Source organism: Platalea leucorodia, assembly GCF_965183815.1.
Source record: "Platalea leucorodia genome assembly, chromosome: 2".
Taxonomy (NCBI): Eukaryota; Metazoa; Chordata; class Aves; order Pelecaniformes; family Threskiornithidae; genus Platalea; species Platalea leucorodia.
In genome coordinates, this window is record NC_138824.1 from 19,867,598 (window position 1) to 19,991,535 (window position 123,938).

At 41.2% G+C, this 123,938-nt stretch overlaps 2 protein-coding genes across 2 annotated transcripts in view; both read right to left on the minus strand.

Moving 5' to 3' along the window:
* EEF1AKMT1 (EEF1A lysine methyltransferase 1) overlaps positions 1-10,709 on the minus strand; it is an 11,531-nt gene extending 822 nt beyond the window's left edge. Inside the window, exons 1-5 of the mRNA XM_082333257.1 lie at positions 10,667-10,709; positions 3,305-3,458; positions 2,321-2,403; positions 1,648-1,928; positions 1-158 (exon numbers count right to left, since the gene is read on the minus strand). The exon at positions 1-158 is cut by the window's left edge and continues 822 nt beyond it. Coding sequence (XP_082189383.1) covers positions 22-158; positions 1,648-1,928; positions 2,321-2,403; positions 3,305-3,454 — 651 coding nt within the window. The 5' untranslated portion in view covers positions 3,455-3,458; positions 10,667-10,709 and the 3' untranslated portion in view covers positions 1-21. The remainder of the gene's footprint in view (positions 159-1,647; positions 1,929-2,320; positions 2,404-3,304; positions 3,459-10,666) is intronic.
* Positions 10,710-22,236: 11,527 nt separating this feature from the next.
* Positions 22,237-100,302, minus strand: XPO4 (exportin 4; the record flags this gene model as incomplete). The annotated part of the gene is made up of 23 exons (XM_082335944.1): positions 22,237-22,646; positions 26,251-26,343; positions 27,276-27,393; positions 28,170-28,300; positions 29,235-29,353; positions 30,897-31,077; positions 31,722-32,015; positions 33,145-33,319; positions 34,294-34,463; positions 36,136-36,295; positions 38,037-38,214; positions 39,514-39,659; positions 39,776-39,918; positions 42,133-42,309; positions 47,134-47,308; positions 47,582-47,739; positions 50,183-50,295; positions 59,253-59,406; positions 60,210-60,326; positions 72,478-72,616; positions 72,874-73,015; positions 76,749-76,854; positions 100,225-100,302. 23 exons carry the CDS (start codon positions 100,300-100,302, stop codon positions 22,449-22,451), a joined length of 3,465 nt encoding a protein of 1,154 aa, XP_082192070.1. The 3' UTR covers positions 22,237-22,448.
* Positions 100,303-123,938: the final 23,636 nt, after the last annotated feature.

A 123,938-nucleotide genomic window follows, 5' to 3' on the forward strand; every position in this document is an offset into this window, starting at 1 on the left:
CTGAAAAAACTGTAGATCTTCTTACGAGAATCGGTCCAGTCCAGAAGCATAGTTCACGTAACATCGAAATTCATTGGCTAAATTTCGTGAGTGTTTTGGAATAAACTTGCATATCTTCACACCAAGATGCTTCGCTGCCTGTTCCTCCATGATTGCACCTGCAGCAAAAATAATTAGTATTTGATGAGAAAAACAGTAACAGAATGTTTGGGTTTTTTAATCGCTCCTCCCAAATGCATATATATAGAGCCTGCTTTTTTTTAGGAAGCGAGGCTTAAAGCAGCTACACTGTCAGCCCTCTTTAACAACTGAATCTATTGGGAAATCTAAAATAAATCTGAAAGAATGGAAGACGCCACAAGGAAATGGATGTCCAAGAAGTTTCATAAAAATAGGTAGAGGGTAAGATCATTGCCCCTTTTATAGAAAACAGAAACTTGAACTCAATCTTCTTGCTACATGCCAAAGAAATTACATGGTAGGGAGCCATGGGAAATGCAAACAGATTACATATACTCTTTCACTTAAATAAACTGCAGCGCGATATTTACAGCTACACACTGAGAAATCACTTCCTTGAGCAGTATTTCTCAAACTTTGTAAACTGAAGGACCACCTATCCATTTTAGGGAAAAAAATGCCGAGAACCATCCTTGTGCATGACTGCCATGTGCAATTAAACAAAGAAGTAGGCTTTCTATGGCCACACATTATTTTATTTTTCTTTTTTTTGCCTGCTTGGTTGACTTCCCTCGCATTGTATGTATAGAGGGCTTTTGTCCTTTGTTTTTTTGCAGAAGTTTCCTGGATGTCTTCAGATGTCTTGTAATAAGATTACAGTTTAAGAAACACCATGACTAAGGCAGGTACTCATAGCTTCTTAAACCAGCAAGTGCATCTTCATAAAGAAGGACCTGCAAGTACAGTTGGTAAGTTATCCAGTTTCACTGCTCTTCTCACTGGTTTTTAATTCCTCCTGCTGTATTTCAGTGCCTAAATTCTCCTTACTTGAATCACAGTGGCAGAATCCCCTCATACATTCATTCACGTTACAATTTCTATGTTTACCAGTAAGGACAAGTGATATGAAAAAAAAAATTTTTTTACTTTGTTTTTCTTTTCAAGACTTAGGTAAAATCATCCCACTTTACTCAGCAAAGGCCATTCCAACCTATTTGTCATTCTTTCTACTTAACTCACCTTAGATGCTAAGTAGTATGCATGTGGCAGCTGAAATCCTGCAGCTACTGACGCATTTAAAAAATCACAAATCCGTAAGGTTATTGAATAAGACATTAACAATAAGTTCAGATTTCAATCATTGCAGTTATAGAGAGTGGCTCTTTTACAAGAAAAACACATTTCTGGAACTTTGCAGGATCATCATATATTTCTTCAAAAATTTAGTAAAACTCATAATGCCATATGAAAAAAGTACTGACTTCAACTATTAAAAAACACGTGCCTTCAGTTTAAAATAAAGGTTGAACTAAAGTATTCCAATAAAAAGCTTAGGATACATATTCCTCCTTGAATTAATGATAAATTAGTATCATTGAGTTAGTACTTTTCTCACTTGGGTAAGTTTGTCTTTTGAGAGAGAGAAGAAGATGCTTAATGGTGACCTAATATTTTTATTAATTATACCTGTGCAAAGCAGAATCTTTCCTTTTGTTAAGTATTTGATGGTCTCTGCAGTTTTCTGAAGACATTCCTCAGACAGATAGGGTGGATCTGCTATTACGATGTCAAAACTGTGTGGCAGGAGATTTTCAGGTAAGTTCAAGGGGTGGTTGTAATCATAGAAGATAAATTCTTCTCCATATACAGAAAACCTTCTGTCATATTCCAGTATACACACTGAAAAATCTCTACCATCCTGTTCTTTCAGTTTCTGGTACACACTTGGTGCACTAACACATGCTATCCTGAAAAACAGACAACAACTTTGAATATTAATTTAAAAGGCAAACAACAACAACAACAACCCTACAGCAGTCCTCAGGGCTGCTTTGGGAAAACAGAGAAAAGAATTACAAGTCATTAATATGCTCTGGAGCTCTTGGTATGTCTCAAAAAATAAAATGATTCATAGTAAACTTTTACAAGGCAGAGCCTACAACATTCAATTAAATGCTAAATGGTAAGACCAGTATGAACTATTAAATAAATAACAGCAAAGCATTTCTGAAGTATCTTAGTTGAACAAAGATGAAGTACAGTGAGTAATGAATGAAACTGCATGCTCTGCCTACATAGCAGAAATGAAATATTTACAGAAAAGACATGTTACATCTACAGTGTAATTATTAAAACCTACCTGCCACCTTTTCCAGCTGCCACAACCGCTTCATTAGCCAGGCATGATGCAGTTTCATCGCTGTACCAAAACTGGCTCAGTTGCTGAGAAAGATAACGCACAATTACAAAAACCATCAAATCTTCTGACTGTGCTATGTACAGTTAAGTGTGGTGAGTCATATTTGAAGAAAACCAAAATCCATAGCACCTTCTCAGTTCACAGCTGTAAAGCTGGAAAGGTGACTATTTTCCTGACAGTCTTTTTACTTCTGTAATCCAGCAACATGCAGCAGGCAGCTTACACTGTGTGTTTCCAAAGCGTTTACTGCAGTATCAGGAAAACCAAGTAATGCAAAATCACTGATGAGGTTCGTTCAAACCCAATGTGCAGATGCACAGTATTTATGTGCTCTTAAATTGAGTTACTTTAGCGGAAGAGGAAAAAGGAACATGAAAAGTGACAGTATAGAAGGAAATAAAGGGTAAAAGTACTAAATCAGAAGAGATCAGAAAAACAAAGAGTAAAAAAACCAAAACGGATACAAATAAAAAATCAGAAGGAAAAAAAGCAGCAAAGCACCCGTCCACAAAACCAAGGAAACAGAACACAGAAAGAAATATGATGTGAAAGGAAAGATCACTTGATCTTGTTACACTGTGTTTGTCTCAAATTCAGGGAAGAATCTCTACTACCTTCACATGCCAGGCTGGAGTTAAAGTTTCCAGAAGGAATACATGCTTCTGTTGGCAGCTTTATTCCCTCTCCATGTAATTTCAGTTTGTAGCCCCCACGCACATGTAGAACAGACAACTATACCCAGATTTAATATTAAAGCAAATATCCCTACAGTGTTGCTGTCCATGAGTAGTTTGACTCTGCTACTCTAGGAACATCTTGAGTGTTCCCTTTTTAAATTTAATTTCATTATCCATCCACAAAAGAAACTCAGCAAAGGCTACTCCTCTAACTGTGCTTCATTCACTGAAGTTTATTGTTTCTTACCCAGTCTTCTTCTATTGAGCCAATGGAATATTGATTAAACCCTTGGGAGGTCTTCATGCCCTCTCTCTGCTGCTGTTCCAAATAGAACTCCTGGAGGGCAGCCAACGTATGGGATGAAAGCTGGGGAATGTCATCATCATCATCATCCATTTTTCTAGATGTCAACCAGAGGGGGAAAAAAAATAATTAAATTAACCCTTTTCAATGGTGAACGCTTTTAATAACGGCATAGTCTCCTGAAGTAAAACAACCTCCACCGACAATGCAGACTTAGTCTAACAGCTAATGAGGAAAACCTCCTAACAAGAGAAAACATATTCCCTCTACTTAGGAGCTCTTAAACCAGTGAGAGGCAGACTGGAAAGAACATGTCTCCAGAGACAATTCAGGAACAGCAGCAACACTGTTCCCTTTCTATACAACACAGATTTGGCTTGCATTCTTACAGGGAAGTTGTCATTACAGTTCTTGATTTCCTGAATCCGTACACCTTTTTTTGTATCAACTTGCAGAAAAAAAAATGTTCAGTGGATCTGGCAAATCCTACAGAAATTATTCCCTTCCCTCCTAGACATAACGATAGCTACTGGTCATTCCTTCCCATGTTCAAAAGTCACACAATTCTGAGTCAAAATGAAGTAAACTAGCATTCTAGGATCAGCATCACCTGGCTTTAACTTCCACGCCATAAAAAGGTTCCTCTGAATGCCAGAAACCTTCTACAAACAAAAGCAGGCAAGCAGCTCAAGAAGATGCTTTTCTAAGATAACACTACTTGACCAACAATTTGTGTATTTTTTGCAGAAGAACATGGACATAACTCATCTCAGAAAGACATGGTATATAGAAACGGAAAAGTACGGCCATTTTCAGAAAACTCTTGAACTGGGTTACGCTGCACAGTATCACTTCACCCTGCTCACCCCAGGCAGCTCAGCAGCATCTGCCCAGAGGGAAAGCTGAAGCGTTGGTGTCCTTCCCAGAAGAGACGGGGCCACCTCGTGGAACGAAGGGGATGAAAACAGGAACCCAGGACGTGAAAAGTACTGGAGAACACTGGAAAAGATTCCTCTCTCAATAAACCCATTTTCTCTGCATCTGATCTAAGAACTAGTACATGAGCAATGACTTGAACAGAACTTGGAAACGGGCGTACGCCTGCCTTTGTGCAGAAGTCACCGGAGAACCGTGTGCCATGTGGACTGTGTGCAGCTTCAAAAGTTAAGTATAATTTGACATATAGCTGTTCACGGGTTTTCTCCTCCCCGTTCCCTGCATTACAACAAGAACTCCAGAACTCGTGGTCTCCTCCCCTTCCACCCTTCCCTCCAGGCTGCTCGCCCTTAGCAGAGCTTTCAAGACATTTCCTAAAACATAGCTTCTCCCTACTTGCTGGAAAAATGGTACCATTAACCTGCCACTGCGGGATAACTCATCAGTAGTCACTAGAATAATTACTCTGCCATTCCACTGACACGGTACGCACCTACATGTGATAAAAGTAAACCGCTTGCCTTTTCCAGAGCATCGTTTATTGACTTGCTGGCTTCTCGGGGCTGGCCAAACACGGAATCGTTCAGAGCCTGAAGACCCACCTATGCCATTAGCCTCATGCAGGAGGAGAATTCTGGAGTCAAGCTACGTAGTAAAACCAAAATCGCTAATTTTGGCCCTAGTTTTTTCTTGAATAAAACATAAATGCTTTAAAATAATTTAATTATTAAATTATGTATTATTTCAAGTCTTTACTATAAAAATGACTACAAGTTCACAGACAATATAGTTTTTAGCAACAATGCTCTAACAATACACAATGCTACAATCTGTTTTAGGTCCTATACAGGAACTTTTTTCATTAGGACAGATGTTAGAAGTTTAAAACCACTCCTCATCTCACAGCTTTCTTTTTTATTAAGTGCATCATACATGTAGTAATCTCGTTTGCTATTATCGCCTAGGCAAGGACACATCTATACTTTGACACTAAGAAACTGAAACAGATGCAAACTTGCAGTTCTTAAGTCAAAAGCTGAAATTTTGATTTTACGTTCAGTGAGCCTGTATAGGCATTTGCAAGGACTAAATCCATGCCCATGAAATGAAATCCTCATAGATAAAATTGCTGATGAAGCATTAGCCATTGTTTCAGTAGATAAAAAGACACACAGCCATAGACATCTTTTTTCTATAAGTATCGGTTTAGTTGATTTGTAATAATCTTCCTTTCGGTTTGTAAATTAAAGCCTTAGGAACCAAGCAGTAATTAACTGTGAGGTTGCAAGGAGAGGTAACTCAGAACACATGGTAAAAATACTATGTACGTCTATTAAGAACACCTTCAAAATTCAAGATATTTTTCTGAACATACATATGTTGCCTACATATACTGACTCAGGTCATGCCCAAGAACTACATCAGAAAACTATTAAAGTAAGTGAGTTTATGTGAACAAGACTTGTAAATTCCTTTGGCTTCAAGGGAGACAGTTCTACTATTTGAAAGCCCCTCTATATCCCTCCCAGAAAGTTCACTGCTCTCGAGTCCAGAAAAAACCCTGAAAGTTTTGGGGAAGGATGGGAGGAAGCAGAGAAACCCGTGTGCCTCTGGCGCTTAGGGAACCTTTAAACTCTATCAACTCCCAAGGCTGCTGAGCCCTGAGGCTCCAGCTGGCCCATCCGCGCTTGCCCCAGGCCCCGGGTCCCTCCACGAGCAGCCTGCGCTCCCTCCTCACGCAGACTCTCTACGAGAGCCACATGGCGGGATGGGGCTGTGTTCTAGGAATGCCCTGGCATTCAGAGCGTTCGTAACACATACAGTGCTGGTACAGCCATCTTACTTACATTAAACCCTTGTATTAATGGGAATACAAGGTTTAAAACTAGCAATGTGGCAAATCTTCCTTACTATTAATTCTTAGCTTACGTGTTGCATTTGCACCTAATTAAAAAGCAAAACAATAAAGAAATCAGATCTCCAAGAACAGCTCAAGAACAGTGCATACGGAATTTGGAAAAATAAGACCCATGGTGAAGACAAAGTTCATCTAAAGGAAAGCAGGAAAAAAAGGGGGTAAGCTCCTACAGATAGAGTGGAAGATGAACAGGCAAGGTTGTGTTCCTAGGGTAAAATGGCAAATTTGAATGCTACTGGCCTCTGAAGGGCCAGATCTACCCATAAAATGGGAAAAGTGAAGTGACTACAACTACACCACACGGCCTACAGCTCACACAGTGCAGCAGGCAGGATGAGGGGGTGGAGGTGCCTGCAGACTCCTTAGTCCCTTCCCCTCTGCACAGCTCAATCTCCCTCATTAGCTGATGAACTGTTGAGGTAAATGTCATCACTAGAGTGAAAGCTCTTCAAAGAAAACAAAAAATAAATGAAAAGAGAGAGAATACCAAGTGAAATAGTAGCACAGGAGACTCCAAAGCCTTGTCTACACAAGAATGTACCTATTTAACATTAGTTTCCAGCTGTCATATATGAAAACTCTAATTTTCTATAGCCAAATTCTAAACTGGAGACACCCCCTGCCCCCCAAGTTAGAAGGAACACTATGGAAAAATTAACTAACTCACTCAAAAATTCCTACAGCCTTTGGTCCCCTGTACATTTGGTCCACCTGTAATGATGAAGTTGCAATCATCTGGAAACCAGTACTCTTTGAGATAGAGTGCAGCTTTGATGCCCAAATGTAACTGTGTGCTCCTATCCAGAGAAGTCTGGAAACCTGCGGTCACCAGGTCAGCTGAGGCAAGTGCCCTGTGTGCCCTTGCACCATTGCTCACCCCATAAAGACAGAAAACGTAGCTTGCTCCAGAGGTCAGATCCTTCTCAATCCATAGCACTACTCAAGAGGAAGCTCCTCTTCCATGGGGCAGGCAGGCAGGAGATGGGATCCATAGTTACAAAGCCACCTCAAAAAATACTCTCATTGGGAAGTAGACAACTGCTTCTTCAGAGCTTTTACCAACAGATTGCAGCAAAGATGACTGGCTAACATTTCTCTGCCAAAGAGGTAGTGTCAACCTAACTCATGTCGTACGTCAGGCCTCCCCAAATGCCCACGCAACCTGGAAATACCGTTTGGTAAGCGTACAAGCAGAAGGACACGTTGCTGCTCTGCCAGTTTCCGATGCTCTCTTTTATGGTACCCTAAAAATGTCATCTCATTGTAATAAAATCTCCCTTAGCTGAAAGGGTAAGGAAAGACTACTGAAAGGCCAAGGAATAGGAATACAACTGGAAAGCCACCTTGTTCATCACTGGGAAGGGGGAGGAAGAGGATGGTGTTAGCCCCTTAGATCTTCTACCAAGAATATAAAAAGCACATGTGCCACTTCAGAAAATATTTTATTCTAGAGTAACTTGGATCTAAAGACAGATAGCATGAAACAGAGTTAAATACAGTTGTCTGTATTTTTCCCAAGCCACCCAAGTCAGTATTTGAGACAAACAGCTCATCATCTATGGTGTTTGCAACACATATCAAGAAAAGCTGGACAATGGTGTGCAACCGTAATGAAAATCACCTGGAAGGGGCTGCAACCACCTGCCTGGAGGTGAACAAGTCCTGATCAGAGGGACTGGGAAGCTACTAAAAGGCTGGACACATGCCCTACTACCTTAAAACCAGGGAGGTACTGCACTCTGCTCAAGCCTCAGCTCCTTAACGTGTACAGGGATCCAAATCCTACATCCCCAGACAACAATCGGAGGGGTGGCCAAACTAACCCATACATAGGTGCTGAGGGAGTCTGTCCCAACAACAGTAAAAGCCCAGAAAAAGGATCTCTTCTACTGGAAACAGTTTTTCAGATCTTTAAATCCTAAAAAGAGTTGATTGTCAATGATTTGACAAGATACTGGGAGTATCGCCAAATGCACTTTCACAGGAATGCCTGACAGGACAAAGTGTACGAAAGACATCAGTCTGATGTAATTTAGACAAAAAAATCATCCTGCTAGCTAGCGATGTCTAGCCAGAAGAGACAGAGAAATGCTACGCCATACCTACATCTGTTTTGCAGAGTCTTCTAATACAAATCAAAACTTCTCAAACATCTGAGAGGTCACCCTCAAGCACAGGCAGCCAGCTTGTCCCCAGTCAACTGGGAAAAACTCAAGAACTCAAGTTTTTGGGGCCCAGGTGCCATGAAACAGAACGGCCTCTGAACAGGATGGCCAAGCTGGGGGATGTCAGAAAAGCAGAACTGAGAAACCTGCACACAAAGCTGAAGCAGTTTTCTTATATGCTAATGGTTTAGTGGAGTAGGGAAAGAGGGACAAGGCAGGATAGGAGCAGCTCACCTGCCACAGATCTCAGAACAGCTCCATTTCAGGATTAAGTCTGGAGAACTTTTTGTTAATGTCCATGGCAAATGGTTCAAAGGAAAGCTGTACTAGTTCAGATCAAGGGTTGATACTGGTCATTCTTCTGTCCTGAAGGGTGGATACTGGTCATTCTTCTATCTTGAAGGCGGCCAAAAGCAGCTGTCTCGGAAGGAGGGAGGTAAGGCAAGTGTATGTGATACCTCCTTACTCTATACTCTCCCAGACTTTAACCGTTTTCCACTAAGGGAGTTGTTTCTGCATCTGAAGTGATTTATTCTGTGAATGCAGTTCTCTTAGAGACACTTGTCCAGCATCCCTTAAATTCACATAATGTTTTTTAATCTATATCAGCTGGTAAGAAGTTTTATTTGATAAATAACTACCTCTTCTTGCTGTGAACGTGGCTATGAGCTTCACATGATGCAAGTACTTTGTATATCAGAAGAGAAAGCAAATGGTTGAGCCCTTATACGCTCTCTCCGCACCACTCTATACATCATTTCACAGACACCTGTAAGTCTTCCCTCACTCCGCAAGTTGGCTCTTTTCTAGCCTGAAGGGTCTTAACCCACTCCGATGACTGGTTGACAAAAGTCTCTCCATACATTTGCTCATCCTTGTTAAACACTTCCAATATACCCTTTTTTTGAGATGAGGAGACTAGAACTGTATACAATATCTAAGATATAGGTGATCACACATTTATGCCGTTGCTTTATATTTTCTGTTACAGTCTCTTCCTAAAAAATTCTAACATTTGATGTGTTTTTCTGGCTGCCACCAAACACTGGGATGTTGTTTTTGGAGAATCACATATTATAATACTGAAGTCTCCTGCCTGAGTGGGAACGGCGCCTGATGAGAACATGATTAAGTAGAGTTTACAAAGACATTTAAAAGGATCTGCCAAGAGCGCCAAGATACCAGCACACACAGAACAAAACTAACAGCAGTTCCAGTCCCTTCATCTCAACAAAAAGCAGAGAAAATACTGAAACTAGAAAAGGTTCAAGAAGGGTAGGGAGACATCCAAGACAAGAATAGCTTTTGCAGGGGAATGAGTACGAGGCAGTAACCGAGAAGAGGTATGAGAAGGCCTGTAATCCTGAGTGGCGTGAGCACCGTGGGCAGAGATCAACTGCTGTTTTCCAAGGCAAGAACTAGAAGGCAACGAGTGTGGGCCGCAAGAGCCTGGTGCAAAAGAAATCAAAAGGAGCCGGTTCTTGACTCAAGGTGTTGCCGAGCTCCAGAATCCCTGTCGGTGATGAAACTTCATAGCGCTTCAAAGCGACACAGGCGTTTATAAAAGAGAAGCTCTCAGAGGATTACTAAATATGTAGAAACTGCATTGGGTTCAAAAAGTAAGGTCTGGAGGCCAGGTGGCTACTTGAAGGAGAAGGAAAGTATGATGCATTCTAGCCCGGTTCTCATCCTTTTTAATAAGCACAGAGAGGGAGGGCAGGCTGACTCGGCGCCGCTGCTGCCCTCCCGCACGGGAACGACAAACACTGGCGGGCTCGGAAGGCCCCGCCCGGCCGCGCCCGCTCGCATTTCATGGCTTCGAGCGCCCGCTGCTGCAGCCGCGCAACCCCGGCCTGCCCTGCTGCGGGACGCCGCCCGGGAAGCACGCTCCCGGGGGCGGGCCCGCCGCCGGCCCCGGAGCCGGGGAGCGGAGCCCACCCGCTCAGCAGCAGCCTCCCGCCTCGGCGGCCCCTTCCGCGCCGGGAGCGGCGCGACCCCCGCGCCCCCCAGCCCAGGCCCGGGGCACTGAAGACCTCCCCGCTGTGAGTGGCAAACGCCACTCGCACGCATCCGGCGCGGCCCCTGCGCTGCGAGAGACCTGGGCCGGGGGCAGAGCAGGCTGCGGCCCCGGCCCCGGCCCCGGCCCCGGCCCCGCCCTGGCACCGGCGCCCACGGAGGGGAGGGCCGGCCGCCCCCACGGGGAGGAAGGGCAGGCGCGCGGACGGGCACGCGGCCTCCCCGGCCGCGCCACTCCCCACACCCAGCCCGCCGCCTCGCCCCACTCACCGGCCCCCAGATCCCTCCGCGCACGCGGACCTCCTCCAGCCGGTGCCGCGCGCCCCCTGCCGGGGACCTCGGCGGGGCGTGGCGGCGCTCCCCGCGGCTGCTCCCCCATTGGCTGCCCCGGCCGCGGGCGGGGCGGGGCCAGGCGCTGCCCCCGCCCCCGCCGATCCCGCTGACAGGGCGGCCGGGCGGAGGCGCTGCCCTGCGCGAGCGGCGGCGGTGGGGGGGGGGGAGCGGCGCCGCCCGCCCTCCGCGCCCCTCCCGGCCGCTTACGGGCTCCGCCGTGGGCCGAGCCGGGCCGGAGGCGCCTGGCCCGGGGCGCAGCCGCCTGCGGGGGCCGCCGGGGCGCTGCTCCGCCGGCAGCCGGCGGGAAGCCTTCGTTTCGCTGTGCCTTCCACCGCCGCGGTGGTTCGGGCGGCTTTAAAGCGACCTGCAGACAGGTTTCCAGGCTTCGTAAAAGCAGAGGAGCTGTGCGGGGAGCCACCGCCGCGAGCGGCCGCCGCCGGGGCCGGGGCCGCTTCTCGCCGGGTTCGCGCGTCCTTCGTCCCCCGCCTGCCGGCGGGCCAGGCCCGGGGAAGCGCCCGCGGGTTGAAGTTATTTGCACAGGTACAGGGATCTTGGGCAGGATATACCTGAAGTCAGACCCCCGTAGGTAGCCGGTCACGTTAGACGCAGAAGTCACGGATGCGTCTCGAGTGAGATGCCAAGCGTTCAGAGGCCGTGAGCTGTCACTGGCAGCCTCGCTCCCCGCCCGTGGCTGCTTGATCTGCCTCTCCTGTCCCGGCTCTCCGTTTGAGTTAAACGTTACCAAGTCCGAACAAGCTCCCTTTCTCGCATACAGATGGAAGTCGAGCTGCTTCTTGGGTAACTTCAAAAAGATAGCAAGTTTTAAAGTACGCTCCTTGTTTCAGCTAATTCACTGCGTCTTTCCCTTCGGCCATACAAACTTCTCGTCTCCCCGTTTCTCGTGTTGGGCAGGCACAGTGTGCTCGGCTGGCAGTTCTTGTCATCTCTCCTTGCCCCAAAACAAAAACTTAACAACTTCCTCACCAGTTTATTTTTTCGTTCCTTCTTTATAACAAAGTCTGGTCTTGCCCTGATAATTTGGAAAAAGCATTTTCATAACATCGTCTCTCTGTTGTTCAGTGACTCTGCTATAAACCAACTCCTAGAAGATCGCCCATCAGATTATTTATAATTAACCCAACAGCAGACTCTCCCTATCCTCCAGAGCTAGATGTTCCTATCAGCAACGAGTTGAATAAGAAACCGCTGTTTTATCCACAACCTGTTGAATCTTTATCTGCTGCAACACTGCACTGTGGCTGCACAGAAAGTCCCGGGCTCAGCACTGGGCACCTAAAAGCAGAGCAGAACTATTTCCTTGGAAGACAGAAACACTAAATTCTGATAAAATATTTTTGCAGCACAGCTTACGTAGGCAACAGAGAATAAAATTTTCTTGCCAGAGCAGGATGTGGGGATAGGCTGATTTTTCCTTCAGATCCCCAATACTTTTTACCTCACTCTCTCTTCCATTTAGAAGCAAGGCTTTGCATGACAGTAGAGAACCGTGGGCTTTTCCATTTGGTTTTAAATGAATTCCAAGTAGTCTGGATCTGGCATGCGGTGCATTACTCCTGGCTTCTTTGAAAGGTCTTGCCAAAAAAGGTCTTCATCCCAGCGTGGAAGACTGTCCTACAGTGGAGTCCACCCACATCCATTCACGTTACCACCACTGCTGTAATTTAAAACAAGCAAAAAACCCCTTTTCCCTGCATTGCTGCAAAGTGACAGTTATCTGACACCTGTATAATATTACCGAGTGCAGTAAGAAATCTGGTTGAGAGTCTACGAAAAAGTGACACTTAAGGAATTTTCCTCTTTCATACATGTTTGTAAAGCGTTTTATGTGAAAAATGTTCCACACGGGGCTGATCACGACAGGACAGAGGAGACCGGGCAGACACATACTCTCACTCCAGATTTCCCAGAGCAACAGTCCCCCTGCCCCGTGACGAGCGATTCCTCCTCGCCAGGAGGGCTACAGAGATCATGTAAGGGCACATGGCTGCGCGGGGGCTTGCGGGGGCAGGCAGGGCGACATTATTTAGATGATGATACCAGATACTACTTGGCAGCAAACGCACAGCTCAGGATCTTGCTTGAATCCACGGTACAAGACAGTTCTAGAAGGAAAGCTCAGGAGGAGCTGGGGTGACCCTGTAGGAAGGAAAACAGGTTACATCCTGCAATACAGCTTCTTTGGGATGTGAGGACAAACGAACCACAAATACAGGAACACCTGTAAAGTGCACCCTGCAAGAAATTTCTCATTAATAATTAGGTTTTGTTGTTTCCTAATCTTTTTTTTGCAGAAAGGTATTTCTAGTTAAGCTATCTCTGCTATCCTTTCACCGACAGACCCATGTCACACAACAGTGACACTGGCATCTCTAAGACTTGAACCTGGCAACATAGACCACTGCTACTTCACTAATACATTTGCTAGTCCTCTATGTCAGACCAGATCGGAAACAGAGCATGAAACAGAGTTTTTAAAAACACAGTTCTATCCTGGTAAGTAATAGCAACTTGTTACTCGTAAGGCTTCTGTGTTTTGAGATTTTTCTTTTTATATTATACTCTATTGTATTTTTTCTTTACTAATGAAAGTCTGTACGTTTGAGTTCTCTTGCTGTAGCCCAAACCAGAGCCATATGAAAAAGTATAATGAGTTTTAACTAGTATGAAAATTGATTATTAAATTCTAATTGCAGAATCTCTGCTGTTGCCATGAAGTCTAAAAAAATTTCTTAATAGCTTTCCCCCCAAAAATCTCGACATTTTTAGGGCTGGCAAAACAACTGCACGTTTCATTTGGAAGGCAGCCAAGCACACAATGCTTTACAACCATACAAGAATTACTTCTAGTTAACGTCAACATAATCCTACTTCCAAAGAGGGAAAATTATAGAAGTGGAAATACTCTACTTGCAGAACAACCTGCAACATCTCATCTCTGCAAGAGAGGCTTACTGCACATTTTTCTTTCAGTACGGAGCTGTTCTTTTACAGATGCAGGATGAAACATGCGTTGGAGCCCTGTGGGGGAGCTCTGCAGGCCAGGGGCATCACAGTTCCCTGAGACCTTGGGTCACGCAGCAGGACAAATTATCAGTCAGCCTTTTAAAAGCTTGCAGTCACTCCCTGAATTCAAGTACAGTAGTAAGTTTTCATCCTCCAACAGTTTATGGACTCCCGACTCTTTCTCTATTGGAGATGCAAATCTTGTTAGAAACATTACAGTGATACGTGATCACAGTGACTTCTTTCTATTGTGCCAGGCTTTGTGGATCCCTTGGAAGTAATTCGGGGGCTACAGACTTCAGATTGAAAAACCCTCTACTTAAGGGACTACTAGTCACTTTATACCATCTAGTGGTAGTGACGTTTTAAATGGATTTTAGAAGTAATTAAAAAAAAAAAAACAACCTGAAACAGAATTACCAGTACCTTTGTACATTTTAATATCCCCATTGATTCTACTATGCCATATTGCCCCTGATGTATGCCGTTCTCTCAAAAAACGCCCTGAGATACATGCTAACATACCAACTTGATGGAATTTTCTGGCCAGAGCCTTCTCATGGTTGTTTTTGCTTCCCCCCCACAAAGATGTAATCACTCTGCCATCACAAGAAGCAGGAAGGAAAATATATAAAATATATTTAGCAAAACCAGTAAAATTAAAGTGGAACAGAAAATGCAGTCAAGTAGCAAACATTATGTACAGCAGCAGATTTTACAGTTTTTCCTACACATACCTCTACGCTTATTTCACACACTCTTTTTAAGGAGGAGGAAGAAAATAGAAATAAGCTAGTGTTAAGAAAGAAAACATTTTTTTTTCCTGAACGGTAAACGGGGTTTATCACTGTTTTTTGCTTTTGAAACTCCAATTCAGACTATATATACCTCTAAGAAAAATAAGAGGACACCATTTTCTCAGTCCCTAGAGTAAAATTACACTGTCCTCCTTTTACAGACTATAATGGTATTTTAAATAGTTACACTCACAGGATCTAGACATTATCTGGCCATCTTAAGGGATGTAGGTAACAAACATTTTAACCAAGATACAAAACAGGTATCCGATTTTTTCCAGCTTTCCTGAGGCTGAGTGGATTGTTTAAATACATGTGCGCTTATCAAAATCCATGTTACAGTACATTTTTAACAGTAGTTTGTTAAGAAAACATGAAAGTGCATAACAGCCTAAAAGCAGGCAAAAAGTACTTCAGAAGAACAGTCTCTCCTTAAAGTGGCAGAAGAATGTTAAGCCTTCCCCAAAGTAGTGTTGACCTTGTGTGAGGACATCAGTGATCTTCCTAAAGACTCCACAGTGTGGTGGTGGGGTTTTCGCTTTGGGTTTTTTTCTGAGTTACAACCATCATTTGAACGAACAAAAGACCACTCGAAGTATCGGTGCAGTCCTAAAATTAAAGCAAATGTCCTGACAACTTATTAAACCAAGTGATGAATAAGGCTTTCAAATCAACTTGTGTTGGAGTCTAGTGATGACTTTCATTCAGTAAACACCAGAGACTGGAAGCAGTCTGAATATGCCACAAACCCAAACTGCATCATCCAAAACAATACGTTAAAGCAAATCAAACATACGCGCCTTTGCAACCACGAACAGTAGGCCAGACACTGGGGAAGAAAAAGGGAAGTATATCGCACCCAAAGCTCTGCCTTACTCTAACGTGCAAAGGCAACAAAGCGTCAGAAAAATCAAATCTGATAACATCTGATAGATGTTAAGGTGAAAACAGTTGTTCCATGAGGTTCAAATATAAACGGGAGAAAAACTAGCAATGAGTTATATATCAGTCACAGTGGGTAACTGCAGCGTTCTGTTCGGAGATGTAGATTTGCCTGGAATGTTTCCCAAAATAAAGATTTTATTATTTAATTAACAAAACTCACACCAATAGTATCGCATTTCATACAATTCCAAAATAGCACTTTCTCTTTTCCCCCAAAAATGTGCTGATGAAATGGCAGGCTTTTACTCATTCTTGTCAGGGTGACATGGGATAACACTTGTATTATGGATTTCTTTTTCCTCTTACACATTAGCTTGATTTTTTTTTTTTCTCCACATAAGGTTGCAAAATTTTTACTTTCTTCTCCTCCTCCTTCCCTTTTCCAGTTCATGTACAACCTTGGTTGACCTGCCAGGCAAATTCCACTTGGAAGGTTGAACTTTCCTACCTTTCTGCTTATAATACATGGCAAATCAGCGAAGGGAAAAAACCCACCAACTCCACCACTCACGACTGAAACAAATATAAGTTTCATAAAGGCAAGATTGATGGGTTTTGCGTACATTTACACAAACAAGTGTGAATAAAGGCTTTGTAGCCAAATCATTCAAGTTTATTCCAGACCTTGTATTTAAGGTAATGCAGAATAGTTCCACTTTCTACATGAAAGGCTCTTGGATACGCCGCTGCTGTTAATCTTACTGGCTGCTTTCAGGGATTTGCTCAAAATTACCTTAAACATTTCTGTCCTTCACCAAAACACTCACTGAACTAAACCAGGCCAACATAAATATATAATTGCAATAATTTTACTTCTGAAACCAGTGAAGTTCTAGTGATACATACAGCCAAGATGCATAGCAAGCTGTCACCACCATAGTTGTCGCGTAGTTTTACTTTCAGGATTTGTAAAGGTGTTGGTTGTTTTTTTTTTTTTCCCCTTCTTTTTTTAAAGATGTGAATGCATGAAAGTAAGAGGGGAGCAATAGAAGATAACTGTAGTTTATCCAAATGTAATTGTATTATAGCACATTAGGAACTGCTGCCTTTAACTGAATTTTTCTGATATACATGAAGTAACATACTGTTGGATGTTGCTCACATGGAAACAGATTACAAGCCTGGAGAACATTTCTGTGCCAGATATCATCAGAAACTGTTTTGATTAAATCTACACAAAAAAAAAATTCAAGACCCAGAAATCAGAATTCCTTCTGGGTAGACAAACACCACCAATAACAGTGACCTGAGAAGTCACCATTAAACTTTTTTTTTGGAGGATGGGGGAAAAGATTAATTTGATTATATATTCATAGCCACTTCTGGTAATCGTAGTCCACTGTGAGATACTCAGGTTGCACACCTAATCACTTTTTTTTCTGTTGATGGACAAACTCACACCTTAAGTGCTGATGTAAATTAACGTTACCTCATCAACTTTAACTGAATTACTGTGCATTCACAGTAGCCAAAGAGCACAACGTGTAGCCTGAGGTTTCATAACACTCCTGTCTTTGTTTCTACCGTAAGGAGGTATAGCAAGTGCCATCCCAGGGATTCAACACAGGTGAGATTTTAGAAAAATATTAAACAAGAATACACACAAATCACACACGGCCAAAACAAAATAATAAAAGTCTTTAGTGGAAAACAATTTTATCCTCCTCCTGCTTATGGATCTTAAAAATACAGAAAGTGTTCATTTCAAAATTGAAAATTCAGTTGTGATAAGGCTTGATTACACAGCCATTTCCCAAGTCTTATTGCAACAAATTGTGAAATATTTCTATGCACTTCATATCTTCAACTGTACAGGTAAAACAATACTTGAAATCAACTTGCACTTCAATCCCTGTGGCTTTAATATATAAACTCAACATAGTACTGAATTATACATTTAAAATATTTACACGCTTGACCAACAGCAGTACTAGCATTTATTGACTTAAAACTGCATGTTCACTGCATGGAGGTTCCTTATTTTGCACAAAGGGAACAAATAAAAGAGGATTTTTTTTTTTCCCCCTAATTATGAACTCTAGGATGGTTCAATCGGCGATTGAAATGTGCTGGGGAATGCTATTAGGAAGGATTTTATTAATTTCAAGTATCAAGCTGTAATAGATTGGAAAATCACATGGGCAGTATCTTTCCCTTGAGGTTGGAAAGGTCTTCCAAATCTTTTATAAGAATGGCTTAAAAGGACAGGAAAAGCAGGATAGGGAAAGGGAAGAAATGGAAAAGCAGAATCTACTTTAATTCACTGAGGAGAAGGGAAAGCCAGGGATATCTTATTTCTCAGTTGCTAGGGCCCCAAGAAATCTCTCATGGAAAAAAGGGTTTTGTAAGACAGCCGAGAGCTTAAGGCTCTACAGCAAATCACACTTTGTGATTTGCTTCATGATTAGTGCTAGAAAGCATTAATCTCATTTACTGCAAAGAGGGCACAATCTACTCATATTAAAAGCTAATTTACGGGGGTGGGGCTGGCTCTTTAAATTTTAATTGATATCATTAGGCTTTGGTTATACTGAGTGACTGGAACAGATACGGGAGAAATAAGTGGTGTTTGTTCCTTGCAGGAAAGTGTAAAAAAACCAAACCCAAACCAAACAAAAACCCCTACCACCACAAGTGGCACTTGTCGCAGAGGCACCAAAGCCTGAATAACTAGCAACTGTCCTTTCACTATTTAGACCAGAACCGAGGCACACTGGTGGGGAATCTTATCTCATTTAAGAAGAAGCCACCACTTCAGTTGGCTGTAATTGAAATAACTACAATTCACAGCAAGCATTACTGTACTGCAGTAGACCAGTCTTGGGGAATACTGCACCACTGCTGCCTCTACTGGGCTTTATAATTATGAAAATCTTCTGTTTCCATTACAGTAAATCTTACACCTCAAAAAACTAAAATTAAAATATTTAATATTTACATAGCATCTCAGATCCTCAATGCATTTTATAGGCATAAGCTAATCCTCACAACATCCCTGTGAGGTAGGTAGGCATTATCGCTATTTTAACGACAACACAGTTCTAGCAACTTGCCGATAGCCACAGAGGATCCAGTGGAAAAACTGATACAAAATTAGAGGAGCCTGGCTCCTACTCCTGCGCTTATATTGATCAAGCTACTTCCATAAAAAACACCCCTTCTTTTGTAATTCTTTAACCAAAACTGAAATTACTTGAAGTGTTTTACAAGAGAAATGCTGCAATTTGTATTTTTGAATAGTTTTACAGCTCACAAATTAGAATTTGCTTTACCATTTAAAGAATTAGATTTTAAATGGACAACTGACTGCTCTGAGCAAGCTTATTTTCTAGAACTACATGGCTTACATATAAAGGGATTTACCCAGGTAAACACTGGGGCTTTAGTGAGTGCTACGCACTATCAAAGAGATGACTCTGATTCAAACCCCTCTCTTTCAACTAGTAGGATTTGGACATGCTGAGAAAACAAGTTTCTCGTTCCTGAGGAAAATGGTGAGCCCTTGATCACTAAAGAGTGAAACACAAATCTCTGGGCAATAAGTAGCAGATTCTGGCAGTAATTCAGTGAAGATAATTAAGGCATAAATGCACACGAAAGTGGAAGCTTCATGTAGTAGTAGTCCACTTCTCCCGTCCATGTGTACCTGTGCTTTCAAGAAGGTCTTGAATTTCACGACCCAACTAGATGGTCATGCTTGCCAGCATCAAAAATTGTAGGTTTAACAACAGAAAATTATTATGCCAGCATTAGAACTAGCTATTACAATGGGGAAGGAGCTGGCAAAATGGGAAAGAAGCTACTTGATTTCTAGTCTCAGAATGAAAACACTGGAGCAATAATCTGTATTAGCAAAAAAAAGTCTAAACAAATATATTTGTTACAATTGTATCATGCAGCATTTATAATTAAGTTTGAGTTGCCTTTTTTTTTCCCCTTCAAAAAACAGGTGCAATTTTAGAACCATTATTCACTTTGCACAGTGAATGGAAAATCAATGCAGTGATGCTATAAAAATTTCAGAACACTTACATGGAGCCAACTCTCAATGTTCACTAAAAATGGTCTACGAGTCTTTCCTATGGACTTGAATGAGCTTTTGCATCTAGATTTACAGCAACTGGATGTGTAGAAGATCACTGAAGGATTTTTTTTTTTTTTTTTTTTTTTTGGAAGGGATATAGAAGCCGAATAGTTTAAGTAGAAGCAGCCACCTAGCCAGCAGGAGTATGAATTAATAAAACGTATTCCCAGAACCTTTTGCAACAATTTCATGGATGTCACTAAGCAGAGACATCTTAGCATTTGCTCTAAAAGAAACATAAAATGGCATGGAAAGATCCCTGTTGAATATATGAGAATGGAAGAAAAATCAAGAAACAAGAAAGGAAGAATGTAACATCAAGCAGGAAAATGACAAAAACCACCTTACTAGGACAGCTTCCCTGTAACATATAATACTAATTTTAAATGAAGGGCAAAGGAAAGTTTTAAGCAACCTTCAAAACTAGTCTTTGAAAGTAAGTGTTCATACTTTAGCAAGTCTTGATAATCAAAAGATGCTGTGCGTCTCTGCTTGTTACAACACAATGGGCCTGATTAGAAAAGTAATGGGTATGCACGCTACTTTGTCCTGAATACTAACTCAATTTGTGCTCCCATTCATCAATCACAATATGCAAGAGGATTTCAAAATTTTAAAGTTAATAAATATTTTTAAATAGTGAGCCAGCTTTAGGATTACAAAAATGATAGTGACAGAGCTAGTTATAGAAGAAATGATGACTGAGAATATCAGTTATTCAGTCAGATCCGAAAAACTTGAACGTATTTGCTATGATCTCTTTGAAGACTTTGGCCTAGATATTTGGCATCGAGGACACCATGACAAACTAGCAGCTCCTACTGCCGCTTATGTTCCCAGGCTTTAATGCCTTTCATCTGAAAAAATGAGGTTTCAGAACTGCTGCCCTATCCAAGGTACAAACTCCGAGAAACTCCAGAAGCAGTTTCAAAAACATAGCGAAACCCAGACAAATTTAAAAAATCAGCCATCAGAACAGTTTAAAAACAGAAGGATGTGCCAGGATCATTATCTTTTGTGCAAGTGCAGAGTCAGGAAATCTTTTAAAGAAAGCATTAAAGTTTCAAGAAAAAAATTGAGAGCAATATCCCCAATCTAAAATACTATGCAAATTATCTTAGAAATAAAATACTAGCTGGGAAGGTACATTATCTAACAAGTTTTATGGTCACTTTTTCCATGTGTAAATCTGCCCTAGCCAAGTTTTCACATAAATTAAAAGAGGAAAGTATAACGAAAAGATGGCGTTTTTGGCCTTGTGGATCCATGCTTGAGACAGGTATGGATTTAACTAAAAAATAAAAAAGCCTTAGACCACTTATAGCACAGAATTAGTCATTTATATCTTTTACAAGTTCTGGCTATTGTGACTAATTTTGAGATGAATAGCTGAAGAATGGCACAGAGTTGCAAACATGATGCTATACATAGCCACGTAAAGGTGTATACTGTACATTTTATATAAATTTTAAAAATACATGGGAAATATTCAACACCATAATCTAGCAGAGGTCTTAAACAAAAGGGCCCACTTCCGCCTCCATGTATTTCCACAAAATATACTAGACATGCAGCATTTGTGTTTGCTTCAGTTTTCTCTGGCTCATGACTGGAGACAAAGCAGGCCTTGCTTTTGTACTCATGTGCTGCTCTCCCTTGTTGGTCCGCTATCCTCAGGGCACTATATTCTGCTGTCGTAATAGCTAAAGTCCTGATATAAAAAAAAAACGAGCAAGAGCAGAGCAGCTGGGAGGGCTCTGCAGAAGTGGAGCTAGATTCAGCAAAACCAAAAATCCCCCACAGCACTACACATCCCAATTACCTTTCTCAAGTCAAACAAATACTGCCCTTGCATAAAAGGGTTTGACACCCTTGTTCTAGCATAATTGTTTTAGCTAATGCCCCAACTTTAAAAAGTTTGCCAGTAATTTATACCTTTTGAGTTATTGCTTAAGCAAACAGTTCAGTGTAGAAATACATTGCGTTTGCCTGCAACCCCGGTACGAATCCGAACAGATACTGAAAGTAAAACTACACATGAACCTTGCATTAGACACTCATTCCAAGATGACACATCAACATGAAGGGCTGCAACAGGTACACAGCAGCTTAATGCCAACATCCTAAACCAACTCTGAAGAGGCAAATCTTGCCTTAAATTTCTTATCTAAAGTATATGAGCTTTTTTTTTTTTCTTCTTTTAAATTAAGGCAATGAAATGGCTACAGTTCCTAAAGTCCATTTTAGGGGAACAAAAATATACACCTTTTTTCTTCTGAACTTTAGGCAGCAGAACATAATATAAAAACCTGCATTGCATTAAACATGCAATGTCAGATTGATGTAGAAAACCAGACCTAAACATGAGTTAAAATACCATTTGGTTTTTCTTCCCCATTGGAACACAAACTCAAACTTTAATAAGAGAGGAAAAATAAAGCTTAAAATCAGCTAAACTGTTTAGAGCTTTGTATGTATCTGCATCGCACTCTAACATGATTTCGGGTAGAAAAGAAATCTGTATGTTTATCTGACCATTCATATTTTAAACCAGTGGGGGGGAAGGCACTGAATTTATTTTTCATTGTGCCCATATCTGTTTGCACATATATGGAAAAAAATTAAATTCAAATTTTCTCTTCATTCTCTCCCACACACAAGTATGACAGATTGCAGCTAACACGTAATAGCAGAAGCTGATTCAAAGTTGACCTCTCCTATTCCACTGTGTCATGTTCATACTTTCAGGCTCTCTAGAATCTGAGATGGCTGCAAAGAACCCAGAGACAGGTACAAGATTTAGTCAGCATTCAGCATTTCTCAGTGCATTTTGCAGAAAGGGTCTAAATTAGGCATAGAGTTTTGTTGTTTATTTTACACAGAGAAGTCCACCAACATTTGCCATAAATTCTTCTAAACTCTTTAAGAAGGCCATCTTCTGCTTACGGTCCAGTGTAGGAGGAGTGCTGCTTGCAGTAAGCTTGTTGAAGGCATCTGCTAACCGCTGGTAAATTACTGGATCTTGTTGAGTTGATAGCAATGTTTCAACTAGCTCTGAATATTCAGCCTGTTAAATAAACAAGAATCTTATTAACTTTAAAAAAAAAAAAAGATACAATATATACAACTTCTCTCATCAGGACAAAATCCAGAATCAAGGCTGTGACAGAAAACTATCAGTACCTCTCCGCCAGATAAAGCCCTTCGATCAGACCAGGTTTTTCAGTAAGGCTAAAGAAGCCTTTAGAGCTAGGTACAGTGCTTTGCAGTGCAGAGTAAAAAGAAAACTTTAAGGCACACCCTTCAAAGTGCCTGCTGCCTCTTACTTAGCATAGGCTTTGTCCTGCAAATGGCACTTCTCTTTCTTCAGGCCTGCCCCACATTTGGTGTGCTGTACCAACCGTCTCCTCCCACAGGTTTTCCCTACTCTAGATTCCCTTCCCTGGGACAGAGAGCTTAGATTCCTTTCTAAGTTTCCCACTTACGCTTACTTGGACAGAAACAGGAGACAAAGAAACATGTTAAACATGACTAAAAGGCCAGCGAAAGAACCGATGAGAGTTTTGAGAAAAGCAGCAGACTGACTGTAACGGGCACCTGGCTCAGCCGCTGTGGGGAACACCTGGCTACCTGGTGCGCAGCAGCGCAGCTCCCGGAGAGGACTTAGCAGAGACTATGGAAGCTTGTGCAGCAGGGGCTGAGATGGACACCTAAAAACTCTGCTGGGGGACAGGATCTGGGCTGCTACTGTGGACAGACTGCTGAGGATCATCCTCGGCCCTCAGTCTGTCACTGCTTGTTCAGCCACACAGCCACCAATGACACTGCCAAGGGGCACCTGGAGCAAGTCCACAGTGACTACTGAGCTCTGGGAGCAAGGCTGAAGGACACAGGAGCCAGAATGGCAGTCCCCTCAATTCTACTGGTGAAGGGCTTGGGTGGGGGTAGATACAACATGAAGTTGCCACCTGTGGCTGGTGTCACAGGGTCGTTTTGTCTTACATGATCATGAGTCCCTCTTTGAGGGATGAGGGCTGCTAACAAGAGAGAGGATCCATATGACGAAGTGGCTTAGGAACATCTTTGCCAAAGGCTTGCCAGCCTGCAGGAAGGGCTTTAAAGGGCGTGTTGGGGGATGGTGGTAACAGCTTGTAGGTAAGTGAAGAGACAGAAACCAAGAGTGGTAAGAACGCAAGGAAGTGTGATGGGTTTAAGAGTGCTCATCAGGAAAGATGAAACAGGTTGAAAGGAGGCCAACCTCAAATGTCTGTGCAGAAGTGCATTCAGCTTTGGAAACAAACAGGGAGAGCTAGAGCTCCCTGTGCAGATGCAGAGCTGCAACATCACTGCAGGCACGGAGATGTGGTGGGACAGGTAGTATGACTGGAGTGCTCCAATGGACAGCTCTTTGGAGCTCTTTGGGGAAGAAGAAGACAGAAGATTGCCATTTATGTGAAAGGGCAGCTCAAATTAAGGATGCTTTTCTATGGGCTGGACAACAATCTTATGGGTCACAATCAGAGGAGGGGCGGTAAAGATGACATCATGGTGGGAGCTTGTTACAAATCATGAAAACAGGATGAGTAGTGGACCATGTCATCTTCAAGCAACTGGAGGAAGTTTCCATATCAGACTTACGAGATATTATCTCCCTGACATTTGCTCAAATGCCAGATGAGCCACCCAGGGGTGACTTTGCATCTGCTACTGACAGCTAGGAAGAGCTGGTCAGGGATGTGGCAATAAATAGCAGCCTTGGCTAAAGCGATCATGAAATAGTGGAGTTCAGGATCCTTAGGAGAGCAAGGAAAGAGGGCAGGTGAGTACAGTCCCTGGACACCACAAGAGCAGATTTCAGCTTATTCAGGAGGCTGGTGGGTGGGACCCTGTGAGAGGGAGCTCTGAAGACAAAAGGGGCTCAGGAGAGCTGACAGGTCTTTAAGGACAACCTCTTCCAAACACAAGAATGCCCTGTCCAGATACTGAGGAAAACAAAATAAACACATCAGAACACCGACCCAGCTAAGCAGAGTTCATGACTGAACTCCAGTGCAAGGAGGACACATGCAGGAGACAGAAAGCAGGGACAGCTACAAAGGAGGAAAACAGAAACATTGTCTGGACAAGAACAATGACAGAAAAGCAAAGTTCAGCTAAAGCGGAGTTTGGCAAGACATCAAGGACAACAAGAGCAGCTTCTACCAGTACATTAACCGTAAAAGAAGGAACAGGGAAAATGTGGGTCCTGCCGCTGAATGGAGCAGGTGATTTAGTGGTAACAGACAAAAGATAAGGCTGAAATACTCAATGCTTTCTTTGCCTTGGTCTTCACTGACAGGTTTTCCCAGACTTTTATGACTAGAAACAGGGTTCAAGGAGGAGAGGAACTACCAGTAGTAAAGAGGATCAACCCGGGATCTCTTGAGAAATCTTGATGCATACAGGCTCATGAGACCTGACAGAATCCATCCAAGGGTTCAGAAAGCTGGCTTATATCATTACAAGGTTGCTCTCTGTCATCTTTGAATGACTAAGAAAATCATGAAGCAAGTAATCCTGGAAGCTATCTCTGGGTAGGTGAAAGAGAAAGGGATTGAGAACAGCCAGCATGGATTTACCAAGAGTAAATCATGCTTTACCAACCTGACTGTCTTCTGTGATGAAATGACTACATCTGTGGATGAGGGGAGAGCAGTGGATGCCTGATGTTAGTAAGCCTTTAGCAGCCTTGCACAGCATCCTTGTGCAAGCTGGGATTTTATTGTGTAGATGGGTGGACTACTACATGGGTGAAAACACACCTCTATCATCAGCCTCTAAAGAACTGTGGTTAATGGCTCATATTCCACCTGGAAGCTGGATACAAGTGGCACTGAGAGCTCTCATGTGGGCCTTGTCCTGTTAAATATTTTAGTCAGTGACCTAAGGAGCAGGACCTGAAATGCAGTCTCCTCGAGTCTGTGGATGAAACCAAACTGGGGGAGCACAGCCAGCGCATTCAAGGGCAGGACTGACATTCAGAGACACCTAGTCAGGCTGGAGGAATGAACTGACAGGAACCTCATGAAATCTAACAAGGAGAAATGCAAAGTCGTGCAGCCAAAACAGACCAACTCCCTGCAACTATACAGACTGGGAACTGACAGGCTGGGGAGCCGTTCTGCTGAACAGAAGGACCTGAAGGTCCTGGTGGACAGCAGACTAAGCAAGTCAGCAGTGTGCCTTGTCAGCAATAAACACTAGCAGCTTTATTTATTATTTGTCTTCATGCAGCACTCATTAGATTAGATGTGGAATACTGCATCCAATTTTGGACTCCTTAACACAAGAAGGATATTGATGAACTTGAAGGAGTCCAGTGGTGGGCCACCAAGACTGTCTGGCAGGTGCTGAAAGCACATGAATTGTAAGGATAATAAAGCATTCAACAGGCTGCTCAGAGAGGCTTTGGAATATCCATCTTGGAGGTTTTCAAGACAGTTAGAAAAAGTCCTGAGCAACTTGATCTGAATTCAGTGTTGACCCCTGCTTTGAGCAAGAGGTTGGACTACAGACCTCCTGAGGGTCCCTTCCAACCTGAACAATTCTATGATTTGCCAGATGCACAGTAACTAACCACTCTCCTTTAACAAATGACTGGTTTTCAGGGTTTAAGTGTCTAAATGACATACCTGATGCAAGCACACTAATGTGTAGAATGCTTCACCTGCTGCAGTTGTCATTTCTGTATTGTGCTTCTGAAGTACCAGCATATCAAAGACCATCTGAAATCACAAAACAGAAGTAGTTATGGAAGTGTAAACTTAACTTTCTACTTCACCAACATTTGCTGCTGAATCTCATCTTCACTTCTGATAATAATAATGAACATGCATTTACAAACATCCAAGTTTGTTGTTTGTTTTGTTGCCTTTTTTTTTTTTTAAATTTAGGTATCAGTAATTGGAAAGCCTAGTTCTTTTAGAAGTCAAGTCTTGTTTCTCATTCTCTCAGCTTGGCTGCTGTATGCTTTTAGTGAGCAATCCCCAGAAGTTTGAATGCCAGTTTGGTAAGAAAAGATGTCTCAAGGAAAACTGAAGTCTTTACAAAATCAGAAGACACAAGTTCCCCAATTACTTTGTTCCCAGTTAGCAGGAACCTGGTTGCTACCAGGTCACTCCAAAATTCGATGAGATAGAGTAGATGGCCCTAAAAGGAAAGTACTAAATATGATACCGGATTAAGAAAACGCATAATTCACTGGATACATTGAATAAATGACAGCATTTTCTTTCTAGTTCCCAAATACGCTTTTTTTCCCCCCCCTCTCTCTTGTTTTAGTACTCTACCCAGCCTCCAGTTCACACAATTCTGGAAGCTTTCTATTTCACAGCTTTCACAGTAAATGTGAAATTTTTCAATCAGGTTCATTCTAGAGCTCACGTGCAGAGCATGGATAAATATAAATTGTGTTCTGAGTGGCTCAGGTGTTTTGTTGATTGGCAATAAGTAATTTCCTTCCTCTATGCCTCCATCCTCCTTTGCACTCCAGTCCTTCATGCTCTCTTTCTTCTTAAACTGCCAGTTTTTTAGGTAACAGGCTGTTTCTTACTATATGTGTGATCACGATTAACCCAGTCGGATATGATCACTGTTTGGCCTCGTGATGCTACCTGTATGCAAAAAACCAAAGGAACACGAAACGCAGATGCCTTACCTTAAGAAAGTGCCTTGTTGCTAGAAAAAGGGTTGAATCTGTTTCTTGTGCTTTTGCACACTGTTCTGCTAATGGTGTTACAGCCTCCAGACAGAGCTGGCAAACCTCCGAACTCATTCTGGTAATGGGTGTTAAAGAATCAAAGTCAGATTTCAATTAAATTGTGGTAAAACTTCCCAGTGGTGTCACTAGAAAATATTTTAAATGCTTGTATGTTCCAAGATTTCTTTTTACTATAAAACTGTTAATTAAAAAATTAAATTAAGAAAAAAAAGAAAAAGGGGAAAAAAGAATTCCAACTTTGTTGCCTTCTTGTATTAGCTACACGCCCTAAGGTAACATAACCCTCTGACATAACATTTTCAGAAAGAGTCCCTTATGGTCAAGCTCATCTGTTTCTGACACGTGCCACAGATTAGTGAAAATGGTACTCCCATTATGAGAGGGAGAGCCCATTGGCACCCTGACAGGAAATGCTCTGGAGCCAGCCCAGTAGAACAGCAGCAGTGTTTTGTATTACCAGCTGAGAAACTAATTCAGGAATGGCTTTGGGATACCAGCTGAAGGCTTATGAAGTTACACACTCTGAAGTGAAGTAATGGAGGAGGCAGGAATGGCTGCCAGAAAAAACTTACATGCTAAACCACTTAAAGGCTGCATTCAAGCAACACGAGTTGGAGGAAATTCAGCTAATACTAGAATCTCAATAGCCACTACAGTGAAACTCCCAATCACCAGAGAGCAGAGAGTAAGAGTTGATTACCAATATATAATTATAGATACAGAGATTGACAGAAAAGGAAAAAATGCAAAGAAAAATAAAATCAGATTTTTAACAGGTCCTTATAAAAGCAACTCAGATTTTTAAACACTTCCAAGCTCTAAAAAGGATACGATGACATCCCTAACTCCAGTGAGTACATTAGGCTCTTAAAGAGGTCCTCTGGAAGTTGTGGAATTTTCTCAGGGAATATCTCACAGATGAAAGTGATTAATTTGTAATATTGGTTACACAGGGATGGAAACTGTCAAAAGAAAAACACGGTAATTTTAGAATCAATCGTAACTATTCTGACATAATTTCCATCTGTACAAAGAGACAGGACTGATGCTTTCCACTGAAGAAGAAAAGACAATTTTAGTAGACAACTTCAGAGTCATTAGAATGGCTACAACTTTATTAGCAAACACTGTGGTACAATAAAAAAGATTGCTAAAGTTAAGCAGTTGATGGTGGGAATCTGGTGTCTGCTCTTTACAAATTCAAGGAGTTTTACTTCAGGCATGAGCAAGTCTAGGCCTGTGGGGTAAAAGCCTTGGTCACAACAGAGGGGCTCCTAGGGTACATCCTTTGACTCAGTTTCATCTAAAATGGATGTAGCTCTCCTGCTCAGCGAGCGCTACCACATGAGAAAACATGTTCAGAGGGGACCACTGAGATACACTTCAGAAGTGTTCCCCTGATTCAAAGTAAAACGTTAACACAGTGCAACCCAATGAAATAGTGCCAGTCCGTTGTTTCGTATCTTACTGTTCTACTGACAAGCTGCTGACGTCTATGGTACGAAAGCCAGCTGTATTGTGAAAATAATTAAAGGTACTACGTGCTCCCAGATTTTTTTTTTTTTTTACTAATATCACTGTTTATACTCCCTATCACATTTCTGACACTATCAGAAAAAGGATTCCACAAGCCACGTTTCAGGTTTGGCTAATTGTTGACATGCACGGACTCACTTTTAGAAGAAAAAAGTTTTGTTTAGGCCCCTCAAACATCCATTTTCTCGGCTTACAATATTTCTTTTCAAACAGTATGTAGAACTACGGAACAGTTATTTGCATTTTTGAAAGCCTAGAAAACTCAAGTTATGGAGGTGGAATGCATATAGGAATGAATTCTGGGAATTCATTACTATAAAGCTTTCATATTCTAGCAACTACATGTAAAAATATACTTACCTTCAGCAGATCCTGGGACATTAGAGGCAGAACTAGATTAACCCCATATAAGACAACATCTGCTGCTGATACAGATCTATTTGTAGCTTGCCCAGGCTCATGTCCTCTAAATACTTCATCTGTAAAAAAAAGACAAAAAATGTTTTGTATAAAATGAGGATTAAACATATTGAAGGAAGAGTCCCATTTATTTATAATGAAGACATTTTTAAAAATAGGACTATTCCCCTCTCCCCAAACAAAAACACGAGGCACTGTATTAAAATAGAAACGTAGTGAGTGGAGGCTGCCACATCACTCTATATTTATATTCATTAGGACTAAGCATTTCATAACCACGTGTCCCAGATGGCATGCTAAAACAGAACACTTCAGATACTATGAGGGCTCCCTTCCATTACAGAACATGGCATTTGTTTCTAGTGATAGCTGCTTCATGCCTGCACACATAAACAGACAGCGAGCAAAATATTACTGCTTTTTTATACTTTATATGTATATTATATATTTACCTATGTTTATATATATTTTGTAAATACAAGGATGAAAAAAACGGGGAGAGTTAATGCAGCAAATTCTGTAGTTTAGACGCTGCCGAGCTTTCTCCAGTTACAGGCAAGACCCACCTTTCCCATCAACTGGCAGTGACCTTACTTTTACATTTCCTGCATTGAGTCAGCAACAGTATGCAGACAACTTTCAATACATTTGATCTCTGGTTATTACATTTAGGTAGTATTCACATTCTTTAGTTTCACGGTAAGTATTTTACAGTGTTTTCCATGCAACTAACTTCCAATGTCTAACCTCAAAGAGAACATGCTACATGGCACTGAGTTGTCTATTCAATGGACAAAGTCTAAATCTGGTTCTGCATTTGTGTTGTGCATGCACGACAAAAAAACTAGACTGATGCACTGAATTTTGGAGTACAAGGTTCTCTCTTTCAAGATGTACCTCAGAAGAGCAACGAACACCATCAAAACAACCTAGGCAGATTCAGTTTGTTACTGAGCAAGTTTTCTGTGCAAACTGTATAGGACATGGTGAGATCTGAATCATGCAAATGTGTTTCAACTTATTCAAAAGCAGCGCAGCACAACTAAGCTAGAACTGGCAGATCATATTCATGACTACTGCAATTTTAAGTGGCAAATATTCGGAAGAAAGTAACAGGCTGGGATACAAAAACAGAACCCTTAACTACACCCACATACCATAAAGCATGTTCTGTGAATGAGGAATACAGAAAACCCTCAAACGTGATGGAATTTTAATGAGCTCAGCATTTCACAAAAGTTGGATCTTGTACTAGGATGATAATCCATCTGCCCTCTTGCGGTAATGTACTATTCTGACTTCTCTATGGATTTTTTTGTTAGAAAACTGCTGCTACTACACGTTCAGACTTGCAACATTTAGATTTCAAGCTGTTTCATACATGCCCTATTTATTTTATGAGAGCAATAATAATTTCAGATGCTAGAACACTGTGAAAAGTCCTTCCTTTGCTACTGGCACATTAAATAGTAATTTCCATATCCTGATCTAATCAAGTCTAAACTTCAGTTTTCACTTTACCTGAATTGAACACATGCCCCACAATGGTTTTTACAGTTTAGAACACAAGCTGTGGTTCAGCAGTTACCAATTCCTTCATACCTGTATCACTGAAATCTATGAATTCTTTTGATAGAAGGTTAGTGAGAAGCTCCATAATAAGGAGGAGATCTTGGTACTGGTCTTCTTCTGCTGTAACATCTATCCGTTGTCGACCTAGATTATTCTTGGAATACACCTGGAGCAGCGTTAGGCAGGCCTCATACAAGTTCATGGCTTTGGCCTATAAAACAATGTTAGATAATAAGAAAAACTTCCACACGCTAAAAGTGACACACTTTGTTTTAAGATGGTGCTACTTGGTTGATGATACCTCAAGATTTTAATTTCAGTTATATAACCACTTTTTGTAACAACTGCACACAAAACCATCAAGGGAACAGCCACTTTAAACAATAAGAACACTTACAGCCATATACTGATGTGCTAACTGTTGAAACAGCAGAACATTACTTTTATCAATTCCTCCATCTTATCTTTTTTTTTGTTGTTGTTGTTAAGAGTGGCTTGGGACAGCACTGCAATTCTCCTCGAAAAGCCTTCAGAGAAGTCTGATATGGTTAAAAAAAAGTATTCAACATGGTCTGCACTCTTTTGCCACCCATGCATCAAGTTAGATTAGTGATGAATTATGGTTAAGTTTATTGGTATAAGAACACTTTCGATCCTGCTTTTAGTCTTTGCAAGTGTATGTTTTTAAACAAAGGAATTCCTCTAACAGGTGTGACCATATAGAGTTTCTTTCTCTATAGAATCTAAAAATCACTATCCTTTATTTTGTTTCAGGGATAGTACTGTACACACACGTACACGCACATACACACACACACACGCTCTTCCCCTCCTTCCCCTTTTGGTTGTATTTACCTCTCCAAGATAGCAAATTTGTTTATGTGCAACTTCAACAAAGACTTCTATTATGAGATTAACAGTCTCTGGTGTGTTTTTGTATACTTCCATTAATCCAATGCAATTATTAAGGAAGTCCATTAGGAAATTGAAGAGAATTGCTACGTTATCAATCTGGGTAGCCTCAGCAATGCCACAGAGTGCTTCTAATGTAGCAGTGATCTCCTGTTTCACTTCCTCCTCCTGACAGATCTGCTGAAAGTTTTCTTGGTTTATCACATTCAAGAATCGCTGCTGAAGTGGCTGAAGAACCTTAAAATTTTTTAGAAAAGTCACATTAATACAAGCATACTATCACGTAAGATGTGAGGTGTAAGTAATTTAGCAAGCTCATGAGTTGCTTTTGGCATGGCAGTACAAGAATCAATCGCTTCCTGTTTCCAATGGCTCAGTTATGTTATTATCTGTCACATTAACATAAGCTGAAGTGGTAGGGATTAGTGATTCTCATTATCCATCACCACCTGCAGGCTGGTTTCAAAATGAGCACCACCGTAAATATTTTTTTGTTATTTTGTAGTCTTTAAACAAATGACGATGACTTCCTCTGGCTCGCAGTATTTCATTCTCTTCCAAATTCAGTATTAGGGGAAAAAATTGTTACAGTTCATCAGTGAAAGCATTAATTAAGATTCATGTTCACAATTATCTTTGTCTTATTATGATTCTCAATAGTGCAACCTCTTTTGTAATCAGCTGTGTTTGGAACCAATTTAGAAACTTCCATAAAAATAGTTAAATGCTTTTTCCAATCACTTCCAGTGCATTATAGTCTTACCTTCAATCACTAATTTCATAGCTTTGCTAATAAAAGCAAGTTTCTTTCAGAAGGCCAATGCTTTACAAACTCATGCGGTGCCCACTGATCACTTTTCAGCTACTTTCTAGCACCAATCTTCCTGGTATTAAATATCGGAGCTTTAATGGAGCCAGGGCACAAAAAGCTGGTCAAGGCTCTTAATTATGTTCCACATTAGCTTTTTACTTACTGTCATTATCATTACGTGAACAACTGAATAATTCGTAACACCACCAAATTAAATTAAAAGGAAGAAATGACACAGTTCCAAGGGAAATTCTTAACTTTTTATAATAGTCTCTTTCAAGTGTACTGCTGTACTGGCTGTTTCATGAATCCTCCAGGTAATGCTTAGTTGTTTCTGTTTAGGTTGTGATGTTTTAGACATAATTTTTGGCAGCTCCTGGTGCTGTACAACTGTTGACCTTCAAATACAGAATCATTTAAAAAATTATCAATATTACATATTCAAAATCAAAAGATTCTGTACGAGTTGATTTTGTGTCACCATAAAATTCCCTAAACTAAGTTTTTTGTACTACTTGCTAAAATGAAGGTGACAGAAGCATAAAAATAGCTTACCTCTGTCCAGTATTGTTGCTTTGTTTCCGTATCCATATGAGCAAAACCTCCTAAAACTAAAGCTTTCATTAGTGTTCTCTGCACAGAACTGGACAAATAGTGAAGAGGAGGGCTTCGCCTTGCAAATTGTTTAGCTAAATTCCACCAGTTTTCACACTGAATAACTAAGTTTGCCCTAGAAGAGGGGAAAAACAGTTTAATTAAAGAAAAGACTTCACAAAATTGTATGAACAGAGCGCATCAGGTTGCTAGCAGTTGTCAGAAGATTTTTTTTTTTTTTTTTAAATTTTAATTCCTTTATTCTAAGGCTAAATCGCCTTGTGACTTTCATCTTATTAATGCCTCACCCCGAAGATTTCTAAAGTATATACTCTGAAAATAGCTCAATTCATATGGGAGAAAAGCGGGGAAGTGCTTTAGTTTTACACACGTACACACACAGAGTTAATGGACATATTGCATGGATTAAAAGCTTAGTCTCATTATGTCATGATAAAATAAGCAGTTTATTCCAAAACTAGCTCCTGTCGCTTTTAATTTTTTTTAAAAAAGAAAATTCCTTAAGTGTTTAACTCCTCAGACTTCAGAACAGTCTTTCAGCAGACTGTGAATGCATAATTGCATGTATAATTGCACGTCAGTTCACAAAAGTAAAACATTCAAGAATTTCCTGCTTCACAGTTTGCAATACCAAAGAAAACTTTGAAATTTGTCCGAATCCGCCAAATCCTGGATTTTTAAAAAAATTTTTATATGTTTACAAAACACATTTTATACTGACTTAGCCAGTATCTGAACTCTAAATCCAGAAGAACTTATTCAACAAAAATAAACAACAACACAAAAATCCTTGCAATAAGAGTGGAGACCAGGAGAGTTTTCCTTTCTCTCTGTTTTAAGAGTGAGGCACAAAGGTAGGGGAAGGAGAGTGCACTTCTAAACAATAAGAAAAATCAGATTATGTTTTGTCAAACCTAGGTCTCACTCCTCACTTTGTCAGACAAATTTTTCCCACTTAAAGTATGTTACTAAAGTAATTTGACTTACAGAGACATGAATATGAAGTGCCCTATATCTGGATTACTTTGGCCAAAAAAATTTAAAGGAAGCAAAAGAAATTTTTTGACTTCCATAGGTATAGCAACTTACCGCTCTCTCCTTTCCACTAATGTTACTAGCAGTTGTACAGTATCATTTGCAAGGTCCTGCTCTGAACTCCACACTGCCAGGTTACTGATCACTTTTTCTAAAAGGTAACCCACAATCCACTGGGAACCCTCTGTATCAGCACCAAATGCTGTACTAAATGGCAGACTTATCTATAAGAAAAGCATTAAAATGAGTGAGTTTTACAGAAGCCAGAACCCCAAAGTGTATGGTAATCATTGTCAGCAAATTCTTTTCAGGCTGTCACTTCTTCCCTACTTAAAATACACAAATGTTACACAGACAAAGGCAAAGAATACCCATAATAGGAAAGTCTTTGCCAAATTTATCTTGCAATTTTAACCACAACACCTAAAACAAAGAAAAGTTCCAACCTCATTACAAAACCAGGTTTGAGTATGTCTAGCTTTTAATGCCAATGAAAGTTCAAAAGCTTTAAAAATTAAAAGATCCCCAAAGTGTTTCCATGAATTTACGATGAGATTCCTCAAAATTCAGTGATAAAAATTATTACAAATAAACCTAGCTGTTGATCTAGATTGACTCTTGTAAAAACTTATTTTCATTGCAATTTTTCTGCATCTGCTTTCTGCAGATTCTTCCTTCAATCTATATATCTTTCAGGAAAGATGTCGCATTCTGGTCCTGGCACATTAAAATATGCTTCCTTGAAATGGCCTGTTCTCCTATCTTTAAAAAAAGTTTCTCAAGAGTGAAATCCAAGGATTTTGTAATAATAGTGCAGGGGCTTCCTGTCAGCACACCACTAACATTTCTAACTTTAAAACTCATAATATATATGTGACTGAGCATAGGGCTTAAATAGAGGTTTCAATCACTCTCACATGTCAACACAAACTAAACATGCCCATTTCCTAGATACGCTATTTTGTATCTTCACATTGTTTCTCATGTGGATCTCCTTCTTGCATGCTCTCCAATTCCTCCCCAACTAGTACCTTTACGAATTCTTCTCTCTGCTGTAACTACAAGCTGAATAACATCATTCCAAGTATTTACAAGTCTTTGGTATACCTATTTTTGTTAAGGAGGGGCCTCCTGAAGCGTTAGTATTCTTAGTTGCTTCAGTAGTGGAAATAAAGGGGAAGAGGAGGACGCTTCCTTCACAAAAGTTAGAGCCAATAGGACCTCCTCAGGATGAGTGGCCTCTGTCAGCTAGCTGGATTGCAGTTAGTTCTATAAGCAAAATCAGGATCAAGGTCTAATCGTGATTAGTGCTGTCCAAACAAGATAAGAAGTTGCCCTTTGCAAAGAATGCACCACTGAAATCATGATATATACAATGAGAACATATGAGAATGGGGAGAGGAGAGAAAGTAGCATGACATTAGCTAATGTATACTACCTTGTGATTGTGTTAAATATCTAAGTCAGAATCATGACCAGGTTACTCACTAAATCATCCATCAAGGGCAACCACTGTATTAGAGATGAACTGTAAGATCTGATGGAGAGTGAGAAGCAGCTTATAAAATTGTCAGTGAGTTTCACCCACTATGCAGCTTGAGAACACGCTGTGCTATTCTGCTATGGCAATGGCCACCAAAAAAAAAAAAAAAAAAAAAAAAAAAAAATCACATTTGCACCAAAATGTGCAAGAAGGGTCCTTTAACAACTTGTATTTCTAATTAAAAACCTGAAGAAAACATTGACTTTTAAACAAATTCCAAAATAAACCACAACCCATTTAACATTAAAAATGCTTTATCATTGCACTTTAAAATAGCTACACCAACATCTGCATTCACAGGATAATATTATTGCTAATACTCACCAATTATTTCATAAAAGTTATATCCTTACCTGATCATACAGCTTTTCATCTACTAGGAGGTAAGTCTTTGCCCAGCGCTTGAGGAACCATACAATATCTTTGCCCATCTGGGGGCTCAGGAGGTGCGTGAGATTTGCTCTTATTGCTCTAGATTCTACTTCTGACACTCTTAAAATAGCAGATAACAACCTGCAGATTTAAAATACAATGAGGATGCTGAGAGTGGTTTTTGGAGAAGCAACACTACTACCGAACACATTTTTCATTAAGTATGACAGAAGGAACGGGATAACACAAAGTAGCTCTTCTCTAATGAAGTAAAAAGCACCTGAATTTATTGTTTCTTTAAATGCAAGGAGAGAGAGAGAGAGAGGATAGACTGGCAAATATCCTCCAAAAAGTCAGAATATGCATTAAAAGATAGGGTGATAATCTTTGACATCAAAATTACTGCAACAAAGAATCCTCGCAAGCATTCTGCCATCAAGGGAATGAAGACAAATGGACTACTTGGAGTGCTTTGAAAAGCTTTTTTGAAAAACTGATTCTCCCTTCCTTGCATCATCAAGCTTAGTGTGCAGCTTTTGCAGTGTGGTGCATACTAAAGAGCAAATACAGAAATGATCGGTTATTTCTCTCTTTTTTATTACTGCAGAGAAACAGTCTGAAATAGCAGATCACCAGGTGATTGCATTAATACAATCAGTCCATAAAACTACACTAAATAGTAGCTTTTGTAGTGCATCAATTAAATTTGGTAAGAATGTGATAGTGCACAAGGAATTTAGAAGTTGACAGTGGTCTATTTCTTGAAGGCGTTCCAGAGCTATTGCAGAGAGCCTCAAATCTCTGCTTATTTAGATCTGATTTTATTCCCATCACCACTAAGACACTGCATGAAGAAATCCTCTTTGTTGGCCACTTCTTGAAGCTGCCAATAGTATCAGTGAGCAGTATTCAAACTTCTAAACATTAGGCAAATCATTGCCAATGAAGACTCATTTTTCTAGCCTCTTCCAGAAGAAGAAAACATTAAGTACACAAAACAACTAATTGTGGGTGAAGAATCTTCCACGTCAACTAGAAGTGGAATGCAATCTTCTGAAGTGTGGGAATTCAAATTGAGGAGTCCTTTGTGGGCATCAGCCTTCTTGCAAAAAGAGAATGGAAATCCCCTCCTGCTTCTTTTATAGGCTAATAGTGGTACGTGTACGTAAGTGACAACAACTCCTCCCGCACCGAGGACCAACTGAGCTGCTACTGCCAAGTTGGGGCAGTAACTCGTGTTCAAAGTAGACAAGCTCACTGATGCTCTGGGAAGCGTTTGCTTAAGGTGTACCTGTGCTGAATGAATTATAGACCTTGTAGTATATTATCTAAAGATTTTGATGTACCAACTTTTTAGTAATTTAAGTCATTTTAAGGACTTTCTGTAAGAAATAGATCAAAGATGAGTTTTCAGTAGAGATATAAAAACATTTCTGTTTATTCCAAAGACTTTGGCTCATGTCCTCTGTTAAGACTATTAGGTCAGCAATCTAGTCATTTCAGCCTTCCCATCTTGACTCAGTTTTATCTGTTTTGATGCCTTACTCTCATTTTTTTTCAGTCCTCCCCTGGATCACCTCAACTTGAAATACTATCTGTATTTACCCTGCCTTTCTCTACCCTAAAAAAAATATCATGTCATCTTTTCTGTATTTTCTTAATCTCTTTTACACCATTGCTTTAATATGTCTGTTATAAAATCATTCTCATAAATTATTTGCTCTTACTTTAATACTAGTTAAGAGACATTTCTTTTCCAGTGTTCAGTGTTTACATATTGCTTGTTTACTTTTCAAGTTCACAGAAGTCCACTCACATTCTCACTTTTTTTCCCCTCTGAAAAGGCATTTAACATACTTAATAGCACGAGACGCATCCTTACCTAATTACAGAATCAGTTCTGTTGTACCCTGGGATGGAAGAGGCCTTTTCTCCTGGAGATCCCAGAATCTGAAGTGTTGTATTGATGTCAACCTCAGCTGAATGTTTAATGGAATATTCCATTACTTCTGGAGGTATTAGCGGAGTCTCTCCCTGAGTATCATTAGCCAAGAGGTAGCCTTACATTAAAAAAGAAAGAGTGATCACAACTTTCTACCCTAGGTTAACTTACGGCTTTTTGATTAGAGAATCCATTGGCTTAACTGCACGCATCACACCAGAATCAAATGTTTGTACAAACCCTGACTAACACTGTTTAAATACGTATAAGTTAACTTTAGAATCCTTAAAGCCATTTAGTAGAGAAGAACCTAAAGAAACCAAGACTGGAAAAGAAACCACCAAATTAAAAAGCAAATAAAAAAAAGAGAGATAAGCTTTGTTTCATGTAAAAGTACTACAGTCAATTCAACTGGGGCGGGTGGGAGCAACGTTTTGTTGTCACTTCTTTCTCCTTCTGTTATGTGATAAAAAGCACCTTGATTTTACAGGTTCCCCACCAAGTCCACCTCATTTGGGACTTCAGTTCTGCTAACATTTCTAATCTGTCAGAAGCTTTCAGACACCAAGCACATGTGCTATAATAAAGTTTTCCTTGCATAGCAACTGCAGATCTGGTGAAGCATGGATTTTTATACAATACTCTCGTGTCCAGATAATTAATATTAATTCCAGCTTTAGTCATAGTTTTCAACGTCTGATCTCATAACCATCTGTGACCTACAAATACAAACTCCATCCCACAGTGATATGAAAATATTATGAACACATTCATGTCAACATCGGAGCGCGACTAAAACATCAGATGTTCAAAAAATATTCACAAAATATTTCATAAAGTATACATTTCTCCTAACAAAGTACAGACGCTGTCTTGGTTGTTGTTATTCTTTTGCAAACAGATGAAAGATAGTTCCATCTAAAAATCAAAACCTAAAAGGTTCTAAATTCATGTTCCCCGAAACATAACAAAATGCCAGGATCATCAGCACTGAGAGATTCTGGAACTTACTTGATTCTTTGCCACCACTGAGTAATACTGTTATCCTGATTCCCTTATAAAGTCATGTGCCCCCAGACAATACAACTGATTTCATGAACGGACTAATTTCTTGAATAGGTTGACTGATAACACATCTCAAAAAATCTATAACAAAATTAGTTGCGGGAATTTCCAAACGACATACCTCATGTAAAGATTTCAACAGTCTTTTAAAGATAATGTTCATGTTACTCAAGGCAGATGAAAGTAAACCAAAGACTTTGCGAGTAGTGTATGTAAGATGAAAGCATCATAAGGGATAAAATGTATAGTCAGTTAAGAGTAGTTGATAAACAGAGATTTTATTTTTTTTCCTGGAGCGTTCCAGCTGCAATAAGAATCCCAGAATAATTACTGTTTACAACTGTTCACTAACCTGTGACTAAAATAAGCCAATGAATATCCTCATACAGGTCATCAAGCACTTTATTGTCAATTGAGCCTGATGCTGGTGAGGCAAGTAACTGCTGCTGATGTCTTTGCAACTGACCATGGAGCCTTGTCACTCGGTCTTCTAATAAACTGTGGACAAATAACAATAAAATGAACTTCACTGTGTTAAAATTGTTTCAGCAAAGTCAGGCTTTTAATATTTGATGGCTTTCTTGGTTTTCATTCATGACTATTTATTTTTATACCTTGTAAGAAGAGGTATACAGTGTTCTGCAGCAATTCTCCCCAGCATGCCTACGCTGGCCAGCTGGTCACAGAACTGGTCTCTGTCATCTTCCTGCAGTTCACTTATTTCTTCTTCTTCCCGAGAGGCCACACCATTGGCAGTCTTTGGTTATTTCAAAAAAATTAGTAGCAACCAGTTAGCGTTATACTTGTTAAATTTTATCATCACCACAATTTTCTACATGATTTTGACTTTTTCTTTCAAGGTGTTTTGCATGGATGAACAACAGACTTCTTGTACTAAATTAGACCGAGAAGAGTTAAACAGAGGAGTAAACATGGCTTCATATTGTTTTGAAATCAGCATTTCACAAACTTATTAGCAAAATGCCACATTCAGTTAATTGTATATTTGCTACCGTTTCCAATAGTGTTCTCAAGTCAAAAGATTCACTGTTTGTGAAGAGTCAAGGGTAAGAGTTGTGAAAATTGATACTTGTTATTAATAGGATAAGCACAGGCTGGACAATAGCAAAACAGCTTCTTCAAACCACAGGGTATGTAAATCAGCTCTGTTGAGCATCCACTGCTAGAAGTGCAATATAAGGTACTGAGTGACTCTGGCTCACAGAGGTGGTCTGCAAACCCAGTGGTCAGAAGATTGCTGAAGTACATTTGCATTTCAAATCACATATATAGCAGACCAAGAACCATTTTAACCATTGGAACTTCCATGGATTCCCCTGTTCATTAGTCAAAGATAGTGTTCTCAGTTGTCTGAGATCTTCCATAAATCACAGAATAGGTAGTATTTTTCATGATGAAATGAAAATCATCTCTTTCATTAAAGATTTTCCATAACCCATTGTCGAGGGGAAAAAGCTTTAAAAAGTAAATGCTATAACCTCAGGGAAACAGAAGACTGATAGCAATCATCATCATCATCATCTCCTCAGTTTTATTTCTTGCTGATGCAGAAGTTGCACTCCGATTTCTCAAAGCTTATCTTGGCTGCATTATAAAACTACTTAAATAACAATGAGACCTAATTCCTTGAAGAGATGAACCATTACATGTAGAAACTAAGTATCGATGTTAAAACATTTTTAAAAAAATCTCTTAAAGAATCATAAAATTTACACAGCTAAAAAAGTAAAATACAAGTGACAGAGAAAGCTATCACTCTGCTTTGTTTCTATAAAGGCTCTGGAAAACTGAATCCACACACAGCTCCTTATCCGAAGTGCTTTTAACCCATCTTTTCTTTATGTAACCCAGCAAATCATCCTCTTTTGGCAACTTCAAAGTTGCAGCTGTTTACTGAAGAGTGAAGCCTCTGCTCTCAAAGCAGAGACTACAAGTTCCTGTTACTGCTTTGATATCGAACAAGAAGCATTCTGAAATGCCAGCTGTGGCTTTTAAAAGGTTACCCATGGGATAAATGACTTATCTCACAGAATGACATGAATTAACCTGTGTATACAAGTTATGTCAAGACCGCCTGATATGAATTCAAAGTTCCCTTGTGAAATATTTCTCTCTGTTTTGGCACTGTTATTACCATCTGTTACATATTGAGATAGCAGAATTAAGTTTTATATGGTGCTTTTCAGAATGAGGTATCTCAGAGATCTTTGCACAGCATCAAATTAAAGAGAGATTTTATACAGTTATTGAATTGAATCTATGCAATAATTAATTCATCCAACATCTACGTCCAACTTTCTGTATGAGAATCTATTTTAGTAAGATCCAGACTCCTGGCAAAGAGACTAATCTGCTTTCTTTCTCAATGGTTCAAGAGATACTTGAGGTACTTTTAGGTTTTCTCTACAACAGTCACCTCAAAATTCAATTGGGAATTCATGTGCCATTTTATCTAAAAGAACCATATAATATTGCAAGTTTCTTCTAGTCTGAGCATAGCCATTCTACATTTTTTCAGATATTTATGCATGTCAATTATACTTCAAAAGTATACTTTGAAGATAATGTAGGGGAGGTAACAACCGCATAAAAGGCTTCCAATTTCATTGGGGATTTTAACTAGGACCCTAGTCCAGAGAAGGATGGTCAAAAGTTATGTCATTGCATCTGTGGAAAAAAGAGTAAGAGGTACATTGATTTGAGTAACACATTTACTTTTTTCTATTTTTTTTAAAGTAATTTCCCACTTTGTATTCCTTTATTTCTTCTTCAGAATGAGAGAAACAGACTGGAAAATGACCGAGTAACAAATTCAGCAAATTTTTCATTTCCAAAGTCACGAATAGTAATTCTATACTAGCTCCCTTGAGCTACATAATGTAGTACACACCAAAAGACATGGGCTAGTTACTATATATCATCATCAAGAACTACTAGAATAAGGGCTTACCAAATTCCTTGTACCATCAGGAGCAGCTAGATGGCACTGAATGTAGGAATTAAAGACCTGAACAGCATGTTGGGTAAAGAAACCTTTATGGAAATGTTTGTCATCTTGTACCAAAGTAAGCCAAGATTCCAGCAACTTATCGTATGCTTCCATATACACCATGTCATCTTTGTCAAGCTGTAAGAGATGAAAGAAAGAAAACAAAAATCTTATTCCTAAACTAAACCAGAGGAACATACTTATACTCATTATTATTTAACTGATGTTCTAATCTTGAAACAATTTTAAAAAAAAAAAGAAACAAAAACAAACCAGTCACAAAACCCGCCTAAGGATAGCCAAGAAACTATCAGAATGAACTGAAGCAACGCATCGAAAAGGTCAGTGCAGCTTTCATGCTTGCTAGGCTTCAAAAACTGCCGGAGTGTTTAGTTATTTCTCTTCATCTGATGTTTAAAACCAAAACCGTCTTAAATTGCCTTTAATGCATAATTACCTAAATACAGGAGCTACTGAACTTTTACTCCAAAGATGTCAAGCATCTCAGCTCTTATTAGTAACAACAAAGAATTGAGCCATTTCTTTTTAATTAAATAGACAAATATAGAACATGTGCATATAGATTTACATGTATTCCACTACTGTTGAAATGAAGAGAAAGAAAAGATGACAATTCTCTGTTCCAGAGGAGATCATTGTAAGATTGCATGTGTTCAAGAAACCCTGCTACAGGTAGCCAGTTTTGATGATAAGACTTCTCATTCTATAAGCAACCAAAACAAAAGCAGAAAGCCACAGAATAAGCCTGCACCTCTAATTGCTTACTGCATTTTAACTGCTGCTTCATGTTTTCAGTTATTCGTATGTGTTTCTACATGGTACTTAAGCTGCAAAAGGAAATAACATATCTGAAAAACAAAGTCCTGGGTTACAGGCAAACTAAAGAAGCCAGATAGCAAAGAGGCCATTTCTTTTTAAAAGTATTTTTAATATAACTATCAACTTTTTGATTTGATGCAAAAATTGAACTTTAGTAAATATATCCAACTTCAAATAACTTATGTGTGACTGTACGGATAAACATGCTGCTAAAGCAGGACATCTCTTTCCTCTAATAAGCCTTCTCAAGTTTTAACCAACAGGGTCACTCACAAAAGTTACTTTGAGATAGCAGAGCTTAGTAAAATGATTCCTTGGTGAAATAAAGAGATATTAGGGCCTTAATCATGCTCCAGACAGAAGAATTCCTGACTTTCAGTGAAGTTACAAACATGGCTGGATGAACAGGCAAGGAAAAGAAAACATTGGCTGGATGACTGATTAAGAGGGAAAACTGTTATCACGTTGGAAGCATTTCAAGATAACTTCACAGCATCATTTTGTAACTGCAAAGTGGTCATATTTACAGAAGTTAAAATATGGGACACACTGATGCAAGTGTGAAAACAAAAGCTGAAGATGACAAGGAGAGAGGCAAAATTGTATTCAACACTAACATAAGCCACAAATTTAGGATGGACACCACAACATGTCTTTTTAAAACTTGGCTTAAGGACACACAAATTCATAGACAGTCATTCAATCCTGAAAATTTTGGCATGTGTGTGTATAATATATTTACATAAATAACTTACATATGACTTTTAATGATTTATAAGAATGCAGAGCATAAACCAATAAACAGACATATCTTTTTATGAACAACAAAAGAACTCAAATCTATCCAATTAATTTATTTGAGAAGGTAATACAGAAGGTAACGCCATGAAAAAAAAAGTTTTAACAGTTTATGGTATTTGTATAAGGAAGCAAGGATTAATAAGTGCCTCCATAAAGTACATGCCAGATAGTAAAGAGTTTATCCATATTGAACAAATTTGGTCACAAAGGAACCTTACTAAAAATTCCCAATCCTTATTTCAGATCAGCTACAGCTGGGCTACCAAAGATGTCATACAGGTAAACTAAGTGACATGCTGCAGACTGGGGAGCTGAATCATCCTGATGGACCTAAGAGAAGCAATGGCAGAGCCCAGTTCAGAACTCAGATCTTCAGGACAGGCAAGATACAACCAGTAAAGTCACAGCAAAGATGCTTAATTTCTCTAGTGTGGGAAAGGAAAAGAAACTTGGTGGTACTTTCTTCACAGTCTGCTGATGCTTTGAAATAAGAACACTTCTAAAATTTGTCAAGCAGCAACAAGCTGGGAAGAGTTGGAAGCACAGCAGAGAGAACCAAATTCAGAATGATCTCTCCCATCACATCATCTTAGGAAAAAAAAAAAAAAAATCATGGAACAAGAACAGTGCATTAAGATTCATTTTGAGAAAAAGAAGCTTTCCATGTAATTTCTATTTATAGTTGACTTTTCACCCAACATCCTGCTCATATGCCTCCCTAATTCAGATGGGCTATTTGATTTCTATTTCTGCATAAGCACGAAGTGTTGAGCAAGGAAAAGCATAGCTGTGGACAAGCATCTTCTCTCAGACCCAGTGCTATTAAAGGAAGAGATTACTGGTCCAACTTGCACCGTAAACTAACCCCCGGCCTGGCTGAAGCTTACTGCCTTCCACCAGTGTAGCTGTTCAGGCAAATGTTTCAACTTCCTTCAGCCAATCTCCGCAACCCCAACAGGCAGGTTAATATAGAACAGCATTTGAACATGATGTTTGGATTGTGGGTTTTCCCCCCTTGGTTGAAAATCAATATTAGCTGCTTTGAAGCAGTTTGCATACTATGGTTCCCAATTTTGACAGTTTTCATAGCAGGTCTTCAGCTAAGTAGAATCCTTGTGCCTGATGGGGTTTCTGCAATGTTCACATGAGCTGTTCCGCTGGCATATGAAGTGGCAGAAATATGGGGGAAACAGCTTTTCCGACCAGCAAAGCTTGTGGAGTATGCTTGCCTGCATTCTGCTGCATTTCAGATTTCTGAAAAGTTCCAGGAATATTATCTTAGGACTCTACTGAGCCCAATGCACATTGTATTTCATCTTTTATCAAAAGCTCTATAATTACAGACAGCACATGAGCTCACTGAAGGTGTCACTACAAGCAATCTATAAGCAAGAAGTTTGAAGAACACATTAACCACGTTTGGGACATGCCTAAGTGAAAAGATTGCTTCAGGGATGCAAAGTAGTATTTTTTCAGCACACAGTATCGTTACACCATCTGGATTAAGTCAGCAATAGCTTGAAAGTCTCGGTAGCATGCCTTACTGCTGACACACTGCTAAGATTTTTTTTTTTTTTTAATTTTTTTAAGGCTCATCACCACAGAATTCTGTATCATCCCGGAAATCAGAGAAACAGCATGAAGTTGAGATACATACTATACATCTGAAAGGCCTACGACAGAATGGAAGTAGCCAAAGTGTAATGCTTCTTTTTGCACATAATGATTTAAAGATTCAAGGACAGTGAGCAAATTCTCTCAAAAGAAAAAAAAAAAAAAAATCTTGTATTCTCTCTTTCTGATGTTGCTGAATCTGAGAACATTTAAGTTTAATATTGAAAAGACATTCTTCAGCAAAAAGTACAGGATTATATAAGCATAGGCAGCCACAGTTTACCAGGCACAACTGGCCAGTCATTTCTGAAACAAAATCTTTGTACCAGATAGTGGTACAAGCTTTTACCGAGCAATGAAGTGTTTTGAATGGTGTTATGTTAAGCACTCCTTTCATTAAACTTGGTTGCATATTCTAGCTCTCAAGTAACAGGAGGCTAACTGAGGAAACAACGTCACTTTAGTTCCTTTAATTTAAATGATAGGTGCCTATGATTTCACTGAATCTTTTCTATAAAGGCTTCAGGAGCATTCCTAAATGTGTTGGTGAGCACCAGAACATCTGTTCAATGTTCTACTAAATAATCTCAAAAGCAAGGCAAGTTTTGACCAATAAGGTTTGGAAAGTAGCTGTATTTTAGATTCTAAATTTAATCATCAATTTCTTGATTAAAACATGAATACACTTGAAAGTTTAAGTGAGCACTGGGCCAAATGTAATACACTTCAACCTTGCAGCAAAGACATGATCTAATGCTCTGCAATGAATGCTACTTAACACACCTGTGATCTCTGGTAAAGAAACACGTCCATCAACTTTATAACTAAATAATTCTATAATTATTTTCAAAATCAGGTAATTAAGCCCAGTCAATATAGCAAAACTGGTAAAAATTCATACTTTTTAATGGTAATGGGGGAATATTGGCTAATATCTTGATAGTCTAATTTTAAATCAATAGCTACTGCACATAAAGAGCTCAAGTGCAAGATTATTCACCTAAATTCTTAGGGGCTTTTTTCCTTAACTAAGAAGTTTTTACTGTTAATGTAATTTTTAGAAGCAGAAAACTGAAGACTATCCCTACTGCTCTTTGATATTACAACCGAAGTTTAAGAGAAGTAAACAAACAGAAAAAACCCTCTGAATTCCTGTGCTAGATGTGTACACAGAATTACCATTTGAACTGTGTCAGCAACGAAGGGATGATCTGAACAGCTTAGAAGTATGGACTAACAGCAGATCTTAACAGCTACATTCACTTAAAACAGAAGTTCCTGACTCAGAACTCCTGGCAGCAGTTAAGTTTCAGTCTGTCCATATGTTCGTGTAGTCATTTTAAGCCTTCAGGACTGCAGCTCATTCATTATCTACAACAGTTTTCAGAGAAGTCCTACAAGAGCAAGTCAGCAATATTTAAAGACTTCAATAGTTTTAAATGAATCCATTCTTTTAAAAATGAAAATATGAGACAGGTGCTTTAAATCAAAACAAAGTCTCAAAGATGCACACAGTGTGTAATTATGTTTATTAGGTTGTTTGAAACAAAAAGAAAATCCTCTCAGATGTGATTTCAGAAATATCTAGAACAAAACCACTGAATTAATTCACAACAGTTATTAATAAAACAGTCATGTCCCTTATGCTTATCACAAATAGAGAGAAACAAAAAAAAGACTACCTACTATTTGAGAGCGGGCACTTACCACTTCTTCCAAGGCAGCACTTCTTCCAAAAGAACAAGTGAGATGTGCGAGGCAGTTAACAAATGAAGAGAAAAGTTCATTTGGAATAGCAGTTAAAATATTGCGAGGAAATACGGTTATCAGGTTGCTGATAATACTGGAAATTCCCACTGCTTCAGAGTCTTCTATTTCAATTCTATAGATAGAAATAGCAGTTAGTTTTTTTGCCAGTAAGAAAAATGCTAAAAGTGAATTGATTTTGTTGATACATTCTCAATCAATAAATCTATTTCATATTACTTAAGAAGTACCTACTTTAAACTGCCTTTTCTTAATTTCAGCAATCCAACAGTAAGCACAAATTATACCCAGAAATAAGCAAGCCATAGCAGTTCGCCGCACAGATAGGCTACGCTCCAAACTAAAGATTAAAAGATGCCATCTAAATTTAGAGAGCAGGCATACATACCCATTGATAGTATTCAGTAATCCCTCAATGAAGTGTGCCAGGTAATCAACTTGTGAACCTTCATCGGGAAAGACTGGCCCATGCAAAGACGCCAGCTGTGCCAGACACTGTAATGAATCTTGGGCCATATCTGTATCTTCTCTGATTTTTCGATGTACCTTTCAGGAAGTGAGATAGTTAATAATACACGGAAAATAGGGTGTTCTTAAAACAGTCACATGGCTCTCAATCCAAAAGAGCACACACCAAAAAAAGCTTACTATAACTTCCATTCAGTCTGAAATGCAAGGGTTTCTATAACCCTCTAAATCATAGTAAATGTCAAGATCGTGACTCAGCTCACAAAATTGCAAGCCTTGAATTAACTCACTGAAACTAACATTTAGTTAAGTCTCACCTACATGTTGAAAATTGAACTGTCTACTGAATGTTATGTCTTAAAGAGAGAAACAGATGCCAGCCAGTCAGACATGCTGCTCCTTCTAAAAACAGCAATAATGACAGTCATCTCTATTATGCTAACTATGCCTGGGCTACGGAGTCTTGCTAAAGTTAGTCAACAAGTTCAATCAAGATTATATAGATGCTTCTTTAGCAGAGGTAAACACTGCAGACACATACAAAAATGAATGCATCACTTCCTTGGCGACACCCTTACATTATACAAAGCCAACAGCAATCTTCCCGCATTTCTGTGAACGGTTATGTCATTACTTCTGCTGGTGAGACTCTAGATTCCAATCTTAATGTTTCAGTAATCGTATTCCCACATACTTATTTTACTTGTCAAGTATGGATTTAAAGAATTTTCTTAGGCTTATGCCTCCTATTTTTTCACATAAGATTTACTGAATAAATAAATATAGGGTAGCTTTTTCACCCAGAAGCAAATATAGTTAAATTATTTCAGCAATATCATACAGTTACAAAAAAAAGTACAGGTAAAACACTAACCATTTCTGTGTGGCATTATGGTTGCAACCTTGCCCAACTCATAACTAGTTGGATTAGCTGCACAGTTAATCTCTGAAAGATCAAGCTAGCAGGAGAAACAAACCCCGCAACAGAAATACCCCTCCTAATAGTCATCCCACACTAGGCTGAGATTAGAACTGAAGGCTCTTTCTTTAACACGGCAGTCCTGCCAACTTTTGCAAGGTTATTAAAATTTCTCAGATCAGATAAATGAATATAAATTACTACCATTCACTTACATTACTTCAAACAGCAAACTAAGACTACAAGCCTCAACCATTGCAAATCAGGAATCTAAAACCAAAACTGACAGCATACTGCCCTGGCTAGCATTCATTATAAAAATAATCAAATACAGGCAGGTTTTGGTTACTATTAAGTAAAATGCAAATGTATTAAAACAATTCTACATGTTATTCAAAACATTATTCTTATCATGAATAAGTAATTGTAAACCAACCAAAGAAACAGATCTCTAACCCTGACAACTTCATACTATTAAACGAGGAAGGGTTAATATGTAAGCCAAAAAGTTATTTGCATGTGGAGGTTCACAGCTGACAGTAGCAACTGTCTGGATAGTCTAGACAGCTGTTCAGATTGTGCCTAGCTGCTAAGAGTTCTGCCAGTGATTTTTTCACCTTTTCAAAACTGCTGGAACAGAAAAACTTGCAGTCAAAAAAATAAAAAAAAAAATCTAATTTATCAAAAAAGCCTATAAAGTAAGGACATGTATCCAAGCACATATCAGAAAACTCTCAAGCAGCACTGGAGAGTTACATTTTCTTTGTCTAATAACAACTTTGTCCAAGTTTTGAGCACGTTATTTCTCTGCTTTGCAAAAATGAAAATAGCCTGAGAATGCTGAGTTCTCATGTCCCAAGAGATGTAACATAAGATAAAATAGCACAGTAAACGAATTCATAAGCCAATATATGTTGCCACTGCAGTAACCCCTAGCTGAGCAAAGACTACAAACTTCTCCCCCCAACAGTGGCAGACAGAAAACAATACTAATTTTATCCAGTTTTAATATCATGGGTTTTTTAAGCTATAGAAATTGAATATTACATTCCCCTATCCCAATACTACCCATTCCCCATCCCTCCTAACTTAATCTATTTTAACTTGTTTGGATTTACTTTGTGCTGAGGAAAGAGATGCAAAACTCTGTATGCTGAAACTGGCTAGAAAACTGCAATTACATTACTTATTTTCAGCTGCTCTGTTGAGCAAATGCTTTAATATCAGCAAACACATACTGTTCATTTGATCTTTTCTGAAAGCCGTTACACCTTATCTGAAAGACATGCTCTACTACCGCTCACTACACTTGGTGTCATTTGATGAATACATGTCCAAAAGTATTAAATGTATAAAAGTTTAGATAACTATATGTCTTTTTCTTTTGTTAATGCTCATCAATTTAAGGCAATTTATAGGCAAAATACATATTCAGTACCCTAGGAAAAATACAGTGCTTCTGTTTGCTTTGATAAGCAAGCTGAAGTTAACAGAATCAGTCCTACCTGATGCAAAAGGAAGAGTCCAACAATACAGTTTTAGAACAGGAAGGAGCTGCTTTCCCTGCGGTCTGGACTATGAAAGTTGAAGAAAGAAACTTACTGTAAAGAAAAGCTCCATAACTCTGCTGTCCAGGAGGGTCTCACGCCAGGATTCTGTTGGCTTTAGCATCACATTTTGTGAGGATTCAAACATAGCTATATAATGTCTGCCCAGTTATCTGGTGTCAAGGTCAACAATAACATTCCTACTTGGCTTTAAAAAAATCCTAGATACAACAGGATCCATTCAGAAAGAATGTAATGGAAACAAACTTTAAGCCTCTTCACATACACAGCATAATTCATGCATGAGGCCAAGGAATAAAAGGTATTAAGTATTGAAAAAAAGAATGCTCCAGGAATGTTAGATAACAGTTTGATCATAATTATGAGACATACCATAGTGATACGATCACTTTGATAACCAGGGTGTCTAATGTGACACAGCGAGAAGGGAAAAAAGCAACCGCAATTAACAGGTGTTAAAATTTATGCAAAATGGGAAATAATTTTCTAAAAAATTTTCCTGGCAGCTTTTAAAAAGGCCTTATGATAGCTAAAGATAGCTCATTGAAATCTATATCCTATTTTTCTAAATAGCCAAATATGCGTCATAGAATGCAGATATGTTAGCCCTGCATTAATCTACATTTTCTAATCACACTGTGAAGAACAAAAGCATAAGGCACCACAAGGCATCGTCACATTAAACGTTTGTAAGAGACGTGCGTGAAAAATGGGCACACGGTGAAGCCGTGATTTTGCTGCACTCATTTCAGTTCTTACCATGTGTTTTGGCATAACTTAATTTACAAGATTCTGCAAATGCTCTAGTACAGAAAAAACAGAGACGTGAGCAAAAACATTTAAACAAGCAGGTTACATTCTTTGTCAGTCTGATCACGCAGAAGAGTGTTTAGCAAAGATTTTTGAAAGTGCTTCCTTCTGTGATGCCCCCCCAATACAAAAAGTAGCAAAACTGCTTTAACTCAGCAACTTATGTTTTCATTTGTCTTTTTTAAACCCTTCATTATCCTCTCTGATCCCTTTCTAACCCCACCATCAGAGTAAGTAACAGCATGTTCAGCTGCGTGTAGTTTACTTATTGGTACTGAACTGTATTAACTTTTGTACTGTAAGTCACCAGGTATTATAAAAAACATGTATCAAAAAGTATTTCTATGTCTAGAAGAAAATAAATTTCACAATGGTATCATTCAAGAAAGCAGACCTTATAACTTTTGATGGGTTTGTTTAAGAGAAGAATATATAAAGCAAACATCTAGCTTAGTATGAAGGATTGTGGCACAAGGCAGGATGCACAATTTTACTTTATTTACACTTGTCTTCTGAGTTCTGCCAAAACCAGAAATTCCTAACAACACTGTGCAGAACCACATTCCAAAAAAGCGACTTCTTCCATGGCACAGTACCGAGTGGCCCTTCACTGGCGGTACATGTCCAGAACTGTTGTCAGCACATTATAATGCATAACAACCATCAAGGATTTTCACATTAGTGCAAAACAAAACCAGTTTCACTATTTTCAAACTTAACAATGTGTGTTGAACCATACGAGATCTCCATTATTTCAGATGGGGAAAAATTAAAAAAAAAAAAAAAAAAAAAAAAAAATCACAGAATTGTCTATTTTACTTCCATTTGAAATACAGATGTCATTTAAGTAATCAAAGATGCTTCAAGTTCTCCCAGATAAAAAAACAAAAACAAAAAAAAGGGCATGAAATTATCACATGCAAGCATCCTTTATCAGGAGTAATATTACAAATTAAAACTAATTTTATCTGGCAAATTAAGCTATGCTTTTTTTCCTTGTCATTTGGAATATTTTAGGAAAAAAGTATTTTAAAATTATTTAGTGACAAGTGTCCTTTGCTGTAACTCTCCAATAAACAATGGGCTTGGAAATACATCAATATCAGAAGACTGTCATAGAGACATTATCAATCTCTGAAAATCAATTTGCTCTTCACTAGGTTGTTGAGTCTACAGAGGGGACCAGCTACATAACACTTTTCATGTGGAATGAAAGAAGGGCCAGTTTGCTGTCACTATTTTAACAAGCCTCAGTATTTAGCAGGCCTATCCTGTTATTTTTAGTACTGTTTCTCACGCTAATGGACTGATGACACATCTGACAATAGCAGATTTGTGGGTAAAATATCTGTTCACGGAACAATACAAATTATGCCTGCACCCATCATGGAGATCTTACACCCATTTTCCATCTCGTACTGGACGCAGGCAAACATCAGCATAAGCTGGCTGTGGAGATGCTTGCTACCATGAAATACCTTAACTTATACTCTATGGCTCAGCCTTATTAGCAGCAGCCCGGTTATGCCAAACCGGAAACAAAATGGCACTAAATTACCTAGTACATGGGCGTACACAGGATAAATGCAGTCTTCATCATCAAAAATTAATTTAATTCGCAATACTTACGAGGGAACAAGAAGTACAGAACTAGCACAACACCTTTTTGTAAGCGCTCAAGCTATAACTTATTTATGATAAGCATAGATAGTCTACTATGACATCTTGGAGGGTTTGGGGTTTTTTTTTTTGTTTGTTTTTTAAATGAAAACAAATTGTAAACCACTGCTGGTAGTAAATACAAATGTTCATAACAGTCCCAATTCTACTGAAGAATGAGTAACTCTCATTACAGTTCACTTTGAATGACGCAGAAATCCAAGCTAACAAACAGCTACCAGAAGCACAGCAATGTTTCACCCAGTTCACAGAACTTATGGCACCGATTCCTACAGAGACCAGAAATTTCGGCTTGAATCGCAAAAGATTTTTCTATAGCATGTACCAAGCTCTAGTGAAAAGCATAAGACTACAACTAGATGCCTTCATCTATGATAAGGCTCATATGCTCACTAAATAGTGCCCAGAGAGGAAGAGGAGAAGACCATAACGTGTAAGACAGATTTTCTTTTATGTTTGCCTAAATCTATATATGTAGCCATTAGCTCTATGCTTGGTTTTGTTTCATGAGCTGAAGAAATAAGAGTAATCTTTTAAAAATTATAAATTTGTAATTTTAAAATTGTAATTTGTAAAAAAAGATAAATTTGAAGTTTTATATGCTTCTTGCATATATTAATATATTGCATATTAATATATTGAATATATTAAAAGAAGAAAATAAAAGATAAACAAATGTGTAGTTTTCCTCCCACTCTTTCCCTCTGTCCCAGGAAGGGACTGATGGGCGAGGATGAGTATCAAAATATTTCATATCCTAAGGCAGCCACGAGGGATTATAATGTTTCACTTCAGGACTTCCCACAAATTCCAGTATCTGAGAATGGATCCCACAGTCTTTTTCCTAAGAGAGGCAAGGCTTGCCCTTCCACAAAGCAGTAAATTAGGAACTCAAAAATCAAAGCTGAGATTTCTTCTGCCAGACCCCCATTCACAAATTTGTCCACAGGAGTGAAGAACAACTCAGAAATGCAGGGAAAAATCCTGGACTGCTAAGGCCTGAATATCTTTCTTAAAAGTTATTTTAATCACTTTACCTTTGTTGTTTGGAACATTTCTGGAGAGCTTTGTGTCAGTCTTAGACTTACATTCTACAAATGAAAAACCGCATTGGAAAGGTAACTGCTTGGAAATCTGCCACCCAGTGTTATAATGCCAACATACTGATTATATTTGGATTTTTAAGACCTCCTCTGGCTTGCTAGCTTATCAGCCAAGCACATGGGATGAGTCTAGGAGCAAGTGTCTAACACTGATGCAGAGGCTTGCTGCCCCCTATGGAGAAAGGCCTCACAAACCTTTCTATAACTTACACTCTCAGCAAACCTATCCAGCAGTCAGAAGTAGGAATGTATGCTTAAATATTTAATTATTAAACACAAGTATGCTTAACTGCCATGGGAGTGAAACAACTACTTTTGTGTTGGAGACGCTGGATTCAGATGGCATCTGTGCAGCAACAGGCGTTGGAAGTGTAGGAAGACCCAAGCTAATTTTAAAGCTGGCCAATTCCGGAGCCGCTAGCGGTGTAGCCATGCCAGTTCCAAGTCTCATGTTGACCACCCCAGTGGATTCTGCAGCTCCTGCTACATTTTGCTGCTCTGGTTATACAGCTAACATATGCAAGCTAATGACTTTAAGCCTAGCTTACACCTAAAGCACCTATGCAGAAGTGACTGCCATGCAGATGCAGCTCAAGAGTCACACCTTTCCACTATATACTGGCTGCCATCTATGAAGCCGATGATAAAGCACTGCAAAACTGGAAACTTAAAACCACTGGAGCAAGAGAGCAGAAGAGAAAAAAAAACAACTATGTATTTTATCAGTTCCCCTTCATAAAAAAGGTCATTACTAGTTGCTTTTCCTCTTCTGATATTAATGCTTTTAAGATGCTCTTTCATTGCAAACTGATTTCAGAATTAATTCAGGAAAATGCAAATGATGAAACACTAATTATTAAAAAGTTCAATATCAATACAAACATGTTTAGTGCAATTATGACCAAATTCAGGGGATCTGTCTATCTTCTTGGTTTTGCCCAACACCGTCTTAAAAAGTTGCTAGAAAGGATTGTCAAGAAAACACATAGTACCCTAGAAATAATTTCTAAATATCGGGGATTTCAAAGTCAGTTCAGTTTTCACCTAAGAGTGTCTGATAAAAGTAAAATGCAGCGCTCTCTCGCACTTTCCTAAATACAGCTATTTTACTGACATTGAATTTTTCTTTATATCCCAAACAATAGCCAGGATAGTATCCCAACCCTTCATCTTTCAGATAAGGACAGACTGCTGTAGTAAATTCAGGATAATCCTAGGCTGCTAACAAACACAAGACCTAAGAAAAGCAGCCCTGCTGCTGAAGGAAATCTGTGTCGTCGCTCCTTGGTACAGGTTCAATCATTTCTGTAGCTGTGCAACAAATCAAAACTGGGCACCTCAACCTGCTAAACTAAGTTTTCAGCCAGGTGGTTCCCTGCTCAGTGTCACGCTCATGGGAGGTGCTAGGGCAGGATGCTTTTTCAGCAGCAATGCCAACTTGAATCATTCCTCAAAACAAACCTCAAGTTCTCTGGAGCATTCTGTGTGTTTTTCATGCACTTCCATTACACATAACAGATGCTACCAATCTGGGTTGGACCGAGTTCAAATCTTGAAAGTCTGCAGAGCTACATGGTTCACAGGATCTCCCCAAAAGGTGTCTCATTCTGGCTTGAGGTATAAAAGACATTCTCAGAACAGAGATATGAAGAGCTTGTTCCTTTAACTGTGTGGCCGAGGAACACACATACTTAAAAAAAAGTGTTCAGATCAGACAAAAGCTTCACTCAGTTCATACAATTGCCATCGCACCATCAGTGAAACAGCAACGATGCACATTAGTGGAATGCATCACATTAGGTTTACGTAACTTGTATTTTAAATCCAAGCCCCTATTCCACATTCACTTGAAAATTTGCCAGCTTGCCTCCAAGCAAGCAGAGGCACCAAATCCAAAGAACTAAAGCTCAATTTCCTCTTTATTCACATGCTATTAGCACTCTTTACAAAAAGCTGTAAAAATCCGTACCTTAATGAACAAAGGATAAGTAGTTCTATGACAGCTCCTAGCAACAGATAATAAACACCTTTCTGTAGATGGGAGACAGCTGAACAAAATCTTATGTTCTGTTTAAGAACTTTTGCATTTGAGGACATTCATTGCAAGTCCATTAGAACGCGGCTGCCAAGAACAAATAAATCCCAAAGTCAAGAAGAGGCGAGAAACACCTCTGGAGGTAAAGCAATATAAATTACAATTATATCCTGACTTCACAGGACATACTACATGTCCACGTCAAGGTGCATTAAAGCCCAGCAACATTCAGCTCCTTAACCAGAGACACTGGATGCTGATAATGTACTAGGAATGGGATCCTTGAAGGCACTCTTGTAAAGGAGAGCGCTGTACCTCTTAGTACTGATCACCTGTACTTCCTTAATTAGTCAAAACATTCATTTAAGAAAAGATGCAGTTAAAACTAGTTCCATCCGAGTAAACAGTATTTAACAGTGCTGTAACGGCACTGAAAAAAGAAACTCTGCAGAAGCCAACATGCCACAACAGACTGCCATACGTTCTTAGTGCAAAATAGGAATCCTATGTTATTGTCATTTCCAACAGTACTGCCAAAAACCTCTGAAGCATCTGCAAACACCAGGTGAACTAATACCTTGAGGTAGCAGATAAAAATAACAATAGATGATTGTGTGTTAGAAAATGAAATGGAAGAAACTGCGCATGACTGGAAGGAGGCCTCCTAGGTCATCACGCCCTGCCCTTCCTACTGCAGGCACTACATCCTAAGACACTCAAAAATTATTGAGTTCCAACTTAAGAGTAGGTAGGTCCCAGCCTCTCTTCTTTCATTGCTCCAATGAGATGGCTATTCCAGAATGCATCCTTCATGCCAGCTCTTCTTGCTAGCAATAGACAATACAGACTTACTACAGCTCTTCTGTTATAATTGGTGCCAGCACTGTCCATTTAACAATGTAACACATACTAAGTTATCCCATAACAGCACAAGAACTCTTGAGAAGTTACATGTTTTGACATAATTCTCGCACTTTAGTGATTTTAATGTGCTTCTTGGAGATGGTCACTGTAGAGTTAATGCACATTTATGCTACTTCCTTTTTTTGGAGATACAAGAATCTTGCTGAAGATTATATACAAATACTGCAGATTACAGTTATGCTGTAGGGAATACGAAGAATCAATACCATCTTGCCAGGGGAAATGCCAACTAAAGGAAAAAAGATACATCTGTGGATGCAATGGATCGTTTTACTCCATGCTTCGAGTATTAAATTTATGCCCATTGCTTCAGCATATGTACTGTCAAGATTTGGAAAGAGGATACCAAAAGGATACCAACTGATCAATCAACACAGCAATTCTTACATTCTTACGTAATGTGCTACCTATTTGGAAACTGCAGTCAAGTTTCACTGCCCATGAGCTAACAATCACCAGTTACTTTTAAACCAGTCTTCTTAAGGAAGAGAGATTCATGCCACAATATAATCAACATGGTGCTGTAAACCCCAACAGTTATTGAGTCTTCATCAGCTAAGACCCGCATTTCTCGAGGATGATTAAAGGCATTCCAACTTCTGTGAAAACAGGCTTCTACACAGAGGAGGAAGACTCAAGCTGGTGCTGTAATTCTTACAGCAAAATGAAATGTCCCAGTGATAGAAAACAAAAAGATAGTATCAAGCGGAGCAGAAGTTATGAAAAGATTTGAAATAGAGCCATGCAAGAGCACTTGTGGTGGTTCAGACTAAAGGTCCATCTGATCTCCAGAAGTGGCCAGGATTTGTTTAACAGCTGTAGTATCTCAAGTAGGCCAAGCAGCAGAAGACACTGTTAACCTTAAGCAGCAGTATGGCTTGCTTAGCTATTTAAATTAACACTTACTTAGTAGCACCTATAGACTAAATCACTTCATAGTATATAGAGTTATAAATGAAAGCTGGAACTCCCAAGGCTTCACATCTTGCTTGTATACATCTAGCTCCACCACTGCAAACCTTAGCCTAGGATAAAGTGCTCATGAAGAACCAGAGCCTTCATTTGCAAACTGTAACAACATCAGTATTTGGGACTACATCAGAGGTTTGCACAGAGCAAGACTGAAGTTGAGGGAACCACCTTTACCCACCACTGCACAACACAAGAGCATTTCCTTTCTATTTAAGATTACAGCTTAGGGAAACAAAAAGTGTTCACGCATCATTTGAATTCTTACAAATCCCAAATCCTCTTCCAAAAACTTTTATAAGATGCAATAATTTAACTCTGGTCTCAGTCTTGTAGGCACATGCATTAAATTCCTCTCTGGACCCCTGCCAAATCACTTCAGTAATTAATAGGAGTGGGATATTTACTTTTAATCCACAACACCTTCAATAAAGACAATATAACTGGCATTCTGCTTTACAGATGTGAACCAAGGAATATCCAGTTCCAAATAAATTTCCCTTTTGCTGCCCACTGCATAATGAACAGAATCAAAGACAACAGAAACACACAGATCTTGCATTCTGACCATCAAACCAGGAAGCAAATAAAATCCTTTACAGTGGATTTGAAGGCAACATCCAGATTCCTGCAGTATGTATAACTTAGTAGCAACTTCAAAAGGTCTTAAGAAAAAAGATTATAAACCAGCTTAAAAATTTGGCTCTTGGAAAGTTTGCTGAGCATCTTACAGTCAGTCTAGCTATTAGAAGAGGCATTCTAATGTTTTACTGCAAGTGCTGTCTTAACCCTCCATAAAATAGAGAATGTGATTGATTATTTCTACAAAATTCTTCTAGCCCAGTTTTTGAGCTGAGCATTTTTGTATCGTTTTTCTTCTCTCCTTCCCTAAGACTCCTTCTGATTCCCATTTCCTCCTCTACTTTCCATCTCCACCTTTCTCTGGACTTCCGTAATCAGCACACATCACAAATATGTTCAAATGGAAGCAATGGCACCTATGTATTGCCAAAAAAAGGAGATGCCATTTCTTCTCTCAGCTAGCAAATACTTTTTCTTCAGACCAAAGAGAACCTATTACATGTTGTAGCATATGACCGTGCTCTTTTACAGGGAGTCGGTTGAGCAGGCACATACCTAGATGATGGGGCATTTACCTGCCCCCTCCTCTTCTCTGAGGGAGAAAAGTAGGACAGATCAAGTCTCCACATAAAAATTCAACAGAGCTTAGACCTCCTCCCCATTTGATGCTGCACTAAAGCAGCATATTACACTTTTCCTCTCCCTGGCACCAACCAGATAGACCATCAACCCATAACTAGGGGCTGCTCTGCTGAACTAGTTTTGCCTTTTATATAAAACACTTTAAAACTTTAATGAAGAGCAACAGTAGCTTCGGTACGTAAGCATCTGTTAGCAAGCACAGGGGTGACCAAGAGCACTAATGGAAGAAAACATAAACCAAGGACTAAATGTAAGGCTTATAAGTTTTATATTTTTCTCTCCTCACAAAGACTTTACTTATCGCCTGGTAGAAGCACCCCAAGTCAGCTGAAATAAAGGGCCTGACGTTAAAAGGATATAATTTGGAGGAAGGAAGTTCCAGCTTAAGACCTGATTGGCTAGTGCAAGATAACGCTGAAACACCGAAGACATCTGAGCATTGAGGTTTTCACGTCTGCTGAATTCCTGAAGTACCTCTACTGTGAGCATGAAGATCTGCCGCAGATCGTCCTCCTATAGTCAGGACGAACACAATATATTAATAGAGTCTCCCAGTCATTAATTAAAATGTTGATTAAAAAGAAATACTTTTCTAAAGAGAAAAGAATTTTCTGTTTTCACCCTATTTTTCATTAAAACACAGAAGATATTCTGAAGTTGTCAGTCAGAACCCGCCCCCCCCCCCCCCCGCTTTTGCCAAAATTAATAGATTGTGTTTGTAAAGAATAAGAAAAAAAATCTTCTCATAAATGCTAGTCATTAAAAGGAAAACTTAACAATATCTTTTTAACAACTGGTGGAGGAGCGGGTTGGTCTTTGGCATGAAAAAAAGTTGGTAAGTTGTTCCACAACAGTCAGTTTAAAGCAATGCCTTCACAAAAACATTTCTGCCTGGCCAAACAATACATCTGAGACAACCAGACTACACCATCTGCAATAATATTTTTAAATACATAGCTCTCCTTGGCTTTAAACCAAAGCTATATTTAAGACTATCATTGTTCCACAGAGTGTTCGTTTTGTTTGCAATTGGTAGCCAAGGAATTAAAGAGTCCAACCACATAAAGATCTGTAGCTCTACATTCATAAAATGAGCAAAAAGGGATTGCACCTTTTTGATATAAGTTTTTAAAAAATATGTTATCAACTTTCCTGAAGTAGCCAGTATCTGCATTTATAATATAATATTTGTCCTGTTAAATGCTGTTAGGCACACACTGTACCTGAATTGCACCCGGCACAAGAAAGTACTTCTGCTTCTCAATGTTTAAATTTTAGAAAGACAGGTAGCATATATTGACACAGAACTAGTTTACCTGAAATATACGTTTACAGTTACCATGGAACTCCATGCTTAGTCCAATGTTGCTGGTTTTACTTGAACTTGAGAACTCGCTCAACAACGCCGTTAAAATGGAACAGGCCAAAGTTTGCTATAAAAAAAATAAGGGGGAATAATATAACTAAAAGATGTCCAATAACGTAATATCACCTACATTGTCCTTAAATTATTTTATTAGCATATTTCTATGTTTATTACTTCAGTTTCTTCTAATGCAAACTAGAACAACTCAAACTTTCAGGAGTATAGATCCTTGGGTGAACCACCTCTGGGATCATCCAGGCTCCATCCTTGCAAAAGAAATTCAAGTATTTGAGCAATATAAAAGCTAGCACCTGTGTAATCAGCACTACAAAATGGAAACAAACATATTGCAATCCATTTCCCAGCCTTACTGTTTACTTTCTCTCCCTGTGCGCAGGGCTTTACAGGTACTAGTTTCAGGGAAGACTGCGTTTCCACTTATTTCTATTGATCTAATAGTTCAGGTCACTCTGAAGTTTGTTTTGGCCCTTCTTTGCATTTGCTACACTTACCGTGCTGGTATTTGATAACAATTAAATTTATACCACCGAAAGTGATAAAAGCTAGTCAAAAATACCACCTGCAATACACCACCTACTACATCTTTTCCCTCTCCCCCCAACAAAACAAAACAAACAAACAAACAAATACGCAGAAAGCCCTGATGCTTGAAAGCTTTTGGATACCTCTCTCCAAAGCACAACATCCCCAAGCCTCAGAAAGAATCTTTAAAACTACTCCATTAGAATGATGTCTCTGAGGCAATATAAAAATTGGTGAGAAAAAGGCACGTTAATTTTGGAGAAACAGATACATGAAGACTGAAGGTTTAAGTATTTTTTTCATTCTCAAAATTTAAGGTAAGGTAAATTAAATGCTTATCCTAAAACCCAACTTAAGACAACTTTCCTTTATGAAACACACTGCTCCAGCCTTTGTTGCTGTTTTTTGAAATAAAAAAAAAAAGCTTTTTTTCCTGATGCCAAAGTCCAGTAACCATCAACACCAGTTTTAATACGTATTTTTTTGAACTGATCATTACATACAAAGTGGAGTAAATATTGTAGAGTGGAGATGTAAGAAGTACTTCAGAAGTGTGCCATACACTACTGTAACAAGCACAATAGAAACTGTATACCGATGAAATGAAAACACTTTTTGTTAAAGAGATGTTCTTAACAAAAAACTTCAAAATTACTGGCTATCCTCCCAGACTGTTTGGAGCCAAGGTGCCAGGGATGGACAGAGGGATAGGAATTGTTAAAGGGTCATGCATGCCAGCAAGTGTCCAGGGGTTAAACAGAAATATGCACACTACCTCTGAACACCCGAAAGATTAAAGTGGAGATGATACTATTTATGCAAGCTCATACAACAGCTGAGACCAGTGCCATCCACCCACCAACTGCAACATCTTTGTTCAGAAATGCCTCTGAAGTCAGTACCTTGACCCCCCGGACAACTAGTTATCTTAGCCAGTATACACTAAATTAACATTCTTACTTGCTAAATAAGTCCCAGACAGATCAAACACAATGGCTTCATGATAATACATGGGTTTTCTCTTCTACTGTATAATAAAGCTGTACAGTGGACCAGCATATTGCTGATCAGTTGCTAAATCCAAGGTTTCCCATTTTAAAGAAGTAACTTGATTTCAAGTGGACTATTTCTCATCTACAGTCACCATTTCGCATATCATGTATGATAAAAGCAAAATTTAGCCAGTGAAAAACAACATCACACTTTAAACTACTCCAGCAAAAGTGCAATTTTGCCAGTTCTATAATAAACTTAGAAACATTTCTAATTAGCTCAAACATTTCAGTATTTTATTTCCAAATTTCTGTGTAAGCTATTTACACAATAAATATTTTTTATTTAGAGGAAATCCAGATTTGATCCAATATAAAAAAAAATTACTGTAGGCTAACACTGAGTTTTAGATCCAACATTAAAAGTTCCATATGAAAAGAATTAATGGGGGGGGGGGGGGGGGGGAAGAAGGGGGAAACCTGACTTAAAAAAAACCAAAAAACAACCAAACCCAAAGATTGGCTCTAGAACAATGCTTCAGAGAAGAATACATGTTTTTAAAGGAATAATGCAAAGTTGCCAGGGAACACTGCCCAATTTCATTATGTGCCAGGAGATGCAGAAGTCTCACAATGTTCTTTAAATACTTTAAAATGCAGGCTTTTATTTTATCCTTCAATTACTGACACACTGCTACTTTTCAGCACAGAGAAGCCATGATGTAAGGACATGATTAGTTGCAATTACAAATCTGTACAGTTTGATGCTCTGTAACATACCATGATTACCATGTGGTATTAATGATTACAACAGTACAAGAGCCTGGCTAAAGCTAAGCTGATTCTGCTTCATCATGCAAAGATCTTCACACCAATCCACCATCCAGACCACCACAGGGCAGTGATGCAGACTACCCATCATCTGCAGTCAGTTGCCCGTTATTGAAAAATAAATCGGTAAGTTCAAATGATAGGTAAGGAGCAATAGGAAAAAAAAATGTTTGTTCCCTCTGTGATTACAAATAGTTAATATTAGCTGAAATAATAGACACTTTCTCCTTCCATTTTCTCCAGTTTGCTTATATGGTATATAATGATTTATCCTTTCTGTTTGGATAGTAATGTGCTATTGCATGATAAAACTGTGTTCCAGATTTTTCTGTGTGCTTTTCTCCTGACTTCAAGAAATTTAGAAGGAAGGTTAAATTTTATGATTGATGGTACAGAAATCTCTTCAAAGATGTTAAGAGCAATGGATGCAGCTAGGCTGACTGAATCTGCTAAGAGCCTGATAAAGGAGCTTGAGCAGTGACCTGCCCCCCTGATTTCAGTAAGAGCTATTTCAGGTAGTTCTGACATCCGTACCTGCTATGAGCATGAAAGGAGAAGTGTGACATTACTAGAGATTTACACACTTTATTCCCTCCAGCAGCCTAGTGCACAGCAAACACCAGGCCACACTGCATCCCTCCGCTCTCCTCCCTCCCACTAAATTCTCAGCATCCCACCAACTCCTTCACCTTGGTATTTCGATACCTGGGGTGCAAATCCTGCCCCATTCCCTCACCATCCCAAGGGCGCTGTGTGCACTACAGGCACATCCATGCCCTCCTGTCACTCCCTGCATCTGCACTTACCCCTTGCATCCATGAGGAATTGTCATTACACCCGTATATCCAGGTCACCAGAGCAGTAGAAGACCAAAAGATAAGACATTGGCCAGTAATTTAAAATTTACTGTAATGACAGGCTGAGAGGAGACTGCTTGAGACTGGTTTCCTAGAAGGTAGGTGCCAGCCCCCAGGAGTTTAGCTTACACACAAGAGCAGAAGAACAGATCAAGACCTGTATCCTGTCCTTGCAACGTCAAGCATTTGCACAGAGCTGCATACAAACCACCACTGCTTTCCAAAACTGCCATAGGACTATGGGAATTTATATAGATTGTTGTGCATAGCAGTAAGATTGCTATTTTCATATGAATATTAACAAAATAATTAGCATAAAAGAACATGTGCCCTGCCATCTATTGAACTCTTCTCACTACACAGTAATACTTCAGAAACTCTGAAATAAAGCTTAAGTAAACTTTATTAAAAGTAAAATTTTACTTTATGAAAAGTAACTTTACTAAAAGTTAACTACTAATATTTTGAAATACTTTTTTTTAATTTACATGTATGCTTGGTACGAAGACACTTTAAGTACCTCAACACAAATACAGGCTATTAGAAGAAAGATTTCAAAAATGTGAACAAAAACATAATTTCAGATAAACTAATACAGTTGTGCCCTGTGAAACACAACTGAATGCAGTTAATACATGTAAAGTTCTAGGGTGGAGGGTTTTTTATGTTGTTTTGTAGTGTGTTTTTTTTAAGGGTTTTGCGATGCAACAGGAGAGATTAACAATCCAATTTAATGATACCATACAGTAATAAGTAGAAAATGCACGTGATTCTGGGCATCATATTAAAAGTCAGATCTGAATGTGTACTGTGCAGTAATGCCATTAACTTCATACCAGTAAGAGTACACCTCTGAACCTAGTTTGACTCACTCGCTAGCAATTTCACTAGTTCTGCCACAAGTACATACCCAAACAATAACCCCATCTAACAAAATAAAATACTTCTCTTGTCGAGAGCGGACTGCCTCTGAGAATAGCTTGGCACTCACCCCAGTTAGCTTTATTACCAGGAATAAACTTCATGAAAGATCGCTATACATAAAATAGACTCTCAGCTGCTCAAACAGAAGATCAATGGGACTTGTGATAAGAGATTAACTTGGCAATCAGACACCCAGTAGTAACGTCGTTTTAGTGTTTTTCTTTTTAAATTACTCTAATAAAACACAGACACTACAGAAATATCATGCACTATTTTAACAGTAAACAACATTTATATATAATTCATAAAACTCAGATGCGGAAGGTAAATGCAACTTATTCCTCCAAATGGAATGTCCCTTATAACAAAAGTTAAAGCCATAATGTTTGAAGGGATTTCACACTTGTGCCTGGACTGCCCATGGAATAAGTGAACTGCTTCATTTGAGGGTAGTTAGGTTACAAAGCATCTGAAAGGAAGAAGAGTTCAAATACAGCTTAGGAAAAAATGGACATGTGGTACACCAGCTCCAAGGCAGAAAAGCCAACAGACACAGCAGAATGAACTACACCACCAAAAGTGTTTCCTCTGCTCTGAAATTCAGAGACAACAGCTAGGTTGTCAGAGGCTTGATTAAATTGTTCATTTTACTACAAAACCTAAACTACCAAGCAACCCCCCCACCTTCTGCAAGTGTCATTTATACCTACAGAAAAATGAATAAGTATATTTAAAAGAATAAAGGTCTCACCTGAACAGAGCAAATCGTAACATCTACCCTGTTACATTAGATCACTGCCAGCCTGAGTGTGCATTTAGAGGACCTTTTGTCTCCATCCCCATAATGTAAACTCTGTTACTGAAACCAAAGGGAAGCCACAAGAAGCATTTAATAATATCCCTAAACCAGCTAATTTTAACTTGCACAAGAGCAGAAAGAATCAAAGAGTAAATCTATCAGGGGCAGAATTTGCTATGCTGCTCCTAGATGATAAAATTCTGTAGTGAGAACATGTCAAAAGCAATTTTACCAAATAAATTGTTTAAAGCAAGGCTTCCTTTATAAAGGTGGCAATATACTTCGTCCCTAACTTCCTTGAATAAGCACAGCTGTATTTGCTAACATTTTCAGAATATCTAAATCACTAGAATGTAAGCTGCAACTCCAAATGGAAAGGTTAACAGGATGGCCACAGGCCCAAAAGAAATACCATTATGTACACAGAGTAACTGGGACCACTCCAGCTTTTCAACTTGTGAGTATTGCAATGGGGCGGGGGGGAACCCAGGGGCTGAAGTAGTAGTTCCCAACCAAAGAAAACCAGAATATATTCTGAAGAAATATAAGCAAGCACCAGGAAGAACCCACTGGATTTTATCTTTGTTCCTTCCCAAATGAGCCAACTGGTGGAAAAAAGCTGTAAAGCAGGGACAGGACGATAGGAATAGGACCCACAGCTGCTGTTTTGTGCTGTCAGCAGTAAGGGACTGGCTGGGCAGCGCACCCCTTTCCTCCCATTCCCTCTCTGCCACCGCGCAAAGACAAACGAGCAGCACCAGGTTAACACACCATGCCTACAGCGGTGCAATGGGTAAGACCCTGCTTCCCTTCCTTGGGGGGAACCAGCCAAACCAAGCAAGGGAAATCCCCAAGATTGAGCTGAGAAAGAGAAAACCAATTCCTCTGCGAATCACTGGGGGCCACAGGAAGATGATCTTGTGGCATGTGAAGCATGCAGGCTTTGGCCAAAGAGAGAAGGGAACTGGCAGCCTCTACTAATAATGGAAGAGGTCCAGGCAGAGTTTGCTGGAGCTTAGGGTGCAAAACATGCTTTTCTTTGTTTCTCTGGGGACAGGCGAAGTTGTGAAGCAGAAATCAGGAGGAGGGGGAAAAAAAAAAAAAAAAAAAAGTAGTCTCATCAAAAAAAGTGAAGGTCTGAAAACCATTTATCTGGAGGTCCTTCTTCAGGTTCTTGTCTGAAAGGCACCAGTTGAATCTTCACTCCTACAGTAGCTGCATGAACAAATCCAAGACTTCCAATTAAATTCAAAATAATGAATAGTAAGACTAGCCATGCAGCTCACCATCAGTATCACCCAGCTTTAAGTGTACATCATCCTGGCAAGTGCTCTTTGGCGGGCAGGTGTCCGCTCTCCCCCAACTTTTCCCAGTACTCATTCCTGGTCCTTCTTGCCCGCCTCTGCCTGCCATACTGCCAGATATGCCACATGAGCTGTGTCACATGGCTGTGCTCCACAGCAGATTGGCTTAGAGAAAAATAATGTTAGGAGGGAGAAGGCTGGTTGTTTTTAAGTAGACTCCCACACAGATCCAGTTTGTTACTGAACATATATATTCAGAAGGGCAGTACCTCAGAGGAAGAGGGACTAAAGACCAAGCAGCTAGGGTCAATAAACTTCTTAAAGAGGCTTTTCCCCTCAAGCCTGTTTATTTGTGTGTCACCACAAGAATAAATAAATGTAGGTGTAACACACGGAAAGCCATCATTTCTCCCTTCCCAGTGAGTCTCTGAGGTCTACAGGTGAGGGCCTCCACACCTGCACAGTCATGAGATGGTCGAATTGAGGAAACGATGAGTCCTGGATGCCGTACATAGAACAGGGGGCACACATCTCTCCTCTGAATCACATCTCCTCACTTCCCAGCCCTGTCTTTGAAATTGTAGCTCTATTGTAAATAGTAATACTGGGAGCTATCAATTTCTAATATTGAAGTTATTAAGCAACTAAGCTGCAGTCTTGCTATACTACATCTCCAGTAAAGTAGGCTCTCTTTCAAAAGAAAAAATGGGAAAACTTTAGAAGGCACCCTGGTTAATACAACTACTAAAAAAATACTCATGTTTTAAAGTTCTCTTACATTTCTATTACCAAGTTTTAACGTCATATTTGGAGTAGTTTCTGGATCCCTAAAATTCCCAAACCAATCTTTAACACACTAACTTATGCCTTTATAGACCACCTGTCAGCATGAAGGAAACAGCTTAAATATCCTGGTTTACCATCTGGTTTTTATACTCAACATGTCTCAAGGGCAGTAAGGTTCACAGGACAAGGTAATAATTTTATTAGACCAGAAGATACAGCTGAGGGTAGACGGGGGAAATTATATATGTTTTTGTCTAAATGTGAAAGTCATGAAAGCTTCTCCAACTCCCACCCGACCACAAGACAGCAACAGCTAGACAAGGATCCAGAAGTAAAATACCTCTTAAAGAACAGAAATAAGAATGATAAATGCTAAATAAATGTAACTAATTATCTATGCAGCAATTATTATTGATAGATTAATTTCAATGAAGATGAATGCCTGGCGTTCTGCTTATTAATATTTCCCACTGTTCACATAAGATCCATTCACAGCATATTCCTCAGCAGTTTTAGGTAACCTGAAGCATCTGAATCTCCTCTCTAGCTCAACCATAAATATTGGGAAACAGACCAACAGATTTACAGATTTTAAGAGAGAAGGAACTGTTAGGATCCCAGAGCTGTTCCAGTAAGTCTTGACAAGTCTTCTTGCATATACAGAAAAATGTAGGCTTCAGGTATGGAGCTTTGTATTAGAATACATTCTACTGTATGCGTTGTAGATCCTAAAAAACACAGCTTCTGTTACTTCCCAGTCCCATGTCAGGTCTACAGCAGTTGGACCCCTCTGCATTTGCCCACCCATATTCTGGAACAAATCGAGGTGTGGCCCATATCCTAGTCCAGTTTTAAACAAAGTCCATCGGATTGTGTTCACATGCAGACCAGTTCCTCCTCCTGGGAATCAGTCACCTTAGCTGCCAGGATTCCTCTCCTTCTGGCAGGGATGAAGGACAAAGGAAATCCTTCAGGTATGCAAAAGCAGAATATTCTAACACAAAAAGAAAAGGCCAAGAAATTGAAGGCGTTCACAATTCTCCAAATTCTTGAAATCAGTGATAGGAAACATGTATTTAGCATTTTAAGATTGGCCCCTGATACTGTGTCTACTGCCAGAAGCTCTGTCCCCCAGAGATGAAGATTTTGAAAAGAGATCCTGAAAATGCTATTGAGGGAGATTACAGGCTCTCCTTCATGAGCAGGAGGATGGCTTGTATTAAAGTTACAGGAGGAGCCCAGAAAAACAAAACCAGGAACTCTAAAGCTAATCTTTGTCCTCCCAGAGGAATACTACCTAAAGTCATTTATAAATTAATAGGCAGCCAGACCCTTCTCAGGGTCTAGTTTGCTTTCCCTTGTTAGACAGAGGTTTCTTCCATGAGATCCATAAAGGTCCATATGGCAGAGAAGCAGCAGCAGGAGCCAATGCTCCAGGTTCAAACCCTGGCTCTAACCATGCATCCTTTCCCTCCTTGTAGTATTACCTCTCCTTAGTGCCCTGTTATTTCCTTAACATGTACACTGTGTTCCACTATTAAGAGATTACTCAATACTAAAGACATCTTTTTCATCTCCTGCCCGCTTTCTTCCTCTCATCACTATTCCTCTCCTTCTCTTCCTTCCAATCTCCTTCTCATTTTTTCATTCTCAACAGTTCATAAATCAGTCTTGCTCCGATGTCAGTTTGCCACAGCATTACTCAACACACCTTCAAGTTCCATTCTCAAAATACATCCATTTCTAAAGATATTTTTAACTAATACTCAAGAAGTTAGATATTAAGCGTATCAAATCCTGCAAAAGGACACATGAAGAAGACTTGGTACCACCTACGGTCACTGTTCTCCTCATTACACCAACCTTCAGGACTTGACTCTGACGACATGCTACTGAAAAGTCCCAAAGATTCTAAGGAGCACGAGTGTAACACACACAAAGCTAGTACAGATGTCTGACAGGAACCGGGTGGAGGGCTGCAGGGAATAGAAAAGATTAAGTACCTACTTTGTTCTTGTAAGATAAAGAAGGGCCAGGAAGCTTCAGAGAAGCAGAGAGGAGAAAGCAAGCGGGAAGCAGGCATGGGACCACTTTGCTTTTTTACAAAGGACTTTCTCTCAATTATAAACTGCTGTAGAAAGCCATTATCAACAGCTAAGAGCCATGCTTGAAAGCCTTAAACGTTTTTAAATGTGAAGTGGCCTGCTGCTGACTCCATATGTTATTTCTCAGCTGTTGGAGTGAACCTCGGGTAGGAAGACACAAACGGGTGGGCAGTAGGTCGGAGTAAACACAGAGCAGAAGTCTGGGAAGGATACAGAAAGGGACTAAGAGACCCAACAGAGAACTGGGAGTCACAAAGGTGTGACAGACTCCGGAAACTTGAGTGTACAAGGCTGAAGGCAAGAGCGCACATCACAGGAAAGACGCGTAAAAAAAGTGGAAGGAGTCAGGGAGGCACAGAGGGCTGGAAAACGTCTCCTGATCTCTCTCCCAACACCCATATCCTAGCCTCCTCCCTGACTTGGTTTGAGGCACATTGTTATGAATAACTAATATAAACACCTCTCCAGTGAATTGCAGAAACACCTGTGACGCCGCATGGCACTATCCTGACAGCACAGCTTGGATCTTGAAAGCAGTACCACTCCCTTAGCTTCATACCATACCCTGAAGCACCCTTCGCTGAGACTCCACACGGCAGCAAGGCAACACCACTGTGGTTCCACACAGCCTGATGGGCATGGCTGAAGACCACAGAGACACTAATAAAAACACCCACCCGTGTTTGAAAATATAAGTAGATCATTCATTGTATGAATTATTTCATACAACCTTTCAAAGTTATTATATATTTATACAAGAGGCATTCCCTGAACCCCCTTCGGCTGGGGCTGCACGGCTAGAAGGCGCGTCCCCTGGGTGGTGGATAGGGGATCCCTCTCTGGAGGGTGCACCGGATAAAATTGAAGAAGGTGCCGCGAACCAACACAGCCTAAGGGAAGGCCACCCTGACAGAAAAACCACTGGCCCTCCAAGTCATGGGGGTTGGGCAGGAGGCCAACTACCTCCTCCCGGAAAAAAAAATAAAAAGTTGCAGAAACGACGAGCATCAGAAATGGCGGGGATGGAGAAAATCAGTAACAAAGTGAGGAGGAGGAGATGGAGCTGGATCGGTCGTGTCCTGAGGGGGAAACCGACGGAAGACTGCGCTGTGGCCCTTGACTCCAGAGCACGCAGCCGCGGACCGAAGTGGAAGAACGATGTTCGCGCCTTGTGTGCCTCCTGGCACTGAGAGAATTCAGATCAGAGTACCAGAGTTTCTATGCAGCAAAGTCTCAGAAGATTACAAGAACGTTTTTATGAATGAGAACAAGGTTTTATAATATAAAACCTCATACGTACATGGGAGCACGTGTTTATAACCAGCCTGGCAAAGACATACTGCACCTTATAGAAAAGATGTTCCAGCAGCATCATGTGTTATTTTTTACTAGTACATTGTATTAGTATACTGGAACAGAAAACATCTTTATACACTAAAGACGTTTTAAATACCCTTCTGAAAACCTAAGTGCAAATACTTTGGAAAAACTATGGAGAAAGTAATACTTGTCAAAAGGGGTAGATAAAGGGAAATAAAAAGCTGAGCCAAACTTTCTCTCTGTGTGGTGGCAGCGAGTGAAACCTGGAGAAGAGAAGAGTGAAATATTGTCCCTTCCCCCAGCCAGAGCTCCTCTGTGACATGCTCTGCTCTGCAGCAAGCCCAGGGTGATATACTTACAGCTGGCAGTCTTAGCTTGCTGTATGCTGTGCTCAGTGTAGCGTGTCTGTGTATTAGTGCATGCACAGAACACAACTGCAGAAGTTGGACTGTGCAAGAGTTAGTTCAGAAAGGACTTCTCTGTCAACATCCAGGTTTCTATTTACTCCACTTTTGTATCTTTATGGAAAGATCATATAAACTACATAAGCATACACACCAGCATGCAAAAAAACTTGAAAATTTCAGTTGTAACTCCATTTTATAACAAGGCTATGTTCCCTGGAAAAAAGCATGAACTTAACATTGTTCTCCTAAACAAATACCCATTTCTATCCAAATTATGCATGACCAAAAAGGCTGAAATGTTCTCCTTAAGCTAAATAACAGTGAAATTAAGGGTTAGAAGTGCAACTGAAATTTCCATACCCTGGGGGGATATCACTTGTGCTCAGAGGTGACACACTATTTTTAGGACCATGACATGAGCTGCATTACTTCTAGTACATTTTGATCGAATTTTCAGAGTTAAACATTTGCCGCTCACATCTAGTACAACTGCTGCTCTAAATGCTCAGCAATGTTAGGAGTCTGGTCCCTCAAGGTTTGTTTTGTTTGAGAAAAGCTTTGGTTGAAAGTTTCAGCACAGAATCTACATAATCTTTGATTTGCATTTGGTAGGAGAAAAATCACCTCTCTTTAATCTCTAGTTACATGCCTCTATTATGACCTATTCTAAACTTATCTCCTGGCATAGCAAACGGAATTTCGCTAAATGCATAGATAGATATTGGACACCTTGTTTCCACTTTGAGCTCAGTATGGAAGGTAACACTTACCCCTAGTAGTATGACATTAAATCTAGAGTAAGTTTTGTATTTCCATTCCACGTTTTACTTCCTCACACCCCTTTCTCTCCACCTACCCGTCTCCCAGAGAACAGCAGAGGCCTATGCCTCTTGCTGGGTAGCCTATTCTGACAGCTGAGCCACAGGAGGGTGCAGCACTGCACAGATGGAAGGGGAACAGAGCGTGTAGAGAACCTGCCAGCTAATGGAAAATCCATTTTAGATCATGCTGTTTTATTAAAGAAACCCAGAGAAACAAGGAAAAAACAAACAAACAAACAAAAAACAAACAACAAAACCATCACATTAGTGACAGTTAAAGCGGCTATTGAGAGAAACCTATTCCCTAAGAAGTATGGTGTAATTGTGCACCAAAGAACTACACATACTACTAGCAGTCCCAAAACATTCTTACTCCAAAATCTGACCTAGTAAATGATTGCTTGAATAGCTATCAACTAATTACTAATTTAGATAAGAGAAGTATACAAGATTTTATAGTGACTAAGTATATAGCTTATGCTGCTGATACAGATTGCTTAAATTTTGAAGAAGAAAATAAAATGCTTACCACAGTGGGGTTACCGCTGCTGATCAACTGGCTGACTTCATGAAAAATGCTTTTGCAGTCGATTGATTTGTCTAATGATCCCCGTTTCACTATCACCGCTACTGCTAATAGAATCTGCTCCCGAACGTACTTTTGAAGGCTGTAAACAACATTGCAAAAATATGTTTGCAAATAATTTTGAACATCAATGTACAATAACATTTTAAACTCATTTCTTTTTCAAACATTTTGTGTGAATTCGTAAGGGAAAGCTGACAACTCTACAGAATTCAACTAAGTGTTAAGAACGGGAGACAAATTGTTGAAATGTCTTCCACTGCTACCCTTGGAAACAAAAAGGTAACCCAGACTTTATGCAGAATCCTACATGTTCAGAGGTGGTTTTTCTATACTTACTTAGGCCTTTGTAAGACATAGGTTAGAAGGAATGTTCGCAGTGACTCGATGCTAGTTTTTTCCAAGAGAATCCATTCTCTTACAACTGCTTCCATTATCGCTGTAGCAGCTTGAAAAAGGACATAGTCCACTTTACTAGTTTCTGTGGGGAAAAACAAAGGCAATTTGAGTATCAGAAGACATAAGTATTTAGCTTGTATGTATTTCTAACAAAAAAAAAAGGAATTTACTATTAGTTAATTTATTAAACAGAATTTTGTTCCTATGAAATCAGACAAAGAATTTACAGCTCAAAAGGGAGAGGAAACCAATAACCTTGTTATCAAATTGTCCAATATTATTTGAGTCAGAGACTCAGGGGAATAAAAGCTGACTGCATGAGGAGACTGACCAAAAATCAAGAATACGAATGCTAACACAACTGTGGAACAAAAAATAAAAACAACAGATTTAATCACAATACATTAAGATATGATTAAATTGTCAGGCATGCCAGAGCTGAAGATTCTTCTTTCATTCGTGTGCCTGCCTTTGGAACCAACAGTGCATAAAATTACATGTATTTTATGGATAGTAATGAGAAGCAAGTCCACTTACACATAAAGACAACATTTGTGTTTAATTATTACAACAAAAGTTTTACAGACTGGTGTATTTAAGGTTTTCTATGTTATGTTCAAGCTTCTGTATTTATCTTGAGGTAATCAAAATATAACTTTCTAACAAAGTGTAGGAATCACTAGCCCTTATTATCCGAATATCTGATTGCTTTGTATATAGATGCACTAAAGAAAATAGAAAAAGATGTTATGAAAAAAGATGACAGTTTGTGTGACTACAAAATATAATTTACAGAAAAAAAACAGAATTTGAATTTAATTTATATGGTGATAGAAAGCTACAGAGAATTTCTTTTTGTTGTTGTTCCTTTGCTTTTAAAAATTGTAACTTAGGAATAGCAGGTAGTATCTCAGTAGCTAGATTCAAAACATTCTGAGCTCTGTAGGAAGCATAGAAAGAGCATTTGGAAAAGGTGTAGCCATGGGGTGGCAAAAGCATAAAATATGAAATGGTGAAATAAAATTCTTGAACACGAAGCGGAGTTTGAGCTATGGTGGGCAACCTGCCAGGACTAGAAAAACTGGGTTTATTCGAGAAAGTCTCCGTCAGGGGATGGTGGGCTTTAAATAACTACAAAACAAACTTTCTTCCCCTGATTACATATACACAAGTTCATAACATCTATTTTCTTTATACGCAAGTTCTATATCCAAGATAGCAGCCAATTTGCTAAAATGTTTTTAAGTGATTTAACCAGGCTCCAAATTTAAAACCTACACAGGTAAACATGCTTAAATCAAAATAAACCACCTATAAATCTACTTAGCTTAATTTGGAAAACTAAGTAACCACTTAATTAAAAGATTAATGTATGTGTCTAACACACACATAAAAATGAGCTAGATTGTTCCTGCATGGGTATTTTAATTGTGGCATTTTCTGCCTTCTGGGTCTTTGGCTTTTCAAGCTCATACAAAAAGAGAATGCTATTAAAAAAAAAAAAAAAGAGGACGGAGTTTCTCCTTTGCGTCAAGTACTGCAGATGCACAACTGCAATCATTCACAGACGTCCAGCACTTGCTGTAAGCTTATAACTAGTCAGGGCACCATTATCCTCTACATGAAGTTACTAAAGAAAAGCAGGACAAGTTCTGCCAGTACATTTGAGAGCTATAAGCTTATAGCAGAAGAACGTAAAGCCTCATACTTCCTGGGTTCAACTCCAGGTTTCTAAAGCAACGATACAGTAGTGGCTGTTCCCCTTTTCCTTATGCTCATCGTAACCGTTGCTCTCCCTGTATTACTCATATGCTCTTCTTTCCATGAACGCTGTCAACATCCTTGTTATCTCTGTCTACCTCCATTCCAACTCCTGTCTTGACTGATTTTTTCCTGTTTCTTTTTAAACCCATCTGCTCTGATCCTCTGGTTCCCACCCATCCTTACCTGCACATATCCCTTCAGTACACGTTAACTCTTCTATTCATCACAAACAGCTTGTTTCCCTTCCTGGTTCCTGATTTCATAATCCCCGCCTCTCCCTTCTCACCTCCCAAGTGTTAACCAGCCGTTCTTTCTGTCCAGACTGTACAAACTCATGACGAACAAAGTTTTCAGAAAAAGTTTCTCGTTTCTAGATCTCAGCATCACAACTGCCTACTGGAGAAGCCACCGCCAGGAAAAACCTGCCCCATGTGGAAACATGCTGGTTTCTCAATGGTGATAGCACATGAGCAGTTTAAGGATGTAATAGTTCTAGACACCCAAAAGGTGTTAAAAACAGGATCACATTCCTTGCAACCAGCCACATTTCAGAAGAAAAAAAAAGAAAAATATCTGCAGTGATATTTCATTATTAATACTAAACTGTATTCCCTTCTTTGAGAACAAGATGCAGTGATGTATCCCTTAGCACAGATAGCACTACTAGGTGCTATAAATTTCCATTACTTACTTCTGAGTAGTGACAAATACATCACTTATAAAGGACCAAAATCTTCTGCAAAGTTACTGAAGTATGTTTTTTTTTCCCCACTTAAAATTCTCTAAAAATCAACGTGAAAATAAAAAGCACCAATTTTGCAGACCCATAAAGCAAAAAGTGTGGTTACAGTCTTCGGGACCAGATGAAATACTAATATAATACACTAAGACTACAAGAAACTCATTTGTAGAAAAAATTTTGGTTGGGGAATGGGTGTAGGAAAGGAACCACAGCCTGCTCTGTATATCACAGTATAATTTAACACCACAGTAGTAGGCCTGCAATATTGACATCACAATATTCATGAATTGTATGTCTCTAATCCAGTAAATTTATAAATAACTGTTAAAAAAATTACTGTGAAATGAATTAAGCATGAAAATAATCATATTTCGAACACAATTCTAATATTTCTCTGTTCATTCTGGCAAATTCTTTGAAAGAAAAGTTGCTTTTTGTGGTTTTGGCATGTGTTCTTTTCCACAGATTTCCAGGTTTTCCTCACCAGGCTTCGGAGTCAGCTTTCACTGAAACCTCCCCCTTGCCTCCCCCCAACACTCACATCTGGTCAGTACAGTGCTGCTGGGCAGGAATCTGACATGCTTACTGCTCCTGCAATTTTCAGATTATTTAGCTGCCAAACTCTAATAAGTCTCTACAGCGCCTGTAAAAACAGGCTTGTTTTTAAAGACTTGTAACAAAACCACATTTACAGTATTTCCACTAAAACCCAAGAAATTTCCGATAAAAGGTGATACCTATCCATCTCTTTCCTTTCTCCACAGGTATAATCCCACAAAACTTTGACTCAATACTCTATTGCTTCCACCACGTGGACAGAAAATTTTCCTAACTACTTTTTTTAAAAAAAAAAACAAAACAAAACAGAACAGTTGGTCTGTTAACAGCAACTTACTAAGACACTCAACCTGAAATAAATTCTCACCATGGAAAAGTTCAGCAACAGTGCAGAATCTGGCAAAAGTATCTAAAATTGCATTGTTGGTTCATTCAATGGGAAACATCAAGCCAAGCAATCGCACTACAGGCAGTTCTACAAGCTCCACAGATTAGACAGTATTACAATAATCATGTAGCAGAGGAAACCTAAATCTATTAAATCAGTTTAGGAACTTAGCTACATGAAGTTGCGTGTAGTAGACTTTAAAGCTGCCAGAAACAAAACCGGAGGGCAGCAATAAGCTTCACGCTCCATCAAAGAGTACCTCCATCAAAAGCTATCAAAACTGATGTTCATATTCCCAGCTGCAGAAGAACAGCACAGTTCCAGTTTTAAAAACAGGTACATGCTTAACTTATCAAAACTTACCCAAAATGTGTTTGCAAACAGCAAATGGTGATTTTGATTTTCTAAATGATAAGAATATGTGCTCGGCATGTTGGCGTTGTTCATTATTGACCATGGAAGGTGGTGCCTGAAAGAAAAAAGAAAAAAAAAATTAAAGTTATTCAAGTCTAAGACCCCACCCCGATTGTAAACACATATGAGCAATGTCATGAACTTATAAATATTCACTAGTTAAACATCAAAACCAAGTATGTTGGTAAAACTGCCTGTTCTTTCTCAGTCATGGCTTCTTCTTATATACCACTGTGTATTTACGTTGTGTACACATAAGCCTGAATATTGAGACATCAGGCAGAGAGTGAATAATTCTAAGTACTGGGTTCCTAATGATGCTTCTGAAGAAACATAAGTCAGATCTACATCCAATCTAATCCTTTTTCTACTCAAACCAAAAATATCATTGCACACCACGCTCACAGTCACAGAAACAAAGCACTATTTTTTCTTTAGTTCCACGCTTGTTTGAAAATATTGAATTGTATAATAAATTCAAGGGATTAAAAAATCGTGACTATGGATATGTTCTAAAATAAAGTATCGGCAGTAACATACTACCCTCTAGTGTTTCACATTACAGTTGACACCTTAAAGACTGAGTGAGGGCTTGAATTTGAGAGAGGGGTCAGCTCGTTTGGGGATGGTTCCCCAGCTGCCTACGCCCATCTTATATACCCAGGCCCTACCATCATGGGCACCTTAACTGCTCAGGTAGCACCTGCTGCTCCACTGCTGCTGGAAGGCAGCTCCATGGTGGTTTCTACCTGAAAATCAACTATAGGTAAAGCATGAAACTAAGCGGTAACCTGGATCATTGCGAGGTGGGATGTCGCCTATGGAGCGCAGGTGAGAGCTAACTGCCTGTACTGCAGCCTCACCTCACCGAGCAACCCTGAGATCCCCCCCTGCTGTCCCACAAGGTAAAAAACAACCCTGCAGAAAACACCGGCTGTTCATAACACCACGCTGCTCTCCACTGTTACCGTTAATATTCTCCAATTTCTGCTATTTGGGATTTATCTGAACAAGCAGACGGTACAAAATACTCTTACAGGGGATTGATACCACAAGGCAGCGTAAGCTGAACTGATGCGCCTTTGAGAAAGGAACAGGCACGCGTAGAAAGATTGCATAAAAACTACGGAGCCGGGTCAGGGTGACAGAGTAGGTTACTGAACTGCAACTGGACTTCCAAACTCCAAACTCGACTCCTGTCCCTGGCAATCTCAGGAGAACATAGGTGCCACATACCTTTTGGTTTTGATTTGTACCTGATGCTTTGGGAATAAAAGCATGAAGACCTCAGCATAAAGACCAAGGTTTTGCACTTAAGAGAAATGTTTTCCAGCAAATAAAACATATCAAATCTGATTTAATTCTTTCACCCTTGACAAAACACAGACAACAGAAGATTCAAATGTGAGCTAGTAACACCACAGATTAAGGCTGCTGCTCCTCAATCATTTCTTCAATAATCTGAATACATGAAGCAAAGAAAAGCAGATTGCTGATCCTCGGATCAAGGGGGTCCTAATAAACAGCTGTGCTCCTTCTTACACAGCAAATTTCTGACTCTCACAACTTTTCCAGATATTATGAATGCCTTGGGAAGGGAGCAAAAAAATAAATGGAAGGGGGCGGCTGGAAAAAAGCCTCATGGATGCAGAATAAATGCTCTGCCCCTTCACAAACCTGCTCTGCTACAGCCCATTCGGGGCAGGACCTCCCTGGACAGTGATTTGAACGTATATGGGACAGTTCAAACCTTAGCAGCTCTGGGGACAAATCAGTGTTTGTCCATGTCCCCTTCTGGGTAGGCGGCAGCGGGCGTTAGGTTGTGCACACATGTAGAAGGAAGGCAGCGTGCCTTCAGTTCCAGTCTGTCTGCTGTGTGCTCGGAGCCACGTTGCAGGGTGTAAGCCAGCAGGCTGCACACAGAAAAGCTTTTGGATTTTTGGGGCGTTACGCACTGCTGAACTGACACAGAATTAAGCTCCATGGCAGTACCCGAATCCTTCCGGGACACTGACCTTCAGCAAACTCCAACCCAATCCAGAAACTCAAACTTTTAATAACTTTTTAAGCAAATTTAAATTTGTAAAGAAGCAGCCTCACTGAACTGGGGCACATGACACTTCTGTGATAAAAACTTAACTCTCCTGCATGCAACCAGCCATCAGCAGGAGCTGTTGCCAACCACCCATGCTTTCTGCAGTCTGAAGGACAGTGCTTCTCTGTGTGGACTCTAGCTACACTCACTGCAGAGCCAGCTGTACTGAATGCCAGAAGAATATTTGGAGCAAGTTATTAAAAACACAGGAATGGCCTATACAGCAACAGCTTGAACATGTACTTCAGTCGGTACTATCGCAAATAAACCAAACCAAACAAACAAGCAGTCCCCACTTTTTTTCCCCATTGTATGGGCAAGCATTTCTGCAAGCACCCAGAGAAACAAACTGGGGAAGTGATCACCGAAAAGCATCCCACCAAAGGCAGGTTATTTTTATCTGTATCAGTCCCCCAGCTTGGTTCACCATAAGCCAGCAGAGAAGCCTGTGCCAGCACAGTATAGGACATAATGGCTGGTGACAGGCTGTTTTTTTCCAGCACCAACAGCTTCTGTTGCTGTGCAATGCCATGGGAATACTCAGAAGTCTCAAGGAACACACAGCTTTGGTCAATGAAGTTTCATGAGAATTAAGAATCAAATTTCTTGAGACAAGTGACTTATTTTAATAACTCTGCTACCAAAAGGAGAGGTCCCACTCCTCTCTTGCTCTCACCTGCATGGTCTTGTCACCTCCTTGCATTATCCCTTCTATCAATTAGGCCACAAAAAAAAAAGGGGGGGGAGGGGGGGGGGGGCGGGCAATGGGAATGAACATTCTTTTGTTACTTTAATAAGCATCAAGAAGTCAGGCAAGTGCCAGAGCCAGTGCAACAATGGGGAGAAAAGGAGTAGAGTGACATTGCCCTTTCAGCAGTACTGACCTTGCAGCTCATAGCTCTGCAGTCTCGTGAACCCTCACTAATTATGGCCAAGTTAGAGAGAATCCTAATACTTTGCAAGTCTGGGGTCACTGACATTCACATTCTTAGAGCAAAAGCAGCAAGTCAGGGCTACCTGATCTTGAAATGATTTTGCATTAACAGCACATTTGAGTTTGTCATATAGAAATCATACCTATTTTCAGTGTTCCGTAATACTTATGGGCACTTTCAGGGACATCAGTGGCAAATTATGGCACCATTAAAAAAAAAACCAATAGAATTAAAGTTTTATGGGAAATACCCCCTCATGCTTACAATAACTAGAAGAGAGACCTCTAACTTTACATTATTTTAACTCTTCTACTTCTCTTAAGTCTGATTACAGAAGAACTTTGGCACCTTAGAAAGGCATATGGCACATCATGTTCTTGTATTAATTTTAAAAATCACAATATTTTAATAATACATTATGCACTTAGACTCTCAAAACTGTCCAGAACAGACAAGTGCAACAGGTAAGCTTTAAACTGTACTATATAGCCACCAGAGGGAGCTTAAAGCTCACAGTCTACTGCCTTCACCGCATTCAAACAGTAGTTATCTGTACACTGAAAGTAAAGTCCAGCTAATTTAAGGCTTTAAAGAAAAGCCCAGCACACACACATTCTGTGTACAAATTTCACATTACAAGAACACTGGCTTAGGTGAGCCCGAGAGCCCTGGAAGCCAGTGCCCAGCATCCCCTCAGCACAATAAGGATAGAAATGTACCCCAAGTACCCATCATGCTTGGAAGGTCCCCCCCAAAATACCTACGCGTTCACTGTTTTCTTTCTAATTGTCTCCTTCAAACTCTTCTCTACCATCCAGCTTACAGGGAATTAAAAACCTGACATATTGAAACTATTTCCAGCTATACCACTTTCCTTTCTGTACTGTCTGATGTTACTGCTAACACCCATCTGCTCTCTATCTTTCAAGTTACCTATAAAAAGTTTTGCAGGACAATGATCATCTTTCTAGTTTTAGCATAGCAAGATACTGCCCCATAAGAATGGAGTTCCTATATAACATAGCATTATAAATAAAATTACATCCTTTCAGCTACCAAGGTTGTCTGGATACAGAACAGGAACAGCAACAGCAGTGCCTACTGCTCAGATCCAGCAGGACTACCGACTCAAATGGCAATTATTGACACAAGGGAGAGAGAAACTGAAAAGAGACAAGACTAGAAACACTCTGGCAGACTAGCACTAATACTTTAAGACCACTAAACTTATCTGAAAGCCTGGACAACTAATAAGGAAGTAATGTAACCCCTTCTCTTTCATGTCAACCAGTTTATAAAAAAAAAGAAATATAGTTTGTTCTACTTCCTTATGTCCTACTATCACTAGTCTGAACAAAAAAAGGGGGGGAGGGAGGGAGAGAGAAAAATTAAGGTAAGGTATTTGATGACAAAATTGTAACAATGCCAATAAGCATATGTTAGAAGATCTAAATCCTGCACATGCTTACAGAAACACCATACTTTCTCTGTGTGGTTGTGAAAAAACTTTACTGTGGTTTTCCTGCTCAAAAAAAAAAGCACGGGAAAGCCAAGGTCCTTGCTTCCCTTCTCACTCTTCTTCAAAGAGCACAAATCATTGTGATGATTCTCCTCAAGCCATCAACAGTAAATGAGCCAGTGGAAAAAAAAATCTTTTTGAAAGGAGCAGAACCACTAAACTTCAGGAGGAAATAGAGTCTGTGAAGTCAAAAGTAGAAAACACCTTTAACACCTTCTTTTTAAAAAAAAAAGAAGAGCTGGAGATTGAGGTTCTCCATATTATGGAAAATACAGGACTGAGTCCTCAGCAGTCAGCATCTTTCTAATGTTTTGGGATACAGGCAGACAGGTGCAGTTTGAAGGAACGTGTTGGCACAGGTCAGCCAAACAGAAAAGCTGTCCAAATCATAGGTACAAACACATTTTTCTGGCGTAGTTTAAGCATGCTCCAGCTTTCTTTATGAAGACTGAATGCACAGGGAATGACTACAGCTCCTTCTGTACATAAAGATCAGTTCTGCCAAGAGCAAGTCCTTCCGTCTGTATCTGAGATGCAGGCAAGCCTTTCAGAAGCTCTTCAAAAGATCTTCAATGGCAGGAAGAGAGAGATTAGGCTCTTATATCCTTGATTAGAGTCTTAATAGTTTCCTTTCACAGACTCAGATATCACCTTACATTTGATTTTTCACTTTTTGTACATTTAAAGAAAAAGAATAAAATCAGGCCACTCTCAGGAGATAACTTATCTCAGCTTACATGGGTGTTACAGCAATGAGACAATTATTTTGGAAGGACAGCAACTGTCATCTAAAACTAATCCCAAGTCAGGTTTTGCCTTCCTTGACTATTAGACCAGATACTTTACAAAAATCTAAACATAACTTCCATGCAATTACCTTTTCTTTCCAGTGTGGAACCTAATAAAAACAAAATTGGATTCAGTTTTCCATCAGAAATAAAAGATTCTCCCCTCAAGGAGTTCGAGGTAAGCACACCCCCTTTAAATCCTCCTTCTCCCCTTTCTTACCACTATGAGAATGTTATGAGAAACCGTATCACAGAGGAATCTCCATTGCCCCTCTCCCTACTAACAAAACAGGAGGAGCACCAACATTGTTCATAACAACTGTTTACCTCTAGTGATCCACTGATGTGAAAGCAATCCACTGATGTGAAAAATGCAGAAGTTACAAATGCAACAAATTAACAATATTAAATGCTCCAAACAGCATGGGTTCCTCAACAACCATGACAGTACTGGTAGGTTTCTAACTAGCTTTCCTGTTCTTACTGCCTGCAACCATCTTTTTGTGCCTGCAACCATCCTTTTGTACTGTGGGAAGATAAAGAAGAGCACCTGATAGAGCAGCACCATCTAATTCCATAAGTTTATATATTGCCACTTACTTTTTTCCTCTCCACAATAAACCATCTTTGTTTCTTCCTCATATAACACAGATTTCTCATTTCTAACTTTGATCATCTTTTTTTCTGCTCCTCCCTTGATGGTACACCATCAATTTAAGTGATATCCTATTACTCACTCATGCTACAAGAAAGGACAGCACAACTGGGAACGATTAAAAAGGCTAAAAATTTGGCATACATTACCTAAGCAGAAATTGATTAACACAAACAGGTATTACAAATAATTTAAAATATTAATGCATAGTGACACTCAGAACAGGAAAGAAGTAGATATGAGAAAGGGTTAGACCAACTGTCCTTTGGAAAATACACACATGACTAGGAAACATCTGGTGGAGGTACAGGTGGAAAAAATAAGGGGTAAAAATAAGGGGCTTGAGGGTTTTGTTTTAAATAGTAGTAGTAGTTAGATGCAGATAGAGGATCTGAAGCTACACATATATATATTCAGAACCACATGCTTAGTACAAGCATTTCCTACCTCAGTAACATACCTTTAAAAAATACATATAATTATGACCTGTCAGGATGGAGAGTGCCAAGCAATAGAGACATGACAAAGGCAGCAAATGGGTTGCAAATATCAGATGCACTCTTCGTAAGACTGAAGTTGAAGTCACCGCGTATTTGCCAATAACAGGCTGAAGAAGTAACACCACATCCACATTTGAAGTGGTGTCTGCTCTTTTAGCTTCCTCCCCTTATTTCTGAAAACACTTTTTGCCTTTTTAAAAAAAACAGGTATCAAATCCCCCCCCAAGTGATTCTGTTCAGGCAGGTTCATGTTGATCATCACAGACATACAAAATACAACATTTTTTCATCATATATTAGAAGTGATGTTATTTTCTAAAGTGATTTTAGATGCCAGAGAATATTATTTATTGGTCACTTGTGGACAGTGACAGTATCTTAACAACTTCTAACATTCAAGTGACAACATTATTATTAAAATCAATAATGGAATAGTTTCTTATTTAAATATGATTTAGTTAACCAGTTTGCACTGTTATCTCTGCAACGTACTTTCGCTACGAAAAATCCTGCCCACGATTGTGTACGAACATAATTAAAGATGGGATGAACAGTGTGCATTCCTTGCAGACAGAAAAGTTTGCTAGAAACAAATTCTGATTTTTCACAGACTTTTGCTATGGCAAGACAGCACTGAATACAACTGAATTCAGCATCTTGCTACAATTACACTGGGGGAAATCTGCAAATTAGCATGTCACAAAGAACAGTCACATACTCCTCCAGACTTTGCTGCATAAGAGAACACAGAGGGAGTGCACCGGAGTGTTTTAAGCTGACACCCACAATATTCCCACCTACAAAAAAGGTCCCCTATGAACAGTACAGCCTAAACACTAGTAGGATTATGGAAAGGCAAACATGCCTACTAAGAGAATTTTCTTGGGTTTAAAAATAAAAAGATCAAATTGCTTGTACCTGCTACAACTAAAGCCAAGAAGGAACTTTCTTGCCAAAGGCAATGTTTATGTCTGCAAGTAAAGCACATTACAAACTTGACAAGGTTAGAAATAAAAATCTGAGATTTCTACTGAAGTGTGACTTCATAAAATTCACCGCAAACTCTCCAAACTGAGCTTCCCCAAATATGTAGGGGAATCTTGCCTTCCCTGCAGTCAAGAGGTAAAATAAAACTGTTCCCAACCTCTGGTCTGTGGGCCATTATCAGCTTATGAAAAACCAATTAAACACGTTAGCTGTTCTTCAGAATGGTGTCTAGACTCCGTGCTGCAGAGAGCCTGGAAGCCTAGCAGAAACAAGAATAAGAAACCAAATCTCGATCAATATACAAGGATAAGCAAAAGCCACCACAGATGGCAATGGCACCACTGGGTCTGGACCTTGCTGACAGCCACCATCAGGCAAGGCACGCTCGGAGAAGCAAGGAATAAAGGAAGCCCAGATGGCCTGCCAACATGTCCCAGCAGGCAGGGAAGCCAAGTAACAGCGAGGCATATGCAAAGGAGAGAGATCATGAGTGAAATTGAGAAGCATGTGCAGGGGAACACCATGTGATGGTGATAACATATCTGAGGATTATGGGCAAAAATAGAATGAGAAAGAGAAAAAAAAGAAAAAACATAATCAAACACAAGGGGATAGTAATAATTTTTAACTAGTGCACTTAGGACATTTAGGACAGCTATATATATTACTCTATCCACGTAAGCAATTGTTATAGCTGCAACACACCTAAATAATCAAAAGTCATGAAATTTTAACTTACTGTGCTCTTCTACTAAGATGTTCAAAACCCCCTAAAAACAGATTTCTATATCTTAAATAACAAAAAACACCTTAAGAGAATTACTCCCCAGCACAGTTCTGATATATAGGTGAGATATACAAAAGAATCAGATTCTCAGAATAAGGAGATTCCAAGTTTAACTCTACCAAAGTCACGTCCAGCAACATGCCCCAGGACTGCATTACCCCAACTTCTGTGGAGTCAAGCCATAATGAGTCTCCAACCCAGTTTTACCAGTAACACTTTTCAAGCGTTTTAAATAAGCTTTTTCTTACAGCATATCATGGCGCATTCAATAACGGTTGCCTGCCTTATTAAAATAGCTAATAAAAGAGATCAAATATAGGGGTCAGACACAGAGAACTGGATGATTAGATACTTTCATTCTCAGCTATTCACCCTACCTCTCTAGCAGATGCTGATACCTAACAACGCAGGGATGTCTGATCCACTCATGAAGCAGATGCCACCAGCCAACAATTCAGGCTACACGAAGATGCTCAGCTCTACAGCATTCGGCAACTGCTTCACAAGTGGATCAGACGTTCCTGCCTCGGGCACCGGGCCAGAAGGCAGTTTAGACAACTGGTATCAATAGCAGCTTCTGCTGTCCAATTCAGATCTGTCGTTACATGACTGCCAAAGCGTTGAGTAATAGCTAAGTTACTACAGAAAACCTAGCTAGTATAATAAACAGCTTCAAGTGTGTTCCAATTACCTCATTTGCACTTGCTTTTTGGAATAATCACTTAAATTACAGCAGTAACTCATCTCCCAATTTAAAAGATACTCAAGATTATTTTTGAAGATTGGTAAGAAAGATGCAATAGATGGCTTCCAACCAGACCTGCAATAGAGACAACATAGTAGAAATTTAAGACTTTCTGAACAAAAACTTTGTTTGATTTAAAAAAAAATTCTTTCCCAAAAGTAATTATGATTTAAATTATTTAAACCCCAGAGTGCCCAGTATTTTTCGGTATATATTTGGAACAAATGCATGACTGCTGAAGGAATTACCTCCTACACATCTACTCGCTCATGTCTTCCTTTCATGCAGAGACGTAACAATAGGGAAAAAAAGATTTTTTTTTCCTTCGTATCAGAGTTTGCTTTGTATTTTGGAGCTGAAGTACTTAATATTAAGTCTTTTGCAAGTAAAACAGGAAATAAATTGCCGTTTGTGAGAAGATCTATTCTCAGTTTTGAAATGGTCTTATATAAGATACTATATATACACATTGATTAACTAGAGAGCCAAAGTAAATCATTACCATCAGTACCAAAACGTTTTCTGAGATAAGACTTCCTCTCCAAGATAAGCAGCAAAAACTACCAAGATTTTGCTTCCCTACTAACAATTCGACCCTCAAATATAGACTGTTACAGGTTTTCCAATGAAATTACCATTCATTTATAGGCACAGGACACTTCAGATCCATGATTTGTGGTAACCAGTCTGCAGAGGAACTGTCCTCACTGCCTGAGGACACCGCTTCCACTGTTCATGTCTGCTTCTCAGCATCAGAACAGGTACCCAAGACCTACTGCTTGAAGAAGAGTGGGTAGGACTTGAACAGCAAAAGGGAGGAAGGTGGAGTAAAGTCTTTGTTCAAGGAAGCAGGACCATAGAGGAGCAAGAGAAAAGAATCGAGGATGAAGAAGGCATAGCGCTCAGCTAGCTGTGGTAGGACACTGACAAACAGATGTCTGTAGCTGCTCTATGTATCTACGTGAGCCGTTCATCCACTATCAGCTCTGACTGTTGTCGGTCTCCTCACAGGATTCATTTAGGACTTTCTCTTTTCTGACCACTGTGCACATCACTCAACAAGAAAATGCACAAATTCAACTAAGCTAACAGTACATCGACTCACGCCAACCTTCTGGAATCATTAGGTGAACAGGATCAGCCTAGACTCCATCCACCCCACGGAGGACTGCTCCAGCAGAATTTGGAAAAATGACTGAATTCTGCATGGGAAATTCTGCATACCCCAAGAGTTACAAGTTTAACCTTGTCAGTGCTAGACGAAACTCACAGAGCCCCACATAAAGTAATCACAATAGCAGCACACACAATTATCACAGACCTTACATAGACTACAATCAAGACCTGGTTTTCTTTTTAAATCTTAATGCTTCTTTACAATCTCTGGGTCAAGAAAATGTTTCAAATTGGTTCAAAGAAAATTCAGTGTAAACTTTAATAGTCTTTCACTTCTATAAGTTTAGGCAATGAAAACCAGGATACAGCGTAACACAGCAGTGAAGACAAAATGCTTTAGAAAATTATGTGTGCATTTTATACCTATTTGTTACTGTTTCCTCTGCAACTGCAGTTAGGACATCGGTTTAAGCACACTGAGAACAGATAAATCTGAGAAATGCGCTATAATGGATATTTAGCTTACAGTAGCCTGGCCGTGGACAGCCAGAGGATGAATGCTGACACAAGGTTACGGTTCAGACTGTTAAATAAAACGTTATTTCCTAATCTCCACATTCACTGTGCTAACATTTCAAAGCACAAGCAAGGTCCGACAGGCAGTTCTGTTTAGCAAAGTAATTTCTGTAAAACGCCTGGCTGACGGCAATGAACAAATCCATGCACAGTCCCTTGAAGCCAGTAAGATCCTACAAAGCAACAAGAAGTCCACCCATGCAGACCAGAGAAAGCTCAGTCAAGACAGAACAAGTGCAACTCAATACAGAAAAGAAGGACAATGATAAGAAAAATATCATAACTACACAGAACAGCTATGGAAAACCTCATTGTTCCAAATCTTTTTAAACCATTTAATGTTAAAAAATAAAATCAGCTTGCTTTGACTTCTACAGGAATGAAACATCACTACTGCAGTAGCACAGGAACCTTAAAAATATACATTACTAAAGGATACAAAAAGTCACAAAATGCCCTTAATACAACTGCACTTGCACTAGCCTCCAGTCCTGCTCTCCTGCCTCCTTCCTCTGACTGTTCTCCTGGAGCTGGCGTGAACTTGGCCTCCTCATCCTCCAGCAAGGAGGAGAAGGGTTGGTGGAAACGAACCAAGCTTTTCCCTCAGCTCTGACCAATTACAGGTGCTTCTCTCTTTTCCCTGCAAGGAGGCATGGAAGACAAATGGGTCCCAAGTTCAGGCCCCGAGTCTGTTTTTCCAGAGGGTGGGAAGGAGAGGAGTCTCAGCATCAACACACACTGCAGCCTCCACTGCAGGGTGGACTATCCCCACGACACGTCCTGGTTCTCCAGCAAGAGACAAGATCCTAGCCCACCCACAGCCCCTGAAATCACAATCGCAACTCGATCAAAAGATTCAAGTAGCTCATCTCAATATTGTCCGTTTCTGTACCTATGAGACAATGTAGGCACAGCTTAACCAAGAAAGCCAGGACTGTGGCAGCGAATTTCAAGACAAAGCTTTAAGTCAAGGAAGAACCATTGTGACTCCTCTTCATCTAGACAGCAGATCATCATAATGCTGGTAATGGCCATACTCATTTTCCAAAGCTCACAAGTTGAGATGTAGGCAATATATACACTGTACATCAAGTATTGTCATCAACTGCTCTCCTACTGCAAGAGAAGCTTTAATATTACCTGCATGTGAAGAAGTATCTTGTAGTATCTATTTCCTCCTCCTGTTCTCCAGTTTCAAATTAAACTTGCTGAAATTACAGCTATAACCACCTATTGTCACAGGGGTCACGTTATTTTTACTTACAGGTAGCCTTCTAGAGTAAGCATGTGCAGATGGAGTAGGACATTACAGGGGTAGCAGGACATCACATGGGTAATGCCCCAGCTGCCTCACACACACCCCCCAACACAGAAGTTGAAAGTCATCACTCCGTGAAAGATTTAAACTGAGATAATGATGCATTTTAGTTTCTGAGAGTTTTAGGCTTTGCCTCCTATCACAAAAGCATTTCCTCTCACCAAGCTAATGAAGAAAGACAGGCACACAGGGCAGCCAGCTCCCCTGCCAAAATTCAGGTTTTAGCACTTCCTCCTCCATCAACCCTGCTAAAATTTCAAAACTAATTTGTCCCAGCATAGTTATTTGGAAGGAGTTGATTAAAAGCCAGATATGGAATTTTTTTTTTTTAAGTTTTCAAAGTTTATCTAAATTTGACAGGGAAAACTCCTTTTGTTTAGTGTACTTTCAAAATGGCATGGCCTAAAACACCTACCTTTATTAACGGCTTTTAGCTGTTAGCACATTAATGGAAACTTACAGACACAAGTAAAATACACATGAAACACAATACCTGCATCGTGTAAGCAAACAGAAACATAACTACAGGAACATGAAATCAAGACATAGCAAAAAAAGCAACGGAATAGAGGCCAGAGGAGGAAGCTCATCCCCTAAGCCAGCCTGCAGGGTAAGGAAGCCAAGAGGAACTGTGAAACTGAAAGAGATTTTGTAAAGTGAATAACTTCTTTCACTCAAAAACCAGGGAAAATTCTGGACTTTCACTCAACACCTAGAAAAAGCTCCTTTCCCTAACATTTTGCCCACTACTGGGAAATGGCAAAAATACATCTAGAATTGTACACACTTGAGAAGGTAGGATGCCATTTACTTTTACCTTGTTTCACTAATTTGTTCTGCTCTTGCAGATACAGCCTGAACCATGTTACCAAAGAAGTTACATCTCTGTATTCATCCTCCAATATACAAAGGAGCAAACACACGATAGGTATTTTGAGAGATCCTCTTCTAAAACACACTTCTTTTATGAAGACATTTATTTTTTTATTCCACATATGCAGATTTGGGGGTTTTGTTTAGAAAAGGTAATTTTTAAGACTCCCTTACGGTTAAGGGCCTGAGTTCACTCTAAGAACCTGCATAAATTAGTTAAGTCTCAAGCTCTGAACAGTCACAGGGCTCCACATACCTACTGAAAAAATGATTGTGAAGAAATGTGGTCATAATTATATATTTTATTCTTAGCACTGTTAGTGGGAATGTTATTGTAACATGAACAGAAGAATAGCTCCAGAAACAATATTGTCATTTCTCTTGATATTAGAATGTAATATTTATATATTCCCCGCTAAACAATTCATTATCCCACAGCTAGCCAACATCTGTTCTTAATCCCACTTAAAACAACCTCACAAAATAAAGGCTTTGCAGCTAAGCCTCCCTAATTCACTCAGGAAGAAGCATGTTTGTTTTTTGGGTTGGACTTCTGTTGTTGTTGTTGGCAGGTAAGGAAAGCACTATTCACGTTTTCTTCACCAGAGAGGAGCCTGCGTGTTTTGTAAACCCATTCGCACATTTTCTTTATAAAGACGCCAAGACTTCAGCCATCTGGGAAGCTACCAAAAAACCATGGTTGACAGAAAATTCAAATAGCAGCAACATTATTAGCAAAGCAAATAGTAGAAGCCAGTGACTGAAGAGATGATAGAGCTAAGATAAGCGTGAACGGTTAAGACCTTAACAAAAAAAAAAAAAAAACAAAACACAACCCAAAACTATGGTCAGTGCAGAAAACACCCAAAGCTCTGTTTGCACATAAGATCAGTGAAGTTTTAAAGAAATGCTTTTAAGCCACTACTAAAACCACACAAACTCAGGTTTAAGGCACCTAATATCAAACCAGCATCTATAGCTGCAAGGGAGAACATATTTTTTTTCCCCCCAGGGCTGCAGTCCTGTTGCAACAGAGATACAGATCCGGTCTCCCATCTGGGGATACTGTATACACATATATACATATAGACACTGTGGAGGAGTCCTCATGAAATCTACCAGTGACAACTGTGTAAAATGTAGCTTTAAGACGAGGGGTGTAACATAAGGGGAAACTAACTGAGCTGTAAGGTGAAACCCAGAGCAGGCAGGTGGGGTCCGCCAGCGCCAACCATGCCTGGGTAAAGTCATGGCAAGATGAATGAGGAACTGACTGAAGGCCCCACCTGATGCCAAGACCACCGATATGAGCCCAAGCTGTGGCAGATGGGAGTTTGGGGAAGTTAATTCCAAAACCTTGAAGACCACCTATTTGCACAGCCAGACAAAATCAGCAAAAAGAGAAGAGGACCCTGCCTTTGCTGCGTGCCCAAGGCAGAGAAGCTACACATGTAGATCCTGGCCCAGAGAAGACCCCAGACTGATGACGCTTGCCCCCACACCACCAGCCTGGGAACCCTCCCCGTCCCCAGCCAGGCAGTGGATGGAGGTACGACTTCTCTTGTGCTGCCACGTGACAGAAAGGTGGCAGTTCTGCAGCAACTCATCAACAAGCGCATAAACAAGCCAGTGTGGTTTGTGTTTGCACAATTGTTTCTGCTATTGTGTTAGCTTTGATACTGTTTGCATATCATCACCAATGTCACAAGTAACAATAGTTGGAATATTGTTTTATAATAACAAAGGATGGTATAACTCAATGTTGGTTGTAATCCAATTGCGCTGCTGCTCTGTACAAACCAATGCTTAAGTCCCAGCCGCAGATGCCCTGTGGCACAGGCAATGCACCAGCCTCTGGAGTACATGCAACTACTGGATTTTCAGACTCAGTGTTAATGATGCTGCAACCTGTTTTGTGAGTTCTACAAACTGCCTCTGTTCTCCTTCACCTGCTGTTGGAGCAAAAACCTCAGTGGCCAGGATATTTACTTGTAATGTGAAAGAGTCAAATTTAAGGTCCTTCCAAAGCAGCCTAATGAACTGATTGAACATGGTTCAACCACCTCTGGGTGTCTTAAAAGCTATCAAGTTACCCATTTCTGAAAAACTGGAAATATGAAGTCAAGGAACACACCACCCACTCCAGTACAGCCTTAATGCCATACTGCAGCAACGCCCCCAGAACACCAGCACTCTAAGCATTACAGTCCACTCTTACCAGGAAAACAGAATACTTCTGTAAAGTACACAAAAAGACAAGTATCGTGTAACTTTTCTGCAGCTCTCCCCATGAACATATTTCGAAACACATTTGTGAAGGATGCTGGTATTATTCTTTTTCCTTTGTCACAACAGGATCCTGGTCCAAGTTAATAGTTAATAGCTGCCTCTCCAGAACTCCAAGGCTGTGGTTCCCAGAGAGACAATGCAGTGATGGAGACCTTGCTCCTCTCCTTCCAACCATGCTAATTCCTCTCCACTCCCAGACGCACATTATTAACATTACCACGTACTAGCTTTGGCAACTGGCAGGTCCTCCGTAAGCCAGTCCAGCTCACTAAACTAGCAGATAATCCATCCAGCAAAAAGACACGTAATGGTTTTCCTCAGGCCCTGTTAGGCTGGTTTAGGCTTCTGTGAAAACATAGCCTACGTCTGCATCATGCTTACAAGCCTGGGACTCCAGATGTTTGTCACCTTGGCCAAGCCTTTTGAAATCCCAGGGACCGCCGTCATAAACAGCAAAATTCCATGGAAAAACACCTTTATGCACTTCATTGATTTCACAGCCACAAGTTAATTATACAAAGCCTTCAAGAGACCCTGGCATAAGGCTTATTTTCAACACTACCACAGCTGTGCCTCTACAATTTTGCCCAGCTGCACGTAACACAGCTGGACTGCATCAGCATAAATACTGAAATTCATAACTTCAGCATAAACCATGATATATGTTTAGCCTTTCTTCATACTCACTTTTATAGTTCTGTAAATTTCTAATTTGGTAGGCATCACTAAACCAACTTATCTGACTTCTAGAGTAACAAAAGCAATACAACTTCATCCACTTGCTCCTATATTAATCCAAATAACTTTAAGTGTATTTTCCATTAAAAAAAAAAGTCAGCCATGATCTGAAGATAATTATATCTGCTACTTCCTAAGTGGTTTAACAGCATAATTTGTCCAAAGTTTCTTTTAGGAGCATAGGCAAGCTGTTTCATCTCAGTCAAGGTAGCAAAATTGTTTATAATGCAACAGAGTAACAATTACCAGAATTAAAAAAAATTTTTCTTCTTCCATCCACTTCCCAATCCAGTTCACCAAGCAGCCACTCAGGTGGATGCACTACCACTCTATGTATTGGTAGAGCCAAAGGCAGCACTGTACAGCTGCCACTCATCATTAAGTCTCAGATGTAAGAAAGTTTGGGGAGGCAGGGAAGGGAAAGAATAGGGACTACTTAAAATATATCCTCCTGCCAGCTTTCCTCTATGTCTTGAAATCCCTATTCAAACAACTACTCCCTATTCAACAGGATGTTTTAGACAGACTTTAAAGGGATGAAAAAGAACCAAAGACCCGTATCAATGTCTCCTACAGCTCAGACCTGACACCACCCCTTCTGTGCTGCATCTCCCAGTACATACGCGGTTTTATGCCACTCATACACCCCACTATGCATCAAAATTGCTCCAAATGTTACTGCATTCCCTTTACCAGGTCACTGCCCCAACAGGCATCAGCTCCACTTTCTTTTGTTCTGGGGAAGCCAAGGAAGAATACATTCTCCCCTGGTAAAATAGAAAAGGACATGATCATCAAAATCCAGAATTCCACCCCTACATCAAGCCAGGACACAGAAATGGAGATCTTATGTATACCTAATCCAGACAGACTTTTTAGTATCCAAACAGTGTCAGAAATTTATGAAAAGGAATATACTACTTAGCTGCTTGTAACAGCATCAGCTCAACTTAATAATCAACAAGATTTCTTCCACCCTTCCATATGCAAAGCTCTTAATTAACTAATGAATACAGATTAGCATAACAACAGTAAGACTCTTAGGAAGCAGGTTAAAGGGAAGGGAGCGGTAGGTAGCACCTGAAGAAGAATTATCCAGATGGAGTTATGGACTAACGAAGCTCCCCAGCGGATGAACCTAGGGGCAGACACACAGTATTTTCATTGATAACTCAGAACAAACTATAGAAATATGCCAGTGCAACAGTGACATGTCAAATGAGTGTGAAACATCATCTTGAATCAAAGATGAATACTCCCTCCATGAAACAATCAGGGGAAATAAACCCTATGCATGAAGAATCCCATTTCACTAGATTTTCATTTCATCAGATGCTATGTTTGCTTTTCGAAGGTATCCAAATCTGTATCAATCCTCATATTCCTATTCTCAACTCCTCACCCTTAGTACTGTGTGCTTTGGGTATGCTCCACGCACATTTGTTCTCAGCTCCCAGGGAAGTTTCATTAGCATGCCGCACGTACTTACCTTCCAAGCTGTAATCTGAAGCGTGTGCCTGTAAAATGAATGCACCAACCATACCAGTTCTTAAGCAAAAGTAGGAAAAACTATACATACACATGATGGACTCTAAGTAACCTAGTACTGCTCCAGAAAAAGATCCGGACTGCTCGGGCACAGTCCTCTGAAAACATCACCTTGCTGCTCTGAAGTAATAAAGAAAAGCACAGTGTTAAGTATGATGAAAGTATTATGAAAGGAATACAGAAGAATACCAAAAGTTTACAATCATCTAAAATCCTCACATACCCACATCACAAAAGAATGCAGGTCTGGTTAGTCCATCTCAAAAACGGTATCATAAATTGAAAAACCTACAGAGGAGTACAGGGATGATTAGACGTATGGGGAATCTCCCACACAAAACTGACAAGACCCTTCAGTTTAGCTAACAGGTGACTGGAGGATGCAATATGATAGACAGCTATAAAAATCACAAAGGATACCATAGAAGAAGAATCAGAACAATGGATCGGGTATTTCTCGTAATTCAAGAACAAATTATATGATCAAACAGCAGGCTTTGTCAACTAACATTATGTTGTGGGTTTTTTTTTCCCAAAACACCTGTGAAACTCATTACTACCAGACAAGTATAATATAAAAACTAAGAAAATAAAAAAATATAAATGCATTCCAGAAACAACTGGATGCATTTGTGGAGGAAAAGTTGATCAGCAATCACTAAACACAATGATGCTACCTCGAGCTCTTGAAATTGCTAATTCAAATAGGGTAAAGTGTATACTAGTGAAAGGATTATCCTCATTTTTCAGACCCTTTCCCTAAAGCATCAGCTAGAGGCCATCACTGGAAACAGAAATCAACTGGGCAGATGTTTGGTCTAATCCAGCCATAACATAGCACACATCCAGCTTGTTTTGCCGGGTGATGACTTGGAGGACTTCAACAAATCTTCTCAGAATTCAAATGATTCATTTGTCTGATTTCTTCCAACAGGCAGCCTGTCATAACAAAATCAGAACTAGTCCATCTCTTCCTTTCACCCTTACTATTAGTCATGCTTCACAGTCTGAAAAACTGCGCTGCAATGAAGATAGAAACTGAACTTCCTCATGGAAGGAGGATTGTCATGGTCCTGAACTCCAAGAAAGGCAGATCAAAAAAAAGCCAACCATACAAATTGTCAGGGTAGATGATATAAACAATTTGTTCTTGGATTTTAAGGATACTAATGTGCTCCCTTTTGCTCTTATTCTATAAGCTTATTTCAACATCTCAAAGAGAAGTTTGTATGACCAGTGTCAGACTACCCAACTTTAGCCTGAAACCTCCCTCAGAAGGGCAGGACAAGCCACAAACTAAAGTAATATCCTGAGAAGACAGTAATGTGTGAATCCCCCACCACTCCCAAAACAGACCACAGTGAAACGAGAACATTTAAAAACTTTTAAGGAAGGGAATTCTGCGAAAACCTTTGCTCAAGTGTCCTTGAACCTGTTAATGCCACCCAGACCCATACAGCATAGAATGGCTTAGGATGACAGGGACCTCTGGACCTCACTTTGCTCAATCCCCTGCCCAAAAGAGAACTTGTTTCAAAGTCAGATCAGGTTGTTCAGGGCCTTGTTCAGTCAAGTTTTAAACATCTCCAAAGATGGGAGATCCCAGAGCCTCTCCAGGTAGCCTGCTCCACTGCCTTCACCAACCACGCTTAGGGCGATGTTTTTTTTTTTCTTTTTGCCTACTCTCCAGCTAGAATTTACCTTTCTGAAACTTGTAACCTCTTGTCTTTTCACTGCGCACCTCGGAGAAAAGCCTGACAGTTCTAATACCAAGAGAGTCTGAGTTAGCAAGTAAATTGTACAGTGAAGGTATATGATACACTTGAGCCAACCTGACAGCTCACCACTGCTAATAGGGGCAGACCAGCCCTGTACATGACCAACAATCTAATTTCAGCCCCCCCGTGCTAGCTCTGCAACTTAAATGGCTGCACAGATAGCCAATTCGTCTTGCTAACTTGACAGAAATCCATTCCCTTGTTTAATTCCTCTGTCATCTCAGCAATATGAGTATTTTCAGCACAGGGTCACAAGGGAGAAGGTGGGGCTGCAGGTAGAAACAGAGCACCCCTTTTTGGAGGGGGGCAGGGGGAACAAGCTATAACCTGTGAATTTAGATTTAGGTGTCACAGAACATCATATGCTAAAAAATTTCAGCCTGCTTTAATAAACTCCCAGCAATAACTAAACAGTCTTACGCATGCTTCCTACTTCATTCTCTCACCTATGGGATGACATTTACATTTCTTTTCTTAATAATACAACCTATGTCTTCTCTCATCCATGAAGACAGTTATTAAAACAGTGCTTAACTGATACTAATTACATTTGGCATTAATTACCACCTGAGCTAAACAGAACATAATAGATAGGAACCATATACATTTGCTTAGGGGATGCCATGCCAGTTGGAAATGGAGGAGCAGTAAATTCATTCGGTTCATACAGATGCTGGTGTACGGTCTTCACCAAGCCGCAGTCACACAGGTCCAAGGCGTGTATCAGCCTATGGCAGTGAATGACTGCGCAGCATTTTAAGTTACAAGGCACTATGGGGACCTTACTTTAAGTAAACACCGTTAGATTTGCCAGAAAGGAATGAAGTACCCAAAAAGCGCATAGTTTTTAATATAGCAAATATTCTTACACACACCAAAGAAAACTGTCACAGGACCAGCATTTAAAGTTGTATTTGGCAGCTAATGACAACTCATGCTTCATCTTTCATAACAACTCTTCAACTTATACCAAATTTCAGGCATTTTCCAAACTAAGCCTTTTGAACATGGGCTACCTAGAACCTGTTGAAAGGCGTTACTGGTAACAAAGGAAAAGCATTTCTATACAGCTGTAGAGGAGCTTGGTGAGAGAACAGATTGAATCTTTTCAGTTTTCATACGCTGCACGACATGGTTTGCAAAGTCCATAAAGATCAGCAATTTATGAGATCGAACTGACGTATCTCTTATCTGACACATAAAAAGTAGTTTTCCAAAGGAAAACTCAACTAATCCAGAGCAATAACAAAAAAAACAACAACTATGAAAATACTTATCAAAGATTGAAAGAGCTCATGGTAATCCATACTTACCCTCAAGGAAAATTAATTAAACACATTCAGGTTTTTTTATTTAGCATGTCTGAATTTGTCTAGTCCATTATTCTCCCCAAGGCTCAGTATTTCAGTTTGAAATCAAGAGAAGTATCACATAAACCACCACCGCTCCCTGCTCCGTCCTCAGATACGTTGCACCACCTTTGATGACCCTAGCCAACTGTATTTTGCACGGATTGCTACTGTCTCAGCTGCCACAAGAAAACCTCGCTGAATCCTTCCACCACTCCCTGCCCAGTTAAAACTTGCTGCCATCTATTGTCAGACCACTCACAACTCCCTTTCCCATCGCTTCAGGTACGGCTCCACTGCAAGGTGCCAGCCTCTACACACGACCTCCATTACCAGCACCAGGTTCACCACCCTCCCCCCCAAGTCCGCATATTTTTACATAAATACCTTTCTAAGTGATCCCACCAGTTTGCTTGATCAGTTCACACCTCCCAGCTGCCAGTTACTCCTTGCCCTCATCCCCAGGTAGACATTTTACCAGTGTAGTCCCCCAGCTAAATTAAATTAAGATCATCACTGTCCAGGTGCAGTCCTGAAACACGGTTCAGCCCTTGTTTTTCCACAGTTGCTAGCGAGAAAGAACAGGAGCAGAGTGCACAACCCTTTCAGTCTCTGGGGTCTCACATCAATCTTTGTAAAGCAGCATACACAGCAAGCTGCACTCCTCCTCTCCTTCATCGCTCCAAAGACCTGATGATTTTTGAAAAGAAACACAGCAATAACCCTAAGCAGTTCTCACAGCTCTTCTAGAGTCAAAGCAGCTTAAAGCCTGATTCTGGGTCCTTCGCCTCATGGACAGCTTTAGTAAATATCTCTGGTTTATGCAGCTTCCTCAGGAAGAGCCATCTAACTAATTCTTGTCAGTTCAGTGTTGTCTATGAGACTTCCAAGAGCAGCTGTGGAAAAGAAAAAAGAAGAACACGAAAAAGCTAATGACTGCAACAAGTCAGCTTTCATACTGTCAGAGGCTGGAGGGAGAAAAGAAGCCAGAAATTCAACAAAGATCCTAACAACCATGTGCTGAAAGACCTGAGACTTAGTTTTACCAGCAAGTTTAGCACCTATTCTTCAACAGAAACACAAACATAGCCATAAAAGGCTTGCATCTTTTCACTGTATTAACATTTTTATTTACTTAAGCTCCACATTAAGTTGCATTTCCCTCTCTGTGGCAGCAGGGCTAGGCTAGCGAAACTACGCCAACACAAGTAACGTTAAGTTTTCTAGCATGGATGCAAAACTTTGGACATGCCACTCCATGTGCTATCAGTTTGGTACTGAAAAGTACCTAACCGCCAGCTTCCTTTTCACACACGTGTTCTGTCTCATAAAAATACTTATGACGTATTTCCCCTATGCAGTCAAACACTTCTGGTAATTACAGCAACCGCGTTATGTTTAGAACTGAGATACACGGGCATAATGAGAACATCCAATAATCTCCGCAGTTATGTTTTGCAAAGGCACGCATGAATCAAAAGCAGCTCAAAGCTTCAAATGCATCACTGTTCACGTACTTGGAGAAGTTTTTTTCTAAAAGGATTAGAACTTGTTGCTAAGCTATCCACCTTTACTTTCCTGTTTGGAAACCCAGTCAATGTTTTTCAGGCTTTGATTTCACAAGGAGTAACAGACAAGTATTTTGATGAGGACACCTGTGAGCAAAGCTAATCGCCTGCCACTTTACAGTCCGGACGCTTTGGCTAGAGGTTAAGCTCGCAATCATTCAAGCTCTGGTCATTGATCAATTACCAGGCAAACTTTCCTACTATTTACTTGGTTCTTCTGAAATCCCTTTAATACTGACAACTTACAAACGTTATTTCTGTTGGAATCACCCAAGTTGGTAAGATAAATTTTGTAGGGAAGGCTTTAAGCGAGCCGTTTTTAGAGGATCTGCAAGTCAGACCTGTAAACGACATAGGCCAACATACAGCTTTCCATTCAAAGGAACAAAAAACTTTTACAACGGTGCGCGACGAGGACGCTTTAACATCAGCAGTCGCTACGGCCGCCTGGCTCCACCGCAGTCCTGATCTCCGCCGTGTAGGCTCTCTCTTCCCCGCGGTGGTGGACAACGAGGCCCAACGCGTTCGCAGTCAGCACGAACGGTTAACCGGCAATAAAGAGATCGGGGCGCGGAGCACCGCTGACGGCTTTGCCTCAGCGCGGCGGCACCGGGCGCCCCCGGCTGCTCCCCGTCCGCCACCGAAAGGAAAGCTCTGGAACGCGGCGGCGCCCGGCCCGCGCCGCGCTTCCCAGGGCGCCTCCGCGCTGCCCCGCTGCCCCGGGGGCCGGGCACGACCTCCCACCGCCCCGCCGCTGCCGCGGGAGGCGCCCCGGGGCCCCGGCCGCCGCCGCCGGGAGGGAGGGAGGGAGGGAGGGCGAGCTCCTCACCGGCAACTTCGCCGCGGGTTGGCGCGGCGGGCAATGGCGGTGCGGGGGCTGGGGGCGTGGGGGGCCGGGCCGGGCCGCCCCGCCGGGGCGCGGGCAGCCTGCCCGGGGCGGAGGGGAGCGGGCGGCACATGGAGGACCGGCGCGCCGTGCGCGGCGGGGACCGAGCCCGGCTGCGGGGCGACAGGCAACGACCCGCTGCGGCGGCGGCCGCCCGCCGAGGGGGGAGGGAGGGAGGGAGGGAAGGGGGGACGGAGGCCGGGGAGCGGGAGGGGGCGGGGAGGGGGCGGCGGGGGCACCGCGCCCCGAGCCCCGCGCCTGAGGGGCGAGGGCGGCGGGAGGCTCCGCGGGCGGCGGGAGCGGGGGGGGGGTGGGGGGGGGAAGGAGGGGGCCGGCGCGGGCGCCCCCGCCGCCAGGCGCCGCCGGCCGCCTCACCATCAGCACTTTGGCCGCGTTCTCCAGCTGGGCGATCACCTCGGGGGCCCCCCCCGCCGCCGCGGCCGCCGCCATCATGGTCTCTCTTCAATGACGCGCCATGCGCTGCATTCTGGGACGAGGCGGCCGCCCAGCCAATCCCGGCCGCGCCGCGGCCCGGCCCGGCCCGGCCTGGCCCGGCCCCGGCCCCGGCGCGGAGGCGAAGCGGCGCCGCCGCCGCCGCAGCAGCGTGACCGCCGGAGACAGCGCCCGGCCCTGCGCGCCGCGCACCTTCCTTCCCTCCCGCCCCGCCGGCCGACAGGCAGACGGACCGACCGCCTCCGGGGCGGGCCCGGCGCACGCGGCGGGACCTGCGGGGCCCCGGGGCGGGGCCCGCCGCCGCCCGCCGCCGGTTCGCGGCCGCCGCACCTGCCGGGGCCGGCGGGCGGGCGGAGGAGCGCCGCGGGCGGCGGCGGCGGGGCGGCGGGGCAGGGCGAGGCCGCAGCGCGGGCCCCTGTGGGCGCTGCCCGCTTCGGTCGCGTTTCCCGGTGCTGCCGGTGAGCTCCGGCGCCAGCGAGGCCGCGGGCGCTGTCTGCGCGCCGTTCCTGGTCTTTAGCCCTGCTTGCAGGTCTTTGCTGGGATGAGAAGGACTCGTTTTTAATACAGAGCTTAGAACATGGTGGCCAGCGGCTTTCCAAATGGAAATGCTTTATGGCAGACAAAAATAAACGGCCAAGGCTTAAAACTGACCTAAAATGCATTTTTTCCCGTGTAACTCCATCTGGAGCTCAATTCACGTTATCGGATGTGAGTTACAAGACAGCGTCACCTCTGAAAAATATGCTGGAGAGAACGTTGTTGTACACCTGTAGGAGCGAAAGGACTTCAGGTTGTGCCTTCGCTGGCGTTCCATTTCAGTTTAGGGGTCTGCCTTTTAAACAAATCTGATGGTTTCCACCCCAGTTTGCACACTGGAGCAGACCTGGATCTTTGATACCTCCAGATGAAACTAAATTGGAAGATCTGCAGTGGCCATGAGGTGTTCTGTGCATAGGAGCGGGCTGGATCTCCTTCGAAGTCCCTCATGGTGCGGACCGCTGACCAGCGCCGGCGGTTTTGTTCCCCAGACCCCGCTAGACCACTCTGCTCTTAACAGCAGTCAGGCGTTTCCAACCGTGTGTCTCCCATCCTCCCAACCTCGAGAAGACATTAGCTGACCGCTAGTGCCAAACTTACGCAAAGTTTGGAACATGTCACCTAACGGAGCAGGCTGACACAAGTCGTGAATGCTCACAGGCTGTTCACATAAACGAAGTGTGCGTGTGCAATGTTTCCATGCCGGTGATGATACAATGTAATAGCCAAAGGCAGAAGAAAAGATCAAGGAAATAGGACGACAGCAAGAAATACAACTTTCCTATTGAAAAGAAGTGACAGCTTTCAATGCTGATGGGGGCATGGCAGTGCTCACTACTAGACAAGATTAGAAGTAGCAACAGAACCATGTAAAATATTGATTTTGTGGCTCACCTAGAAGGTAATGTAATTCATGCAAAAACATTAAATGTATTTCAGGGTATCATTCTTCAACTTCACAGCTGAAGAATGTGGGGAAGTCAGCAGGGCTGCACTGAAAGGAGAGATGAGTATAAGGAAAATCGAACCAACATTCAGAGATGGAGGAGTTCGAAGGTAGTGAAAGTGTGGCAACACACTGAAGTCCTGAGTGTGTTTATTGGGCAAACAGTGCAACGTACAATGAGTCTCACTCTAAAGAACAGCAAAACAAGAGCTAATGACTTAGGAGTTTGTGTACAAAAAGGTAATGATGTCAAAAAAACCTGGAGAGTATGAAAAAAGCTATTTTAAAGAATTCTGTGTTCAGTAAAGGACTACTTCAGTATTTCTGTACTTGTAGCTTGTATTCAAAACCAGATCCTTCAACAACTTCTTCAGGACGCTCAAAGGTCCCTCGTTCTCCTGTGGACTTGTGTGTTCAGCAGCACACTTGAATAGGCATGGGAGCAACAGAAATAGGATACTGTTGTTCAGGTTGGGGGGCTCAAGAATTCTCTAGACCAACCTGCTTCTTCAGCCTTCTGACGAAGTTGCTTAGGGCTTTGTCCAGCAGAGTCTTGAAAAACTCCAAGAATGGACAGTGCACAACTTATCTGGCCAACCTGTGCTGATACTTGATGGTTGTCACGGTGATTTTTTTTCCCCTTAAATCAGAACCTCCCCATGTGACTATTGCCTCACATCCTGCTGCCATGCACCTCAGCAGAGAGTTTTGCTCCAGTTCCTTGATAATCTCAGGTACTGGAAGGAAGCTCTTGGGTTCCCCTTCAAGCCTTCTGACTGAACGCAGTTCCCTCCGCCTCTCCTCCCAGGGCATGTGCTCCCACCCCCTCACCATCTTGATTGATTGCCCTCCGCTGCACTCACTGCAATTTGTCAACTTCTTTCTCATACTGGGGGACCCAAAGCGTGATGTGGTTTTCCAGATGTGATCTATCAAGTGCTGAGTAAAGAGGACTAATAATTCTTGTGATCTACTGGCTTCAAAAAGACCTGTCACCAACCCAGCCCTGCCCAAATCCTATGGCACTGCACCCTGGTTGGTGAGGGCACTGCCCTGCCTGTCCTGTGGTCAGCCTCGGTTCCCAGCTTATCCACCCTCAGGGAGTGGCCCTGCTCTTGTTGTCCATGACACAGTCCGCTGGGACCTCCAGATTCCTTTTTCAGTCAGTCCTCAGTCTATACTGCTGTGGTGGTTATTCCATCACAGGTAAGGTATGACAGCTTAGGATCCATCCGTCAGTTCCCTGAATAGGCATAGTGGTTTGATCAATCTGTATCTTTCCCTGCTCCCCCTGAAGCTGTCTATTTGACCATACTTCAAAAGTAGCATGTTCATTAAATCCACTCTTCTTTCACAAATGTATACAATATGTGCAGACAAAATCTTGCATTTTACCATATCATCATCAGGTGCATCTTGCCCTCATTTCCAGTGGAAGGACTGAGTCGAGTAATCCGCGGTAAAAATGAACATGTTCAAGTACTGACATTTTCTCTCAGCTATATTACAATCTGAATGTTCTCTTGGCTAGTCTTAGAAAAGCTGATTGTTCATTTATCTTGTCAGAGTGAATGCTGAAGCTATTTCTGCTGTTGGCTAAAAAAGACGCATCACATTCTTCCTTAACGCTTCCCTCTTTTGTGGTGTTAATACTCTTAAAATAGTTCAAAGCTTTTGGACTTGCTGCCAGAAAGAGTGTTGTGGGTAGTGGAGGCTGTGCTTCCTGCTCTAGCAGTCTTCTAGCTTGCTTTCTTCCACAGATGAAAACATCCAACTAGTGCTAGTTTTGGCTAAAGATGAAAATGTTAAGGAAAATGAGCCCACAGTGGGTAGTAAAACAGTCATTAATTAAGTTTTTTGTTTTGTTTTAAATATGTGTTAATCAGACCGTCCTGGGCATGCACACAGTAACACTAGGAAAGATCTGTCTTAGTCAGGAGCATCTGACAAAGTCTAAGGTAAGGAAATAGAAGTGACTGAGCACTAAATTAGAGGAGATAAGGAATTCAAAGTCAGTAGGGAAGTGGATCACTAGTGTGAAAGTGCAATGACAATTGCAAGTGGGAAGCTTGGGAGGAATTAATCTTTCATCATTGGTTAGGTAGAAGCTTTCAAAACCATCCTCTCCTATCAGGACGTGCATCTTGATTTATTTCCTATTCTTGATTTCCTGGTGTTCTTGAGACTGTTTCCCTCCTGTTTCCCAAATGCGTTCAGGAGATCTCTTCCCACATAGCCTGCACTTATTTTTTCAGTAGACCTCACTTCTCTGGGCAGGACGTCCAGTTTGCTTCCTTTCCCAGGCACTTTTTTCCTAACATCTGCCTTCACTGGCTGGATTTCTGCAACAAATCCTGCAGTAAATTTTGCAAATAAATTGCAAATAAATTCTGCAATAAATTCCTGCAATACTTTTGATTTATTGCTGGCTTTTCATCAGCACCTAGCAGAAGTCTGTTCAGAGTAGTGGCTCCAGTACTAGCTGTTCCAGTTGTAGTAGTCTGTGATGCTCATATCCCGTGACACACGAGATCTCCCACCAGTGTGAACTACTTGATGGGGTCACTTCAAACAATTCTGCTTCATTACTCCGGACACCCTGGCTAGATTTCCATGCAGATGGCCTCCGTCAGGTTACAGAGGCATATAATTCACTGTTCCCCTCTTGAGGAAAAGCTTCTGCCAAAGTTATTGTAGGCAAGTCTGGTAGCACTGCCCAGTGCTGTTGGTCAGTACTTCCTATGGTGAACCCAGTTCTCCGTTGCCTTTGAAGTTGGGCAAAGTTTAAAATTTTGGGAATATAGGTTTTTGTGTGCAAGGTATCTATTACAAGCTTAGAGAATATGTACGCTTGGGCTAAAATGGTAGTTGCTTCTGAGAACAAAGCTAGGGAAAAAATAAAGTTGAAAGATTGAATTGAGGCTTTTGCAGAAAGCCACTATTTTTTTGGAAAATAGGTTTAAAGTTTGAGAAAGAGCAAAATTTTGATTGGAAAGTGTCTCTTTCCATACCTGATAATCAGTTTGTGTTTGGCCACGTTTGAACTAATAAACTGGGAAGGCTTATACGTACTTGATTTGATAAAGCAAATGCAGCCTGCAGATTTCCCTTCTCAATGACAATTCATCTTAATGTTCACGGAGGATGTCAGAACAATCCTTTGCCTCACAGCTCTCATGTGTGACAGGACTGCACGTCTCATCTTCCAGAGCACGCCTCGGCCCCTCACAGCTTTTGCTTCTGGCTGAAGTCTCTGCATTCATTTCTCCCTTACTCCTCCTTTCCTTCAGGATGCAGAGAGTGGTACTCTTCCTGTTATTCCCCAAAGTCTTTTTCATGAATAAATTAAGATTCAGGTCTAAATCAGAGGTCTGTGAGAGAAGCAGCTTGTCTGTAGTAGGAACCTTACCTTTCTTGTGGAGGAAGGGCAGGATAAATGAAAATGATTAAGCAGATTCTAGGAATCCTGGGAGAGTACCTGTCTCTGCCTGCCAGTTCTTGCATTGCTCTGGTGAGGGGCTTAAACCAGGCTTCATATTTTTGCTGTGTGTCTTTTATTTTATGGGTCTTGACTTGATTTCTGGGGTCTATTTGTAGCAGCGCTGAAGGTCTACAACTGCAAGTAAAGACAATGAGAGCTTCACTGGAGTAATTAAACTTATTTGGTGTCTGAAGAAGAGTTCCTTCAGGTTGTTCACACTCTGAAGTAGACATTGGCTCTTTGGTTTATTTTTTACAAAGTAACAGTATGCAATGCTGCAAAGATAGATTAGTCATTCAAGTAATTCATTTCAAGTTCTCAGTTTTGTTAAGAATGGAGTTTGACTAGGAATGGAATGTGTCGTAAGTGAGGTTAATGGGGAAGAGGTAAAACATTAGGTATTTAAGTGAACAACCTCCACATTGTAAGACTGGGTCTTACTGGAAGGAAGGTACAAACCATATTAACCAGTGGTACACGGGCAGAGATACAGAGGATAAGAATGAGGTTAGAGAATTGGTGCGTTGTGTAGTTGTGTGTGTGCAGTACCTGTGACGCTGTCAGAGCAGTGAACAGTGACAGTGGCCGGGAGCAGCCACGGCACACCCAGAGCGGCGGTCGAGTTGCCACAACAGCAGCCTGCAGAAGGGGAATTCAGGAGGATGTCAGACACACAGATGACTGAGTCACACTCAGTATTTATTAAAATAACATTCCGCCCAAGAATTGAGGCACACACCTCTCACTTAACCTGGCTTTTCACAAGCAAGGCATTACGTTGGGGTAGATACAATTGACACCAGGAGGCAAAATGTCAGTAGAAGAAAAAAATGTAGGCTAGGTGGACAGTGTTACTAGATCTAGACTTTTGGCATCTTGTGACACTTGTTCCTGTATTTGAAGCTGTAATAGTAAGAGTTAAGCATTGTTTAAAACAAGTGAGTGAATTAATTGTTTTACAGGAAACCTGCTGTATTTGGTTTTGTATCTGCTTACATTCCATTTCTTCCTGGCTCTGCTTGTCTAGCAACCACCGTGTCGGTTAGCACTTCAGTGTACCGAGAAAGGGGGAGCTGAACATAACAGTCACTAAGTTTAGCTATTTTGACCTTCAGAGTTATCTTGAGGATTTATGACTGGTTGACCAGAACATGTTGCTTATGAATCACACTTGGAAGTTTATCAGCAAGAACTTACACTAAGTATTTGGAAAACATGTGTGCTTTCCTTCACATGGCCTCTGTGCTGCCTCTACCATGGTCTTCTCGGGTATTTGGGAACACTTTACCGGTACACTAAATGGTAGGATGATAGCTTAAGCTAGCCTGTTTCATCTTGTCTGTAACAAACACTTAAAAATATTCATGCAGCAGATATCTATGTTCAAGCACACAAAATGCCAACTCAGATTGCCAGCTTACTGCCTCTTTCATCTCAAGACTATTGTGAAGGCAAACTTGCCAACCCAAAAGGGATCAGTGCAGCGCCAGTGTATTTTAGGCTACTGTCTCTAGACACTCACTTGTTTCATGTAAGTGTCCTTCGCTCAAGATTAAGTCATTCTTTTGATTGGCATAGGCTACAGTACTGATGCTTTAGTCTCTCTGAAAACGTTCTGTTTTGACCCTGCTCTAAAGATGCCTGCAAAGGGCTTCCTACTCCTGACAGTTTATTCCCAAGACCTTAGGAGGTGGCTTTTCCTTTCTCTCAGTAGCTTACAAGTCACAACCAAGTTCTCACCGGCCCTGCATAAAAAGCAAGGACCTAAGTGGAAGGCCTCAGCAAGATCCTTAGGTAAGACTTGCTGTCTTAGTGCTAGGGGAATTGATGGGCCTCATCTGGATGTCTGACTCTCCCTGTGTGGTATATAGGTACAAAGGAGAGGGGTTTGGAGAAGCTGACAGGTGAAACATCTGTGCTGGCTCACAGAAGAAGGTGCCAAGGAAGCCGTTGCAGCTTAAAACATACACACACACGCATGCATGGACTTGTTTTACTTGTAGTATTTGGGAACACTGCTATACTACTTCGGAGGTTTTCCCTTAGGCAGCTGTGACACAAGCTGAGAACTTTTGCCCGAAAGTTCTCCTCCTGGCTGCAGAAATACTGTGGAGTACTCGCAAGTCAGTTCATCATCTACCCATTTCCCATTTTGAAGGCAGTTGGGGGAAAGCAAGCTCATAACTCAGCTGACCTGTCCTCTGTACAATTGCCATAGGCGTGTGCCGTGTAAAGAAATCAATTGCAACAGAGAAGGGTCCAGCAGTTAGTTGGACATAGGCTATCTAAAGGTGGTTAACTTCTGAAGTCACAGCAGAAATATGCAACAGGACTCATCATTTAGTTTCTCTGTATTTCTGTTCCATATACAGAAGAGGCACGTACTAAAAGCAACTGCCCTGCCAGTTACAGATTCTCTAATACCTGGGGCTACACAGGCAGAATGGTCATTACATAGAACCAATCTGCTGCTTCAGCTTGGCTCTATAGCTTGCATAAGCTCCCTGAAAACCAAATGACAGAGTACAGTGCTTATCTGAGCTTATCTTAAGGATGAGATTTTTCAGCTTTGGCAGTTTCAGAATAAATTAGGATTTTCAAAGGATTTCTTTCTCCCCTTCCTTGAGTTGTATGGATGGAACATAACAGTGTGCCTTAGAAGGAGATTCCTGGGTGATGGGTTAGTATGAACTGTGGGCATGACTCTTACCTGCCGTGTTTGCAGGGTGGATAACCACTATCACCATGGTTTTGAACTAATAGAAGTCTTTCCTCTGTTTTGCACCTCCCTACTGGCTTCTGCAACACACTGCAACACTGCACTGTTCGAAATGAACTCTTCTGTTAATGTGAGGTGGATTTGACTGTTTTATTGAAAAAAAAAAAGTATTAATTTTCCTGGTGTGTTGAGACATTAAAAAGATCCTTTAGCAGCTCCAGTTATACCAGATAGTCCAAACATTTGCTAGCCTTATCAGAGATTAGAATTGTCCATCTGGATAGTTGGTATGACCAGACCTATGACAGCCTAATGACGTCAACCAGGAAAAAAAGTTGTATATCATCCATGAGAGGAACATGATAAATCAGAAGTGCCTTACACTTCTAAGTTTAAGTCCCTCACATTGCAGAGTCATGTGCAGCCATGCATAAGCTAATAGTGTCTAAGGTGAGTTAAGTTGCTTGTCGTCACATCTCTTATTGAACACCTATTCCAGAGTTTGACTTTTCAGAGTTGTAAATCCTTCTGCCTTCCAGCTTGTTTACTTCCACTCTATTTGCTGTTAGCTTGCTGGCACAGGAATAGATATTGTTCTTTATCCCAATTAGATTTTCTTCCTTCCTCATGTTTATTCTGGGTATATTTAGAAAGTTATGTTGCCCTTATTCTTCATTTTGTGAGTTCATATAGAATTAGAAGAGTTTTCTTCCCATAAATAAGTTCCTTCACATAAATAGTGCTTCTCCTGTTCTAACACGGGTTAATCTATCTCAAAAAATGGCCACCAGAATGGTGATACTCCAGACTACATTTTACCAGGGCATTGCTTTTTCTGTAGCTCTGTTAGAAACGCATAGACTAAGGTTGTAAAATTGCCTCCAGTAGTTCCACGTCTGCATTATTGTAGTGGCTTAGTCGTCCCCAAATCACCTGATGCACACACATACAGTACAGCAGGAATTTTAGGGTGTTAATCCCAGAAGTCTGACAGTAAAAAACTTCTATGTCATTTCTATTATTCCATGCATCAAAGTAATTTAGTTTTTCCTTTTACAGTACTTTCAATAATCTTTTACGGAATGTGCCTGAGTACTATTTGCAGATTTCATTAACGTGCTCTACTTTTTGTTCTCAAGCCATTTGTAAAAGTATTAAAATTGGGTCTATTTATAGGCTTTCCACCCCTCGACATGCCCCCTTGCAATGCGGTCTATGTGGCAGAAATACCATCTCTATTTTTCTTCATCAGCCCCTCAGGGACTTCACTGCAGAGTGTCTTAGTGCTAGAACCAGCTCTGTGTAGAGCACTTCATATAAACAACTATAGAGAAGTTCCTAATCCTTCTGATAAATTCAGAACAGGAATTCAATTTTTCTCCACATTGGAGGAGGGCCTTGGAAGTCTCAAGCAGCTGTATAAAAAATTTTAGATTAACCACTCTTTCCAAAGTTATACCTGCATCCCATTTATGTACCCAACTCCCCTTCCTAGTGGGAGCTCTCTGAGACTCCCCAGCCGGCCCCTCCATCAGCAGTTGAGAGCCCTGATCTTGCTTTGCTTGCTCTGGTTTGAGATCTGGCGGGGTAGCAAGTGGGTACCTTGGCAGCCAACTCTGTGACTTCAGCTGAAGAAACTGTTCAGCAAATCTTTTTATTGCTGCTCTACCTCTGGTATGTCAGCATGGGGGAACTAGGGGATAGATCTTTCAAGCTGTTTTTCCTAGGTTAGGTTTTCCTTTGGTCCCCCAGACTTGGTGTTCTAGTTCTGGGAGGTCGATGGACAAGTCTCTCAGCTTCTCTCTGGTTTTCCAGGGGGGTATTGCAAGATCACAGTTCTTCCCCTAGATATCTCACCTTATTCCAGTCAGGAGTTTTCCCCTGGAAGTCGCCAAACAATCCTGGGTGACCGCTACTGCTTGCCATTTATATGTTTCAGGTGCTGTCCGCCCTTTTGATGGGTCCAGCTAGGGTGCGCTTACTCCACTGCTGAGACATTAGCCTTACTTCATGGTTACTATAAACTGCCACTGACAAGAAAATGGGAGGAAAGTTATTAATAGATTGCTCTTTATGGCTCTAGAAGCTTTCAGTCAAGATCCTCTTCTCCCATTTTCTTTCCAATGCCATCCATTCTAGTTTTCTCTCTGATAGTTTCCATTCTAACAATCTTAAGCATCTCTAGTTTAACTAATAATTTTCTGTGGGACAATAGAACAACTTTTTTTGAACTCCAAAAAATTTAATCTGGAATAAAATAATGGTTTGACTCTGTAGTTTTTTTGGTTCTTCAGAATAAATGCATAGGTACATAAGCATTCCCATTCTGGATGAGACCTTATAGAGATCTGATACTATGCCTTGTATCTAGAGACGGTGAGAATGAAATGCTGAAGAGGAAGGTGGAAGTAGATCAACAGCTGGCAGATACGGACTTGTATGTCCTCAGTGTGTGCCATCCACATCTTTAATGGTTGAAGATAGACCTGGAATACATTATCCTTTTGCTCTTTTCACCTCCATCAAAAATTAAAAATTAGAGAGAGGGTGTGGAACTGGATGAAAAGTGCCACGTGGAGATATTCCACAGATTTGTTTAATATTATGATATATTCCCTGACCATTTTAACATTTTACATGCTTTCATGGCTAGGCGGCATGTTTACCAGAGGTATTCAATAAGCTGCCTATGTTCATGCACATGTGCTTTTCTTGAGCTGATCAAATTAACGTAGACTCTTTGAAGGTGTATGGAACCATAATGTTTAATTTGTGAAACAATCTTCTTTCTTGATGAGCTGCTGGTCTCATACGCGTGAAACTTCAGGACCTATTCCAGGTGTAATTCCCACGGAAGCCTGCGCACAAGGTAGGAAAGCTGATGACCTGAAATCAATGTGTGATCTGTTCCAAAAGAAAAACAGTAACATGGAGAACGATGACTCATGACAGTCCGGACTGTACTCATGAATTTTCCGGCAGTGACAGAGCTAGTCTCATTACAGTTACACTGACATTTTTCAGCAAGAGGGACACTTCAGGCAGTCCCCACCCTGCCTGTCCTACCCCGGCCTTCCAGCTTCCCCCGCAGTTCCCTGTGCTCCTTCACCATGCTGGCATGACTGTCCATGTCACCATGCACTGAAGTGCTTCAGAAAAATCAATCCGGCTAAAATCAGCAGCTGCTATTTCATTGGGTTATTTTTTTTAGCCAAACTCTCTGCTCTAAGTCTGCTGCCCAGTTGCACAATTACACCGGCACAATCAAGGGGGCATCGCAGGGGTGGTGGGGAGCAGCAGCACGGTCAAGCTCAGCTTCAGCAAGCTTGCCATTAGCTGTGTAATCCTCACCTACACAAATCCAACAAGCAACGTTTTCATCCTGTCATTGCTTCCTCTCCGCTGCCTCTTGCACTGTTCTGGCACAAGCATTTGTGAAGCTGCGCAGTGGCCCATGCTGGGCAGCTTTCCTAACCAAAAAAAATAATCTACCATTTCTCCTGGTTTATTTTTCAGCAAGATTAATTGCCTGATCCACATAGTCCCATGGTCACACAACACCTGTCCTGGGAAGAGGGTGACATGGGGCTGAAAAGTCAAGGCTGTGAGGAAAGAGAGCGAGCACCTAGCATCTATTCAGATAGTACAGTTGCTGAATGTCAAATCACAGTTTTGGTAGCCCAGCAGCCTCATTAATAGCCTAGTCTGCTCCCCAGAATGCTGCTCATTGAGGAAAGAACAGTAATAATCTTATAATGGAGATAGATACATTTTTTATGTTGCACATTTTGAAAATTTGCTTCCCAAATACCATGGGATTGACAGAATCACTCTTACTCCTCAGGGGTTGGATTGGGTTTGGTTTGGGGATTTGGGGGGCATCACCCTTAGAAGCATGCTTGATTGTGAATTTACTATATGAAAAAAATTACAAGTTTGAAGCCAGCTTAACCCTTAATAAAAAAACCAACTTGGTGAGCAAACAAACAATGTCAAATTTAAATATTGAGAGTAATTGTCCTATACAATCAAAAATAGTAGGTAAGGGTCCTGCTGTGGAGAAATGAAGGCAGCAGTCCTAATTTATAATCAGTCTCTACAAATCATTTGTAAATGTTCTGACAGTTTATTTTATAACTTTTAATTTAAAAAGCAAATTGATAATTTATTGATAATTTGCCACCAGGAAAACATTCCCAATTAGGATTTTATCTCAAGAAAACAGGATTATTTGTTGGATTACTCATCTTCATAAGCAGAAGTTTCCCTGTGCAAATCACCTGACTCAGCTGTAGCATCTGCCAGCACATTTTTCAGTAATTCTACATAATGTGCCATTTGAAAGTGAGCATCAGAGTAAACAGTCTCCTAAATGACTGGAACAACTGAGATAAACAGTTTCATTAGCCTCAAAGGTAGTATTATTGATGAGTTCCTCAGAGGATGGTTTCTCTCAGACTCCAATTGCTCAAGAGGCCAGAGGGGTCAAGTTTTCAGGGTGACACAGTAAAATGCAGTGGAACCAGACATTTCTAAGGCTTGGAAGTGCCATTTTCTGAGCAGAAGTACTGACTAAAAATTGTCCTTTACCTTGTCTTAGAGAGAGAAGATGGTATCACCCAAATGTGACTTCTGGTATGGATAAAGGAGGGAGAAATGCCACACGTGTAACAAGAAGGTATTGTGCTGAGTTAGATTTGGTTTGTTTCTATTGAGCATTCAAAGGACTTACACATTGAACAAAATGCTGAAGGAGGTTTTCTGTCAGGATGTTGGGACAGTAAGTGTGACAGGAATTGTGATGACTGTGTTTGCTTTGTTCTATTGCTACTGTTTTGACTCCTTCCATTCTTCAAAGCTGTTAGTGCAGAACTTGTTTTACTTGCTACCATAGGTATAACTTATTGTCAGCAGCTGCATTTAGGAATAACCCCTCCAGAGTAATTTAAGTAAAATGTGTATCAGTGCTAATATGCTGAAAAATGGGAAGAAACACATCACAACAAGCAAGAGCAGGTCTGTAGGATCCAACACAGGAACATTTCAACAGTTCAGGCAATGCCACTAACAGTAGCTCCCTTTTCTGGGATCCAGCAGTGCAATGTCCCCTGTCCTCTTCCTTTGCCAGCTGTAGTTCTGACATCAGGATGTGTCTAAAAAAAAAAAAAAAAAGAAATGCAATAGCATTGTTTTGGGCTGGATGAACTCTGAAGCGGAAGGCCAAGGTGATTAAGGCAAATAAACTCTGAGACTGTGTTTATTAGCCAGGAAGTGGTTATTACCAAATTGGCAGGAAATGCACTGGAAGCTGATGTACCAACTCCGACATAGCTATACGTATCAGTCATCTTTTCTCAGTGTTGTCAAAATCTTGGAATAACGATGGCAACTGCGTTAACTTTTATTTGAGAACAGGCAATTTCATTTTTTTCAGCCAATCCTGCAAATACGTCCACCTTTATTTAGAGGGAGTGCGTCTAGTTTCTCTACTCCAAATATTTTGGTGAAGATGATAGTGTTCATGAAGTGGGACTGGCCACCCATGGCACACAGGGTGTTTTGAGGGATGAAAGCTGCACTGTATGACACTGTGGCAAATGGCAAGAACGAGCAGGGAGAGGCAGGATGGAGCAGGAGCAGCACCGGAGGGATCCCTTCAACAGCTGTCATTGCTGGAGGCAGCTTCTCATGAAATGCTATGATACTGTTCAGAGAGAGGTGGGATCCCAGGGGCAGGATGGATCCCACCCTGGGATCCACCTTCTCTCTATTCATGAAGCAGTTTTGGCAAAATGCTCCCTCCTGTGCTGGTAGCAGCCATGCAAGATTCCCAGATGACCAACAGCATCCTCGACTGGAGGAATCTCTTCTAGAATCCACAGGATGGTAGGGTAGGGCTGACTCCTCAAGCAATAGTAGTCCCCAGAGTAACGCAGTGATTGATCCAGTTTCTCTGGCATGAAGATCAGAGTCCTTTCTAGGTGTCTTTTTCCTTCTTTTTTTTGTACTGGAACTATTCTTCAAATGTTTTGCTGTTGCCAGTTATTTGAAGCAGAGGATTACCTTATAGGCAGCTCTGTGAATGGATGCTTTTCTGAAAACCGAATATTAAAAAACAGGTATGTAAGTGCCACTTGTTAGACATCAATATTATTTAAGCTGTAAGTAGTGATGCAGCCTAGGCAACAGTGAGAACAATATATTAGATTAATACATAATGTAATTCATTTTCAAAGTTTTATTAGCAAAATTCAAGACATTGAAGCAAAAAAGGACTTTTTTGTTTACTATTTTTTAATATTTGGAAAATTCCAGAAGACAACCAGTTTACTGCTGTTTACAAAATGGTGTAATGTTGTTTTAAGCACCTATTGAGGTGGCAGTTGTCTTGGTTCTGCTTCAAAGGAAGCCGGCTACACGTCTTTGTGTTTTGGCCAAAATACGCAGCAGCAGAGCATCTCCATCACAGTTTCAAAGGTTATTCAGCTCTGACACCACTATTTTTGCTTCCTCGCTTGGCCGTACGACGGCCTGCGATACTCTGCTCCAGCATGAAGATGATGACCCCAACTGGGGTAGCCTGTGTGTCACAAATTTGTTATAGTTTTGTTTTAGCATTTCTGTGTTGTCATAACTATGGTATTTATTTTAAAAAGTATTCTGGGACACCATTTTTAAAACTGCCAGGCAATTAAGGTTAAAACCTGAGAATTTTCTAAAATCTACCTGAAAAAGATAAAATCCATTTTTCTTTGCAGTCTTGCTTGGCCTGTTGCTGGGGACCTGACTGTTTGCAGGCCCTTGCCCAGTCTGCATTTAATGCAAATGGTTATCACACAGTCATCTTCATTTTTGGGTTACTAAAATACTATCAGTAACACAAAAAGGTCAGGGGAAACTCAAATTGTTCTTTTTAACCTAACGGTATCTCCTTACGGACCGTTTTAAAACGAGTGTACGAGCGTCTTACCACAAGATGGCCCCTACCAACCGCTGCATGGCGGCGCAGGGAAGCGGTGACTGTTGGCTTCTGTTTCTTACAGGGTCCGGGAATTAATTATTATCATTACGTTTTACTCTACGAAATGCTTTTCCAGCATATCAAGCCTGTGGGACATGATTAGCCTTGAGCTCCACGTGACTAAATGCTGAGTCCTCTCTGCCCAGTTCATGAGGTGACAAACATCACAAACATAAATTTTTACACAGTTAACTTGGTTTTATTTATGTGAAGACTGGACAATGTCTAAAGCGATCAGATTTAGGCTGAGATTTTAGCCCTGTGTCAGCAGGTCCCTCAAAGGCAGTGGCTGAGGTGTTCTGTGAGGAGATGGACCAGCAGCGGGGACGAGGCCCACGGGGGATGCTCGTCCTGAGAGATTAAATTAAATTTCCAGAGCATTTTTCCTCTCCTTGGCTGCTGGAGTGGGAATGTTTAGATCAGCAGTTACTAAGGTTAGTGCTTAATCTCCTGAGATCATGGAATGCTCTCAGCTCTCATTAGCATCAGCGGTTGCTCAGGACATCCGGACCTCAGCCTTAAAGATCACCGAGAGCAGATCAACAAAAGGGACATCAGGGCCTGAACTTGTGGTGTCACGTATTTTCTATAGCCTTAAATTACGTAGCCAGGTCCCGTAAATAATTCTTAGGGCGAGCTGGGTATCTTATTAGAAGCTTATAATAAATACAGTCCTTTGTTGAGGGAGCCACCTGAGACAGCCAAGTCTGATATAGAGAAAAACCCAACACTTACGCCACCCATTTGGTACCTCTGGCCAGAGATCTGCAGCTGTTTGTGGGCGGCAGACACCCAAAGCCCAGCTGTCTCACCTGTGAACAAGTGGGAAGCTGCTTTCGCTTGAGCGTCGTCAGTGGCCTCGTGGCTGGAGGTGGGAGAGGGGCGCGTGTTGGACCTCTGCCTCTCCTGGAGCCAGAAGTTTCTCTTACCCTTCTTGTGACAGTCCATCTCGTCAGACCACTGGCTGTCGTATCACGGAAGCTCTCTTGATTTCACATGTTAAAGATGTTTTATTTTGTATAAATAGCAATATTAAGCTAGCGAGGGACCAACTCTATTTCCAGTTAATAAGACACTCCTTTAAAAGATGAAGACACACTTACCAAACAAATCTCTTGCAAAAAACCCCATGTAAGTTTGTACAGGTTATACAGTAGCATCTGCCTTCAGATATGGAAGAAAGAAAATGAAAAATCTTGCTCTGAGGCAGAGAGTTCACCCTATGCCCCACTCCAGTACCCTAATGAGCAAGACACAATGGGCCACCATTTGCCTTAGAGATACCCAGAACATGTCTAACAAAATGGGCTCTGATGGTCAGGTAAGCACTCCTTTGTCTAGGTTGAGAATCTCATCTTGTGCCAACCCGGCGTTAGCTTGAAGAAGGACCCTCAGCAGCCTGTAAGGAGTGGGGCAAGGTTTGGTGTTTGAGCGTCTTTGTCCCATGAATTCAGGGACCCCATGGGATTTGGATTTAGGGGGGCTTTTGTGGCAGCTGTGCAGAAACTTGAGAGTTGCCAGAGCTGTCTAAATGAGGCAAGAGACAACTAAGAAATCAGATGCATGTAAGCACCTTTTAGGAACTGGGTTTCAGCGCCTTTCAAAGATATGACACACAAGACATCCATCTTTCAGCCCACTGCTGAAGAGTCTGTTAGGGAGAGCTGTGATGGGGAAGGGAAAATAATCCTAGCGACAAGCCTTTGCATCTCCTCTGCTTAGCCTCAGTGATAAAAGTGAAGCCCAAGGCAAAGGCAGACTGGAGGGATCACACGACAGCACATTTGCTGAACCTCCATCTCCCCTCATTTCACTTTTTGGCCACTGGCAACAAGCATGAAAGAGGAAGGAAGGCGTGCCACCCAGGGACAGGCTTTTCCCCCCCCAAATCTCCACTGATCCCGTACTGGCCACCTCTTCCTTCTTCTCACAGGGGCTGATCAGCTATAGCTGCCCCGTGCAGGGACTCAAAGGGAAATGTTTCACCTTTGACTCATATCCCAGGATTTAAAAATAAACTAGAAGCTGATTTGCAAAGGCACAGGTGTTCTTTAATGTCTTTTTGCTGGGCTTTAAACATCCTTCTCTGCCTCTACATTTCTACTGCCTTTGTCTTGGGACGTTTACTAGTATCTGCTCTGACAGATTTTGGTATCCCCCTTGTGACCACTTAACTGCTGTTACTTGCTTTAAAAATAAATACAGACACTAGGGGAAAGAGTCTTAACAGAAGCACAATATGTTCATGTTACTATAAGTATGTATTAACTCTGAGCTTCCCAGTGCAAGAGAAAGCCGTCTGAAAATCAGGTTACAGAGACTGGATAAACCTATGTTATTCTCCCCAGTATTCTGTAAGCAATTAAAACTCATGCCGACAATATGAGTTTGTGATCCACAGGGTCCTGCAGCACGGAGTTGTTCTGTGCCCACAGGAACCTCAGAAGAAGAACGGGGAGACACAGAAACTGTCACTGACTGCAGAAGTCCTTCATAGGCAAGCCGCTGTTAATTGTAAAGGAAGGTACAAGCAGCGTGTGGAATTTGTGGTATTAAAGGATATTATGCTGTGTACAAAACCATTCCATCACTGTGCTCCCAACACAGATAATTCAGTATCTGTTTGTTGGTGGTAGAGTATCTCGACAGAGATGAGCAGTATTTATCCTACCCAAAAGAGGGCAGCAGTTAAACTTCTATAGCCTATTCCATGTTATGCTAAAAAATGGATTTTAGAAATGACAAATGTTGTTTCAAGTAGCTCAATAACTGGGAACTGTGCCAGAGCCTGACAGTAGAAGCTGTTATTTTATTGATATTTCTCAAAAGGAAGTCAAGCCTGATTATGTATGTTGACACTCAGAAAATGCAAAGTAACATTTAAATTCATAATAAAGGGATAAGGAAGCTTTATATAAGAGTGAGGATGTTAATCATTAAATTAAAGTCAGTCATTTAGCTGCAGAGTGGATTTAAATGTATTAGGAAAGAAGGGGGGAAAAAACCAGAGATCTGCAATCTGTTTTGGAAAGTTTCTTCCCTGTCCCTTGAACTCCAGCTGCTGTCGCTGGGGTTGGGGTTGGCCTGTCTGTACTGCACCACGACTCTTCCTTAGCAGGGAACCACAAAGTTACTCCAAGGCTCGCTAATCATCACTGTTTTCTTCTTCTCGCTGGGTACAGCTGTGCTTCATTTTCCCTGCTGGTTCTCAGCTGCTAGAAAAGAGGATTTTTCCTTCCAGATAAACTGTTTTCCATCTTATTTATTGGCCCTTTTTTTCTGCTGCTGAGACTTCCACCCTCTGGCTGGGGGAGCCTCCAGCAGATCCTGGCCATCCTTGGCCCAGAGCCACAGACATCTCTGGGTTGGAAGGGGCCCCGCAGGTCTCTAGTCCAACCTCCTGTGCTGAATTCAGACCAGGCTGCTTAGGGCAGCGTAAGGTCACCTCAAGGTGTCTTACAGCTGAGGTGGAGCAGGAACCAAAGCAGGAATGTGCTGGAAGCAATTGACACTGCTTTGGCAAAACCACTTATTAAATCAGCTGACTCCCGAACCAGCTGTTAAAAATCCCTCCAAGCAATCTCCACACTGAGCAATTATAATTTTGCAGCATGCCACCAGATTTCTCACCCTCCATAGGAGATTTTGAAGTAGACTCAATTTAAGAGACCAAACACAAGAGTAAAGCACTGTAGACACACAGGCACTGCAGTCACAGTTGCTCAGCAGGCTGCCTCTAGTACCTCACCTCCAATTTTGAGGTTCTTCATTTTACTGTGACCTTGAGTAATTAGCCGTCAAGGTCATAGAACCATAGAATCGTTTAGGTTGGAAAAGACCCTTAAGATCATCAAGTCCAACCGTTAACCTAGCACTGCCAAGTCCACCATTAAACCCTGTCCCTAAGCACCACATCTACGCGTCTTTTAAATACCTCCAGGGATGGGGACTCAATGACTTCCCTGGGCAGCCTGGTCCAGTGCCTGACTACCCTTTTCATGAATAAGTTTTTCCTAATATCCAATCTAAACCTGCCCTGGTGCAACTTGAGGCCGTTTCTTCTTGTCCTATCACTTGTTACTTGGGAGAAGAGACCGACCCCCACCTCATTACAGCCTCCTTTCAGGGAGTTGTAGAGAGCAATAAGGTCTCTCCTCAGCCTCCTCTTCTCCAGGCTAAACAACCCCAGCTCCCTCAGCCGCTCCTCATAAGACTTGTGCTCCAGACCCTTCACCAGCTTCATTGCCCTTCTCTGGACACGCTCCAGCACCTCGATGTCCTTCTTGTAGTGAGGGGCCCAAAACTCAACACAGTACTCGAGGTGCGGCCTCACCAGTATTAATTACCAGGGCCAAGTGCAAGTCTGTTAGGAACATGGAACCGGCTTTGGCTAGGCATTGCTTTTGGCAGGGATTGCTTTTGATTGCCATAACTATGTGGGCTTTGTTTTCAGTCAAGGAACACCGGGAGGCCCCTCTGTCAAACAGCAACGGTCTGTGGGGATAGGAAAGGCAGAGGCGCCCCAGAACGCTGCATCCTGTGGGCATCACGTGCCGTGCTCAGCCTGACATGTGCCAGGCACCCCATGTGCCATGCTCCTCTGCGACAGCGGAGATGGATGCATAGCTATCACCCACGGGTGGCTGCACGTCTCCCAGACTGTGTCCTTCTGTAACGGCGAGATGACAGATCTCCTGGGCTGTGACCATCCGCACTGGCTGGCTACTCACTGGCCCTGTGTTAGGCTGTCCCAGCTAGTGGGGACAGTAAAACACCCCTGGGGGTGGGACACTAGTCCCGGTCCATGTGGACACAAGCCCATTGGTACCACTTGCAGTGATGGGTCCCTGGTCCGCTTCTGTCAGAACAGCTATAGCCCGCACCGAAGTCATGCCCTTGCCACATGCTCACTCCTTCCAGTCTGCACATGGCCTTATGTTGGCATGCCTTAAACTTGCCAACCCTGAAAACCTTTCACATCCCTATGTTTTGCTGTCTATATTACTTTTTACCTTCTGTTGGGAAAGCAGCAAAGCGGATTTGGGCTACAGTTAATTTTGAAAACAATAACAAAACGTTCCTGCATTGCTGCAGACACGCAGCCACTCGGGACACTGATTCCAGTGACCACCATTACCATGAGCTGAATCATAACAGAAAAAAACCACTTACAAATCAGCAAACCACAATATTTCAATAAACTAAAGCAAACTGTGTGCGCAGCAGTGTCAGTCCCTCAGCTACGAGCCTGGGTAAATAAGCTCTTGCTTGTCTCGCGTTGGCACTTTACGAAGCGATGCTTCCCAGCGATCGGCTCGGCCACGGGTATCGGCGGCTGTGGCACAAGTCCAGCAGCTTGGCTTAAACCCCGTCAGGGAGGGTGCCGCGGCTGCGCTGCTGTGTGTGCGCGGACGGTCCCCCCGCCTGTGACACCCTCCGCCGAAGGACGGTGCGGACACCGGCCCAGTGCGTCACCACCTCGGTACTGTTTCTGCCGTGACCCCCATTCCTAGCCCTGGCCGGGATATGGATTAAATTTAAAAAGAGGCCAAGAAGACCAATGGCATCAGAGTTACATGCGAGATGAGGTTGCCAATTAAGTTCATTTTAATTCCAGATATTACTCAGATTTGTTTGACCTCTTTTGTTATTTTTAGAGCTAGTTTAAATTGGCAGGTCCTGTTATGTGGGAAATTGAATGTTAATAAAAAAGTCCTTTAGGCCTAAATTGGAACACACAGTTGGAAATTTCCAAGAAATTATATTTCCAAAATCCGTTCTGGAAACATCAAAATGACCTAGTCACAGCAGTTCATTTTTATTTTTATAATTTTGAATATAATGTGTTATATACAATACAAGCCCTTGGCCTTTCTGTTACATTTTTTGCTTTGACTTTTGGAAACAAAGTATTTTTATCATTTTTTCGGAAGTATGATTGTAAATGCATCAGTAAGTTCACCCGAAATATTTCCATTTTGTCAAGCCAGTATTTTCCTATGAGAAGCATTTTCTCTGGAAAAAAACCCCACTATGGATTTGGATTCACCTCTTTCTGCCCAGCGATTTGGTCTTCAGCGACACAGATAGAATTCCCTGAGGGAAACGGCCTGTCCCCGCCCCATCCCTGGGAACGGAAAGATGACTTTCTTCTGGGAGATACTTTTATTTAGATAATTCCTCCAGTATTAAACCTTTGGGGGCAGAGCACCGATCGTGTCAGTGTTACAGTCCTACTGCGCAGCCGGGCGAAGGCACACACTGAGAGGCTGAATACAGCAAAGGCATTGCTCCCCCCGGTGACATGCCACCGGTGTCCCACAAGGCTGGCGGCAGATCCTCGCCATCCCTCCCAGTGCTCTGCCATTCGTCTGGCACTTCCAGCTGTGAAACGGCGTCCGGTCTCTGGCAGTCGCCCCATTTACCTGCGGCTGTCTGGGTGCACATTTTCTGAAAAGGATCCTTTTCGGGTGAGACTTGTGTTCTGGCCGCGCACGGCTCCGTTCAGTGGCGGACGAAGGCTGGGGACATAGCCGAGATGATATGTGCACCAACATCTCAACAGCATCGTAATCCTTCATGCAGCCCCTTAGCTGTACTTTCTTTCAAGGTCTTTTGGCTGGACACTGTCTCTCTGCGCATTCCTACAGCCGTGGTACAATACTCGATGGCGATATGAGGCTTTTGTGCAGTGCCACGATGCCAAGAACAACAACCGTGCAATCCCCACTGGCAGGCTTCTCCGAAGGGCCTGGAGAGCAGCAGATCTGGCTGGGGACAGCCATCTCCTGCTCCGCGCAGCCTCAGCCCCTCGTGCTGGGGGACGACGTGCCATCCCCGGGGGCTTTCGCTGGACAAAGCGCCGGCCGGCCAGGCCCAGCGCTGGCCACAGGCCCATGCTGAGTGGGAGGTCAGACTGCGGATCTCCAGAGGTCCCTTCCAACTGGCATTTCTATGGCCCTATTGTTTATTCACCCCTGGCCCCATCCAAAGCAAACGCAGCTGTAAAGCCAGCCTTGATACCCACTGCTGTTTCTGTCACTCCCCGTTCGGTTTGGGTATCTGCGGCCTCCCCGGTTTCCACCCAAGTGAGTTCCTCCCTTAAAAAACCTCCTTCTGTTGGAGTTTCATCGTAACAGCAGGTTAAACCACACTCTACGCAGATGCTTTTGAAGCTGTTATCCTGTAAATCAGTCCTGCGTTTTGACCTTTCTTACCTGTTAGATTTCATGTCTAGAAAACCAAACCAAACCAAAAAAACCTCTTACCAATCCCCCAATGTTGAGCTAAAACCAAACACTACAAATAGCTGGTGAACATACCTGCAAGGTATGTATATATTCATCGGGCGACTGAGCCTTTCGTAAGAATGTGCTAATGCACGTTTGCCCTTGTGAGGAGGACCCAGTAGCAAAGTTAAGACACATAAAAAGTAAATGTTGTGTTCCTTTCCTTTTTGATGGCTGCATTATTCAGCACAATCAGGTAGCTTTTTAGTGAAATTAACTACTCGGAAACTGTCATCAGACCAACGAAAGCCACAGGCAGTTATGAAGCCGAGCTTACTGGTGCTATTAAGGCCAAGTGCTATGGAAAGCAATTATCAAAAAGACACAGTAACTCATCAGACCAGGAGGCTGCCGCAACGAGAGGCTGAGCGCCTGCCCTCAGGAGCGGTGACTGCATTTTCAGACTTTGTGTTACTTCAGACTTGCCATGTTACTGAGTGACCTGCAGATCCTTCTCCTTTCTAGCCCCATTTCCCCTCGTGCCATAGAAAGCCATCAGTGCTCCCTTTGGCAAGGAGCAGAGTGGTGCAGCCAACTGTTGCCCTGAAAAAAGAAAAGAAAAAAAGCCCCACCCATAGCTGCCCAACAGCACAAAACTAGGGGGAAAAAAAAAGTTATTACTTATGAGAAGTGTATTTATGGGACAGTTGATGCAGCCTTCAGAAGCACAGTCAGGAGTTTAGGGGAAAAGCTTACCACCTGTGATAAGCACTTCAGGGCACACGGCGAGCTCCTCTGTGGCACGGGGCTGGGCAAAGCAGCAGCACCGCAGTGAGCTACCGCTCTGCTCTCCCTTGAGGCAGCCCAGGGACGGAGGCGGTGGGGGAGCCCGGCGGCAACGCGGTCTCTTTCTTCCCCGTGCAGCGTGACCCAAAGCCGCGGGTCCGGCTCACTACGTGACCACGTGCGCAGGCTCCCTCCTGCCCAGCAGGACCCTCTGGGGAGGGCGTTGTGTGCTGCGCGCTCCCAAAAAGTGTGAGACAAACAGGAGGTGCCAACATCCGCGTTCCCCTCAACGCCCGCACCCCCCGGGGTAACCGCTGCACGCTGCAGCAAGGCTGGACCAACTTTAAAGCCTTTTTCCTGGCTGCCGCTCGTGATCTAACACCATCAGCTATTTCCCCTCACCCCTCGCGCATTCAATTCCCCCTTTTCTTACAACAGCCAAGGGGGCCGAGTGCCTGGGGCTTTCCTGGGCCGTGGGGATGCCAGGACCAAGACCAGGAGATGAGCTGTGCCTTACACCCTGCTACTTTTTGAGCCCCACTGAAGTTTAAGAAATACTTCAGATCACACAAGACCTGCTTCATGAAGCCCCGTTTTCTTCACATATCTAAAAATTAGCAGATGCAGACAAAGCTGTTTTTCATCTCACGGAACTGAAGTAAAGGCACCTTCCAAACCACGGGAGCTGACAAGCCGCTGCATCCTTCAGTCCATTCGAATTTAAATTGTCCATGTCACCAGGCTCCAGCTTCTTCTGCGGGGCTTGGAGCTGCCCTGCATGCGCAGGCGGTGCCCACTGCTTCACGGATCAGATCCTGTTCGTTTCGGGAAGCACGAGCCCAGGACGCTCTTTCTACCAAGTGCCGCTCGCTGCTCACTCACTGCTCAGAAGAGAAACCGGAGGAAGGCACAACTTC